The 138,812-nt window shown below is 38.5% G+C and overlaps 1 protein-coding gene across 1 annotated transcript; it reads left to right on the top strand.

The window, feature by feature from the left end:
* On the top strand, positions 30,847–133,683 carry TAF4B (TATA-box binding protein associated factor 4b). The gene is made up of 15 exons (XM_013974329.2): positions 30,847–31,662; positions 40,743–40,888; positions 50,261–50,368; positions 56,625–56,786; positions 56,889–57,011; positions 58,925–59,014; positions 61,491–62,132; positions 68,693–68,828; positions 69,344–69,446; positions 82,690–82,859; positions 89,066–89,196; positions 93,503–93,628; positions 98,422–98,478; positions 109,386–109,496; positions 131,851–133,683. Exons 1-15 carry the CDS (start codon positions 31,320–31,322, stop codon positions 132,016–132,018), a joined length of 2,616 nt encoding a protein of 871 aa, XP_013829783.2. The 5' UTR covers positions 30,847–31,319; the 3' UTR covers positions 132,019–133,683.

The raw sequence follows: 138,812 nt of genomic DNA, 5'->3' as shown, positions 1-138,812 counted from the left end.
GTCACATTAAGTTTTAGTGGACTTCAAGTTTAGTGAACATCATCTCACATAGATAAAAAATGAAAGAAGCAAAAAAATACCTTTTTCTTATAGAGAACTCACGATTTCCTCTTCAGAACTTTCATAAATAACAGCAGTATGAATTATACATTTATCACATTGTACATTATAGACATAGTATTTATGTATCTTATAACTGGAAGTTTGTGCCTTTTTGACTGCCTTGATCCAGTTGCCCCTTCCTCCAGTTCCTGCTTCTGATAAACACACATCTGATCTTTTTTCATGAGTGAGTGAAGTGAGTTTATTATAGAAGTATAATTGAACTACAACAGTACGTTATTTCTTGCTACACAACATAGTGATTTGATATTCCTATCATTTCAAACTGACCACCCTGTCTGCTTACAATTATGTCACCACACAAAGATATTACATAGTTGCTGCTTATATTCTCCACATTGTATATGCTTCATAATGACTCATTTACTTTGCAATTCGAAGTTTGTACTTCTTAATCTCCTTCCTCTATTTCTTTCTTCCCTTTACCTCCCTCCTCTCTGACAACCCACCTGTTTATTCTCTGTATCTATAACTCTGTTTCTCTTTCCTTGTTTTTTGTTCATTTGTTTTGTAGATTGCATGTATAATTAAAATGCAGTACTTGTCTTTCTCTGTCTGACTTATTTCACTTAGCCTAATACCCCCTAGGTCCATCCACGTTGTCACAATGGCAGGATTTCTTTTTTATGGCTGAGTAATATTCCATTGTGTGTGGGTCTGTGCATGATTTCTTTATCCATTCATCCATCGATGGGCACTTTGGTTGCTTCTATATCATAGCTATTGTAAATAATACTGCAGTTAGCATAGGGGTGCATATATCTTTTCTAATTTGTGTGTGTGTGTGTGTTTGTGTGTGTATTTTTTTTGCTTTCTTAGGATAAATACCCAGAGTGGAACTGCTTAATCATATGGTACTTCTAAATTTTTTTGAGGAATCCCCACTGTTTTCCACAGGGGCTGCACCAATTCACATTCCTACCATCAGTATACAGGGTTCCCTTTTCTCCACAATCTCATCAACACTTGTTATTTGTTTTCTTTTGCATAACTGCCATTCTGACAGGTGTGAGGTGGTATCTTGTTTTGATTTGCATTTTTGTGATCACTAGTGCTTCCCAGGTGCACTAGGGGTAAAGAACCCGCCTACCAGTGCAGGAGACAAAAAGAGATGCAGGTTCAATCCCTTGGTCAGGAAGATGCCCTGGAGAAGGGAATGGCAACCCACTCCAGTGTTCTTGCCTGAAGAATCCCATGGACAGGGGAGCTTGGTGGGCTACAGCCCATGGGGTCACAAAGAGTCAGACACAACTGAGTGACTTAGCACAGCACAGATAATTAGTGATTTTGAGCAACTTTTCATGTGCTTGGTCATCTGTATGTCTTCCCTAATGTCTTTTGCCCCTCTTGAACATAGAGTGATGGGAAGGTACCACATGATTGTTGAATATGTCAACATATTGCATGCATAGTCCCTGAAAGTAGATTCAGACCCTGGTTAAGTCAAAATTGGGGGACCTCCAGGAAGAGAGGGATGTGTTGCTAGCCCACACATGGCCCTGGGAAGCCATCTCATAAAAGTGCATTCACCTACTGCTCATCTTCACCAAACATTCTCTTTGTGCTAAGTGAAAGTCAAAGTTGCTCAGTCGTGTCCAACTCTTTGTGACCCCGTGGACTGTACAGTCCATGAAATTCTCTAGGCCAGAATACTGGAGTGGGTAGCCTTTCCCTTCTCAGGGGATCTTCCCAACTCAGGGATTGAACACATGTTTCCTGTATTGCAGGCAGATTCTTTACCAGCTGAGCCACAAGGGAAGCCCAGGAACACTGGAATGGGTAGCTGATCCCTTTTCCAGTGGATCTTCCCGACCCAGGGATCAAACGCAGTTCTCTCTCTCTTTTTTTTTTACATTGTTCCAGGTACATATTCCTTTTATTTATTTTTTAATTTTAATTTTTATTTTATTTTATAATACTGTATTGGTTTTGCCATACATTGACATGAATTCACCACAGGTGTACATGCGTTCCCAAACATGAACCCCCCTCCTACCTCCCTCCCCATAACATCTCTCTGGGTCATCACCGTACACCAGCCCCAAGCATGCTGTATCCGCATGGAACATAGACTGGCGATTCGATTCTTACATGATAGTATACATGTTTCAATGCCATTCTCCCAAATCATCCCACCCTCTCCCTCTCCCTCTTGAGTCCAAAAGTCTGTTATACACATCTGTGTCTTTTTTGCTGTCTTGCATACAGGGTCATCATTGCCATCTTTCTAAATTCCATATACATGTGTTAGTATACTGTACTGGTGTTTTTCTTTCTGGCTTACTTCACTCTGTATAATCAGCTCCAGTTTCATCCATCTCATCAGAACTGATTCAAATGAATTCTTTTTAACGGCTGAGTAATACTCCATTGTGTATATGTACCACAGCCTTCTTATCCATTCATCTGCTGATGGACATCTAGGTTGTTTCCATGTCCTGGCTATTATAAACAGTGCTGCGATGAACATTGGGGTACATGTGTCTCTTTCTATTCTGGTTTCCTCGGTGTGTATGCCCAGCAGTGGGATTGCTGGGTCATAAGGCAGTTCTATTTGCAATTTTTTAAGGAATCTCCACACTGTTCTCCATAGTGGCTGTACTAGTTTGCATTCCCACCAACAGTGTAGGAGGGTTCCCTTTTCTCCACACCCTCTCCAGCATTTATTGCAGGCAGATTCTTTACCAGCTGAGCTATCAGGAATTAAAAAGATATGGTCCTTGTCTTGAAGAGGTCACAGTACCAAATAATCAAGCCTATTCTTATGAGTTATATGAATAATGAAAAGTGTATTCCCTTAAATTTAAGTGTATTTTCCCTTAAATCTATGGATTTAATGAGTATGGAGTATGTTGCTAGTAGTTTCTGGAATAACATTTAAATCCTAGTAAAACACACAACACTAGACCTTAAAGGAAATGAGACGTATTTTTTGTTAATAAACAAAAAGGGTATGATACCTTTCTCTCCCAATTTCCACCTCTAATCTGAGGACAGGGCCTTTTCTACCTCTGGATGTGTTTGGTTATACGTGGATATAATGTTAATTACTCTCTTCTGAACCATACCTCAGCTGTGTGGGTCCCATGTTTCCTAGATGTGGGGTGAGGGGAAGAACGGGACACATCATCCTAATGACTCAGTTGTAATTCCACCCCTTACTTTTACTGAACCACCACTCACACACACTGCTTACTACATGCCATACATTGTCTTGAGTTCCTTGCAAATATTAACTCAGTGAATCCTCTTACCTTTAATGAGACACGTTGTATGGTTTATGCCCAAAGTGCTGATGCTTATAGTGCTTTGCATCACTGCTGTCCATCAAAATAGACACATTTCTGCCCAGTCTTCCTCACAAGGCTATATCATAAGAGGTGAAAACTTTTATATCTCATTGGCTTTATTCCGCCTGTAACTGGCATGAGCCTCAGATTGTTTTCGACTTGATTGCTTTGTTTTACTTTGAAAATCTAAGTATTGTTTTGGTCAGGTTTTGCTGATTTATACATATATCTATTTTTTTTTAATGTGACATTTTAACCAAGATATAGGGCTTCTCCTTGGTTCAGTGGGTAAAAAATCTTGCAGTACAGGAGACACAGGAGACCCAGGTTCGAGCCCTGTGTTGAGAAGATCCCCTGGAGGAGGAAATGGCAAACCACTCCAGTGTTCTTGCCTGAAGAATCCTATGAACAGAAGAGCCTGGTGGGCTACAGTCCAGGGAGTTGCAAAGGAACATGACTGAGTGATTAAGCTTAACCAAAATATACTCAAACATTACTGCTATTTAAAATGTCAATTTTCTTTTGTTGGAAAAATGCAATATGCAAGCACTTTGTGCCTTTTCTCCCTTGTATCCTCAAACTGAAATGATCACAAACATTTGGTTCTGGGGATCAGCTAGACAACTTCTCTTTCCATCGTTAGGTTATCATCAACTAGATAGTCTGAAAAAACTCTGTCACTACAGGCAAAGAAACAAACACTGGATAAAATCTAACAAATCTAAGTATATGCCCTTTAAATGCAGAACTGAACTCAGGAAGTAAGGGAAATCCCTGAGGCCAAAACTAGAAAAGGGTTTGAGAATCCGAGAAGCATCTGAGCAGATGTCAGTGCTGCCAGGAGAAAGCTGGACTGGTACCGGTAATGAGCAAACTAAGGATGAGACCCCCCCCCCCAAAAAAAAAAAACAACTTAAAAACACACCTACCCTCACCGGGTTACTTGGGTTATGGCAGCAAGCACTGCATCTCAGTGGGCACAGAATAAGCTCTTCAGTAAATGGTGACAGGACAATCGGTCATCCATTTGGAGAGAAAGACAGTGGAATCTCTACTTGACACCGTTTAAACAAATCAATGTCAGATGAATTAAAGACCTACACATAAAACTTTCAGAATCCAGGAAAAGATGAGACCTTGTTTCTAAACAAGATACAAAAAGTACTAACACTTAGGGAAGAGATGGATAATTCAACTACCTGAAAAAGTAAGCTTCTCTACATCAAAAGATAACCATAAAGAATGTGGAAAACTAGGACTAAAATATAAAAATATATATATATATATAAAATAAGATAAAAACCTTAAAATACTAGGAATAAAGCCACCATATGACCCAGCAATCCCATTCCCAGGCATATACCTTGAGGAAACCAAAATTGAAAAAGACACATGTATCCCATTGTTGATTGCAGCACTATTTACAATAGCTGGAACATGGAAGCAATCTAGATGTCCATCGACAGATGAATGGATAAAGAAGTTATGGTACATATACACTGGAATATTACTCACCCATAAAAAGGAACACATTTGACTCAGTTCTAATGAGGTGGATGAACCTAGAGCCTAGTATATATACACAGAGTGAATATATAAGTCAGAAAGAGAAAGATAAATATCATTCTAATGCGTATACATGGAATCTAGAAAAATTGTACTGAAAATTTTATTTACAGGGCAGCAATGGCAAAATAGACATAAAGAATAGACTTATGCACATGGGGAGAGGGGAGGAGAGGGTGAGATGTATGGAGAGAGTAACACGGAAACTTATATTACCATATGTAAAATAGATAGCCAATGGGAATTTGCTATATGGCTCAGGAAACTCAAATAGGGTCTCTGTATCAACCTAGAGGGGTGGGATGGGGAGGGACATGACAGGGAGGCTCAAAAGGGAGAGGATATATGTATAACTATGACTGATTCATGTTGAGGTTTGACAGAAAACAAGAAAAGTCTGTAAAGCAATTATCCTTCAATTAAAAAGTAAATTAAAAAAAAAAAGAATGTGAAAAGACTGGTCCCATGGGGGAAGATGGGGCAAGATGTTCATAACATGTAACTGATAAAAGGTGTGTATCTAGAGTTTATACAGGACTGTTTCAAAGGAATGAAGAACACCATGCAACAGAAAAATGGATGGACCATTTAAACAAACGTTTTCCAGAAGAGGACACCTGAATGATTTTCTCTTCATGAGAAGCTTATTAAATGAAGCTCTACCCTAATCCAGGAAATACATATTGTAACTATGATGAGACACTATTTCACAGCCATCATCAAGCTGGCAAAAACGAACACTGTATAAAATGTCAGTGACCATTTAGAGCCCAAGAAACTCCAGTATACTGCTACTGGACTTTGGACTACTACACCTGCTTTGGGTAGCAAGGTAGTGAGATCTAGAAAGTCAAAGAGGCATGTGTCCTTCAGCCAGTAATTCCACTCTGAAATATGCAGCCTATAGAAAACTCCACTATAAGTACATAAAGACAATCACCGACAAAGGCATTGCTTATGACAGGAAAAGAATTAGAAAAAACCGAATACTCATCAACAGGAGAATGACTGAATAAATCATGATTGATTCACACAGGAGCATACCAAACAAAAGGAAAAAGAAGGCATTACCATTACGTGTATCAACAAAGACATGTCTCTAGAATACTGAGTTAAAACTAAAGCCAGTTGTGACAGAGTACACAGAATGGAATGTTTATAGAAAGCTTTCAGTTCAGTTCAGTTCAGTTGCTCAGTCGTGTCCGACTCTTTGCAACCCCATGAACAGCAGCATGCCAGGCCTCCTTGTCCATCACCATCTCCCGGAGTTCACTCACACTCACGTTCATCGAGTCCATGATGCCATCCAGCCATCTCATCCTCGGTCGTCCTCTTCTCCTCCTGCCCCCAATCCTTCCCAGCATCAGAGTCTTTTCCAATGAGTCAACTCTTCGCAAGAGGTGGCCAAAGTACTGGAGTTTCAGCTTTAGCATCATTCCTTCCAAAGAAATCCCAAGGCTGATCTCCTTCAGAATGGACTGGATGGATCTCCTTGCAGTCCTAGGGACTCTCAAGAGTCTTCTCCAACACCACAGTTCAAAAGCATCAATTCTTCGGCACTCAGCTTTCTTCACAGTCCAATTCTCACATCCATACATGACCACAGGAAAAACCATAGCCTTGACTAGATGGACCTTAGTCGGCAAAGTAATGTCTCTGCTTTTGAATATACTATCTAGGTTGGTCATAACTTTTCTTCCAAGGAGTAAGCGTCTTTTAATTTCATGGCTGCAATCACCATCTGCAGTGATTTTGGAGCCCCCCAAAATAAAGTCTGACACTGTTTCCACTGTTTCCCCATCTATTTGCCATGAAGTGATGGGACCAGATGCCATGATCTTCGTTTTCTGAATGTTGAGCTTTAAGCCAACTTTTTCGCTCACCTCTTTCACTTTCATCAAGAAGCTTTTTAGCTCCTCTTCACTTTCTGCCATAAGGGTAGTGTCATCTGCATATCTGAGGTGATTGATATTTCTCCCGGCAATCTTGATTCCAGCTTGTGTTTCTTCCAGTCCGGCCTTTCTCATGATGTACTCTGCATAGAAGTTAAATAAGCAGGGTGACAATATACAGCCTTGACATACTCCTTTTCCTATTTGGAACCAGTCTGTTGTTCCATTACCAGTTCTAACTGTTGCTTCCTGACCTGCATACAGATTTCTCAAGAGGCAGGTCAGGTGGTCTGGTCTTCCCATCTCTTTCAGAATTTTACACAGTTTATTGTGATCCACACAGTCAAAGGCGTTGGCATAGTCAATAAAGCAGAAATAGATGTTTTTCTGGAACTCTCTTGCTTTTTCCATGATCCAGCGGATGTTAGCAATTTGATCTCTGGTTCCTCTGCCTTTTCTAAAACCAGCTTGAACATCAGGGAGTTCACGGTTCACGTATTGCTGAAGCGTGGCTTGGAGAATTTTGAGCATTACTTTACTAGCATGTGAGATGAGTGCAATTGTGCGGTAGTTTGAGCATTCTTTTGCATTTCCTTTCTTTGGAATTGGAATGAAAAGTGACCTTTTCCAGTCCTGTGGCCACTGCTGAGTTTTCCAAATTTGCTGGCATATTGAGTGCAGCACTTTCATAGCATCATCTTTCAGGATTTGAAACAGCTCAACTGGAATTCCATCACCTCCACTAGCTTTGTTCATAGTGATGCTTTCCAAGGCTCACTTGACTTCACATTCCAAGATGTCTGGCTCTAGATTAGTGATCACATCATCATGATTACCTGGGTCGTGAAGATCTTTTTTGTACAGTTCTTCCATGTATTCTTGCCACCTCTTCTTAATATCTTCTGCTTCTGTTAGGTCCGTACCATTTCTGTCCTTTATTGAGCCCATCCTTGCATGAAATGTTCCCTTGGTATCTCTAATTTTCTTGAAGAGATCTCTAGACTTTCCCAATCTCTTGTTTTCCTCTATTTCTTTGCATTGATACTGAAGAAAGAGCTACAAAACTAAAGATAGTGTTTAACAGACACAGTGAGGTAAAACTCACGTAAAGCCAAGGAAGAGTTGTTGCAAAAGACAAGACAGTGAGTCCTTATGTTGGGATCCTGGGAGAGGAATACACAAGAACTGTGAGGCTTTTGCAAAGCTTGGTAGAGAGCATGCGTGTGTTCACTTCATTATTCTCTGAACTGTACATGTCAACCATCTGTACTTATTATGTGTCTCACAATTGTAAATCCAAAGAACATTCAATGCAGAAAAAGTTTAAGGAAGTTTAAACATGCATACCTTGCCTTTAAACACACATACTTAAACAGAAACACACTGTTTAAGAAAAAATGGAAAGCATGCATAACTATAACATATTGTGTTGTCTGTGTATCCACATGTAGTAAAAATAAAAAGCAAAATCAGGAAGGTTGGACGAGAAGGGAACACAAAGGGCTTCAACTGTATTTGATACATCATATTTCTTTATTTCTTGAATAGTGGATGGAATAAGAGTTGATTACAATATTCCAGAGACAACTTTGCTTCTTTACTAAGGTTAGCACTTAATCCTTTCTAAAAATTTAGTTCCCCCTCATTCCTGGTTATCTTGAGGAAGATGATCAAGAGAGTGAAGTAATCAAAGACATGACAATGTCACCATCATCTGAAGTGAAATCATGACTAATTCTCTTATGAGCAGATCCTCAGTTTGCACAGCAAGCTTCAAAAGACATTTAAACGTGTTAGTCGCTCAGTCATGTCTAACTCTTTGCAACCCCATGAACTGTAACCCTCCAGGCTCCTCTGTCCTTGGGTTTTTCCAGGCAAGAATCCTGGAGAGGGTAGCCATGCCCTCCTTCAGGGGATCTTCCCAACCCAGGGATCAAACCCCAGTTCTCCTGCATTGCAGTCAGATTCTTTACCACCTGAGCCACCAGGGAAGCCTCTAGTAAATTTCTACTTGATCTTTGAAAAAGGATGTGATCGAAATAAATACTCTCTTAAGTTTGAAAAAAAACCCTCATATTTCATATTTCCTTCATTCCAAGTATTCCCATGCTGTATGTAATTTAATGGAATATATGTATAAATTATATATTAAGATTCCTTTAGACAAATTAAACAATTTATCATGACTTCACGTACATCTTCAGCGGCTATTGACCAGGTCATAAAAATGTCTCATCTAATTAAAAATTAAAAGGCGGCTTTTCACTGTATTTTTAATGGACAGTTTTAAATGTACATTGTGCTTTACATAAAGTGGAGAAAAGAGATAACAAGATTTTCTTTCAAGAGGCATATATCAGAAACAGACAACATAAGAAATTCATGTAATAGTCTCATTGAGTGAAAATGTTTATACTATTAACTCTTAGTTTTAATAATAATATATTTGTGGCTCAGCTGGTAAAGAAGCCACCTGCAATGCAGGAGACCTGGGATCGATTCCTGGGTTGGGAAGATCCCCTGGAGAAGGGAAAGGCTACCCACTCCAATATTCTGGCCTGGAGAATTCCATGGACTGTATAGTCCATGGGGTTGCAAAGAGTCAGACACGACTGAGTGACTTTCACTTTCACATGATACATAATTTTTTTTTAATTGTATAGTCAAATACTCTATCCAAGTTTTGTCCCCCAGTAACAAAGTTTCTCTTCTTGGAGGCAAACCATGTTATCAGTGTGTTCCCACTGATAGCTTCAGTATACTTCTATTGCTATTCCATACATATACAAACATGAACACCTCTTTCAATGAAAATGGTATCACACTGTATATACTGTTCTGTATTTTGACTTTTCTCACTTAACATGTCTTTAATGTCTTCCCATGAGAAGAACGTTCTTTCCAATGTACAGATGTAAAGTTAAGATTCTTAACCAATCTTCTACTGATGAACTTAACTGTTCATGGTGCTGCTACTGCAAATAATGTTGCAAAGAATGAACTTTGGTTTGTCATTCCCCATGTTAGACGTATATTTTCACGGTAAATCACTAGAATTAGAATTGCAGGGTTAAAAGTGTTTTGCACAGTTAAACAAATGTGTGTTTCTCCTAACAGTGAGTGAGGGTCCCTCCACTACACCTTTCCCATTGTTAGTTGTGCTGGCTTTGTATGGTGTCAACTCAGCCAACCTTGGAATGACTTCCCAAATTTTTATTTCCTGTAGGGAAATTTGCACAGTATTTGAAGGCAGACGAGAAGGAGCTCAGGGTCGCACACTGGTACTAGGGCAGCTCACAAGGCATGCTGGTTTGCTGGCTCACCTTACTGGTGCAGGGAGGCATCCAGACTCATAGCTACCTTAGCTCCTCCAGATCCTGCCAAATCTCCTCCTTCACATTCTTCGCTCACAGATTCTTTGCTTGCAGCTTGATGGCAAAGGACCCCAGCTTTTCCTGCAGGTCACCAGCAGCATCAAGCCTGCAGAGGGTGAAAGATACACGAGGGCACTTCTTGTCCTCATGGGTTACAGCTTGTTCTCATCCTCCCCATTTCACACCCAGCTTATCTTCCTGACTTCCAGAATGAGCTGACTGCAGAGGCAGCAGCTTTGCACAGAACTCTCCCTCAACTCCCACGGTCCTGTGAGATCTACTTCCTCTAGAAAATCGCTTATTCGTTATCACAGTGACTTTGCTTCTCTAACTGAACTCAGACTGATAACAATGGTGCTTCAAACTTTTTTGCTAACTGAGGTGAATCTCAATGTCTATTTACTTTTTATTTTTAAAAATTTCCCCAAATAATTTTGGTTCGCATTTCTCTTATGAATGATGTAGAACATCTTCGAAAAGTTGAAAGTTAGTTGCACAGTTGTGTCCTACTCTGTGATCCCATGGACTGTAGCCTGCCAGGCTCCTCTGTCCTTGGAATTCTCCAGGCAAGAGTCCTGGAGTGGGTTTCCATTTCCTCCTCCAGGGAGAACATCTTTCAGTTCAGTTCAGTCACTCAGTCGTGTCCGACTCTTTGCAACCCCATGAATCGCAGCACGCCAGGCTTCGCTGTCCATCACCAAATCCCGGAGTTCACTCAGACTCACGTCCATCGAGTCCGTGATGCCATCCAGCCATCTCATCCTCTGTCGTCCCCTTCTCCTCCTGCCCTCAATCCCTCCCAGCATCAGAGTCTTTTCCAATGAGTCAACTCTTCACATGAGGTGGCCAAAGTACTGGAGTTTCAGCTTTAGCATCATTCCCTCCAAAGAAATCCCAGGGCTGATCTCCTTCAGAATGGACTGGTTGGATCTCCTTGCAGTCCAGGGGACTTTCAAGAGTCTTCTCCAACACCACAGTTCAAAAGCATCAATTCTTCGGGGCTCAGCTTTCTTCACAGTCCAACTCTCACATCCATACATGACCACTGGGAAAACCATAGCCTTGACTAGACGGATCTTTGTTGGCAAAGTAATGTCTCTGCTTTTAAATATGATGTCTAGGTTGGTCATAATATTTCTTCCAAGGGGTAAGCGTCTTTTAATTTCATGGCTGCAGTCACCATCTGCAGTGATTTTGGAGCCCCCAAAAATAAAGTCTGACACTATTTCCACTGTTTCCCCATCTATTTGCCATGAAGTGATGGGACCAGATGCCATGATCTTCGTTTTCTAAATGTTGAGCTTTAAGCCAACTTTTTCACTCTGCTCTTTCACTTTCATCAAGAGGGTTTTTAGCTCCTCTTCACTTTCTGCCATAAGGGTGGTGTCATCTGCATATCTGAGGTGACTGATATTTCTCCTGGCAATCTTGATTCCAGCTTGTGTTTCTTCCAGTCCAGCCTTCCTCATGATGTACTCTGCATAGAAGTTAAATAAGCAGAGTGACAATATACAGCCTTGACGTACTCCTTTTCCTATTTGGAACCAGTGTGTTATTCCATGTCCAGTTCTAACTGTTGCTTCCTGACCTGCATATAGGTTTCTCAAGAGGCAGGTCAGGTGGTCTGGTATTCCCATCTCTTTCAGAATTTTCCACAGTTTATTGTGATCCACACAGTCAATGGCTTTGGCATAATCAATAAAGCAGAAATAGATGTTTTTCTGCTTTATTCTCTTGCTTTTTCCCATGATCCAGCGGATGTTGGCAATTTGATCTCTGGTTTCTCTGCCTTTTCTAAAACCAGCTTGAACATCTTTATGTTTGTCTAAATCCCTTTTGAGGGCTTCCCCTGGTGGCTCTGCAGTAAAGAATCATACCACAATGCAGGAGACTGTAGGTTGGATCCCTGGATCGGAAATCTCCCCTGGAGAAGCAAATGGCAGCCCACTCCAGTACTCTTGCCTGGGAAATCCCATGGACAGAGGAGCCTGTGGGCTACAGTTCATGGGGTCACAGTAGAGTCAAACACAACTTAGCAACTAAATAGCAAAAAAGCCTTTGAATTTTCCTCTCATTGATCCTTCATATCCTTTGCCTAATTTTTCCAATAGGTTTTGGCTTTTTCCACATCAATTTCTATGAGCTTTTACTATATTTGGGAAATTGCGTTTTGCTTATATGTTAAAGCAATGCTAGTTGCTACAGTAGATGACCGCACACAGAAGTTTCTCAATAATAAATCCCATTGCTGCTTGCAATCCTCCAAGCAAAAATCTAGGAACCAAGATTCCTCCCATTTCGTGGCTCTGGCATCTTCAACATGCCATTTTCAAATACTCCCAAGACTTTTGTGTCCATCTAGATTTAAGCTAGCAAATGGGAAAAGAATTTGGAGTATCAATTGTGATTAAAAAAAAAAAAAAAAACTTGGTATACTAGAAACAGAAGAGAACTTCTTCCACACGATAAAGGGCATTTTTAAAGGACCCAAAGCTAACATCATATTCAATGGCCAAAGACCGAAAGCTTTTCCTCTAAGATCAGGAATAAGACAAGACTGCCCACTTTCACCACTTCTATAGGACGTTCTAGTCAGAACAACTGGGCAAGAAAAAGAATTAAAAGATATCTACATTGGAAAAGAAGATGTAATATCAATTTTGTTGACAGATGCTTATTAGTTCTAACATTTTTCAAATGGAATCTTTGGAGTGGAAAAGAAAGACACAGGATTTAAAAAAAAAATCAACCCAAAAGTTAGATGCATTTTCTTAAAGATGTTTTTTTTTTTTTTGGACGTGGACCATTTCTAAAGTTTTTATCAAATCTGTTACAATATGGCTTCTGTTTTATGTTTTGGCTTCCAAGTATATGGGATCTTGGCTCACTTACTAGAGACTGAACCCGCACTCCCTGCATTGGAAGGCGAAGTCTTCCACTGGACGACGAGGGAAAGTCCTGAGTTAGACACATTTTATACACTGACAATGAACAATTCAAAAAGAAAATTAAGAAGTTCCATTTACAATAGCATCAAAAAGAATGTGTTCATAGACTGGAAGACTTAATATTGTTAAGATATCAATAGTATGCAAAGCCATCTACAGAGGCAATGCAATCTCTATCCAAATCCTGGTGATGTTTTTTTGCAGAAGTAGAAAAATCCACCCTACACTGAAAATTCAAGCGCTAATCATGGTTTCCTATGTTTTCATGGAAGACTCCCCTGGTGGCTCAGAGGTAAAGAACCCACCTGCCAAGGAGGAGATGCAGGTTCGATCCCTGGATTGGGAAGATCCCCTGAAGAAGGGAACAGCAACCCACTCCAGTATTCTTGCCTGGAGAATCCCATAGACAGAGGAGCCTGGCAGACCATGGTCCTTGGGGCTGCAAAGAGTCTTTGTTAACTAACATAATCCAACTAGTATTTCTCATACTTTAATGAATTTATAAATTTAGGATCTTGTTAAAACACAGGTTCTGACTCAATCGGTCCGAGGTTGAGTCAGAACCTGTGTCTCCTGACTACTACACTGTAGGCAGATTCTTTAGCGCTGAGCCAGTGGGGAAGCCCACCTTGCACCTATACTTCCATTTGCTGCACAAATGTCACTGTATGGGCAGGTTTTCTCTGACCATCATTTATAAAACAGGAGCCAAAAGGTCTTTTCTGTCAAGTCCCCATATGATGCCTAGACGCACTGGCATCACCTAGGTACTTATTATGCCTGATTAGCTCAGGATTTAGGAGACGTCTACCTAGATGGAGCCCTACTCTGGTCTATGAGACCTGCCCTCCCCTCACCCTCCCCATACCTCTTTGCTCCATCTCTTGCCATTCCTGCCATCCCTCATTCACCTCAAGCCACATTGGCCTCCCTGCTATTCCTCATAAACAAGCAGCACATTCCTGTCTCAGAGCTTTGGAGCTGACGGTCCTCAGCCTGGAGCACTCTCCCCACATGCTCTGTGGGCAAGGCTTGCTCCGGGGCATGCACGCTAAGTCACTTCAGTCATGTCCGACTGTTTCAGACCCCATGGACTGTAGCCCGCCAGGCTCCTCTGTTCATGGGATTCTCCAGGCAAGAATACTGGAGTGGGTTGTCATTCCCTTCTCCAGGGGACCTTCTGACCCAGGGATCAAACCTGTGTCTCCTGACTACTACACTGTAGGCAGATTCTTTACCACTGAGCCAGTGGGGAAGCCCGCCTTGCACCTATACTTCCATTTGCTGCACAAATGTCACTGTATGGGCAGGTTTTCTCTGACCATCATTTATAAAACAGGACTCCCGCTACCCCCAGACCTAACACCTGAAATATGTTTGTGTTTACTGACTGTCCCCCATTCAAATTTTAAGTTCCATGTCTATTTTATTCATTAGTGTATGGCCAGTGCTAAGAACAGTCTGAGCTTATAGTAGGTAGTTAACACATACTAATTTGAGTGAATATTAGATAACCAGTTAGTTATATTACAACTTAAAAATCCAAAATCAGATACCAGTTATCTCCATGTTTAAAATTGCTGGCTAAGATTAGACTGTTTTTTACTTATTTTAGTATAATATTGTATTTGTCAATAATGGGATAAAGTTATGGAAAAGAAGCTTTGAAAAGTTCTCCAAATGATGTGTTTGGTGAGTTATCATTCCGGCTTTGAAATGCATACAGCATGTGAGTGGATTACATATATGAGTCTGGCCCACCTCCACTAGGAATTCAGGGACAATTGAGGGCCACCTTTTTCCAGACATGGTATTTGGAATCTGCTGATTGTGCCATGTGTTCTGTATAACCACTTCAGTTAAGATCTCTTGGCTAAAAGAAACAAGGATTGACTCCAGCAAGGATTCAAGGGAATAAAGGCTCTTGCTGGGACGTATAAAACTGGGAACAAGAGCACCATTTTGCCTCGTAGGGATGGCAGTGCTAGAAATCTCAGCGTCAGGAGCTTTTGGATCTTAATTCTAATGTTGAAGCAGGAATATGATCAGTTCCTTTCAGCACATCTGTTCTTCTCTTTGCTGTCTGACTTTCTCAGCCTCGTTTTCTTTCTTTAACGCACTGCTTATGCTAACTCATGGCTTCTTTTCCTTTATAACCTTCTGGCTTATACATATGCATTATGGCCCGTCTTGCCTCTTTCCATTATGATCGTGTACTTTCAGCTCCCATAGTTAACTTTTCTTCTCTTTTCAGGCTCCCAATAGCAATTCTGCATGAGTAAATGGGTTTGCACCAGCTGATATTTTTGCATCTGGCCTGAGTAGAATGGCTGCCTTTGGGCCAGCTTCCTGCTGCTTGTCCAGTCAGGAGTGGCCAGTGGTTCCAGTGGGGACAAGTGATTCCACCCTGTGATGACCTTTGTATCAGTAAAGCAGTTCTCTTTTGAGGGGCTGCATGTCTGACTGAGGTGGGGCAGTACCCACATGCTTCCTCAAAACATTTTTTCCTTTTCCTTTTCATTGATGGAGCTGACTCTGGAAATTTCTTATGACTCACCCCGTCCAAGAAGCCTTTCCTCAGGCTGGTTAGAAGCCCGACCTCTGTGAGAAGCTTTTTGTTGGGACCTGTCTCATACTGTCTAACAAGGGTTTCATACTGTACCTTCCACTTTAGTGTGAGCATCTCTGGCTAAGAAAACTATACTTGTTTTCACTTAAAATATTTATGAAATGTCAAATATTTATGGTAATTGGTGATAATAATCCATTTCTTGCCTCTTACACATCCACCTTTCTTTGCTTCTTTTCATGATAGTAGAGCTGGTCCCTGGAAACACCTCTCCTTTGCCAGCTATGAAATGCCAAACTTCGCCAATAGAGGGCGCAGAAGACACACCGCAGAGCCACAGCAAAAGGCTTGTGGATGCTGGTGGGCTTCCCAGGTGGTAAAGAATCCACCTGCCAATGCAGGAAACGCAGGTTTGATCCCTGGGTCAGGAAGATCCCCTGGAGGAGGAACCGGCAACTCACTTCAGTGCTCTAGCCTGGAGAATCCCATGGACATAGGAGCCTGGTGGGCTACAGTCCGTGGGGCCGCAGAGAGTCAGACATGACTGAGCATGTACACACAGATCAACAGTGGCCCTTTCCTCTGGCAAGCTGCGTCATCACTGCCAGGATGTGCGCTCCATGCCCTCTCTGAGGAGTTCTGAATCTCAGCCATGGGGCGTTTCCTCTGGTAATCTCTGGGTCTTTCAATGTCCACTCTCGCTCTAGCTGGAGGAAGTAGATGCTTTTTTTGCACCTGTTACTTTAAGGATGCCTTAGAGCACAGGTCCCCTACCTCTAGGAACCTAATGCCGAATGATTTGAGATGGAGCTGATATAATAACAACAAAGGGCACTATTAATTAATATAATGCCCTGAATCATCTTGAAAGCATCCCTCTCACCCCTAGTCCATGGAAAAACTGTCTTCCACGAATCTGGTCCCTGGTGCCAAAAAGGCTGGGGAATCACTGCTTAGAGTTCTACTTCTTTCAGTAGTAAACCACCTTCCAGAAGCTAAAAATTCTTTACATTACATTCTCCCTCTTCAACTAGCTGTGTAATAGCTGTCCTCTGAATGGACCCTGGCTAACATAACATGTAATGAGGCTTTTACGGTGGTTTTAAGTAGACCCATAAATAAGTAACATAATTTTCTCCATTTTAATTTCTAACATGGTAAATATTGACAGATATAATCCATACAGAGAAAAGGTTTTAGGGGGTCCTCAAAAAGTTTTAATAGTATAAATGTTTCCTGAGATAAAAATGTTTGAAAACAGCTGCTTTATTTCAAGTCTTCTCAGTGTTTTGGATTCTTTTCCTCAATATTTATTTATTTTTATGGCTGTCCTCAGTCCTTGCAGCTACTCTCTAGTTGTGATGAGTGGGTTTCTCATTGTGGTGAATTTTCTTGTTGGGGAGCCCAGGCTCCCGGGCCCATGGGCTTTAGTAGTTGTGGTGCACGGGTTTAGTTGCACCGCAGCATGTGGAATCTTCCCTGACAAGGGGTCGAACCCATGTCCCCTGCATTGGCAGGTGGATTCTTAACCACTGGACCACCAGGGAAGTCCTTTCTCAGTGTTTTGCCATACTAATGCACATTGCATATCTGAATTTAAACCCAGATCTAATGTATTTAAAGCTGTAGGTGAGGCTGACAAAATTGTTAAGTCTTGAAAACTTGAAACCTTTTTTTCTCATTCAGAACTTTCTTTAAAAAATTTTAAAAAAGAGATCACTCCTTAACAGTTAACAATGTGGCAGCGGTGGTTTAGTTGCTCAGCCGTGTCCAATTCTTTGCAACCCCATGGACTGTAGCCTGCCAGGCTTCTCTGTCCATGGGATTTTCCAGGCAAAAATACTGGTTGCCATTCCCTTCTCCAAGGGATCTTCCCTGCCCAGGGATCAAAACCCTCACCTCCTGCTTGGCAGCTAGATTCTTTACCCCTGAGTCTCCTGGGAAGCCCAGTTAAAAATGTAATTAAAATGAAATACATCAGCTGGGATTACTTGACAGGATAAGGAAGCTATAAGGAAGGATTTTGTGAAACTTAGAAGGCAGAGAACCCACTCCAGTGTTCTTGCCTGGAGAATCCCAGGGACAGTGGAGCCTGGTGGGCTGGTGGACATGACTGAAGCCACTTAGCAGCAGCAGCAGCAGCAGCAGCAGCAGCAGCAGCAGCAGCAGCAGCAGAAAGCAGAGAAGACTCTCTGGGAAGGATATCTGGAAACAAACTGAGAGGTGGTGGGTGAAAGCTCAGTTTTGCTTGAGGTCCTGACTTCCTTCCTTCCTACAACAAAAATCTCATGATACTGTGTTAGAAACTGCAAGTTAAACTGCAGGTTGAACGGCTGAAAGAAATTTAGAGTCCACACGGGAGACTGGGAAGTAAGGAAGAGACCAGGAGAATCTAGCAGGAGGATCAACCAAGAGGATGTGGGAATATTTGTTGGGGAGAGGGTCATAAAAGACTTCTTTGGGAAAGTTCTTCCCCCACCTCTTTGCCTGGCATCACAAGAAGTCAGGTGTGGGAAAAGGAAGGTGGTAGCCAGAAGTGATGCCAACGAGTGGTGGCATCTAGTGATGCCAACTAGTTCATGTCTATGTTTTATTCTGGGGACACTGAGGGAGAAGAGGGCCAAATGGTGGGTGGGAGGAGGGCATGGAACATTTTTAAGTATGCAGGAAACCACAAATTTTTGTTTTGTAGAGGCAAACATCAAACAAACCACATGAGGAAATACTACATCGAGAACAAGTCTAGGAAGGATATCACTGTTATTATTCGACACTCCCTTGGAGGTCATATCTAACCAATGCAACAAGACTACAAAACACACGATCTACAAATCCATTCATTCAGTTGAAAATATTTATGAAACACCTACTGTGGGTCAGGCATTGGCCCATATTTAAGGATACAGCAGTGAACAACAACAAAAGAGCCTTGATTTCATCAAGCCTCATTCTAGAAGAGACAAACTGAAATCTGACCTCTCAGCGTTTCACGTAGTTCAACCGTTGGTTCTCGACTTCAACTCTTTTGATTTTTTTTTTTTTGCCTTGGCATCCTGACTTCACACTTTTCGTTTTTTCCCCCTATCTCTCCAGCCTCTCTCCTCCCTCCCCAGTTCCACTTTATTGGCCTTTTTTCCCCTGTGCTACCATGAAATGCTGATGTTTGATATGGGCTCTTCTCTCTTTACCGTACTTGCTTTCCTTCCATGCTAACATCCAGTCCTATACTGTGTTATGAAGTGCAGGCAGAAAGGCATTATAAAACCTAGTTTTTGTTTCACTTTCAAGTTCTATTCAATCTTTCTTGAACTCTTGATCTTTGCCATCTCCAATCTTCCCCATTATTGTGAACGCAATCACTATCCACCCAGGATCTCAAGCTATAAATGTGAGAGTCACTCTTTACACTTTTTACTCCCTAAGCTACTTGGCTCAATTTGCCACTAACACCCACAGATTTTTACCATCAACATGTATTTCAAATCTGCCCACTGCTACTACCCTATTTCAAGCCACCATCAACTCTCACCTGCAAGAGCCACTCAACAAGTTTCTCTGTTGCCTTGTTTGCCTTTTCTAAGTTTATTTCCACACAAGAACTTCACTGGTCTTTTAGGAATGCACATTACTCAGAAAATTATGGAGATACCTCAAAAGGATACATGAATCATCTTAAAAAGGAGTTCTTACTGTCCAAATCTGGGACAATTTGAGAATCAAAGAAACTCATGACACAGATCACAGCCCATTGACTAAAAAGGAATGCATAAATCCGTGCTGATACATACTTAAGTAAAATAGAAAAACTACTTTTTTCAACAAAATGTCAAACAATAATGTAGAAGAAGTGAGTTTTTAAAACTCACTATGGATGATACTACTCTAATGGCAGAAAGCTAAGAGGAACTAAAGAACCTCTCGATGAGGGTGGAGGAAGAGAGTGAAAAAGCCAGCTTAAAATTAAGTATTAAAAAACACTAAGATCAGGGCACCTGGCCCCATCACTTTATGACAAACAGAGGGGGGGAAAGTGGAAGTAATGACAGATTCCCTCTTCTTGGGCTCTAAAATCACTGCGGATGGTGACTGCAGCCATGAAATTAGAAGACGACTGCTGCTTGGGAGGAAAGCTATGACAAACCTAGATAGTGTGTTAAAAAGCAAAGACAACAGTTTGCCAACAAAGGTCCATATAATCAAGGCTATGGTTTTTTCAGTAGTCACGTATGGTTGTGACAGCTGGACCGTAAAGAAGGCAGAGTGCTTAAGAATTGGTGCTTCTGAACTGTGGTGCTGGAGAAGACTCTTCAGAGTCCCTTGGACTGCAAGGAGATCCAACCAGTCAATCCTAAAGGAAATCAGTCCTGACTATTCATTGGTAGGACTGATGCTGAAGCTCTGATACTTTGGCCACCTGATGCGAAGAGCTGACTCATTGGAAAAGACTCTGTTGCTAGGGAAGATTGAAGGCAGAAGGAGAAAAAGGCAATGCTTCTTGACATACAGATTTCTCAAGAGGCAGGTCAGGTGGTCTGGTATTCCCAGCTCTCTCAGAATTTTCCACAGTTTATTGTGATCCACACAGTCAAAGGCTTTGGCATTGTCAATAAAGCAGAAATAGATGTTTTTCTGGAACTCTCTTGCTTTTTCCATGATCCAGCGGATATTGGCAATTTGATCTCTGGTTCCTCTGCCTTTTCTAGAACTAGCTTGAACATCAGGAAGGTCACGGTTCACATATCGCTGAAGCCTGGCTTGGAGAATTTTGAGCATTACTTTACTAGCATGTGTGATGAGTGCAATTGTGCGGTAGTTGAGCATTCTTTGGCATTGCCGTTCTTTGGGATTGGAATGAAAACTGACCTTTTCCAGTCCTGTGGCCACTGCTGAGTTTTCCAATTTTGCTAGCATATTGAGTGCAGCACTTTCACAGCATCATCTTTCAGGATTTGAAATAGCTCCACTGGAATTCCATCACCTCCACTAGCTTTGTTCATAGTGATGCTTTCTAAGGCCCACTTGACTTCACATTCCAGGATGTCTGGCTCTAGATTAGTGATCACACCATCATGATTATCTGGGTCGTGAAGCTCTTTTTTGTACAGTTCTTCTGTGTATTCTTGCCACCTCTTCTTAATATCTTCTGTTTCTGTTAGGTCCCTACCATTTCTGTCCTTTATCGAGCCCATACAGCCTCAAAATTTGTCCCACTACACTGCTTATTAATTACAAAGAGGAAAAACAGTTAACTTTACAGTGAGAAACTTGGCATATACTAATTTAAGCAAGTGATCAAACTTAAGGTAAATTGTAATTGTTGTTCAGTTCAGTTCAGTTCGTGTCTGACTCTTTGTGACCCCATGGACTGCAACATGCCAGTTCTCCCTGTCCATCACCAACTCCTGGAGTTTGCCCAAACATATGTCCATTGAGTTGGTGATGCCATCCAACCATCTCATCCTCTGTCATCCCCTTTTCCTCCTGCTCTTAATCTTTCCCAGCGTCAGGGTCTTTTCAGATGAATCAGCTCTTTGCATCAGGTGGCCAAAGTATTGGAGTTTCAGCTGCAACATCAGTCCTTCCAATGAATACCCAGGACTGATCTCCTTTAGGATGGACTGGTTGGATCTCCTTGCAGTCCAAGGGACTCTCAAGAGTCTTCTCCAACACCACAGTTCAAAAGCATCAATTGTTCAGCACTCAGCTTTCTTTATAGACCAACTCTCACATTCATACATGACCACTGGAAAAACCATAGGTTTGACTAGATGGAACTTTGATGGCAAAGTAATATCTCTGCTTTTTAATATGCTGTCTAGGTTGGTCATAACTTTTCTTCCAAGGAGTAAGCATCTTTTAATTTCATGGCTGCAGTCACAATCTGTAGTCATCCTGGAGCCCAAAAACAAAATCTGCCACTGTTTCCATTGTTTCCATCTATTTCCCATGAAGTGATGGGACCGGATGCCATGATCTTAGTTTTCTGAATGTTGAGCTTTAAGCCAACTTTTTCATTCTCCTCTTTCACTTTCATCAAGAGGCTTTTAAGTTCTTAACTTTCTGCCATAAGGGTGGTGTCATCTGCATATCTGAGGTTATTGCTATTTCTTCTGGCAGTCTTGATTCCAGCTTGTGCTTCATATGCAGAGTAATTGTTATTATATTATTACAAACTAACATAACATGTCTCCTAATATGACACAGAGGGTATAACCTCACTTATGCAGTATTTCATACAAAATGCATAACCTGAATCTGCTTATGAGGAAACAACAAACAAATCCAACTGAGGGCATTCTACAAAATAAATGGCCTGTTCTCTTAAAAAATGGCAAAGTCATGAAAAAGAAAGGCGAAAGAACTGCTCTAGATTGAAGGAGACTAAAGAGATATAAAACTGTACACAGTCAATGATTCTGGATTGAATCCTGGGTTAGAAAAAAACTTGCTATAAAAGAACAATATTGGGAAATTGGCAAAAATTGAAAAAGGTATCCATGTTAAATTTCCTAATTTTGTTAATTGTACGGTGGTTATATAAATCCTTGTTTTTAGGAACTATAAATTGAAGTGTTTTGGGGGTAATGGGGCATCTTCAACTTAATTTCAAGTAGTTCAGGGGAAAAGTGTATATAGAGTTGATTTTCATTATTTGTGGTGATTATGTTCTATTAAGTTGCAGAGCACTGAATTAGCAAATACTCAAAAAATTGTGCCTTGGGGAAACACAGAGTTAAGTTCCTGTAAGACTCTAGTTATGTTTTTTTTCCCCCACCTGTCAATACGTTTTATTGACACTCATTTAATAGGCTTGTATTTAATGACACTTGTATAAATACACTTATTTTATGTGTGTTTCTGTTTGTGCGTGTCTGTATGCTAAGTCACTTCAGTCATGTCTGACTGTGACCCTGTGGACTGTAGACTCCCAGGCTCCTCTGTCCATGGGATTCTCCAGGCAAGAATACTGGAGTGGGTTGCCATACCCTTCTTCAGGGGATCTTCCCAACTGAGAGACTGAATCTGCCTCTCTTGCATCTCCTGCATTGGCTGGTAGGTTCTTTACCACTAGCGCCTCCTGGGAAGCCCATGTTTAAAGATACCTTATTTAATATATACTGTTGACTCATTAACATTGAACGCAAAACCAACAGTGCTCAGTCATGTTGGACTTTTTGTGACCTGATGGACTATACAGTCCATGAAATTCTCCAGGCCAGAATACTGGAGTGGGTAGCCTTTCCCTTCTCCAGGGGACATTCCCAACTTAGGGATCGAACCCAGGTCTCCCACATTGCAGGCAGATTCTTTACCATCTGAAGCACAAGGGAAGCCCATGTTTCTATTTAAAGATACCTTATTTAATATATATTTAATATATATTGTTGATTCATTAACACTGAACTCATAAACAACAGCACTATTACTCATGCCTGAATGAAGCATCTCTAACACATAAATTCCCTCTGAAAGGCATCTCACAGCCTTCCTGTGCTCAGGGACACTAGGCAGCAGTTTAGTACTGTGCCTGGGCATTTTAAACAGTGACATCATCAAGAGAAAGGACAAAAATATGAAAAACATGGCACTAAACAGACTGCAAAAAGGATACCTGCTTACAGTATGAGTGCTAAAACAAGAAGGCAGAGCACCACCGTGTTTGAGCTCAACTGGGAATGTGCACATTTGGCAACTAAAATTTTCCCTGCTCTGCAAATGTCTTCAGTAGACCTCGAAAGTACCATGGGGGTACAAATAAATTGTAGCAAGTAGGTGAATTTGCAAATACAGAATGTGTGAGTAATGAGGATTGAGTGTGTATGTTTACTATATATGTATACACACACACACTTATACTTAATGAGATTGAACAAATGTGAACAAATCAGAATATTAAAACTGGTGAATCTCCATATGGAAAGGATATGGGAGTTGCAAATACTGTTTCTTACAACTCCTCTAAATTTGAAATTACTGCCAAATAAAAATTTTTCAAATGTAAATTAATTAATTTTACTCCTTTGCTTAAAATATTTCAATTGCTTTCATTTGCACATCACATGACCTGTAAGCCCTGAAGGTGGTTAAGCCCCTTTTGGCCTATCCAAAGGTCATCTAAAAAATTTTTCAAATGTAAATTGATTAATTTTACTCCTTTGCTTAAAATATTTCAATTGCTTTCATTTGCACATCACATGACCTGTAAGCCCTGAAGGTGGTTAAGCCCCTTTTGGCCTATCCAAAGGTCATCTAGGCCACTATTCCTCTAGTTCAGCCTCATGAAGTAAAGTGAAGTCGCTCAGTTGTGTCTGACTCTCTGCGATCCTGTGGACTGTAGCCCACCAGGCTCCTCCACCCATGGGATTTTCCAGGCAATAGTACTGGAGTGGGTTGCCATTTCCTTCTCCAGTGGATCTTCCCGACCCAGGATTGAACCTGGGTCTCCCACATTGTAGACAAATGCTTTACTGTCTGAACCATCAGTGAAGTCCAGTTCAGTCTCATAGGCATTCTTTAATTCCTGGAGCGCTTCTTTCTCTAACTCCTGAGCTAAATTAGATCCTGTCCATTAATCCTCTTTTGAAGCACCTTGTTCTTTTTTTTCCATAGCCTTTATCATAATCTGTACTTACAAACAATGATGTGTTCTTGTTTAATAAATATTATGTGTAAAACAATCATTATTAAGACATTTTACAAGTATGGAATTATGCAAGTGACTTGATTTAAATGTTTAGGCATGGAAAATTATTGAGACAAAGATAAATTCTAGATCATGTACAAAAATCATACTTGTCCATCACATAGGAGCAAGCATACAATGGATAAGGATTAGAAAGTAATATGCAAAAATGAGAATTCACCTTGAATGATGGAATTATAAGCAGTTAAAATAGATATTGTTTTCTTTTTGGTTCCTTTTAGTAAGAAAGAAAAATAGTTCTAAATCAAAGGATGATGATAATAACTACAATGTCAGGAATAGTTTGAAAAAAATATCTACAGACCAGAGAACAGAATGGAAAGCCAATGTTGGAGGCATGGAGCAAGCCCAGTTAGCATAATTTAAATGAACACACTTGGGTTTGAACTAAAAGAGTGATGGTGCAAATGAGACAAGTCGATGGATTACAGATATTACAGATATGCCTGGATTGACAAGATCTAAGACTAATTGAACAGGGTGAAAAAAGAGGGAAAACTCAAGGTCAGTTCCTAATTTTAAATCTTAGGAAAGCAATTCACTGGTTCATTACAATAGGGATCATAGGAGAAAAGGCAGGTTTGAGGATGGCATAATAAATTTACTTTGAACCTGTGGGACATCCAGGTGAAGACAGTAGGCAGCTGTCTACACAAGTCTGGAAAAGGGAGAAACTGGGCCAAAGATAGATAGATCTGGAAGTCATACAAAGACAGAAATTAAGCCAAGGGAAGTATGGGCTTCCCAAGTGGCGCTAGTGGCAAAGAACCTGCCTGCCAATGCAGGAGACCAAAGAGATGCAGGTTTGACCCCTGGGTTGGGAAGATCCCCTGGAGAAGGGCATGGCAACCCACTCCACTATTCTTGCCTAGAGAATCCCATGGACAGAAGCACCTGGCGGGCTATGGTCCATAAGAGTTGCAAAGAGTCAGATACGAATGAAGCAACTTAGCACACGTGCACGCAAAGATAGTATAGCCTGAGTACAGAGAGCTGAAGTATTACCCGATTAGACACCAGGAAGACACAGACAAGATGGAATTTCTGCCCCTAGTAGCCAGTCTAGGGATAGGAGTCGGAGAAGTAATCTTTGTCGATACTCTCTTCTAGTTCTGAAACGAACATGACAAAGTCTCAGCTACCAGGAAGTTCACAATTTAGAGAGAGAACATAGAAAAAACAACTCGGGTACAATAACGGAGTATGTACGACGGTAAGGTGCTGTGGCAAAGAAGAGGCACTGAATTCATCCAGCGTAGGTTGCAGCCTGTTGAAGGGTATACTGGAATTGACCAGGTAGAGTATGTTTCAGACAGGGAAGTCTTTTAAAGGGAGGTGAACCACTGTATGAAAAGGCATTGGTTTTCATACCAATGAGGTATGAGAGAAAGGCTGAGAGAAAGTCTAGGACATCTGGGAAGCTCCTGTAGTTGTATATGCGGCCAGTGGAAGGTGCCCAGCTTGGTGAATTCAGTGAAGTTTCCTGGATATTACAGACAGGAGATGAGGGAGAACTTAACTGTGTTTACAGATTTCAAGTGTTACTAAGAATACATATTTTAAGAAAAAGGTTTTGTTAATTTTTGATTATGTAAATATTATTCATTCGTTGTTTAAAAAAATTAGAGCATACAAGAGAAATTTCTTTAAAAAAGATCACTTGGACTATCCCTAAATAGAGATGTCCTCTGTTAACAAGCTTGGTGTATAATCCAGATTTTTCTTCTGAGCATATATCTGTTTAATGGTTACAAATATTTTTTAATTTACAAAAAAACTGAGTCATACTTTATATACTAACCTCTTTTTCATTTAACTACATGCCATGATTATTTTTCTCATAAATGCACCTCTAAAGTATATATCTTAATGCTGATTAATATTCCATAGTGTGAATAGGTTTCTTATGTTAGGATCATTCAGCTGTATCCAATTTTTCGAGGAGCTTGACTTTCAAATACTAAAAATTTTAAAAAGTGGCTCAGACTTCATTAACCTTTAATGAAGCCCCCCAAAATTGAAATCATTCATGAAGTCAAAACTCTTGAACAGTTTGAGCAGGAATTCCCTTGTGGTCCAGTGGTTAGGTCTTGGAGTGGTGGGGTGGGGGGCAGGATCCCGCAAGCCATATGGCAAGACCAAAACAGAAAGAGAGTGAGCCACATTCCTTTAAGAGGAAAGGAATGACACAGTGGTGTTCTGTTGCAGAAAGTATTTAAACGATCTGATGCAAAACACAGATACTGGACTAGGCTCAAGGTACAGAACTTGAAGGTACACAGTCATTTCTGGCACCCTTTGAAGGTGAGGCCATAGCCATTTTAGTCAAATAGTTATGTTTTCTTAGGCAGATTTTTCAGCTGATCTCATTTCACAAATAAAGAAGGCTTCCTATTTAAATCCTAAAGAGTTGTAAATTTCTACTCATTTTGTGGAAACTGTAGGTACTTGGAAAATCCAATGGCCAATAAGAATAATTGACACCTTCTACTCGTAACTATGTGTGTGTGTGTATGTGTGCACGTGCGCCCAGTCATGTCTGACTCTTTGTGACCCCATGAACTTGTAGCCTGCCAAGTCCACTCTGTCCATGGAATTTTCCAGGCAAGAATACTGGACTGGGTAGCCATTTGCTACTCCAGGGGATAACTATACCTAGTTAAATTGTTTGTGTCTGTGTGTAAAAAAGGGCTTCCTAGATGGCTCAGTGGTAAAAAATATGGCTGCCAATGAAGGAGACACAGGTATTATCCCTGGTTAGGAAGATCCTCTAGAGGAGGAAATGGCAACCCACTCCAGTACTTTTGCTTGGAAAATCCCATGAACAGAGGAGCCTGGCAGGCTACAGTCCATAGGATCGCAAAAGGTTCAACATAATGAGTAACTAAGCATGCATGCGGTATGTAAAATAGTAAAATATTCAGAACATAGATTTTATATTTGTTCAGTTTTACCACCTGAGTTAATAAGCAGAATATCTGGACAATAAATGACTTAATCCCTCATTTAGAAGGTGCTAAGGGCTTTCCTGATGGCTCAGCAGGTAAAGAATCTGCCTGCAATGCAGGAGACCTGGGTTTGATTCATGGTTTGGGAAGTTCCTCTGGAGAAGAAAGGGCAACCCACTCCAGTATGCTTACCTGGAGAATTCCATGGACAGAAGAGCCTGGTGGGCTGCAGTCCCTGGGTTGCAGAGTCAGACATGACTGACTAAACATTCATGCACACTCAAGGGCTTCCCAGGTGGTACACTGGTAAACAATCCACTTGCAAAATCAAGAGACAGAAGAGACATGGGTTTGATCCCTCGGTTGGAAAGATCACCTGGAGAAGGAAACGGCAACCCACTCCAGTACTCTTGCCCGGAGAATTCCACGGACAGAGGAGTCTGGCAAGCTATAGTCCACAGGGTGGTAAAGAGTTGGATAGAACTGAGTGACTGGGCACATACACACATGATCTGAATGTTTGTACCTCCCCAAAACTCATATCTTGAAATCCTAATGCCCAAAGGTGATGGTATTAGTAAGGCGGGGCTTTGGGTAGGTGTTAAATCATGAAGGTGGAACCCTCATGAATGGGATTAGTACACTGCTGCTGCTGCTGCTGCTGCTGCTAAGTCGCTCCAGTCGTGTCCGACTCTGTGCGACCCCATAGACGGCAGCCCACCAGGCTCTGCCGTCCCCGGGATTCTCCAGGCAAGAACACTGGAGTGGGTTGCCATTTCCTTCTCCAATGCATGACAGTGAAAAGTGAAAGTGAAGTCGCTCAGTCGTGCCTGACTCTTAGCGACCCCATGGACTGCAGCCTACCAGGCTCCTCCATCCATGGGATTTTCCAGGCAAGAGTACTGGAGTGGGGTGCCATTGCCTTCTCTGGATTAGTACACTGGACTAAGGTAAATGAACAAGGATTTGTTCATCTTTAATTTGAATTTGAACATCTTTAATTTCACAAATATTTTAACAGCTAAATCTAATAAAGTGTTAGTACTCAATCATATCTAATAAAATTAAGATATAATCTTCCCCCTACATTTTTCTTTTCTTACATAGAATGCATTTTGCCTCCCTATATGTACTGTTTTATTATGATAAACTTCTGTAGAAAGGAAATGTAATAAACACAAATTATTGCTAAACTCCAAATTCAGGACAAGTATTGCAGTTACTAGAACTGGGTAAAGAGCAGTAAATTTTTGAGTAGAAAATTAAAGCTCTCATTAGTGCAGCAAATTACCAAGCAAATGTAAACAATTAAAAAAGAAATGTCCAAGGTCACCTTAAAGAGAAAGTATACTTCCTCAGTCAGGTCTCTTTGTAACTTGATGGAAGTTATTTACATACCTAAATACAGTATGTGAGTTGAGGGTGGGGAATGGAGTTTTAGAAAAGGGTAGTTCTCAGAGTAAACGGACCCCCTTTCTTCAGCTGAACAATTTGTCCAGCGTGGAAAGAGCAGGTCTAAGATTCATATGAACTAGGTGGTTTTGCTTCCCTGAAAATGTTGCATTTTTGTTGTTTAGTCACTAAGTCGTGTCCCACTCTTCCAACCCCCTCTTAGTGACTTAGTCATGTCCAACTCTTCCCATGGGCTCCCCTGCCCATGGGATTTCCCAGGCAAGAATAGTGAAGTAGGCTGCCATTTCCTTTTCCAGAAAATATTGCATGGCTCCATTTAATTAATTTACTTAGCAAATATTTACTAAATACCTTTTTAGTGTGATGTATTTTGCCAAGAGTTATGTGTATGGGATACAAGAATCACTAGCGGAGTAGTGGGAAGAGATGTGCTTTGGGATCAAACAGACTGGTTAAATTCTCAGCTTCATGGATAAATTACTCCTTTGCAGTTTTTAAGCCAGTAAAATGAAGTTTTTTGCCCTTTTTTTTTTTGTTAAAGGAAGAGGAAAGGAAGAAAGCAAGAAGGAAATGTAAATATCTGTGACACAAGAAGTGCTCAATAAATCCAGTTTTCCTCTCTTCAACTCCACTTGGAGGAGTTTTATATAAGGTAAGTGATCAAGTAAGCCTTCATAAAATGGGGAAGGGTGTAATTGACTTGGGTCTTAAGAAGGGTTCTTGATTTGGACTGATTGAGATAACAGGAGAAGACAAACTCAGCGATTGATGTGTTTGGACTGGAAGTAGATCCTGTTCTCTGGAACAGACTAGGAGGGTGAGAACTGGAAGCTGCAAAAGTCAGGATGCCTTTTATAATCTCATTCAGTATAGAACAGGTACCTAAAAACACAAAATTATGAGGACAGTAGCGTGAAATCAAGGCATCTTCTCTGATTAGATCTAAGGGGAACGTTTTTCCGTATTTGATTGTATTATTGATTCATTCACCACACACTTTGGATTTATTCAAAGAATAACACAGCACTTAAAATCTAAACACTAGAATGTGACGATGTAGGAATCAAAAGACACTGTCCCAGTTTTGAAGCAGACAGACACATAAACAATTTAAATATGTTTAGAGGTGATAAAGCGGAGAAGGCAATGGCACCCCACTCCAGTACGCTTGCCTGGAAAAGCCCATGGACGGAGGAGCCTGGTGGGCTGCAGTTCATGGGGTCGCTAAGAGTCGGACACGACTGAGCGACTTCACTTTCACTTTTCACTTTCATGCACTGGAGAAGGAAATGGCAACCCACTCCAATGTTCTTGCCTGGAGAATTCCAGGGACGGGGGAGCCTGGTGGGCTGCTGTCTATGGGGTCGCACAGAGTCGGACACGACTGAAGCGACTTAGCAGCAGCAGAAGTGATAAAGAGTCAGGTAGAGCAGCTCCGAGAAGAAAAAGATTTTTTTCTTGGGTCAGTTCAACTTTAATTATACGAAAATAAACACATTTTACCAACTGTAAAATTATATGCCACGCTTAAACATTAAGAAAAAGAAAAGGGACATCAAGTTTCCCCGCACCCCTGAAGTGTCAAACGTAAAGCTCATTCTAGCGATGCTTTTGGAGCTAAACCCGCAGAAAAACACTGAGAAAGCATGACTGAGTTCTTACTGTTACTGCTCTCTGGAATCGGTCCTCCACATCGTTTCCTTAAAAAGAAGCTTGTGGGAAACACAGTCTTCGTTCCTCAAGGAACACGCAACTGAAGACTCCAAGGAGAAAGCAGAACGCGGATGCCGCAGTTTTCCAAGTGCGGTCGGCCCTTCCCACGTGGTGGATTTTTGGCAACTCTCCCCACCTTCCTCCGGATTCCGGAGAAGAGTCTAACGCCCTCTGGAGCCGTCCCTAGTGACGTCACGAGCGCGATTCCAGTCTGCGGCCAATCACGCGGCCGGATTCCGGGGGAAGCCCGGGGCGGCGGCGGCGGCCTGTGCGCGTGCGCGAGGTCTCCGCGTGGCTATATAAACATGGCTGGCGTGGCCGCGCGGCGGGGCCGTGCGGAGCGCGCGTAGGGGGCTTTGGGGCGCTCTGGGTTCGTAGGTTTGAAATTTCTGGCGGGGGATCCGCCGCGCCGAGTTTCGGTGGGAGGTGGGAGCCGACGTGACGCCCTTCCGGGAGCCGCGCAGCCGGACTCCGCTGCATCTGGTCCCGGGGCTGAGGCGCCGGGTTGAGCCGGCGCACGTGTGAGCGCCGCCGAGGAAGCGGCCGAGCAGGTGTGGCAGCCGGCGGGGCCGCGCGGACGGGAGGAAGGTCCAGGACGCCGGGGTCCTGCTGTCCAGCTCGGCGTCGGTCACTGACTCCTGTGTCGTGGCCCCGGCGCCTCTCCCTAGCGATGCTGTGGAGCTGGAACTGCACCGGAGTCGGCGGCCGCTTGTCAAGCCTCCCCTCGCCTCTGCTCCCGGAACGGCAGCGCCGCGGCTGCCGCTGATCCACCTGGGGGGATGCCCGCGGGCCTCACGGAGCCGGCCGGCGCCGCTCCCCCCGCCGGTGTGGGCGCCTCCGGGACTGTGACCATGGCCCCCGCCGCGGCTCTGCCTGTCCGGGTGGAGAGCACTCCGGTGGCCTTGGGCGCCGTGACTAAGGCTCCTGTCAGTGTCTGCGTAGAGTCCTCGGTGTCCCAGCCGCTGCGGTCCCCCGTAGGGACCCTGGTGACCAAAGTGGCCCCTGTCAGTGCCCTTCCTAAACTCAGCAACGGCCCTCGTCTACCATCTCCTCAGATCGTCGCCGTGAAAGCCCCCAACACCACCACAATCCAATTGCCTGCTAATCTTCAGCTTCCTCCAGGTACGTGGCTCACCTTCGTAGCTTTAGCGGGCCAGCCGGCTGTGACAGGGGAAACGTCGCAGCCCCGATCGCGGCTTGTCGCTGGGAGTTCCAAAACACTCAGCCCAGAGAACCTTTCAACGTCTCGACTTTGCGGGGCAGTGATTTGGCTTGACAGTGGAGATAACCTCTTTGAGTCCTTACTGCATAGTTTTTCTTTTCATATGTAAGGAAAGCATTTTTCACCTAAGGGGCCACAGTAAAAGCTGGAGCAGCATGTTCGAGAGGGCCTTTCAGGCACTCGCTCGCTCTTAGATGCGGGAAGATAGAGATTCCTTCAAGTTTTATTTCGTATGGAGAAAAGATCAGTTTTTATATCCACACACTTAGATTACTGTGTGTGTGTGTGTGTTTTTAAGTGTTTTTAAAAGGTTCTTGTGCGTTAAGACCGAAAGAGAATTTTAAACTGAAGCAAGCCTAAATATGTTTACTAGAAAGAGGTGTGATGATTGTAACCTGCCAGAGTTGACAGGTCAGAGCCAGAAGGTTATTTGTGAAGCAATGTGTGAATTCTGCAGTTAATGAGCCTGTGACTACTTTTTATACTAAAGTTTACTCTGTAGGGCTGTTTTTCTTGACTGAGGCAAAGTTTTTGCTTTGTGATGACTTACATATTGTAAATATGCTGGAAGGTGTGTAAGTATTTTATCTTGTTTTCTTGCCTCCAGTGAAAGTCACTTGGAATTTCTGTGGAAGGAAAAGGCACATTTTCTCTTTGGGAAAAAATTCTGCTAGTAATTTTATTGTATTCTGTGTTTTGCTTAGCAGCAGTGGGAGCTCTGACCAGCAGAGGTGGTAAAGAAATGGAAACCTTTTGGTTCACAGGATGTCAGTTTCCCCTAAGCAGAATGAGGAGGCCTCTTTTGTAACTAATGTTCTGTTTGGTCAGGAACATTGTGGAAAGATTAGTTCTTAACTTCTGATGAACTTGTGTTTTAGTTCTGTATGGTACAGGAGGTACTTACACTTAAGACTGTGTGCTCCACTGGATACATTTTTTTTTTTAAATGTTTTGAAAGGACATCATCTATTAAGAGAATCATCATAAATTAACCCTGTAGAGAACACAGGAGCTAGGTGGACAGAGACTATAGTCTTTTGTAGGACATTGCTTCCGGCTAACCAGTCCCTGCAGGGCTTGCTTTTTTTCTTTCTTAACGTCTATACAGGGTTACTGTGCAGTTGGAAAAATTATCTTTCTCAAAAGCTGATGTCAGTTTCTCACTGTCTACAAATTCCAACAAAAAGTAAACCCAGGCGTGCTCACAAAGTGCTCTTAGTCAACATTGCTACTCACATATAGTTTCGAGGTCTCCCCTCAATTGGTAAAATGAACAAAATCTTACAAGAGGAACACTAAAATATACGTTAATACTTTGATCAATATCACACAGTAATTTAGGCTGTGCGATCCACCTCATCCATACTGGTTCCTAGGACTGTGTCCACTTGGAGGTTTAAAATAAAGAAAATAAGCCTACCTCTGTGGCTTAGGAGTCATCTCGGGAAGACAGTACTGGCCTTCTGAATGCTGGGACTCAGACTCGTTGATGTGGCTTTCTGCTGTGCCAGGATGTCCTGGCAGCTCCTGTACATTTCAATCAAGCAGTTCCACTGAATATATTTTCTGCTGGTTCTAAATTATCACCCTACATACCCTCTTATAAAGTAGCTATGAATTTGTTTAGATGAAGTACTCCTGATTTGTTAAAAATGAAATTCCTATCTAGTCACCAAAGTTTGTTTAGAAATGATCAAAAAGTATTGAGAGGAAAACTTTCAAAAGTGGGAACTTGCTGGTGAGAGGGACCTGATCACTTATTGAGAACATACTGTGCTATGAAAACTGAGGTAAAGTTGACATACAATATTATGTCGCTGGCCTCTTCTTATACATTTACATTATTTTGTTTGTTGGTCAAAATAGATAGCAAATAAGGAAAAAGTTCTCTAAGTGTAAATAATTTGTCCAGTGCCAGACAACTCATAGATATCAGAGGAAAATTGAATCCAGCTTTGTTTGACTCTTTCCACAGCACTGTGCTTACCATTGTGCATGTATGATATGCCTCCTGAGTAGCAATGTTAAAAGGTGATTTATAGAATTTAGGAGAGAAGGCAATGGCACCCCACTCCAGTACTCTTGCCTGGAAAATCCCATGGGTGGAGGAGCCTGGTAGGCTGCAGTCCGTGGGGTCGCCAAGAGTCAGACACGACTGAGTGACTTGAGTTTCACTTTTCACTTTCATGCATTGGAGAAGGAAATGGCAACCCACTCCAATGTTCTTGCCTGGAGAATCCCAGGGACAGGGGAGCCTGGTTGGCTGCTGTCTGTGGGGTCGCACAGAGTCGGACACGGCTGAAGCGACTTAGCAGCAGCAGCATAGAATTTTAGAGCCTAATCTTTTTATTACACAGAGAAACCAAAACTGAAACTTGCTAGAGCAAAAGAGTAGCAAGCCAGGACCACAGCTTAAGTATGCACCACGCTAACACTTGTTTTGCCGTGGGAGTGCTGTGCTTAGTCACTCAGTCGTGTCCGGCTCTTAGCGAATCCATGGACTGCAGCCTGCCAGGCTCCTCTGTTCATGGGAGCCTCCAGACAAGAATACTGGAGTGGGTTGCTATGCCATCCTCCAGGGGATCTTCCCAACCCAGGGATCGAACCCAGATCTCCCACATTGCAGGCGGATTCTTTACCTGCTGAGCCACCAGGGAAGCCCATGCTGTGGGAGAAACATCCACAAAAGAGAGGAGATAAATTATCTTTAGGAGTTATTTAGAGAGGAGATAGGATGGTACTTTGAGGGGCAGCTTTTGGAATTTCTGCTCAAGTATAGCATACTCAGGTTTGCACTCTCGTAGGACATAGAAACACTGATTAAAATAACATTTGGACACTGATTAATGTTTTAAAGAGTTTATCAGTCTTGTACTAGTTCTTTTATAGGCCAAGGATTAGCAGAGGATTACTCAAAGATACTTAAATTACATAGGAGTCAGCTCTGATTTTTCCAAGGTAATGAATTCTTTGTTTGCTTTCTGTTTACTTCAAAATGTCCTCTGTGAACTGAACTATTTTTTTAAAATGTACATATGTACCACAGGTTTTTCTTGGGAGCAGGAGCTGGAAACAAAAAGAGGGGCATTGTGAGGAAATGAAAGAAACTGTAGCAAAGCCCTGAAGATTATTCTGTGGAATATTTTTGGTAATCTCTTCAGTCTTTTCTCTTTTATGAATTTGTGGGATTCAGACCAGACTGTGGCTCTTTGTGTTTTTGGTATCCTGTGCCTCTTCTATCATGTATTTGAAAGTGATGAGGAAGGACTTGATTGCTTTTTTTATGTCACAGTTCTTTTATGAACTGTGTTTCATAAATTCTGCTTCCATCGTCTTACTGTACAGAAGTTTGTGAAAGTTGCTGGTGAAATGGATCAGGTCCTTTTATATCAACTCCTTCACGTGAGACATGGTGTAGGTTTTGCATCTTTCTCGAACTCTGAATCAGTACCTGGATAAACTTGTGGCTCTTGTTTTCACCCCAGCTTTATCAGAGGGATATTACATGATCATCTGCTGCTATGGTTGTCCCAGTACTCCTGGACACCATGGAAAGAGTTGGCAGTTGTCTTCAGTGGTCACCAGTGACCCGGTGGCTCATCTGGTAAAGAATCTGCCCACGCTGTGGGAGACCTGGGTTCGATCCCTGAGTTGGGAAGATCCCCTGGAGAAGGGAATGGCTACCCACTCCAGTATTCTGGCCTGGAGAATTCCATGGACTGTATAGTTCATTGGGTTGCAAAGAATCTGACACAACTGAGCAAGTTGTGTCACCTTCAGTGCTCACCATATGTACCAGCCACAGTTTGGATTTCAAGGGCTGTGAAATCCAAGGGCTTTGACTCACATTTACCCTTACAGCATTAATAACAACTACTACTGATAACTTTAAAATTCATAAATTTGCTCAGAAGTATTGTCTCATTTGATCTCTTTAACAATCTTGCAAAGTAGGTGTGTCTCTCAGTCCACAATCATGAGATATCTTTCCATTTATTTTAGATCTTTAATTTCTTTAAATGACATTTTATAGTTTCCAGATATTGCTTTTGTACTTTTTTGGTTAAATTTATTCCTAAAGTGTATTATTTTTTATCTTATTGTAGGTGGAATTTTTTCTTAATTCTGTTTACAATTATTCATTGAAAATGTATAGAAATACAGCATTCTTGTTTATTGATCTTGTATCCTGCTTCCTAGCTGAACTCATTTATTAGTTTTAATAGCTTTTTTTCATAGATGTTTGGATTTTTTTTAATAGATGTTTGGGTTTTTATATACAAGATCATGATATATGTGAATAGATAGTTTTACTGTCTCTTTTGGATGCCTTTTATTTTCTTGTATCATTTCCCTGGTTAGAACTCTCAGTATAATGTTAAGTGTTAGTGATTGTAGGCATCCTTGTCGCGTTCCTCATCTCAGGAATCCTGATCTTAGGGTAAAAGAATTTAGTCTTTCACTGTTAAGTATGGTGTTAGCTGTGAGTTTTAAACCAACCTTGCATTTTGAGATAAGTATCACTTGATCATGGGGTATAACACTTTTTATATGTTGCTGAATTTAGCTTGCTAGTACTTTGTTGAAAATTTTTGCATTGGTGTACATATGAGGGTACAGACCTTACAGAATGAATTGATACATGTTTTCTATTCTGTTTTTAGAAGAATTTATGAAGACCTAGGATTTATTTTTCCTTAGATATTTGATAGAATTCATCATTGAAGCCATGGGGAACTGAGCTTATCTTGTGGATACTATTTTAGATTATTCATTCAATCTGTTTGTTAGAGGTCTATTCAGGTTGCCCATTCTCTTAAATTAGTTTTAGTAGTTTATTATGTTTCTAGGAATTTGTCCATTTCATATAATTTATCTAATTTATTGGTTCATAGTTGGTGATAACATTCAACTAGAATCCTTCTTTCTGTAAGATTAGTGGTAATACCCCCTCTTTCATTCCTAATTTTAGCAATTTGAGCCTTTTCTCCTTTTTTTTCTTTATTAATCTAGGTCAAGATTTGTCAGTTTTTTGATCTGTTCAAAGAACCAACTTTTGATTTTTTTTCCCTCAGTTGTTTCTCTATTCTCAATTCTCCTGACCCTGCTCTAATCTTTATTTAATTTTCTTTCATCTGCTTGCTGTCATTTTTGTTTAGTTTTTTCCCAGTGTCTTAAGATAGAAGGTTATAAAGCTATTACTTTAAATTATCCTTCTCTTAAAATATAGGGATTTACTTTTTAAAATATAGGGATTTACTGTTGTCAGCCTGAAGAACTTAATTTAGTATTTTCTGTCTGATGCTAGCACCCAGTCCTCTGTTTTTATCTGAGGATGTCTTTTCTTTCTTTCTTTTTTTTTTTTTACTTTTTATTGGGGTATAGTTGATTTGCAGTGTTGTGTAAGTTTCAGGTGTACAGAAGAGTAAATCTGTTATACATACACATATGTCCAGATTCTAGATTCTTTTCCCATATAGGCCATTACAAAGTATCGAGTAGAGCTCCTTGTGCTATACAGTAGGTCCTCGTTAGTTATCTATTTTATATATAGTAGTGTGTATATGTCAGTTCCAATCCAGGATGTCTTTGTCTCCTTTTTTTGAAAGATATGTTCAATAAATATCTGATTGTTGGTTGATAATTGTTTTTGTTTTTCTTTTTCCCCAGCAAGTGGAATATGTCATACTCCTGATGTCTGGCCTCCGTTGTTTCTGATCTGATCAGAAGTTAGCTGTTAATCCTGTTAACGCAGTTCTCTTGTATATTTTTCTCTTACTGTTCTCAAGGTTTTGTCTTTGTATATTTTTATCATGATGTGTCTTTGCATTTATCTTATTGGGTTGACCGAAAAGTTTGTTCAGGTTTTTCCATCTTATGAAAACTCAAATGAACCATTTGGCCAATTCAAGACTTAAGAGTTTGTTTAGATTATTTTTCACCAAATTTGGGACGTTTTTAGCCATTATCTCTTTGGATATTTTTCGGCTCCTTTCTCTCCCTCTCTCCCTCCCTGCTTCTGTCCCTCCTCTCCTTCTGGTATTCACATTAGGCCTGTGTTGATGTGCCTGTCACTGTGCCGGGTTTCTGTGAGGCTCTGTTCGTTTTTCTTCATTCTTTTTGCTCTTCATTCTTTGGATTGTGTAATCTCTATTGAACCATCTTCAAGTTCACTGACTTATCTTCTGCTCATTCAAGTTTGCTGTTGATCCTCTCTAGTGAAATTTTTCTTTGAGTTTTTGTACCTTATAATTACAGAATTTTTTTTTTGTAATATCTGTTTCTCTAATGGTATTCTCTGCTTAATGAAAGAATCATCATCATATCTTCCTTTACTTCTCTAAGCATGATTTCCCTTAGTCTTTTGACATATTTATAACGGTTACTTTGAAGTCTTTGTTAAATCTAACATCTGGTTTCACTCTTAGGTGGTTTCTGTTGCCTGCCTTTCTCTGTGTGTCATTCTTTTTTCTTTGCATGTCCTATAATTTTTAAATTAATATATTGAAACTTCCAGTGGCTAAAGCTCCATGCTTCCAATGCAGGGGGCCTGAGTTCAGTCTCTGATCAGGGAACTAGATTCCACATGCTGCAACTAAGATTCAGCACAGGCAAATAAATAAATATTTTTTAAAAATTAACAGAGTGACTTGAGGTATTGGTCTTTACTCCCTTGAGTGGATTATTGTTGTTTGTTTTTTAAGTGTCTGGCTGAACTATTTTAATGAGATCTGTTTCCCTCAGAGGACACAGCTTTAGGCATAAGCACAGCCTCCCTGGGATGACAGAGGTTTCAACAGGGCTCTTTTTGACTGTTTCTTTCTCTGATAGCTCTGTTAAGCTTTCTGCCTCTGCTGGTATCATGCCTAGACTCCACTCACTGCCAGTACCTTCTTGTTTTCAGCAGCACCCGAAGGCCTGACTAGCTTCACAGTCTAATTCAATTAAACATGGACTCATCTACAGGAAGTAGTTTTTGAGGTCATTACTTGAGGTTCTGACCCCAGTAGGGCCCTTCTTAGTTGTTTCTTTATCTTGCTCTCTGTGGTAGACCAGAGATAGACCTGTGACTTAGCATAGCTTGTATCTGTTAGGAAGATACCAGAACCCTTTCTTTTAATTGTTCATTGTATTTGAGAATGCCCTTAGTTTGACCTTTCCCACACTGTGAAATAAACTCAGTTTCTCTTGGGAGACATTTGGAGCAGGTACTTAGGACAGTGGCATGCTTCTTTTCTAAGTGATGTCTTTGCTTTAGAAGTGGGGTACTGGGCTTGGGTGGTGACCTCTAGTCTGCTCTGCTTATCTCTTCCATCATGGAACTCCCACCCCATGAAAAGCTGGGGTGAGGGTGATGGGGGCCCAAGTATTCTAAGTCAAGCCTTCCCTTTATGAGTAGGCATGAGTAAAACAAGAAGCCTGGAAACCTTTGGATGCACTTGTCTCCAATTTATTCTCTTCTGTATTCAGCTTGAGGTGGCAGAGATGCAAGATACTGTCCCTGGAAAGTAACATAGCCCTCAACTGGAAGCTTGGGAGAGAGGGACACCCTACCTTGGCCACGTTGCCTAAACTGAGAAGAGAGAGGGGTGGGTCATGGTTCAGATGCCGCAGATTCTTGTTGTTCTTACTGAGTTTTAGTAGATTCTCTTTAATAAATTGTCTAGTCATTTTCTGTATGCCTTTGGGCAATTTCTGAAGACTTTAAATAGTTGTTTTTAAAAATAATTTTCACCAGTTATGCTTATTTTGCTGGGGAATGGCTTTATGGAGCTCTTTGTGCTGCCATTCCAGGAATGGAACTCCAGCTATGACTATTCTTGCTTGTACCTACTACTTACATGGACAAGAATTTCTTTGCAATAGAAATACTGGGCTAGAGGGTATGCAAATGGGAACCAGTTTGGCACAGTCATGTAGAGTTAAATGAAACAGTTGTACCAAACTATACTACCAGCTTCAAGATTTTAAGAGTTTTTGTTGCTACACATCTCTGTAACACTTAATATTGTCAATGGACTTCTTAATTTTTGTCTGCCTGAAGTAAAGTGAAGTGAAGTCGCTCAGTTGTGTCTGACTCTTTGTGACCCCGTGGACTGTAGCCCACCAGGCTCCTCTGTCCATGGGATTCTCCAGGCAAGAATACTGGAGTGGATTGCCATTTCTTTCTCCAGGGGATCTTCCTGACCCAGTGATTGAACCCAGGTCTCCCACATTGCAGGCAGATGCTTTAACATCTCACTCTGGTCTTAATTTACCTTTCCCTGTCGTTGGTATCTGTGTTTCTTTTGTGCATTTTGGATGTTCATTCTTTGAATATATGTGAACTAAAATTTTTTCCAATTTTGTGTTTTGTCTTTTTATCTCATGGTATCTTTGGCTAAGCAAAAGTTTTAAAAATATAGTGGTATGTATCAAGCTTTATTTAGTAAGAAATTCTTCCCTGTTCCAAGTTCAGAATGACAGTTTTCTAGATTGTTTAAGAGGTTAAAAGTTTTTATTCTTGTATCCTTGATGTCCTTGGGTTTTTGTGCATGGTGTGGAACATTTCATCTTTTCCATATAAGTAACTAATTATATAGTAGCTCTTTGTCTCACTGATCTGCAGTACCCTTGGAAAAATTTTATATGACATATATGGAGGCTATTTGGGATTTTCTATCCCATTGGTCAGTTTGCATAGTCTTGTGTTGTTACCATACTGTCTTAACTGTAGCTTTATAAATAGTTTGAGGTCATGAGGAAAAGTGTTTCGCCTCTTTCAGGAGTATCTCACCCATACGTTTAGACTTTTAATATATAGCTTTGAGTAACAGCATTTTTCTGTATTATATATTGTAATTAGTAGACATGGAATTCAGTATGTACTAACTATTCACTTAATCAGAGCATTTTACAGCGTTGAAAGAAATGGGAGAACAAAATATATAAAGATTATGCTTCATTTATTAGCTGACATTTTGTTTTCTGTTACCTATAGGAACCGTTTTGATCAAAAGTAACAGTGGTCAGCTGATGTTGGTATCTCCTCAGCAAGCTGTAACAAGAACTGAGACCACAAGTAACATAACTTCAAGGCCAGCTGTACCAGCAAATACGCAAACCGTCAAAATCTGTACCATGCCGGTAGTATACATTAATGTTTCCTCATCCTCCTTAAGTTTTCTAGCAATTATCTTCATATAAGTGTGTATGTATTTGCCAGTAAATATAATAGAAAAGATGATTCTGCTCAACTTTTTGAATTAAGCTACTTTCCTTGAATATGTTAATTTTATCAAGATGTTTGATTTTGTCATTTGGTAAAATTAAAAATTTAATCTTCATACTCAGATTTTGTTGTCCTCAAGGGAATGTTCAAAGGGCTATTTGCATCTCTAAATGGGAAGAAAAAACCATTCTGCTTCAATTTTTAATTTGTGGTAAGACATTAACACTACAGTTTACAGTATTCATTTTTATCTATATCATATAGGAGTTATCTTTAAAAAATTAGAAATCTACTGTAATATTTCATTAACATGGACTTTTTTTTTTTTTTTACTTTACAATATTGTATTGGTTTTGCCATACATTAACCTGGATCCACCACGGGTGTGCATGTGTTCCCCATCCTGAACCCCACTCCTACCTACCTCCCCATCCCATCCTTCTGGGTCATCCCAGTGCACCAGCCCCGAGCACCCTGTATCATACATTGAACCTGGACTCGCGATCCATTTCACATATGATATTATACATGTTTCAATGCCATTCTCCCAAACCATCCCACCCTCGCCTTCTTCCACAGAGTCCAAAAGACTGTTCTGTACATCTGTCTCTTTTGCTGTCTCTCATACAAAGTTATCATTACCATCTTTCTAAATTCCATATATATGTGTTAGTATACTGTATTGGTGTTTTTCTTTCTGGCTTACTTCACTCTGTATAATAGGCTCCAGTTTCATCCACCTCATTAGAACTGATTCAAATGTATTCTTTTTAATGGCTGAGTAATACTCCATTGTGTATATGTACCACAGCTTTCTTATTCATTCATCTGCTGATGGACATCTAGGTTGCTTCCATGTCCTGGCTGTTATAAACAGTGCTGCGATGAACATTGGGGTACACTTGTCTCTTTCAGTTCTGGTTTCCTAGGTGTGTATGCCCGGCAGTGGGATCTCTGGGTCATGTGGCAGTCTATTTCCAGTTTTTAACGAATCTCCACACTGTTCTCCATAGTGGCTGTACTAGTTTGCATTCCCACCAAAATTGTAAGAGGGTTCCCTTTTCTCCACATTCTCTCCAGCATTTATTGCTTGTAGACTTTTGGATCGCAGCCATTCTGACTGGCATGAAATGGTATCTCATTGTGGTTTTGATTTGCATGTCTCTGATAATGAGTGATGCTGAGCATCTTTTCATGTGTTTGTTAGCCATCTGTATGTCTTCTTTGGAGAAATGTCTGTTTAGTTCTTTGGCCCATTTTTTGATTGGGTCGTTTATTTTTCTGGAATTGAGCTGCAGGAGTTTCTTGTATATTTTTGAGATTAATTCTTTGTCAGTTGCTTCATTTGCTATTATTTTCTCCCATTCTGAAGGCTGTCTTTTCACCTTGCTTATAGTTTCCTTTGTTGTGCAGAAGCTTTTAATTTTAATTAGATCCCATTTGTTTATTTTTGCTTATATTTCCAATATTCTGGGAGGTGGGTCATAGAGGATCCTGCTGTGATTTATGTCTGAGTGTGTTTTGCCTATGTGTTCCTCTAGCATTTTTATAGTTTCTGGTCTTATGTTTAGATCTTTAATGCATTTTGAGTTTATTTTTGTGTATGGTGTTAGAAAGTGTTCTAGTTTCGTTTTTTTATGAGTGGTTGACCAGTTTTCCCAGCACCACTTGTTAAAGAAATTGTCTTTTCTCCATTGTATATTCTTGCCTCCTTTGTCAAAGATAAGGTGTCCATAGGTGTGTGGATTTATCTCTGGGCTTTCTATTTTGTTCCATTGATCTGTATTTCTTTCTTTGTGCCAGTACCATACTGTCTTGATGACTGTGGCTTTGTAGTAGAGCCTGAAGTCAGGCAGGTTGATTCCTCCAGTTCCATTCTTCTTTCTCAATATTGCTTTGGCTATTCAAGGTTTTTTGTATTTCCATACAAATCTTGAAATTATTTGATCTAGTTCTGTGAAAAATACTGTTGGTAGCTTGATAGGGATTGTGTTGAATCTATAGATTGCTTTGGGTGGTATACTTGTTTTCACTATATTGATTCTTCTGATCCGTGAACATGGTATATTTCTCCATCTGTTAGTGTCCTCTTTGATTTCTTTCACCAGTGTTTTATAGTTTTCTATATATAGGTCTTTTGTTTCTTTAGGTACATATATTCCTAGGTATTTTATTATTTTTGTTGCAAAGATGAATGGAATTGTTTCCTTAATTTCTCTTTCTGTTTTCTCATTGTTAGTGTATAGAAATGCAAGGGATTTCTGAGTGTTGATTTTATATCCTGCAACATTACTATATTCATTAATTAGGTCTAGTAATTTTCTGGTGGAGTCTTTAGGATTTTCTATGTAGAGGATCATGTTATCTGCAAACAGTGAGAATTTTACTTCTTTTCCAATCTGGATTCCTCTTATTTCTTTTTCTGCTCTGATTGCTGTGGCCAAAACTTCCAAAACTATGTTGAATTGTAGTGGTGAGAGTGGGCATCCTTGTCTTGTTAACTGACTTTAGGGGAAATGCTTTCAGTTTTTCACCATTGAGAATAATGTTTGCTGTGGGTTTGTCATATATAGCTTTTATTATGTTGAGGTATGTTCCTTTTATTCCTGCTTTCCAGAGGGTTTTTATCATAAATGGATGTTGAATTTTGTCAAAGGCTTTCTCTGCATCTATTGAAATAATCGTATGGCTTTTATTTTTCAATTTGTTAATGTGGTATATTACATTGATTGATTCGTGGATATTGAAGAATCCTTGCATCCCTAGGATAAAGCCCACTTGATCATGATGTATGATCTTTTTAATGTGTTGTTGGATTCTGTTTGCTAGAATTTTGTTAAGGATTTTTGCATCTATGTTCATCAGTGATATTGGCCTGTAGTTTTCTTTTTTTGTGGCGTCTTTGTCAGGTTTTGGTATTAGGGTGATGTTGGCCTCATAGAATGAGTTTGGAAGTTTACCTTCCTCTGCAATTTTCTGGAAGAGTTTGAGTAGGTTAGGTATTAGCTCTTCTCTAAATTTTTGGTAGAATTCAGCTATGAAGCCATCTGGTCCTGGGCTTTTGTTTGCTGGAAGATTTCTGATTACAGTTTGAATTTCTGTGCTTGTGATGGATCTGTTAAGATTTTCCATTTCTTCCTGGTTCAGTTTTGGAAAGTTGTACTTTTCTAGGAATTTGTCCATTTCTTCCAAGTTGTCCATTTTATTGGCATGTAGTTACTGATGGCAGTCTCTTATGATCCTTTGTATTTCTGTGTTGTCTGTTGTGATCTCTCCATTTTCATTTCTAATTTTGTTGATTTGATTTTTCTCCCTTTGTTTCTTGATGTGTCTGGCTAATGGTTTGTCAATTTTATTCAGCTTCTCAAAAAACCAGCTTTTGGCTTTGTTGATTTTTGCTATGGTCTCTTTTGTTTCTTTTGCATTTATTTCTGCCCTAATTTTTAAGATTTCTTTCCTTCTACTAACCCTGGGGTTCTTCATTTCTTCCTTTTCTAGTTGCTTTAGGTGTAGAGTTAGGTTATTTATTTGACTTTTTTCATGTTTCTTGAGGTATGCCTGTATTGCTGTGAACCTTTCCCTTAGCACTGCTTTTACAGTGTCCCACAGGTTTTGGGTTGTTGTGTTTTCATTTTCATTCATTTCTATGCATATTTGATTTCTTTTTTGATTTCTTCTGTGATTTGTTGGTTATTCAGCAGCATGTTTTTCAGCCTCCATATGTTGGGATTTTTAATAGTTTTTCTCCTGTAATTGAGATCTAATCTTACTGCATTGTGGTCAGAAAAGATGCTTGGAATGATTTCAATTTTTTTGCATTTACCAAGGCTAGATTTATGGCCCAGGGTGTGATCTATCCTGGAGAAGGTTCCATGTGCACTTGAGAAAAAGGTGAAATTTATTGTTTTGGGTGAAATGTCCTATAGATATCCATTAGATCTAACTGTCTATTGTATCATTTAAAGTTTGTGTTTCCTTGTTAATTTTCCATTTAGTTGATAGGTGTGAGTGGGGTATTAAAGTCTCCCAGTATTATTCTGTTATTGTTAATTTCCCTACTTATTTCCCTTCCACCGCAATATCTTACATATTGCGGTGCTCCTATGTTGGGTGCATATATATTTATAATTGTTATATCTTCTTCTTGGATTGATCCTTTGATCGTTATGTAGTGTCCTTCTTTGCCTCTTTTCACAGCCTTTATTTTAAAGTCTATTTTATCTGATATGAGTATTGCTACCCCTGCTTTCTTTTGGTCTCTATTTGCTTGGAATATCTTTTTCCAGCCCTTCACTTTCGGTCTGTATGTGTCCCTTGTTTTGAGGTGGGTCTCTTGTAGACAACATGTATAGGGGTCTTGTTTTTTTATCCATTCAGCCAGTCTTTGTCTTTTGGTTGGGGCATTCAAGCCATTTACATTTAAGGTAATTATTGGTAAGTATGATCCTGTTGCCATTTACTTGTTTTGGGTTCAAGTTTATACACCCTTCCTGTCTAGAGAAGATCCTTTAGCAATTGTTGGAAAGCTTGTTTGGTGGTGCTGAATTCTCTCAGCTTTTGCTTGTAAAGCTTTTGATTTCTCCATCATATTTGAATGAGATCCTTGCTGGGTACAGTAATCTGGGCTTTAGGTTATTTTCTTTCATCACTTTAAGTATGTCTTGCCATTCCCTTCTGGCCTGAAGCATTTCTGTTGAAAGATCAGCTGTTATCCTTATGGGAATCCCCTTGTGTGTTATTTGTTGTTTTTCCCTTGCTGCTTTTAATATTTGTTCTTTGTGTTTGATCTTTGTTAATTTTATTAATATGTGTCTTGGGGTGTTTCACCTTGGGTTTATCCTGTTTGGGATTCTGTGGGTTTCTTGGACTTGGGTGATTATTTCCTTCTGCATTTTAGGGAAGTTTTCAACTATTGTCTCCTCAAGTATTTTCTTATGGCCTTTCCTTTTTGTCTTCTTCTGGGACTCCTATGATTCGAATGTTGGGGTGTTTAACATTGCCCCAGAGGTCTCTGAGGCTGTCATTTCTTTTAATTCTTTTTTCTTTTTTCCTCTCTGTTTCATTTATTTCTACCATTCTATCTTCTACCTCACTAATCCTATCTTCTGCCTCACTTATTCTACTATTGATTCCCTCCAGAGTGTTTTTGATCTCATTTATTGCATTATTCACTATATATTGACTCTTTTTTATTTCTTCTAGGTCCTTGTTAAACATTTCTTGCATCTTCTCGATCTTTGTCTCCTGGCTATTTATCTGTAACTCCATTTTGTTTTCAAGATTTTGGGTCATTTTCACTATCATTATTTGGAATTGTTTATCAGGTAGATTCCCTATCTCTTCCTCTTTTTTTTGGTTTGGTGGGCATTTATCCTGTTTCTTTACCTGCTGGGCATTCCTCTGTCTCTTCATCCTGTTTATATTGCCGTGTTTGGGGTGGCCTTTCTGTAATCTAGCAGGTCGTGGAGTTCGCTTTATTGTGGAGTTTCCTCACTGTGGGTGGGGTTGGACGTGTGGCTTGTCAAGGTTTCCTGGTTAGGGAAGCTTGTGTTCTGGTGGGTGGAGCTGGATTCTTCTCTCTGGAGTGCATTGGAGTGCATGAGTTATGAGATGTCAGTGAGTTTGGAGTGACTTTGAGCAGCCTGTATATTGAAGCTCAAGGCTATGTTCCTGTGTTGCTGGAGAATTTGTGTGGTATGTCTTGCTCTGGAACTTGTTGGCCCTTGGGTGGTGCTTGGTTTCAGTGTAGGTATGGAGGCATTTGATGAGCTCCTGTCGATTAATGTTTCCCTGGAGTCAGGAGTTCCCTGGTGTTCTCAGGATTTGGACTTAAGTCTCCTGCCTCTGGTTTTCAGTCGTATTCTTTCAGTAGCTTCAAGACTTCTCCATCTGTACAGCACCGATGATAAAACATCTAGGTTAATGATGTAAAGTTTCTCCACAGTGAGGGACACCTGGAGAGGTACACAGAGTTACATGGAGAAGAGAAGAGGGAGGAGGGAGATAGAGGTGACCAGGAGGAGAAGAGGAGGAATCAAAAGGGGAGAGAGCAAGCTAGCCAGTAATCACTTCCCTATGTGCTCTCCACAGTCTAGATCCCTCAGAGATGTTCACATAGTTACACAGAGAAGAGAAGAGGGAGGAAGGAGACAGAGGAGGCCAGGAGGATAAAGGGGGGAATCAAAAGGAGAGAGATAGATCCAGCCAGTAATCAGTTTCCTAAGTGATCTCCACAGTCTGGAACATACAAAGAGATTCACAGAGTTGGGTAGAAAAGAGAAGGGGGAGGGAGGAGATAGAGGCGACCTGGTGGAGAAAAAGGAGAGTCCAAAGAGGGAGAGAGCAATCCAGCCAGTAATCTCGCTCCCAAGTAAAAATGAGTACTGAAGATTGGGTTCTTAAAGGTACAAAATTGATAACAAATACCAAAAAGTAAAGATTAAAAATCTAGAGTAGAGGTTAGATTCTCAAAAATACAATATTAAAGAAAAGAACAAAGTCACAAAAATTATAAAATGTATATATATGAAGTTTGCTTTAAAAATAGGGTCTTTTTTTTTGCAAAGTAATAGTAGGTTATAAAAATGAAAATTAAAGATATAATAGAGGACTTAAATTTTTTTTTAATTTTTTTAATTAAAAAAATAATAATAGTAAAAATATGTCTAGGAATTTCTCTGGTGTTGTTGTGGACTGTGTAGGGTCAGTTCATTCTTAGATAGTTCCTTGATCCGGCTTAACTTCTCAATATCTATATGCCCATTCCTATGTAGTCGGTGTTAACTGCAGGGTTTCAATCTATTACAACTGTCACTTCCAAAGCGGTTCCCTCTGTTCATTTTAGCTTCTGTTTGCTGGCCTCTTCAGTGTCTTAATTTCCACCCTGACACGAGGGGGCGGTGGTGGTCCCTTTTTTTAAGCTCACTTGTTCAGTCCTGCTGCGGGGAGGGAGGAGCATGGCAAACAAATATCACTGGTGTCTGTGGGGAGTGCTCCCAGTGTCTCGGCCACACTGGTTTGCCCCACTCACGGCATGAGTGCTTTCCCAGTCTACACTGCTCAGGTTCTAGGTGCTCTGCCAGGAACTGTCTCAGGCCAGTCCTGGGTTGAGTGCACCTCCCAGGTCAAAGCCGCTCAGGTTCAGGTTCTCGGGTACTCCACAAAGGCACAGACTTGATTAGGCCTGTGTTTTGTGCCCTTCCCTGGTCCATGCAGCTCAGGTGGACAGGTGCTTGGTGAGCTGCGACTTACCACCTCCCCATCCCAGCTGCTCAGTTTTCTGGGTATACAACAGACACGCCTTCTCAGGTGTGCCCTATGCCTCCTCTGGGGAGCTGATTGGCTGCGACCCTCCCAACGGATGTCGACCTTCCAGAATCCCAACGAAGCCTGCTTGCAGTTTGGTAGATGATGCCTCTCTGGGGCTGTAATTGCCCCCTTCCAGCTCTGGCTGCCCTCACCTGCCTGTGTGGGACAGGGCGGTTGGGGGGCCGTGTGCCGGTCTGCAGCCAGCTAGCTCTGCTCAGTCCTTTGTTCTGTGAGCGGGCCTGGCATTGTTAGGTTAGGGCTTTTCGAAGGATAGCTATCCCACAGTCTGGTTTGCTATCTCGTTAGTTCCCTCAGATTGCCCTCTGGCCGTTTGGACCCTTTCCTTACTCTAAGCAATGCAGCCTGCGCCTCCCTGCCCAGCCCCCGCTTGCTAGTGGCAGATGCAGGCGTCTGCGCTGCTTCTCCATTGGGGGTTGCCTTAGGCACGTAATCTGTGGGTTTTAATTATTTATTTATTTTTCCTCCCGGTTATGTTGCCCTCTGAGGTTCCAAGGCTCGCCACAGATTCGCCAATGAGAGTGTTTCCTGGTGTTCGGAAACTTCTCTCTTTTTTAAGACTCCCTTCCTGGGATGGGTCTCCGTCCCTCCCTCATTTGTCTCTCTTTTTATCTTTTATATTTTTTTCCTTACCTCCTTTCGAAGACAATGGGCTGCCTTTCTGGGTGCCTGATGTCCTCTGCCGACATTCAGAAGTTGTTTTGTGCAATTCACTCAGCGTTCAAATGTTCTTTCGATGAATTTGTGGGGGAGAAAGTGGTCTCCCCATCCTATTCCTCCGCCATCTTAGGACTGCCCCCTAACTTGGCATTGTTAAAAGGTGATTTATTTTACATACACGATTATCTTTCTAGGTATCTAAAGCTTATCCTGTGTGTGTCAGAGTTAATAAAAAAATTTTTATGGGCATCTTTCTTTGGTTAAACAGAAAATACGGAATGTAGTATAGTAATTTCTTCATGAATCAGGCTCATCCTGATAAAAAGGTTCATTGTAGTCTGTGGTAATATCACCTCTGCCAGTCTGTCCCAACCCGCTGTGTTCTGTGCTCCCCTAATTTGATTCTAGGTGCTCAACCAGTCATTTTCTCTATTTCTGTATTAGTGACAGCTACTCCTTCCTTTTCTTGGTTGCTATGGGTTGAGAAGATAGGTTAGCAGACTTTTGTTTATAATCACATATTAAATAAGAACCTAAAGGGGAGGGGCATGGATAGTGGTAGAAGACTTAAGAGATACAAACTACCATGTATAAAGTAAGTAAGCTACATGGATATATTGTACAACACAGGGAATATAGACAATATTTAAAAATAGTTATTAATGGAATTTAACATTTAAAAGTTGGGAGTCAATATATTGTAAGCCTAAGACTTACATTATTGTATTGAGGTACAATATTGTATCTCAACTATACTTCAATAAAAAAGGAATGATAATTATGTGATACGATGTAGATGTTAGTGAATGTTACAGAATCATTGCATTATATAAAGTCCCTTTCATGTTAGGGAATCATATAGCATTATATAAATGTATCAAATCAACATATCACACACTTTAAACTTATGCAATGTTATATTTCTATTATATCACAATTAAAAAATTTTAATTAGCAATATTTTTTTTAAAGACTGAAAGGATATCAGCAATGGAAATGACAGAAAAAAAGAATCTATGTTTTCTGTGAGAATCAGAGTGAAATTCAAGATTTTAATGCTGAAATACTGTGATATTTAGGAATCTTAAGTCAACTCTTTACCTGCTGTGCCATCAGGAAGCCCTAGTAACAGTTTACTAGTTAGGTTAATAGTAGAAAATATGCATAAAATTCATAAGGTTATATAGCAAGTTATAACAAAGAAGTTTGTTGTGGTAAAGTGTTTGGATGTTTGCTATAATACTGATTGATTTTAAATTACTAATATTGATAACTCTCTATCATCTCCCCCTTCCCCCAAGAATTCTAGTTCACAGTTAATCAAGAAAGTGGCAGTGGCACCTGTTAAACAATTGGCACAAGGAGGAACTTCTGTGGTAACCTCTGTTCCAAAGCCTTCCCCAGTGCAAGTAAGTTGTGACTTGTGGTCATGTGAACCCTGGTTATATGCTCATATTTTGTTATTATTTATTGTTAGCTATTTCCTAAAGAGAACAATCCACTGATACATGAGGACACTTACCAAATGGGGAACTGTTGAAAGTATGGGAAACACAAGATGAACATGGTATATATTTTTGGAATATCATGTTTATTTGAATGTATTAAATTAATACAAGATGTGTCTAATGTTTATGTGTCCCAGGGTCTATAAACAGGTGCTGGGACAGAATTCTGGTATCTGGGATGTTTATAAAGGATTGATAGCTGTGGAAGGGAAGGAGAATAGGAGTTTGAACTAAATGCAGGCCCAATAATGCCTTGGCCACCCTGATGGGGAACTCTGGAGCAAGTGTGGCCTGTCAAGAGTTGTCTCACTGAGTGCCACCTTGGTTGGGTGAACCACAGTTCCCCCTCTGTGGTCAGTCACTGGATGTGGACTCTCCAGGGAGAGTTGTGTTCATGGCAAGGTAATGCTCTGTAGCTGAGACAGATTCTGAAGGAACTGACAACTGTCATCTCTCTAAATAGCATCCCCAACAGCTAGGATAACACACATCTTTCTTTGTGATGGTATATCGCAGTCTCCTCCTTGAAGCACTGGGACCTATGTCCTCATACATGTTGGAAACCAACTCTCCTTGGATTCTAATAGGTTTCTTCCTTGGGGAAGCAGAGAAGAGGAAGTTAGTAGGGTGGACTAAAGTCCCCACTGCTGCAGCTGACATCATCATTTCCCTCCACCATCCATTCTGGATTCCTCCCACTCTTAACTACCAATTCTGTTGGGTCTTAACTGGTAGTGTGATCAGACTTTTATCCCTGAGGGATCTGAGGTCCAAACTGCAGTCTTTTTTATTTTTTTTAATAAGTTTGTTTATTTCTTTATGGTTGTGCTGGGTCTTCATTGCTGTGCGTGGGCTCTTCTCTAGTTGCCGTGCACAGACAGGCTTCTCATTGTGGGGGCCTTTCTTGCTGTGGAGCACAGCCTCTAGGGTGTGTAGGCTTCAATAATCGTGGCACGTGGGCTCAGTAGGTGGGATCCCTGGGCTCTAGAGCACAAGCTCAGTAGTTGTGGTGCACGGGCTTAGTTGTTCCACAGCATGTGGGATCTTCCTGGATCAGGAATCAAACCCGTGTCTCCTGCATTGGCAGGTGGATTCTTTACCACTGAGCCACCAGGGAAACCCCACCACAGCCTTTTTAGGCAAGAGTTGTGGCACTTGTCCATTTATCGCCGTAACTGGACAAGGAAATAACCAAGAGCCAGGAAGTGAATCACCTGGATCACTGCATAAACTCCTTGACCTTCACTGTATAAAAGGAACCACCCTATTCCAGATGTCAGGTCTGTTACCCCCGTCATGGTAACGATTCTTCTCTTTCCTGCTGGTTGGTAGATAATGCGACCTTGAAGTCCCATGAGGCAGCCGTAGTGTCTGCTTCCTAGGGACTCCTGTTGCATTCTTTGGTGGAAGCGTGCACACTGTGGGCAGGAATGGAAAGCACAGAGACCCCCAGTGGGTTTGGGGAGTAATAGTAAGTAGATCCAGTCATCCTTCTACTCTTTGATTTTTTGGTTTTTCATGTTTTTGTCCATATAAAATTTTTTTATTCAGTGAGTACACCTAAGTCTTAGAAGATGGAGGATGGAATTCTGTCTTCATAGAGTATTATCTTTGAGTTCGCATTTCACCTGGTTTCTGCAGGCTTTTCTAAACTAAGCAGGCAGCTTCTGGATCCCGCCAGATATGACACAATCAGTGGATCCCATGGTCATGGGACCACTGTTGTCCTTCCTTTGCTGTATAGAAGGTACATATTCCTGGAACATGTTATGTGAAATCCCATGCTGTAGATCAAACATGGTGTTTAAGGTTTCAAAATTGTTTAACCATATTAGTTCCTCTAACAGAGATGATGAGCAGTGAATCTGATTTTAAACATAGTTTTTCTTTTACCCAATAATGGCTACCATTTATTGAGCACTTAATATGTTGACCACTGTAAGTGTTCTACATCCTTCTCACTTCATTTCGTCCTGTGACGACTCTATGAGGAAGTATCATCTCCATTTTATGTGTGTGAAAATAGGTTTAGAGAAGTTAGGAAATTTGCATGATTTCTGCTAATATGTAGCAGAGGGCCATTTGAGTCAAGGTCTCTGTCTGACTCTGGAAACTGTTCTTTATTACTTCTGTGCTGATTGTCCCAAACTACTAGGTTCCCCCCAAACTTAGGTTATTTATTCTAAGGAGATCATTGGGCCAAAGAGCATGAATTTAGGCCTATTGATGTCTGCTCTGTATTATAAGAAGTAATTATGTTTCTTAAAAGGGGATTTTGTTTTGATGATCAGTCAGATGTGGACACCAAATACCACCACAGGGAGGTATATGAAAGTGAAAGAGATTTACTATACTGACAGGTCTTAGAAGAGGGGACATGGCATGCCATGCAGGGGGGTGTGTGGGAGGAGGCCTGGGGCAGGCTAGACCAAACAGGTGGTATCCTGAGAGAGAATGAGGACTTGGGGGGCAAGTGGCTTTGTTAAGAGTTCCTATGGATTGAATTTCACTGGTGTGTTTGAATGGCACTAGGTCACAGTCAGGAGGGCAGAAAGAGAGTTTGTAGGAGGAACCAGCCTTATCACACTGGGTCACCTGGTCACCTGGGTGAGGTGTTCACAGCCTGTTTGTGGGACGTTGAGACATCAGGAAAATATGAAATTGAAGAATTTATAAGATTATTCTATGAAAGATTTTCTCTTCTGCAGTACTTGAGTATATCATTTCTTTTATCTTTTTAAAAAATATTCATCTATTTATTTTGGACATGCTGGGTATGTCTTCGTTGCTGCGTGGGCTCTTCTCTAGCTGTGGCAAGCAGGGGCTACTCTTCATTGCGGTGTGCAGGCTTCTCTTGTTGCAGAGCACCGGCCCTAGGAGCACAGGCTTTAGCAGTTTTGGCACATGGGCTCAGCAGTTGTGGCATGTAGCCTTAGTTGCTCTACAGCAGGTGGATTCTTCCTGGACTAGGAGTCAAACCTGTGTCCCTTGCATTAGCAGGTGGATTCTTATCCACTGAGCCACCAGGGAAATCCTATCAGTTTTTTAAATTGTATCTATTTCTTAAAGATTTAGTACATGTAGTTGTTCCAAAATGATATATATATGTGTCGTTTCACTCTTTTCTATCATTGCTCTTTCCATGTAGTGTGTGCATAACTTTTCTTAATTTAGACTGATGCATATTTTAAGCTGGGTCACTCCTTAGTGGTAGGCTAAAGCAGTAGAAATATCAGTGAATTAGTGAATAATATCTGTGTCCACTTTGAGAAGTCAGTCAGTTCAGTCATTCAGTCGTGTCCGACTCTTTGCGACCCCATGAACCACAGCATGCCAGGCCTCCCTGTCCATCACCAACTCCGAGAGTTTACCCAAACTCATGTCCATTGAGTCGGTGATGCCATCCAGCCATCTCATCCACTGTTGTCCTCTTCTCCTCCTGCCCTCAATCTTTCCCAGCATCAGGGTCTTTTCAAATGAGTCAGCTCTTCGCATTAGGTGGCCAAAGTATTGGAGTTTCAGCTTCAACATCAGTCCTTCCAGTGAACACCCAGGACTGATCTCCTTTAGGATGGACTGGTTGGATCTCCTTGCAATCCAAGGGACTCTCAAGAGTCTTCTCCAACACCATAATTCAAAAGCATCAATTCTTCGACACTCAGCTTTCTTTATAGTCCAACTCTCACATCCATACATGACTACTGGAAAAACCATAGCCTTGACTAGACGGACCTTTGTTGACAAAATAATGTCTCTGCTTTTTAATATGCTGTGTAGGTTGGTCATAACTTTCTTTCCAAGGATTAAGCGTTTTTTAATTTCATGGCTGCAATCACCATCTGCAGTGATTTTGGAGCCCCAAAAAATAGTCAGCCACTGTTTCCCATTTCCCCATCAATTTGCCATGAAGTGATGAGACCGGATGCCATGTTGTTAGTTTTCTGAATGTTGAGCTTTAAGCCAACTTTTTCACTCTCCTCTTTCACTTTCATCAAGAGGCTTTTTAGTTCCTCTTCACTTTCTGCCATAAGGGTGGTGTCATCTGCATATCTGAGGTGATTGATATTTCTCCCAGCAATCTTGATTCCAGCTTGTGCTTCTTCCCACCTAGCGATTCTCATAATGTACTCTGCATATAAGTAAATAAGCAGGGTGACAATATAGCCTTGACATACTCCTTTCCCAATTTGGAACCAGTCTGTTGTTCCATGTCCAGTTCTAACTGTTGCTTCCTGACCTGCATACAGGTTTCTCAAGAGGCAGGTCAGGTGGTCTGATATTCCCATCTCTTTCAGAATTTCCCACAGTTTATTATGATCCCAGTTTTTGGCATTTTTTTAGAAATGAGGGTCTAGAACCCGGATGACTCTCTGTAGTCTGTTAAATGTGCATACAATTCATTTCACTGACTATGTATAACTGATTTTTCACAATTTGTTTTACATATACCCAAGCTTTTTTCTCTCCTGTCTCCTAGACATGCCTATCAGTGCCAGTGTGGTCTTGAAAAGCATGGCAATAGCATAGCCTGGTCTGCTGCTGCTGCTGCTAAGTCACTTCAGTCGTGTCCGACTCTGTGCGACACCATAGATGGCAGCCCACCAGGCTCCCCCATCCCTGGGATTCTCCAGGCAAGAACACTGCAGTGGGTTGCCGTTTCTTTCTCCAGTGCGTGAAAGTGAAAAGTAAAAGTGAAGTGGCCCAGTCATGTCCGACTCTTAGCGACCCCATGGACTGGAGCCTACCAGGCTCCTCCGTCCATGGGATTTTCCAGGCAAGAGTACTGGAGTGGGTTGCCATTGCCTTCTCCCGCCTGGTCTAGCATATGCAAAGTTAATGATTAACACAGTTCATCCATTAGAGCAGTGTGATTACACATAGCGTAAGACTGGGATCGTGTAACTCCATGCCTCTTAAGAGGTGCAAGTATCAGGTGAGGTACAGGTAGTAGCTATATTAGAAAGAGTTACAAAGGACAGATTTTGTGCTGGAGACAGGATAAAATATTGACAAGGAAAGTAGAAATGCTATAAATGCTTCTACTCACAAAAAATAGGACTCTTCCTGAGATTTTCCTTATTTTGCTTCATAAGGAAAAGGGACAGTAGTACCCTGACGAACTTCTCTCATCAGTCCTAAAGCTGAAGTTCAGCATCACTTTCTTAAATATAGTAGTACAGAGAATTAATGGCAGAGTACAAAACATTCACTGAAGAAGGAGTATGTATTTACTGTCTGTAAACCTAAAAAAGTTTATTAGAAAATCTCCAGGATTCAGAGGAAACTGCATAGTACTTTATCTCAATATGGTTGTCTCAAATATTTATTATCCAATTTGTGATTTCTTGTATTTAACTTTTTATCCTGCAGGTGGTGCTGTAATCACTCCTCTTCATTTAATAGAGGCTAGAAGAAACAACTGAGATTCTTTTCCATGTGAAAATAACACAATCACATAATATTTGTTATTACAAATTTCAAAAATATTACTTCTCTATTAAGTCTGCATAAAAATGGCTCATCTGAATATAAGATGATCAGTAGATCTCATAGCTTTGTACTTACTAAAAAGCAGAATATTGCAGAATAGGAAATTCTGTATTTTCATATAAAAACTTACTATTTCCGATCATTTTTGGAGACATATTAATATGTTTAAGGACTGTGCGCTTGGCACTGTTTTTTAAAAACAATCCCAAGATAGTAGGTACTGTTGCTATCCTTGTTTTCTTACAGACAGGAATCAAGAAGGTTAGCAAGATTAAGTAACTTACCTGAAGTGGATGCTTGGGTGTCAATGAAAAATAGGTAGTTAATGAAACCCAGAAATGAAACCTAAAAATAGGTGAGAATGAAACCCAGAGGTACTAGAGTCCAGATCTGGTAAATGATTTTACACTGCCTTAGACTGCTGCTGCTAAGTCACTTCAGTCATGTCCGACTCTGTGCGACCCCATAGACGGCAGCCCACCAGGCTCCTCCGTCCCTGGAATTCTCCAGGCAAGAACACTGGAGTGGGTTGCCATTTCCTTCTCCATGCCTTAGACTAGCAAGGCAGTCAAGTGGATGCATCTGTAGTCTTAAGTGTGAAATGAGGCACCCACGTGATACATAGCATAGTAACGCGTATCTCAGTGTCTGCTGCTTTTAATTTCAGTCTGTGGCTGTGCCAACCAACGTGGTCACAGTTACTCCTGTAAAGCCTGTGAATACTGTAACAACCCTGAAGCCTTCAAGTGTGGGAACAGCATCTGCCCCTTCAAATGAGCTCAATCTCAAAACAGAGAACTCGGCCTCTGCTCAGGCTAACCTTTCTCCGGTAAGCTCTCACTTGCACCTTAGGTAAATCAAGCGCTCTACACGTTTTCTTGAATCCTGTTTTCTAGCCAACATTTGTGAGTGTTTATATTTCTGTATTTAGACGATGCTAGAAAATGTGAAGAAATGTAAGAACTTCCTCGCAATGTTAATAAAACTAGCGTGTAGTGGATCCCAGTCCCCGGAGATGGGGCAGAATGTGAAGAAGTTGGTAGAGCAACTTTTGGTAAGTTCGAACTATAAAAGCTCTGTAAGAATCCATACAACTGGTTTTAAGGGGGGAATAAATATATATTTTTAAATGAAGTTTGTCTTAAATAGATTTTTGGATAAACTTTACGTTTGCTTCTTGAAAGCTCTGTAATGATACAGACCTTGGAGTCGTAACCCTTGTCTATCCGGTCATTGCCCTGTATCGATGGGGGTTGGTTTCAGGAGCCACTGTAGATACCAAAATCCCCGGATGCTCAAGTCCCATAGTTGACCCTCCCCGTCTGTGGGCTCCGCATCTGCGGATTCTACCAGTCACGGGTTGTAAATCTTGTAGTATCCCATCCTTAACTGGTTGAATCTGGATGCGATTCTGCGCACACAGAACGCGGGGATCCAGAGGGCAGAGTGTGTATTACTTTTTGTTTGCTAGTCTTGCTTCTCTTAGCCTAAAGACAGCTTTGGAGAGAAGGTTGAGTCTTTTGTTTTTTGGTCAGATAAACTTATTTGGGGAATATTTGGCCTTATGGAAAGAGGTGGTTGAGAAAGTACTTTGAGAGCTTTTCTCCAGATCATTATAGGTATTCTTTATAGTCCACTGGTTTATCTTGTACCTTGAATGGATTTTTCACCCATGTATGATTTTTGTAACAGCTCACATTTGGTCTTCTGGAAAATAACTGGTTCAGTGGGTTGAATAGATCTTCCAAATGTTGACAGATCTGTTTTCTGAAGTATCAAAAAATCATACTTATAATCTAACAATCACATCAGAAAATTTTTTCAGTACAGAGAAGCTATCAAACTCAGGATTATGGTTACACATTTTCCAAAATTTTAATTTTGGCTTGAGAGCTCTGATTTTTATCATTAGCAGCAAAAACTGACAGTTGTTTTCCTTACAGTGACAGGTTTGGTTCATTTGCTTTTTTTTTTTTTCCTTTTGAGAGAATGTCTCTCAAAATACCCCAGTGTGAATAACCACAGCTGGTTTGATATCCTTTCCAGTAAACCAAAAGAAAAAAAACCAACAAAACACAGCTAATTCAGCTAGTAGCTCATTGGAAAAGTGCTTTTCCTTGAGTATCTTACTTTGGCCTGCTCTGTGTGTGGTTCCCAGTAGGTTACACACAGTATTTTTAAAAGACAGTTACTAAAGTGTTGAGATTTGGTAAAATTAAATATTACTGTTTGGTCAAAGACATTTCTGAGTGGAACTGGTTCTGTTTTTTGTTTTTTTCCTATACTTGCTTTGCAATGTAGAATATGACAGCTGTTTAAAACTGCCAGCAGTTTTATTCAGTGTTGCTTTTGTACCATTGGTGCAAATCTCAGCACAGTGAAAAAGGCCCAAAAATGATTAGTTATTAATGTGAGAATAATTTAGACCTCATAGACCCCTGCAATGTTTAAAGTCCAAAGTGGCATGGAAGGGTCCCTAAGCCCTTTGAAACAACAGCATGTATATTATTGGCCTTGTAATAGCATTTTAAAAACACAGTCTAGTCACAGTTAAAGTAACTTAAAAATTGGAAAGGCAAAACAAAACAAAATCCCAAACCCCCACACCAGGTAACTTTTCAGTTTTCTGCCCTAAGTAATGTAGGACTCCTGTGTTTTTACTTCTTAGTTTGTTCTTAACAGACTGTGGTCTTAATATTGTAACCTTGCCATTTAGCCAGCTCTCATCTCACTTTCACTTTGCTTACTGAGATCTTAAAAAATAATAATAATTGCTTCATTGTATTCTGTATTAAAAAAGCATCTGTTTTTTCACTTTGTAGGGGACATAAAAAAAACCCAGCTGTATTTAATGATAGACTTTGACTTTATCACTGTTGGAAGCTTGCTATATCTCCAGTTATGAATTACACACTTTTCCTCTTGTAAAATATTTGTAAACCTAAAAGTGTTTTTTCTATTCTTCAGGATGCAAAAATTGAAGCAGAAGAGTTTACTAGACAATTGTATGTTGAACTCAAGTCTTCACCTCAGCCTCACCTAGTTCCTTTCCTTAAGGTAAAGTTATATGTTACTTTGAAGAAATTGTTTGGATTGGATTACTTAAAAGTAATTTAAAATCTGAATATTTCAATATGACAGCAACTTAATATGAAGATAGTAACAGTAGGAGAAACCTCTTAGGGCTGTTGCGATCTGTAAAGCACATTTATAATCCATATTCTTTGGATTGGAACATGCTGAGAAAACAAAAGTAACATCTTCATCAATATAACTTAATGATTATATTATTTAGTGCTTGTATCCTGAAAGATTCTTAACTTAAAAAAAGTAGGGTCTCTTCCTTGTCCTATTGTTTCTTAGTGTCAGAAATAGTCAACCTCGTGGTGCCAAATTTAGTGGGAAAACTGTTATATTTTGGGTTAGGGAAAGCTATTATCTTTAAAAATTAATTTATAATGTTAGACATTCTCTTCTCTAAGATTTATTGAATTAAATAGATTTTGATGGAGAACAATATCTTTGATAACAAGAGCTTTGTTTGGCAGACTGAAAAATTGTGTTCCTTTTGTATATTTAGTAGCTGGAAAAGAGTTGGCTTGAAAGTTATACATTTATTAAAGACCTGGGATTATAGTAAACCAAGAGTCCTCCCATACATTTTGAAATAACAGAATGAAGAGTTGCCTTTAGAAAAATTTGGCATGTTTGTCTAGGGGAGAGGAGTGAGACTTCGTGGAGATGAAAGAAGAGTGGGAAAGGGGTTGGGGCACCAGGCCTTCCGAAGGCTATTAAGATAGTGGAAATTGTCACCAGGAGGCTGACCATGTTAATTAGGAGGGTGCCAGATATCTGATCTGAACTGAAAGTGTTTTAGCCAGGGCAGTCTTGGTCTGGGAAGGGAAGATTAAAGAGTCAGCACAGTGCTGAACATCAGATAACATTTCCAGGTGGCCCTCATGATTGAGAAGCTGGCAGCAGTTCTTCCTTAGGTGCTTTCAGTGCAAAAGGTCTGTGGCTCTAGGTGCTCTGTGTGACACTGACAACTCTGTGTAATATGAATCTATGTTTCATACTCATTGGAGACACTGTAGGGAAGAAGGGGTGGGGGGGCAAGTAAGTACCTACTATGTGTCTGTACTTTGCTAGCTACTTCTGTTTTTTTTTTAATTTGAATTGTTTGGATTTAATTTTCCATTTTGGAGGTGAGAAAATTTTTCAGGTTAACTTTTGATTAAACACACAGGCCTAGAATTTAGCCTGACTCTATGGCCAATGAAACACTACCTTGAAGTTATCAAATATTACCATTAAGTATGTGCACTTTGCATAGTTTTCTAAGGACTGTAACAAAGCCTTTTTTTTTTTTTGTATCCTTCAGCACTCTGGCGGTTGGATGGTGCACTGGGATGAGGGATTTGGCATTTAAGCTTAACTCTGGCCAGATAATCAAGAGATAATTTAGCATACATACTGTAATTATTTAACATACATATTTTTATTGCTATCTCTTTAAGTCATATTACTTTCACATGTCTTTCCAATTGTGTTTTTCCCAGGTCTCCTCCATCTTTGATTTCTTACTTAAATTTAACTAATCACATCGCTTCATATGTTCATGTATTTTCAAAGCAGCTTATTTCCTACCATTTTTGAAGTTTGGGAAAATAACGTTGAGAGACTTTCTTTCCTTTGATACTATTTATAGATATATAATTGAAAATCTTCAGTTTAAAATTTTTTCAATCTTTTTAAATAAAAAAAGTAAAAGAAGTAACTAAAAGGAAAAGAAGGGAAGAGGAGCCATAGTTCTCATTTGCTTCTTAAGTAAATGTGGTCTGGCTGAATTTAAGTACCAAATCATGGAAATCTTCGAAAACAACTCAAGAATTCACCAAAAGATAGTCTACTCGCCTTCTCCTTTCTTTTTTTCTAACTTAAAAACAAAAGCAAATAAAAATCCCAGGGATGAAAAGGGAGAACCTTCTACTTTTTAGTTTAAGCTGTTCTTATTTTTTTAAGCAAGATACAAAGAGACCCCAACTTTAAGTCCAGTCAGAAAATACTCTAGCTCAATTAAGAAAACTGACCTTGTTTCTGTTTTATTTTCATGTAAAGACTGTTTCTTTTCAAAGTTTGAAAGTTATTTAACAAACAATTTTTTTTAAGATGCTGTCCTGTAAACAAACTTGTAGATACTGAAGTTATGGGTGATCTATTAATGGGGTTTAGATAAATACAAATAAGTAGAATAAAGTATTTTATTTTACCATACTAATATTTGATACCAAATTGATAACTACGGTCTATAAGCTTAATACTGAGACATAATACTTTTTGAAAAATGCGGCACTTTGGAGCTTTATTTATATCCTGGATATTGACAGAAGGTAAATGATTGACAACAGATTTCCTCAGCTGAAACATTATACTTTTTATGTTGTCGAGATATGACACACAAAGTAGTTCTATTTTACTAGAGCTCGCTTACTCAGTTATCAGTGTTGTTGTTTTTTTCCTTTCCTGTTTCTAGAAAAGTGTGATTGCCTTACGACAACTGATGCCCAACGCCCAGAGCTTTATTCAGCAGTGCGTTCAGCAGACTTCTAGCGAGGTGGTCACTACTACCTGTACCACAACATCAACGCCTTCTCCCGTGGTAACAACAGCAGCTTCCTCCATCCAGGCTGAGAAGCCTGTTGGTGGTGGTTCGGAAGCAGCGGTGCCTGGAGTTGTGTCCGTACAAACTCTGAAACCACTTGCTGGTCCAGGGGGAGCAAAAACTGGAGTCGTGACTCTTCACTCTGTGGGTCCGGCTGCTGTGCCTGGAGGGACAACAGCTGGAGCTGTCGTGCTGCAGACTCCAAAACCTCTGGTGACATCTCTGCAGAACACGGTGACAGCCCTGCAGAACACGGTGACAGCAGTCTCTCTGCAGCCTGAAAAGCCGGTTGTCTCCGGGACAGCAGTGACGCTGGCGCTCCCCTCGGTACCTTTTGGAAAAACCTCAGCAGCAGCTGTTTGCATTCCATCCGTGAAACCCATTCTTACTTCCGCTGGGACCACGTCCGACAAGCCGGCCCTTGGCCCTCCACTCCAAATCAAACTCGCGCAGCCAGGCCCCGTGCTTACACAGCCAGCCGGTATCCCACAGGCAGTTAAAGTCAAACAACTAGTGAGTAACTTTTCATTTCTTCCTCAGTTTCTTTAGAAAAAGTCCAACATTCAGAATACTGGCAAGACTAGTAAAATCAACCCCTGTGTACCCTTGACCATGGCTGATCAGTTGGTAACGGAACACATTGGCTTTGTCTCTTTCCCCTTTATTTACAGGTGCAAACACACACATAATTTTTTACCTGAACCATTTAAGAGTTGTTTGCAGAAATTGTGACTTTGCACCATTAAATACCATGTACCTCTTACGGAAAAAGGTTTCTTTTTCTTTGCATTAACTACAACGTACTATCACGCATGGGAAGTTAATACAGGCACAATATTTCCTTTGTTGTCCTAATAAGTTCCTTTATAGCTAGTTTGCTTCCTGATGTCGTTTCTAGTAAAAAATTGCTTATTACCCTTATTTGTCTTTTTTTTTTCAGACTCCCTTAATCTAGAACAGTTCTCAGCCTTTTGTGGTTGTTCATTGTGTTGTAATAATTTTAAGTGCTTGGGGCTACTTGTTTTTCAAAATATCCTTTTGTGTTATCATTTCCTCAAGATTAGATTCAGATTAAATATTTTTGGTAGGCTTGTTACTAATACATAGGTGATGTTATGATAACATTTCTTTTAAAAATTGCTAAGGAGAGAAGGTGACAATGAAGGGAGGAGATGAGTAAGCAGTGGTGTTTTCTCCTGAACTCTGTAAGTTGGGAAGGTCTTGGGTAAAAGAACTGGGGTGAAATCTGCACGTGTTTAGATAAACCTTACTCAAGACAAGTTTTATCAGAAGACTGAAAGTACTGTTAAGCTGTGGGAGACAGTACATGGTGAATTAATTGAAAATTCATGTTTTTTAAATAAAGTTCTCACATACCTAGTCCTATAACAGAACTAACTGTTCTTTTTTGATTTTTGGTGATTGCACTTGTTCTTTATAAACCTCCATGTTAACAGCTATGTTTTGAGTCTCTTTGTTTTAGTGTTTTCTGCTTTTTTGGAGTAGTAAAATCTAAGTAAACTTCGCAGCCTTGTTTATGTGATCAGAACAGAACATTAGTATCTGTGGGTGATGGTCTTTGAGGCAGAGGGCAAACCTTGGGTGTAGAATGAAGGTGTAGAATGAAAGAGGAAAGATCAATTTGGACAGTAGTCAGACTCTTTTTTTTTTTTTATCCCTTCCTACTCTGGCTCTGATTTTCAAGTGGAAAAATGTACCTGCCTCATTAGGTTTCTCTTGGGTGTCTGAATTTAATCTAAGAGATAAAAGCTTCTTCAGAAGCAGTGATTCTTAAACCTCTGTCTGAACAGCCAGGTTTGGGAGATGCTGGAACCGTAAATGCCCCAGTGGAAGGTTGCTTTTGGTAACACTGGAGAGAATGGAGACCCTAAATGTCCCAGTGGAAGGTCACTTTTGGTAACACTGGAGAGAATGGGGATCCTCTCTATGTGTCATAGCTGATTCTTGAATCAGTGCTCATCTTTATTGAAAATCTCTAGCATATTCACCCCTGAGTGAAATAACACTTCATGGCTACATAGAGTTTTAAAAATATATCTTGTATGTAGTATGGATTTTGAAATAATTTTGATGAAGGTAAGACAGGGAGAAAACTAAGAATCCCAGAATTTTAAGGAACAATCTACTGGAACTCAACAAGCAGTAAATCTCAAAGTAGAATCCATTGTCTTTCCCATTAGATTATGGTGCTCATGGCAAGAACTTCTAGGTTTCCAGAATGTCTTGAAACAGAAAACTGTCAGGTAATAATATCTTGTGGCCTGCAGGGTGACTCAGTGGGAAAGAATCCACCTGCTATGCTGGAGGCACAGGTTCGATCCCCGAGTCAGGAAGATCTCCTCCTGGAGAAGGAAATGATAGCTCACTCCAGTATTTTTGCCTGGGAAATCCCATGGACAGAGGAGCCTGGCAGGCTGCAGTCCATGGGGTCACAAAAAGTTGGACATGACTTAGCAACTAAGGAACAATAATATCTTGACAGCATTTACACTTTATAAGCTTGACTTGTTATACACTAGAAACTATTTCAATCAAGAAAAATGTAACAGAATCCATTGGCAAATTTTAGGGATTTTTAAACTTCTACTTTCATTCTTAAAAGAATGGGAATGATTTAGTTGTCTTATGAATTCTGCTTTCTTGTTTGGCCTTTGTTTCCATTTTAGTCAACAGATTTAATGTCAGTATTCCTATCTTCCTGTTTAAAACAGCAAAAACCAGAGCAGCTAGACTCTGAAGATGCATTGTAACCTGTTTTACAGCAGATTTTTACCTGGGGCACAAAACAGCGTAAGCTGTTCTATATGGTAATGCCACAGAGAGGACTGAACTTGAATGCTCTTTCTAATCAACTAATTTAGAAAATTAGTATTACTTAGGTTTGAAATAGTATTACTCAGGTAGTTTAAGAATATCATCAGTGAATTCATTACAAACCGTAGTCCAGTTTAATCCTAGATTGAAGCGAGGAGGAAAACACTCAGGGAGCTAGAAACAAGATGGTAATAATGCGGCTTATAAGAAACATGGTGAATATTTAAAGTGTGAGAGTGCCACGCTGGATCAAATCTGTGGTCCATAGAACTCAGGATGCAGCCTCCAGTGATGGTCTGAACAATGCAAATGTGACTGTGTTGTTCAGTGTCAGGTGTAAACGTTTGTGTGGTTTATTTCCTTTAATAATCATGAATTTAAAAATTCCCATTAGTACTTTATCCTTTTCTAGCTTGTACAGATTTTTCTGAAGAATTCTATAGGTTTTCTTCCTTCTTAATAAGATGTTTTAAATGTCACACTTTTAAGTTACAAGAAGCTTCTTAACCTACCATTGCAGGGTTTAGTTTTATCATAGATATTTCCCTTATTTCAGATGTTATTTCCCCAGGTGACTGCATTACTTGCATTTCTTTCTTACAGAATTGTAGACATTTGATAAACAAGTGGCCAAGTACATTCAACAAATCATTGTCCAACTACTATTGTTTTGTGGATATAAGAGAAAAACAACTAATTAGTACATTATTAATGTGGTAATTTTCAGTTTTATTATACTGAAGTGAAACTGATCTCCTAAAATAAATGAACCCAGAATATTAGGAAAGATGTGTTGTTGTTGAATAGTATTTTTGTCTCATAGCTAACTGATTATTTTGAAGGAGAACCATAATGTATAGGGAACAAAACAAGGATTATTGTTTTATTGAATCAGGTGGTTCACTCTCAGTTTCTTATTGGCCTGACCTAGATCTAGGCTTGAGTGATCAGTTTGTGGGGTTTTTTTCCTCCCCTTTTTTTGCATGCTGTTAAAAGAGTGAGAGGAGAGGTAGAATTCAGTTGTTGATTGTAATCCCACTAAGATAGGACTAGTGAAAGTTTGGGTGAAGAGACTGAGTCCAAGTAAGGCTTACTGCCTTTTATTTGCCATATATAATTAGAAATTGCATAGAAAAATCTTCATGGGCTATAATTAAGTCAGAGTTTACATAACAATAGTCTTAACATAGGTTGATTAATGCCAGCTCATTTAAATTTACTTGAAGAATATATATTTTTTTAGGTTTTATTTTGATATGGGGGCATCAGAATTCACGGAAAATAAATTATTGAAACTATATTTACAGTGTATATGTTGTCTTATTCAAGAAAATGTTTTATTATGAAAATTTCCAAACATAGCAAAGTTGAAGTTTATGGTGAACACTATATACCAACCACCTAGATTCTACTGTTTACAGTTGCTCTACTTGATTTATCCATTCATCAATTATCTTAACTTTTAATACATTTCAAAGCCTTCTTCCTAAAATATTTTATTATTAATGTGCATATCATTAACTGCCAATCAATATTTCTTTACTCTTTTCTTATTTTTAGCTGAAAGGTATATACTATGACATGCACAAATTTAAATCTATCGTTGGATAAATTCTGACAATGCTTAAAAGAAAGTGAAAGTGTTACTTTAGTGGCTTAGTTCATGTCCGACTCTTTGAGAGTCCATGGCCCCTCTGTCCATGGAATTCTCCAGACAAGAATACTGGGGTGGGTTGCCATTCCCTTCTCCAGGGGATCTTCCTGACCCAGGGATCATACCCAGGTCTCCCACATTGCGGGCAGATTCTTTACCGTCAGAGCCACAAGGGAAGCCCCTTGACGATGCTTACCTCTGTAACTCAAATCTGCTTTTCAAGATATAGAGTGTTACCATCACCTTGAAGTTTCCTTCTCTTCCTTCCCAGTCAGTCTCTACCTGCCTACCTCCAGAACCACTGACTCTTCTAATAATAGCTCTTTGTTTTGCTTGCCAAGTAGGAGCAGATCTATCATCCTTGGACCAATTTCCATCTCTGTTAATAGCAGTCTCTGTTATATGCCTCATATTAGAGTCTAAAACTGTACTTTCTTTGAAAGAATACTGCTGAATTGTTTTATATTTTCTCACTCATGGTATTTTATTTTGTTCAGCAAGTGTGCAGGAATATGCTGCACATATGCTCCCAGGTGTTACAGTCATTAGGACAAGGAATGATGGGGATCCAGGATTGTTAAATCAGTTGGCGCATTTGCGTCCTGCCATGTACATGAACTTGCACTGGATTGAGCCTAGATTGGGCCATGCACAGCCCTGGTCTTGGAGTCCATGTGAAGGCTCACCTCCCCACTTATTCTATGCCAGGGTCACATGCTGATGCTGGGTTCCTTTGGCCTTCCTACCCCATGCCTCCTGACTGGTCCCCTAGAGGCCTGGAGCCTCCATTCACCTTAGGGGCCAGCCTCTATGTTGTAATTATCATTTTATATATATATATATATATATAGAGAGAGAGAGAGAGAGAAAGTATCAAAAGTGGTTTGAAGACTAACTCAAATTTCTAATAACGTTTTATTACTACCTTTCTCTGTCTGCAATGCAGGAGACTCGGGTTTGATCCCTGGGTTGGGAAGATTCCCTGGAGAAGGAAATGGCAGCCCACTCCAGTATTCTTGCCTGAAAAATCCCGTGGACAGCAGAGCCTGGTAGGCTACTGTCCATGGGGTTGCAAAGAGTCAGACACAACTGTGCGACTTCACTTCACTTTCATAATCAAAATATGAAAAGAATACCAAATAAAAGATAGCAGGGAAGAAAATAAACAATAGGGAGATAAGTCAGAGTTGTTAGGAGTATTTGTTTTGAGTTTTTATCTGAATGCGTAAGTGGGACTCTGAATGTATATTACTTTGTAGAATTTAAATCTGATTCCTAGAACTTGAGGATAGAGAAGTATGATCTCAACTGAAATACATCTTTGTTTTCAAGGGTTCTTTCTCTGTTTCAAGAGTCAGTTCTCATAGAATCATGGCAATTGAATTATTCCAACTTGTATTTCTCCTCTAGGGGCCTTAGTTCCTATATGATTATTTACTGGGACATTTTGGATTTCTTGTAAGTTTTGTTTAGTAATATGCACTAGATTTAATTTTATTTGTAAAAGAATATAGAATAAATTATGGGCTTCTCTGGTGACTCAGACAGTAAGGAATCCGCCTTCTATACAGGAGACCTGGGTTCAGTCCCCAGGTTGGGAAGATCCCCTGGAGGAGGGCGTGGCAACCCACTCCAGTATTCTTGCCTGGAGAGTCCCCACAGACAGAAGAGCCTGGTGGGCTGCAGTCCAGGGATTGCACAAGAGTTGGACACAACTGAGCAATTAAATTAAGCCCAGCATAGAGAATAAATTAAATACCTCCAGAATTGTTATGATACTAGATGACTTATATTAGCCATATATGAGTTTGAGGACTTAAAAATAGTTCACTATCAAAGCTGGCTCGAATACATAGTGACTGTTTTTTTTCTTTGAAGTGAAAGAATGAAACTCTCTTATTGTGTTTTTTTCTTCTTTGTAGCTAAAAGTAAGGCTCTGCTATTACTTTAGTTTCTCTCCTTCTATCCCCAACCCTCACCCTGTGGGTTTCTTGAACTGTTATCTTGGAGAATACTTTTAGCATTGCTGTCTTTCAGATACTTTTAAAAAACAACTGATTGAAAGTCATTATCTTTTAGAGGTATATTTTTAAATATTTATGGATTAAAAGATATACCTGAGATTTGCTTTAAAATAATTGAGAGTGGGGAGAAGTGGGTAGGGATAGAGATGAAATAAAATTGGTCAAGAATTAATCATTGCTGAAGCTATAATAATGGTAATAACGGTATAGGTGTTTTCTTTTTTGTTGTTGTTGTTCCCTCTGCTTTTGTATTTGAAATTTTCCATGGTAAGTTAAAAGCATGAAAATAAGATCTATTTGGAGATTTAAATTGATCTGTATATAAGTTTGAATTCCACTCTGAAAATTACAGTGTGAGATCATCGTGGTTTTCACTTTTGAGCTAAATAAATTTACCACATACAAATTTAAACTTTAAGTAGGCTTTCTTGTGATGCTAAGGTAAAGGTATGTATGGTTAAGTGAGGACAATCGTTCGTTCTCTTGTTACAGTTGAAAGCTTGTTCTTTTCTAAAGCAGGTCTAGTTGAAGGACTATATTAATAGTTCTCATTGTTTCAGGTAGTCCAGCAGCCTTCAGGAGGCCTTGCAAAACAAGTGACCACCCTTACCCATTCCCCAGCATTGACCATCCAGAAACCTGGACAGAAGAAGGTGACAGTGAGCACTACTATACCTACCAGTCAGTTTTCTCAAGGTAGATAATAACTAATCTCTGCCTCGTCGTGTTGGGTTTGGAACATGATGGGTTTCTGTACTTTTTTTTTTTTTTCACCATTATATTCAGAGAAGAGAGATTTCTTTTAAGTTGAGACCTATGAGAGAAGACTGAAAAATAGCTTTAATATATTCTTTGTGAGTCTTTATTTATAAGAGTCTTTAAAATCTACCAATACAAAAGATATAGTATTAACATGTTTCTTTTCTTCATAGTAACACCTTTTCTTCATAGTATTTTTGTAATGCTGGTAATTCTCTAGACAATTTGGGGAACATACAAAAAAGAAATGGAGAGGTCTTGATTTTGTGATTTCTTTTGCAGGGAATAAATTTAATTGTAATGTTTGAATTTAAATACAGTTCTAGAAAGCTTTGAAATTTTCTTTGATTATTCTGTATGCATTGAAAATAGCTATTGTCCTGAATTTTTTCCTAGTGTGGTGTGATTGCTTTTTTTCATTTTACTTTTTCTTTCTTCTTTTGTTTTTATAGCTTCCATTCTAAAGCAAATTACCCTTCCAGGAAATAAAATTCTGTCACTTCAGTCATCTGTTCAGAAAAACAAAATAAAAGAGAATGGAACAATATCCTTCAGGTAAAGAAATTAAATGATCAAAATTTTGTCTGATTTAAGAAATTAATATTCTTTTTAAAAACATAAAAGATGACAAAATAATACTTATATAAAATAAATTTAATGATGCCTTTTGAAAAAGCTAACTTATTGAATATAATTTATAAGTAGTAAAGTGCACAGATCTTAAGTGTAGGGCTCAATGAATTTTGACAAACGTATACCTGTGTAATGTTAATTCAGACCAAGATGCTAAACATATCCATCATCTTTATGCTCCTTTCACATCAGTTACTTCCAACCCTTGCCTCTGGCAGCCACTATTCTTATGTCCATCACTGTAGATCATTTTTGTCCATTCTTGAACTTTACATAAATGGAAAATTACATTATCTACTCTTTTGCATTTGATTTTTTTCACTCAACATGTGTTTGATATTCATCTACATCATTTTGATTATTACAAGATTGCTCTTTTGTTCTAGTCAGCAGTACTTATTATCTGAATGTAAATTTGGTTGTTTGTTTTCCTGTTGATGGACATTGAGTTGTTCCCAGTTTTTAAATGATTCTATAAAGTTGCTGTAAATATTTCCATACGAATTTCTCTGTAGTTAACATCTAAGAGTAGTATTGTGGGGTCACTAGCTTTACTGTTTAAGAAACTATCAAACTGTTTATCAGAGGGACTGTACCATTTTTCATTTCCACCAGCAATGAGAATTCCACTCCAATTTTAGTACTTGTTATATTGCCAATTCTTTTGACTTTTACCATTCTAAGTATACAGTGGTTATTGTCACTGTCATTTTAATTTATATTTTCCTAAAGACTTAAGATGTTGAACATCTGTTCTCGTGCTTATTTGCTATCCTTAACACTACCTTCTTTGGTGAAGTGATCTTTTGCCCATTTTTCTTTGGAGTTGTTTGTTTTTCTGTGATTGTGTTTTTAGAGTTCTTTATATATACTCAAGATCGAAGTCATTCTCTTACCAGTGTCTTTCACAAAGCAAAAGTTTTTAATTTTCCTGAAGCCCAGTTCATTAATTTTTTCTCTTGCAGATTATGCTTCTCATGTTTTATATAAGAAATGCTTGTATAACCACAGGTTATAGAAATTTTCTCCTGTTCTTTGTTTTAGAAGTTTTACAGTTTTATGTTTGTCCTTCTTGGATCGATACTTTTAAAATTCACCAGTTGCTTACTTAAAAATCTGTGTGTGGATATTCTGTTTTCTTCCTTATATGCTCCCATTTTTAGTTGCATTATTTGTCACAGTATGTAAGTATTTGTACATTAATCCCCCCTCCTTATCCCCACCAATACTTTAGTTGTAGTTCTACTTTTATATTAAAATGCTCACCTTCGGTCTGTTCTCTGGAGTTTTCTCAGTCATCTCTTGTTTGGATGAAATTAATTGAATGTGGTCCATGCTTTGATCGACCAGGACACCTCTTTAGTATTTTTTGACTTGGGTTGTACTTAGTCTTCCTGCCAGTGGTATATTTCATCCTTTATTCTGCCACTAGTTCTCTGGTCTCTCTCCTGCAATTTTTATTCAGTCTGATTTTGTCCAAAACCTTTTGAGATAGGGTGAGTGAGTTGAGGAATCAGTTGCCACTGGACAAGAAGGTGTGCACTGGAAATTGTTGTTTTGCCTTTTCATTTATTCTTGTTTTGAAGTTTGGATATTCTTTGTCTTCAGGTTGTGCTGAGGCTGTAGTGTTTGTTGTTCTGTATTGCTTGGGGGAAGTAAATGCTGGAAGATGGTGACCTAGGCAGTCATCATTGTCTTCTAATGCAGTGAGTTTTGACAAAAGACTAAATTCATGTACCAAGTACCTCAGTCAAGATACATAGAATATTTTCAACACCCTGAAAGTCTCCTTTGTGATACTTCCCAGCCAGTCCCCTCATTATACTTTAGGCAACCACTGAGTGGCTTCTTTTTGTTGTTGATTTTTCTTTCCTAGGGTTTTAAATAAGTAGAACTGTATAATTTGTATTCTTCGCTTGGTTTCCTTTGCTTCACATAATGTGTTTGATATACATCCAGTGTTGTTGCATGTATTAGTGATTTGTTGCCTTTCATTGCTGAGTAGTATTCCACTGTATGGTGCACTGTGGTTGTTCGCACTGAATTGTTTGTCTCTTTAGCCACTGATGGATATTCAGGTTGTTTCGAGTTTTTGGCTATCGTGAGTAAAGCTGTTAGAAACATCTGTATCCAAGTCTTTGTATGGACATACGTTTTCCCTTGTGTAAATATATGAGCAAAGTTGCTGAATCATGTAGTAGGTTTATGTTTAACTTTATAAGAAGCTGCCAATCTGTTTCCTATGTGGTTGTACCATCTACGGTCCCACCACAAAGTATAAGAATTTGTTCTAGTTGTTCTGCATCCTTGCTCAGTGGTTAGGTAAATCAGGGTAAACCTGACGGCCAGCTGAGTTTGCTTTACTCCAGAAAAGATCTGTGACTGTGTCTCATAGGAACCAGGCAGGATTTAGCACTACGTTAGCAAAAACAAGACCGGGAGCTGACTGTGGCTCAGATCATGAACTCCTTATTGCCAAATTCAGACTTAAATTCAAGAAAGCAGGGAAAACCACTAGACCATTCAGGTATGACCCAAATCAAATTCCTTATGATTATACAGTGGAAGTGAGAAATAGATTTAAGGGACTAGATCTGATAGATGGAGTGCCTGATGAACTATGGACAGAGGTTCGTGACATTGTACAGGAGATAAGGATCAAGACCATCCCCATGGAAAAGAAATGCAAAAAAGCAAAATGGCTGTCTGGGGAGGCCTTACAAATAGCTGTGAAAAGAAGAAAAGCAAAGGAGAAAAGGAAAGATATGAGCATCTGAATGCAGAGTTCCAAAGAATAGCAAGGAAAGATAAGAAAGCCTTCTTCAGCGATCAGCGGAAAGAAATAGAGGAAAGCAACAGAATGGGAAAGACTAGAGATCTTTTCGAGAAAATTAGAGATACCAGGAAACATTTCATGTAAAGATAGGCTCAATAAACTACAGAAATAGTATGGACCTAACAGAAGCAGAAGATATTAAGAAGAGGTGGCAAGAATACACAGAGTAACTGTACAAAAAAGAGCTTCACGACCAAGATAATCACGATGGTGTGATCACTCACCTAGAGCCAGACATCCTGGAATGTGAAGTCAAGCATCACTACGAACAAAGCTAGTGGAGGCAATGGAATTCCAGTTGTGCGATTTCAAATCCTGAAAGATGATGCTGTGAAAGTGCTACACTCAATATGCCAGCAAATTTGGAAAACTGAGCAGTGGCCACAGGACTGGAAAAGGTCAGTTTTCATTGCAATTCCAAAGAAAGGCAATGCCAAAGAATGCTCAAACTACCGGACAGTTACACTCATCGCACACTGTAGTAAAGGAATGCTCAAAATTGTCCAAGCCAGACTTCAACAGTATGTGAACCTGAACTTCCAGATGTTCAAGCTGGTTTTAGAAAAGGCAGAGGAAGCAGAGATCAAATTGCCAACATCCACTGGATGATGGAAAAAGCAAGAGAGTTCTAGAAAAACATCTATTTCTGCTTTATTAACTATGCCAAAGCCTTTGACTGTGTGGATCACAATAAACTGTGGAAAATTCTGAAAGAGATGGGCGTACCAGACCACCTGACCTGCCTATTGAGAAACCTGTATGCAAGTCAGGAAGCAACAGTTATAACTGGACATGGAATAACAGACTGGTTCCAAATAGGAAAAGGAGTACGTCAAGGCTGTATATTGTCACCCTGCTTATTTAACTTCTATGCAGAGTACATCATGAGAAACACTGGGCTGGAAGAAGCACAAGCTGGCATCAAGACTGCTGGGAGAAATATCAATCACCTCAGATATGCAGATGACACCACCCTTATGGCAGAAAGTGAAGAGGAACTAAAAAGCCTGTTGATGAAAGTGAAAGAGGAGAGCGAAAAAGTTGGCTTAAAGCTCAACATTCAGAAAACGAAGATCATGGCATCTGGTCCCATCACTTCATGGCAAATAGATGGGGAAACAGTGGAAACAGTGTCAGACTTTATTTTGGGGGGCTCCAAAATCACTGCAGATGGTGACTGCAGCCATGAAATTAAAGATACTTACTCCTTGGAAGGAAAGTTATGATCAACCTAGACAGCATATTAAAAAGCAGAGACATTACTTTGCCAACAGAGGTCCATCTAGTCAAGGGTATGGTTTTTTCTGTGGTCATGTATGGATGTGAGAGTTGGACTGTGAAGAAGGCTGAGCCCCAAGGAATTGATGCTTTTGAACTGTGGTGTTGGAGAAGACTCTTGAGAGTCCCTTGGACTGCAAGGAGATCCAACCAGTCCATTCTAAAGGAGATCAGTCCTGGGTGTTCTTTGGAAGAACTGATGCTAAAGCTGAAACTCCAATACTTTGGCTACCTCATGCGAAGAGTTGACTCATTGGAAAAGACTCTGATGTTGGGAGGGATTGGGGGCAGGAGGAGAAGGGGACAACAGAGGATGAGATGGCTGGAAGGCATCACCGACTCGACGGACATGAGTTTGAGTGAAATCCGGGAGTTGGTGGTGGACAGGGAGGCCTGGCGTGCTGCGGTTCAGGGGTCGCAGAGTCGGACACGCCTGAGCGACTGAACTGAACTAGCACATGCTCTGGTGAACCTGACTTAGTTTCTTCACTCTAACAGAGGCCAGAAAACTAGTGTCAGCCTCAGGCATTTGCCCTTGAGGCAGTTCTACCTTGAGAGTGTGCTCGGTGCTTATTTTTACTGATACTTTTTGACAACTTCTCTGCACCCATCATTGGAATAAAAAGTCGTAAACCTGTCTAAATTAGAATGCCATATAATTTCTCCTGGGTACATCTAGTCCACTTAATGCCTGATGGAAGTGTCACCAATCGCAGATTTTAAATCAGAAAACTAGCTTTATCGGTCTCCTCCTTTATAACTTTTGAATTTTGTGTTAGTCTAAGAAATCTTTTCCTATCCTGAGCTCATAATGAGGAGCCTCTGTATTTTCTTCCAAAATATCTATACACACCCCTTATATGTAATAGACCTTCACAAAATCATCAGTAGTGCTTGATTCTGTCTTTATAAATAGCTGAAGCAGAAATAACCTTTTCCTGGCTGGGTTGCTTATGTCAACAAGTTACTGAAGATTTCATCATCTTTACTTTTCTGATTTGAAACGCTACTTTACCTTTCAGTAAATCCCCCGTTGTTCAAGGGTATATTTCTAGAATTTCATTTTGCTGTTGTTTTTGTTTTATTTCTGTGTTAATATTTTTGCATTTTCAGTTATCTTACTTTCATTATTTTTATATCTGGATAAATTCTCTATTCCTTTCTTATCAAAAATGTCTTGACTTTTTCTTCTTTTGTACATAAATTTCAAAATCAGCAGGGCAGTTGTTTTAAAATTTTTTATTGAGATTACCTTGAACCATAGTTCTCTTTGTTACAGTTCAGTAAGGTTGAAGCTGACAGAAAAACTGAAGAATAGTGGCATAAGCAAGATAAGATTCTTTCCCACATTTAGGAAAACTGGAAGTGGGCACACCATTACAGGCATGGCATTCTCTTGGTGTTAGGGACCCAGGAGTTTTGCTCCCTTCCTTTCGGTTCGTCATACACACTAGTCAGGCCCCACTGTACAGTTTTTAGATGTGGTTATTTCCTGCATTTTCTTTCCCCATCTTCATATGGACCAATCCAGTTTAAAAGTTTCTTTAAATACAATTATTATTAATATTTCAGTTTAAAAGTTATCTGACCAAAGAGTCTTTGCTTGGCCAACCCTGTAAAGTAGCTTTTTCAGCCACATCTGCGGTCTTGAAGCACTTATCTCAAGTTACTCTATTTATTTGTTGACCCTTCTTTATACTCCCCAGTCTCTCTGAGAGTTCGTTGTAACTTTACCATTGTGTGCTTAATGTGTAGAACAGTGCCTTGTTCATAGTAAGCATTCAAAAACTTGTTGAAATAATTAATTTTGAAAAAGAACAGGAATATTTATAATCTTAGATATAATCTATTTTTAAGATAAGTTTTATTTTAGTTCTAATATGCATTTTTCATTTTTGTATAATATGTTCTGGTTATTTGGTCATATGTGACTTTATGCATATCTTTTTATAATGATGTCTTTTTGTTAAGTTTCTTTCTCAGATACTTAGTATTAATATCACTTCATTTACTGTTTAGAAGTGACTCTATTTAGGTAAGAGGAGATAATAGTGTATGGCATTTGATCTTGTCTTGACTTAACTGGATGAGGTTAATAGCAGTGATATCCGCCTGTATTTTCAAAACTACTTGCTTAAGTGAAAAGAACATTTTTGTGACTTTCTCCCTGCATAAATCATATTTTCTGCTGTGCTTGTCGGTACATCTGGGATAAATAAGGGAAACTATATAGTGTTTAAACACCAGAGGGTGCCAGAGATTCGTGTTTTATTCTTTATATTTCAGAATCAGAGGTGACAAATACCTCTGCATGTTTGTGTAGTTAACTTTATTTAAACTGGAAACTGGAAATTTGATGATCATAAGGAGTTATTGTTGATTTTTTTGAAGAGGTGATAGTGTCTTATGATTAAAGTTTTTCTTTAGAATCCTTATATTTTAGAGAGATAATAAAATATTTGTGGATGCATATTATATATATGTGGATATTTATGTATACATGTATAACTTAGGAGGCATTATAACAGCTAGAGGTTGTGTTTTTTTTTTTTAATTTGCCTTAAAAGATACTTAGAAAATAACATAGGACAAGGTTACATACTGTTTGTGCAGATATTACTCCATCAACTCTAATGTCCCACTTTCTTCTTATTGCAGGAATCTGATTCTCTAGTGTAGATTAAACATGTGCTCTATCTTGATTCATATGTAATTAGTTGTTTTATTATGTATTTAACATAATAACAGATGGTTAATCATTCCGAGGAAAGACTTAAAAACTGTCTCCGGTGATAAAATCTTGGAAGGACAGGAGATGGAAGAAACACCCTTCTGAGCTGTGCAGATTAACTCTAAATCTAGGGTTAAATTCAACAAAAAAGTCTTGGAGTAGTTGCCTTTATGCTAAATCTTGTTAGACATTAAGTTCTTAAATATTCCTCACAGCGAAATTACACGAATGAAGATTTAGAGATGTGATTGTGAAAGCTTTCAAAATTATTAGCCAGATTTTATTGTAGTAAAATGCTATTTAGGAAAAATTATCTTTATGCTTACATGCAGAATGAACTGGGAAGGAATATACTTTGAAGTAGTTCCTAAAGTCACTAAAGTTTGAGAAATACTGCAATATCCTATGCTATGTTTCTTAAAAAGAAGAAAAAAGATTTCCCATGGGAAAAAATACCTTTAAAAAAGCATAAAAGAATAAGCAGGATGTTGTGTGAGCTTATATACTGGCTGTAGTAGGTAATGCAGAGATTATGCTCAAAGGTGATGAAACGAATATTGAAGGTAAACTTATTTTACCAGGGATTCGTAACCTAAAAGAAGAACTTGATCTTCTTAAAATAAAAAGAAATGTACCCTCGGAAGTTCAAAAGTTGTAGCAATTGGACAGACACTTTAAAAGCATGAAAACAAACTAACATTTCCAAAGTAGGCAATTAAAGTCGATCTGGAATATGGATCGGGCATTGACAGCTGAAAGATAATAAAGCAAAAGGAGCTGAAGACTAGAGCAAGAAAGGGAGAATAGCCTGAGAAAGGCCAGGGTCGGTAGGAGCTATTTGATGGTAAGAAATGGGAGGGAAGAGTGTGCTAAGTTAGGGTCATTACCTGGAAGGCCTTGAATATCAGGTTGAGTTCGTGGGATCATGAAATGTTTTATAACAGGAAAGTAATGTGATTTTTTTCTACTAGAGAAGAATTAGTCTGATGCTATTATAGATCTTAAGAGGGTAGAAGAGATTTTAAAAGGTAGGCACAAGCGGTGGTTAACTTTATTAAAAAGCTAAAGAATTAGATCAGTTTCAGAAGCCAGAATGCAAGCCAGGTAATTGGGTAATACTTCTTTAACTTTTGCATAGTAACCTAATGCCCCGACAGAATCTTGGGTTGGAAGCCTTTCACTGTTAAATTTCCTTCTTGTATATCTTTTAGAATGACACAGGCTTATATCTTTCACAACACTTTCATTAAAAAATATACTGCATCAGACCAGAGGTCTTGAAGACATGATTCAGAGATTCTCACTTTCTTTGCCCCTAAAATTAAACCAACCCAGAATCACAAATATACCTCAGCAGCAAAGCCTTTGTTACTGTCTTGGCCTATCTTTTTTAGCCTTATCAACAATGCTGCTATGACATTGTGTTGTCTTTGCTTTCTTTGTTGTCTGCCTCCTCTCTTAGGGGAAGTTTTACATGGTTCGGGTACTGTTGATCGTGGTACCCTTTCCTCTTCCCTCCTTAGGGTCTCCCTCTCTTCATGCTGCCCTCTGTAACCATAGCAGCTGATAGCTGAACTAGAGGGATCTGTGTTCAGCTTGGGGTCTAAATAGAAGGGGCAGAGGTGGCTAGGCAGGAACAAATCTTTCTGGGTGGTTAGCTCCCTGCTGATTTCAGAGAAGAGCTGCAAGAAGATTCTGAAAGACATGGGACAGTCTCTTCACTGGTGAATTACATTCAGTTCTAGTACTTTGCTGCTGCTGCTAAGTCGCTTCAGTCGTGTCCAACTCTGTGCGACCCCATGGACTGCAGCCCACCAGGCTCCTCCATCCCTGGGATTCTCCAGGCAAGAGTACTGGAGTGGGTTGCCATTGCTTTCTCCGCTAGTTCTGTGCATGGGACTGCTAGTAATAGGAGGCCTGGTACTGGTCTCTCCAGTCTGTATGTGAGACTTCAGCAGGGGCTCAGTGGGAACAGTCACCTGTGGAAGCAAGGTGCAGCGTGCAGGGCTGGTGTACCTGGCACACAGCTGACATTGTGACCATGCCATGTTGTGTCCAAGTGTGTAAAGGCCATGTGCTGTATACCTTAAATAAGTCTGGGGATTTTGTTAAGGGAAGGATGAGGCCATGTTCTGAACCTCATTATATTTCTGTCTTCAGTTTCCTTTCTCTGTTTGTTTACATATTATTTTTAAAATATCACTAACCATTTGATTGAGTCATCCATGTATATAGTACAACATTCAAAGGGTAGAAAAGATTATGTGTTTGCATGCTAAGTCACTCCAGTTGTGTCCAACTCTTTGTGACCCCATGGACTGTAGCCTGCCAGGCTCCTCTACCCATGGGATTCTCCAGGCAAGAATACTGGAGTGGGTTGCCATGTCCTGCTCCAGGGGATCTTTCTGACCCAGGGATCAAACCCGTATCTCTTAATGTCTTCTGCATTGGCAGGCAGTTTCTTTACCACTAGTGTCACCTGGAAAGCCCTTAGAAAAAGAGTTTGATTCAATATAAAATGTCTTCTTCCTACTCATGCTTCCCAATTTCCCCCTCCAGATATGAATTTCTTGTGTATCCAGAGATATGCCCATAGAAGTTATGCCCATGTAAGTGTGTATTTTTTTCCCAGGGTACAGTCTGTCCTATACCTTGTTTTGTTTAGTTTTTCCCATTTCGTAATACACCTTGGCATTTGTTCTCTATCTGGCCAAAGAGAGCTCCCTTATTCTTTAAAGTGGCTGAGAGTGACATTAGATAGTACCCTAATCAAAGTTATTCATTGTTTAGAGGAAGAAAATTTTGTCCTAAAGGTGTTAAGTAACTGGTTGGGATTCTATTTCAGAGTGAACAGATTCTGTTTAGGAGTGAACAGAGTTTTTAATTGAATGTACTTGGCCTCTTTTTTCTTTTTTAATAGATGGTTTTTTAGTGCAGTTTTAGGTTCACAAGAAAATTGATTGGTATGTTGTAGAAAATTCTAATACATGCACAGCCTCAATCATTGCCAACATCCCCCACCAGAGTGGTCTATTTGTTATGATTGATGAAGCTACGTTGAGACATCATTATCAACCAAAGTTCATCATTTATCTTACAATTCACTCTTGTTGTGTGGTGCGTTCTGTGGGTTTTTACATTTTCATGTGATGACATATATCCCCCATGATAGTGTCATACAAATACTATATATTTCACTGTCCTAAAAAGTCCTCTGTTTTCTGCCTAGTCATCCTTTTCTGCTGCTGCTGCTGCTGCTGAGTCGCGTCAGTCGTGTCCAACTCTGTGCGACTCCATAGATGGAAGCTCACCAGGCTCCTCTATCCTTGGGATTCTCCAGGCAGAAGCACTGGCATGGGTTGCCATTTCCTTCTCCAATGCATGAAAGTGAAAAGTGAAAGTGAAGTCGCTCAGTCGTGTCTGACTTTTAGCGACCCCATGGACTGTAGCCTACGAGGCTTCTCTGTCCATGGGATTTCCCAGGCAAGAGTACTGGAGTGGGGTGCCATTGCCTTCTCTGATCCCTTTCTGCTAACCCTTGGCAACTACAGGTCATCTTATTATCTCCATAATTTGCATTTGCCAAGATATCATGTAGTTGGAATCATCAGTATATAGCTTTTTCAGTTTGGCTTCTTCACTTAGTATCATGCATTTAAGTTTCCTCCACATCTTTTCATGGTATGGTACCATTTCTTTTTGGTCCTCAACAATATTCCACTTCTGGATTTACTACATTTTGTCCAATCACCCACCGAAGGACATCTTGGTTGTTTTCAGGTTTTGACAATTAGGAGTAAGTTTTCTAGAAACATCCATGTACAGGTTTTTGTATGGATGTGAATTTTCAGTTCCTTTGGGTTAGTACAGAGGAGTATAATTGCTGTATCATATGGTAAGAGCACAGAGAAGGCAATGGCACCCCACTCCAGTACTCTTGCCTGGAAAATCCCATGGACGGAGGAGCCTGGTAGGCTCAGTCCATGAGATCGTGAAGAGTTGGACACGACTGAGCAACTTCACTTTCACTTTTCACTTTCATGCATTGGAGAAGGAAATGGCAACCCACTCCAGTGTTCTTGCCTGCAGAATCCCAGGGACGGGGGAGCCTGGTGGGCTACCGTTTCTGGGGTTGCACAGTCAGACACGACTGAAGCGACTTAGCAGCAGCAGCAGCAGCATGGTAAGAGTATGTTTAGTTTTACAATAAACTGCCAAACTGTCTTTCATGGTAGCTGTACCATTTTGTGTTCCCACCAGCAATGTTTCTCCACACCCACATCAGCATTTGGTGTTCAGGGTTTGGGCCATTCTGATAGGTATGTAGTGGTATCTCATTGTTTTAATTTGCATCTCCTTGATAACATAGGATTTGGAGCATCTTTTCATATGCTTGCCATCTTTTTGGTGAGTTGTCTTTTAGGTCTTTGGCCCATTTTTTAATCTGTTTGTATTCTTATTGTTGTGTTCGAAGAGTTCTCTATATATTTTGGATAACAGTCCTTAATCAGATATGTGTTTTGCCAATATTTTCTCCCAGTCTATGGCTTGTTTTTTCATTTTCTTGATACTTTATTTTTAAAAAGTTTTTTTTACTCAGACCTTTTAAAATATTTTTTTTTAACTCAGATCTTGGTCCATCTTTAGGTTTACAGTTTCTATTGTACTTACATTTAAGCTTTAAGTGTTCAGATGTTTCTGGAATACTTCTTTGTTTACATAGGTGGTACATTAGTTCTTAGAACCATTCTCAGCATCCCATACCTCTGACAGTACCTCTGTGACATATGATAAGGTGGAGACCAACCATTTTTACACAGTTTCTTTATATTTTGTTTGGTTGATTTTAGATACTGATTTTAAAAGTTTTCTTTTCCTCATTACAGAGACACAGTTTTAAAGGTTAGGCTTTTAAATATACTGTTCAGGTTGTGGAACCATATTTCTTTCTCTTCACTTGCAACTGCTGTGTCTGGCACTTATTTTTCTTTCATTTAGTTTGAATCTCTTATACCTATGTGAGTGGGGTCTCCTTCCCTCTCTTACCCTTAACATGCTGCTTTTTAAAGTTGAACACCAGAGGCTTTCATATCTTAAACACTTAATTGGTATAGTTTATTTCCCTCTTTTGTACACAAATGCATTACTACAAGGAGGTTCAAATCTATTGATATGAAACCACATGACAGATCATTTGGCCCATGCAATAAATGGAAACAATGTCTTTTTTATAGAATCATGTTTGCGTAAATTGTTATACATTGGTACCTGAGTTATGGTCAGTGACATGCCTCTTATTATGTATGGTGTTAAGGATGCCATTAGAATTTTAGTATTTCTTTGGTCTTTCTCTTCTCTCTCCTTAAACATAATATACTCATCTTAGTATACCGTAACCATGTAGCAATTCTATTAGATAAAAATAACTATTTAATTTTGCTGGCACAGTGCAAGGAGCACAAACATATTTTGTGTTCTTATATGTATGTCTTTTACATATGTGTGTATAATTTTATATCTTAAATATTAGCCCTTTGCAGCCATTTGCTTCAGGAGGTGGTTTAATGAATTCAGTTGGTACAGATGGAGCACACCAAAAGTCTGAAGCAGAAAAACAAAGCTAGTTTTAACCATACAGTTTCAGAATAGCTAGTCTAGAGAGATTCTTCTCAAGGGCCTTTTAATGGGTATGGACCTTTCAGGATCGAAGGGTTTCTCCTCCTCCTCAGTGGACCAGTGGAGGACACTGGGGATATTTCAGGGGTTTTTAATCATCTTGGATGAAAAAAAAAGAAGCCTGTTTTTATTTCATTGTCTTTCATTGGAGGCAGTTTGTGGATAACCTAGACTAACTTCCAAATCCCTGTTTTTTGAAAAAAATTATTTATTTTAATTGGAGGACAGTTTTTCCACAATATTGCATTGACATCTGCCATACATCAACGTGAACTGGCCATGGGTATCCTGTCCCTGCCGCAAGCCTCTCTCCCACCCCTCTAGTTTGTCACAGAGCACTGGACCAAATCCCTCTTAGTGCACCCTATTTACTAAACTACGAGAGGGAGAAATGGGCACCAGGAGACAGGTGTCTGTGATCCATCTTTCTGATATTAAATGTACTAGTGCTTAGAGATACCAATTAATTTTAAAGACTGACGGAGAGGGATAGCCATGCCTCACTTCTTCTCTGGCTTGGATAAATTAAGTAAGATAATGTCTTTAGTTATAAGGAGAGATCAACACTTCCTTGCACTTTGAAATCACTCGTTCACATATCACCACCACCACCAAAAAGCTTTCCATTTTTTTTTTTCTATTAGAGATGAAGATGACATCAATGATGTGACTTCCATGGCAGGGGTCAACCTCAGTGAAGAAAACGCCTGCATCTTAGCAACAAACTCTGAATTGGTTGGCACACTCGTTCAGTCCTGTAAAGATGAACCGTTCCTTTTCATTGGAGCTCTACAAAAGCGAATTTTAGACATTGGTAAGTGTGATTATTGACCTGATAAGACTGTCTGATCCAAGGAAAATGTTACCAAGAGTTAGATAGCCTGGGTTGGTTTTTCTGGAAACTCTGAAGCTTAACAAAAGCTCTGGAAGTAATCAAGATTTCATGGGTGTTACAGAAGAAGTATTTTATTTTAAAAATTATTAAAGTAACAAATCATATAACCTGTGGTTTCTGGTATAGGTAGTAGTTAATATCATAAGTATATAGATATACTTATGATATATTTTTTTCTGTGCTTTTCTTCCTTGGTTGGCCTTTAGGCATGTAATTTATGTTACAAATTTGTGTTTATGAAACAAAGAAATAGTCAATGAGATTAAGTCCCTTTTTCCTCATCTCCACCCTGAAACTCATACCCATCCTTACGATAAAAGAGTGAAACTAGAATATCAGAGTTCTCTCTGGCCAGTAGTTGTTAGATGGCCTGAAGTATATGAAAGGAAATGGTAGAGAACATACCTGTTTTATTCTGGTGCCAAACATTTTTGTTGTTAATAGCAGACTCACAGCGGTAACTGAGAAAAGAGACAAATTCAAGAGAGATTGTTGTGTGTGTGTCTTCTCATTTCTTGTGTCCTGACCCAGGGGCTTGCCAGAGACTAACCTCCTTCATCCATGTCCAACTTGAGGGGCCAGCACCAGTGACCTTTTAGTATGCTTGAGTAAGAACCTTTGCACTCAGTGTTGAAGGCTTCACACAAAACTGTGAAAGTTTCAGATGTTTGATACATCTGTGGTATATTTAAGGACTATAAAATGCATTGCTGTTACATATTCTAAGTCTACTTAAAAATTACTCAGTAAATATTTGAGCTCCTACTGTATGCTGTACAAATTATCACTTGTTTCACCTCAGTATATGCTGTCCTTTTATTTTGAAAAAGTAGAATTTCAGTTCAGTTCAGTCGCTCAGTCGTGTCCAACTCTTTGCAATCCCATGAATCACAGCACGCCAGGCCTCCCTGTCCATCACCAACTCCCGGGGTCCACCCAAACCCATGTCCATCGAGTTGGTGATGCCATCCAACCATCTCATTCTCTGTTGTCCCCTTCTCCTCCTGCCCTCAATCTTTCCCAGCATCAGGGTCTTTTCCAATGAGTCAGCTCTTCGCATCAGGTGGCCAAAGTATAGGAGTTTCAGCTTCAACCTCAGTCCTTCCAGTGAACACCCAGGACTGATCTCCTTTAGGATGGACTGGTTGGATCTCCTTGCAGTCCCAGGGACTCTCAAGAGTCTTCTCCAACACCACAGTTCAAAAGCACCAATTCTTCAGCTCTCAGCTTTCTTTTTTTTTTTTCTAAGACACCTTCACTTTTATTTATTTATTTTTAATTTTTAGTTTTTTATTTTTTAAATTTTAAAATCTTTAATTCTTACATGCGTTCCCAAACATGAACTCCCTTCCCACCTCCCTCCCCATAACATCTCCCTGGGTCATCCCCATGCACCAGCCCCAAGCATGCTGTATCCTGCGTCAGACATAGACTGGCGATTCAATTCTTACATGATAGTATATATTCTCCCAAATCATCCCACCCTCTCCCTCTCCCTCTGAGTCCAAAAGTCCGTTATACACATCTGTGTCTTTTTTCCTGTCTTGCATACAGGGTCGTCATTGCCATCTTCCTAAATTCCATATATATGTGTTAGTATTCTGTATTGGTGTTTTTCTTTCTGGCTTACTTCACTCTGTATAATCAGCTCCAGTTTCATCCATCTCATCAGAACTGATTCAAATGACTTTTTAACGGCTGAGTAATACTCCATTGTGTATATGTACCACAGCTTTCTTATCCATTCATCTGCTGATGGACATCTAGGTTGTTTCCATGTCCTGGCTATTATAAACAGTGCTGCGATGAACATTGGGGTACATGTGTCTCTTTCAATTCTGGTTTCCTCGGTGTGTACGCCCAGCAGTGGGATTGCTGGGTCATAAGGTAGTTCTATTTGCAATTTTTTAAGGAATCTCCACACTGTTCTCCATAGTGGCTGTACTAGTTTGCATTCCCACCAACAGTGTAGGAGGGTTCCCTTTTCTCCACACCCTCTCCAGCATTTATTGCTTGCAGATTTTTGGATCGCAGCCATTCTGACTGGTGTGAAGTGGTACCTCACTGTGGTTTTGATTTGCATTTCTCTAATAATGAGTGATGTTGAGCATCTTTTCATGTGTTTGTTAGCCATCTGTATGTCTTCTTTGGAGAAATGTCTATTTAGTTCTTTGGCCCATTTTTTGATTGGGTCGTTTATTTTTCTGGAATTGAGCTGCATAAGTTGCTTGTATATTTTTGAGATTAGTTGTTTGTCAGTTGCTTCATTTGCTATTATTTTCTCCCATTCAGAAGGCTGTCTTTACACCTTGCTTATATTTTCCTTTGTTGTGCAGAAGCTTTTAATTTTAATTAGATCCCATTTGTTTATTTTTGCTTTTATTTCCAAAATTCTGGGAGGTGGATCATAGAGGATCCTGCTGTGGTTTATGTCTGAGAGTGTTTTGCCTATGTTCTCCTCTAGGAGTTTTATAGTTTCTGATCTTACATTTAGATCTTTAATCCATTTTGAGTTTATTTTTGTGTGTGGTGTTAGAAAGTGATCTGGTTTCATTCTTTTACAAGTGGTTGACCAGTTTTCCCAGCACCGCTTGTTAAAGAGATTGTCTTTTCTCCATTGTATATTCTTGCCTCCTTTGTCAAAGATAAGGTGTCCATATGTGTGTGGATTTATCTCTGAGCTTTCTATTTTGTTCCATTGATCTATATGTCTGTCTTTGTGCCAGTACCATACTGTCTTGATGACTGTGGCTTTGTAGTAGAGCCTGAAGTCAGGCAAGTTGATTCCTCCAGTTCCATTCTTCTTTCTCAAGATTGCTTTGGCTATTCGAGGTTTTTTGTATTTCCATACAAATCTTGAAATTATTTGTTCTAGTTCTGTGAAAAATGTGGCTGGTAGCTTGATAGGGATTGCATTGAATTTGTAAATTGCTTTGGGTAGTATACTCATTTTCACTATATTGCTTCTTCCGATCCATGAACATGGTATATTTCTCCATCTATTAGTGTCCTCTTTGATTTCTTTCATCAGTGTTTTATAGTTTTCTATATATAGGTCTTTAGTTTCTTTAGGTAGATATATTCCTAAGTATTTTATTCTTTTCGTTGCAATGGTGAATGGAATTGTTTCCTTAATTTCTTTTTCTACTTTCTCATTATTCGTGTATAGTCCAACTCTCACATCCATACATGACCACTGGAAAAACCATAGCCTTGACTAGACGGACCTTTGTTGACAAAATAATGTCTCTACTTTTGAATATGCTGTCTAGGTTGGTCATAACTTTCCTTCCAAGGAGTAAGCGTCTTTTAATTTCATGGCTGCAGTCACCAAAGTCAGCCACTGTTTCCACTGTTTCCACTGTTTCCCCATCTATTTGCCATGAAGTGATGGAACCAGATGCCATGATCTTAGTTTTCTGAATGTTGAGCTTTAAGGCAACACTTTTTTCACTCTCATCTTTCACTTTCAGAATTTACATTAGTTTAAAAGGATTGGAATTCAGAAAAGCTAATTGTAAAATGTTTGTTTGCAGTTTGCTTGTGTTTTGACTGCTCTCCTCTCCAGCCCTCCCTCTCCCTCTTTCTTCTCCCCCTCTCTTTCTTTCTCTTTCGTTTTCTTCATTGCATTCTGTTTTGTACTGTGCAGGGGCTGGTTCCTTAATTTGGGATTAAGCCTAAGCACATACCTTTCTGTGATGGCTTGGGAAATTTGCTGGTGTTTTAACAGCTTTTAGCCACATAATTATTTAGAACTCTGGTGGAGCACAAGTAGCTTCGTACTTAATTTTATCAATACCCTGCCCCCTTCTAAATTTTATTTCTAGCTTGATTTAGACCTTTACTGTGTGATAGGAGAAATTTTAGTATTGAAAGAACATTTTTGATCTTTTAGGAGAGAGATTGACAGGTTGTTTTTTTTCCTGCAGAGGACCAGATAGTAAATGTTTGCTACTTTGTGGGCAAATATAGTCTGTGTAGCAACTGCTCACCTCTACTGTTATATTACAAAAGAAGCTGTAGACAATATATGAACAAATAGGAAAGACTGTATTCCCATCAAACTATCTATAGAGACCAGATTTAGTTTGCTAGCCTCTACTTTCAGGGAGAATTCTGGGGATAAGTCTTTGTATTTTCAGTTCTTAGTGATAAAACACAAACTTGTCATTTAATATGACGGAAAATTGCAAAACTTCTTCCCTTTAATTACTTAAGCTTTTAAAACAAAAACCATAGAGTGAATGGAGTTATATATTTCTAGGAATGTTCTTCATTTATAATAAAATTCCATGTTCACAGAACAGGTCAGAACCAAGATCATTTTTTAATAACAGGAGTTATAAATTAACCCAAAGAATTTGGGGAGGAAGATTTTCTTACTTGAATATGGTAGGGGAGTATACATGCCAGTGTTCTTCTTTTTTTGCCAATTACCAAAGTTAAATTACAGAGACTTTCTGTAAAATCACATAGTAAGCTTTTGACTACCAACTTGATCTCCTTAATCAGTTAATGATGACTTTACCAAAGAGAGTGTTTTATTTTAAAGTGAGACTTTAACTTTGTAATTCTGTCATGTTTTATCATCAGTTTAGTGAGGATATTAGAAAATTTGATTGTTCACTAAGCCCTGAAATTGTTGGCAACTCTGAACACTTGTTTATTTGTAGTATTTTAGAAATACAGATTATTTCTTTAACTTAGGCTTCTGTTTTATACATATGAAGTTATCTTCAAAGTTTTTTCCCAGACACTATATTATTAAATGTTCATTTTTCTCAAAGTATCAACTGGCATATCATCCTCTACATACCCATGTTTACTTATAATTTTAACCACTGGGTTGTTTTGAAATTGTATTATTGCTGCTATACAAGGCCCCACTATTTATTTATGCTGATGTTTTAGTAAAGTGGATTTGACTTTCCAGTTTTTTCCCCTTCCTTGAATCATGTATTGGTGATGAATTCAGTTTTGCTACGAAGTAATGAACTACATTTTGAAGGTTTGGTACAGATGAAGCTGAATCGTTTTACATTCTTTTTCTGTCTGGTTTAACATAGCCCATGTTTTGAACTAAAGTTCAACATTTCTTATGGCAGCATTTCTTATGATCAAACAATATATTTAAGATTTGTTGGCTTTTTTAATTAAAGTTTTTTTTTTTTGCAATCCTTATTCACACTTTGAGTATGTAAGAATGCATTTCAGATAGATTGCAAATTAAATATTATATTTTTAAATTTGTGTAAGTGCATATGTTAAAAACAAACACAATAGCACTTAGAAAACTCATTTAGATGAGATTACATAATTGCGTGTATCTTTAGGGTTATCATCTCTGATGATACAGGTGGTTTCACTGAGCTGGAGAACTGCTATTTAAATACTGATGAGGTTGTTTTATAAATGAGCTTCTGCTTTGGGCTATGTAGTCTAAATTGTTTTCCTGAAACTTTCTTCCTAGTTAGCAGAAGGAAGAAGAGAAGTTTGGTTTATTTATAGAAAAAGATATAGTGAAAGAGAAGTTTTTAAAATTGATGAGTAAAATGATGAGGCTTTGAATTCTTTTCAACTTGTAAACTAATTATCAAGTCAATTTATAGAACATGAGTTAGTGCAAAGTAAGCATGATTGGTATTGGACAAAAAGTATAGGTGTGTCGTGTAGACAAGTTATTAACATAGACTCACAATCTGAATTCATGGAAATAAATATTGTAAATTGCTAACAGTGTCAAACAGGGCAAAATGTAATTTTCTATTTTTTTAATTACTAAAATTAGCAGAATACAGCACTAATTTCTGCAGTTACCATTTTCCTCCCTGAACACTAGACTTGATTTGTGTTCTTATTAACTTTGTCCTATAAATGACCTTGCAAGGAGAATGATTCTAGAGGCTAAGTGAAACAATGTCTATATTTTCTGAGGCTCCAGGCTAGGTTTTATTAATGTAATGTCTAAGATCTTTGAAGTTGTGACTTTACCAGGAAAATCATAATCTCCAAACCTTTATTCATAATGGGTATGACTTCCAGGGGGAACAGAATACCTGCTGTGCTAATTATTTCAATTATCAGCCTCTACTAAAACACGTAATGGATTTTCCCTGCTTCCGCAGGTAAAAAGCATGACATTACGGAACTTAATTCTGATGCTGTGAACTTGATCTCCCATGCAACACAGGAGCGATTACGAGGCCTTCTAGAAAAGCTGACGACAATTGCTCAGCATCGAATGACCACTTACAAGGTAAAGGAAATCATTAGAGAAGACCAAACTCTTCTCTCTCCTTTTTGTTCTGTTAAAGGTAGCTTTTTGATATGGATTCATATTCTAGGTACATTTTCCAAGGAAATGGTTGAGACATAATTCATATTAGAAAATCAAAATCTCATTCCTAATGTGCCTTATTTAGATATGTTTACATGACAAATAAATAGAGTTTCGGTAGTATCCAAAGCTTCTGTGTTAGTGTAGACTGAAAGACGCATCTGTTATGCCTGAGGCTTCTCTTCCTAAAGCTCTTGACTGGAAAGGGGAGGATGTGTTAGAAGGATATATTGGGTAGCTGTGTTCTCTTCAGTGATCCGTACTCTGCTGGCAACTCCCATTTTCTTTCAGTGAGTTAAGTGATTGCATTGAGGACTTTTATTTTAAAAATTACATGCACAAATAGCCTTGTCTTATTCCTAGTGGTATGAACCAAATCCCTTGCCATCATCAGGATGAAAGCACTAGATTTATTTGTATTATGGTTTCGACGGAGAACAAATATATTGGTTGATGAGGGTTAAAAAAGAAAAAGATAACCTTTCCCCTCATATCAAGAAGTGTTCACAGCTAGATTTTATACAACATGGTACATGGGTAACCTTATAAGGTTTTGAGTTTGCAAGAATGGTCATTGTCATGATGTCCTAGACATAGGTTAAAAGGAATCTAGGGAGGTATCAGCTATGCTTATGGTAAATTCCCTGGAGGAAGTCATTCTATTTTCTCCCCTTTCTGCTTTAGAAAAAAATGAAAAAAAGACCCCTAATGTCAGTATTTATTTCTGTGTACTTCTGGAATTTGTCCATTTCTTTTGGGTTCTTTAATTTATTGGCATACCGTTGTTCATAATATTCTCTGGTAATCCTTTTTATTTTTGTAAGGTCAGTGATAATGATCCTACTTTCTTTTCTCATTTTGTTTCCTGAAGGTATAAGGTTGGTTACTTATTTACAATCTCCTCTTTTAATGTAGGCATTTCTTTATTGCTATAAAATTCCCTCTAAACACTGATTTTGCTGCATTCAAAAAGTTCTGGTGCATTGTGTTTTTGTTTTCATTTATCTCTTAGTTATTTTCTAATTTCCCTTGAGACTTCTTTTATCTGTTGGTTATTTGAAAGTATGTTGTTTAATTTCCACGTATTTGTGAAATTTCCAGTGTTCTTTCTGTTGATTTCTAGCTTCATCCCATTGTTGTCAGAGAATATTCTTAGCACAATTCAGTCAGTTTAAATGTAGTGAGGCTTGTTTTGTGGCCTAACATATGATCTTCCTTAGAGGCTATTCCGTGCGCACTTGAGAAGAATGTATATTCTGCTGTTGTTGGGGAGGAGTGTTCAGTATGTCTGCTAGATCTAGTTGGTTTATAGTGTTAGTCCTCTGTTTTCATATTGATATTCTGTCTAACTATTCAATCCAGCATTGAAAGTAAGGTATTGAAGACTTCAACTACTGTTGTAAAACTGTCTCTGTCTGAATTCTCCCCTTTTCCTCACCCTGTTGTTTCAGAGATACATGAGTGTACTTTCATTTACAGCAGGCAGTTTCTGTACAAAAGGTAGCATGTACATTTAGTATGGGATAGAATTTTTCCAATGATTGATTGTAATGGAATGGTTTCCATTTATTTCCAGTGTAATGTTTACTATCCCAAATACCATCCAAAGCTTTATTATATATAACCTTCAGATGGAGTAGTTCTTGTAAGGTATGTCAGCAGCACATATTCCAAGGATTTCGTTGCCCCAGGCAAAATGGATAGTATCTACTCCACTTAGAAACTCAGTAACTTAGCTTTAAGCTAATACAGCCTTAACTTTCTGCCTTAACATTGTCTGTCCTGATTGATTTTTCTCTCTTCTGCCTTTCTCCACACTTACTCTTTAATATACCTAATGCCACTGTGTGAGTTCATGCATATAGAAAGGCAGCTACATGATCATCCTTCTTTAAATGCAAATAATAATCATTTAATTATTTTTGAATCTAATTCAAAATTATACTTAGTTTGTGGACTCTGATTATAATAACTTTTATGTCACAGATTGAGCCTTGTCCTTATATTTCAGTTCATCCTGATAGGATTTGTTTTTATCTGTGTGGGAAAATTTACTCCATGAATTTCATAACAATGAGCTATTTTTATTAAAAGCAAAATCCCGCCATCTCTTTTGATTTGAAATCCATCTACCTTCGATAATCTTTCACCTGGTTAGATATAATTCTCTAACTAATCATAGTCATAAGTTGAAATTTAAATAAAGAAGTGGAAAGTAAAACACATGTGATGCAAAGCTTCTGATCTTGCTGCCAGGTTTTTCCCCACTGAAGATATATTAGAGTCTTCTAGTGCCAGTGGCTGTGGAAAAGCTTCAGTGTTTTCCAGCTGAAAGGGGCTGTAGTGCTTTCTTTAGATGGGATTCACTTGATGATGTTATCATTTGGTCTGAATCCTTGTATTTTCATTACTAAACCACCCTCCTCTGTGATCCAAGAAGACTTCAGTTAGACCAGATGGACAGACAGGAGAGATCATGATAACATTGGGGTTACTGTTACTTAGATAAAGTTAGAGACTCAGTAGAAATAGGGAAGACACTGATTTGTTTAGGATCTGGAAGAGTAAAGGAAGAATGCATTAAGCAAAAGGTAGTTTCACTGAGCTGGGAGAGAGAGAGAGAAGGAATCTTAGCATGGAAATGAGATTGGGTTCAAATTTAGAAAGTCTGTGCCCCTTTTTAATTTAGCATTTGTTGTCCTTTTAAATTAAATCCTCTCAGTAAACTATCTCCAGAGTGTGTGAACACAAAAATGGTAAAAATGAAGTATTTAAGAAACCACTGGTTATTTTGTTTATGCCTGTATGGTTGGCCCATAATGTATTCCATATTCTATCTTGTATTTTATTTAACTTTAAAAAACATTTGAGAATTCTTCTTTGTATTAAACAGAAAGTAAAATAAGTAGCACTAATACATCCTTGTTCGTTATACTGTGTAATACTCCTTTGATCCGGTTAAATACCAACAATAAAAATTTAATTTAAAAAGAATCTTGGGCATATGAAATCTCTCAGTCCCAGTTAATTGAATCATCCATGAGCATGGGATAAAACAAAGATGGGAATGGTACTGTAACCAGATTTCCAAGCCAGGCACTGACTGTTGGACTAAATGTTTAAAAACATTCAGTTTTCCTGTTATACAGTCTCCCTCCTATAGCTCAGATGTCTGAATTACTGAGATGAATAGATGCCAGGAAGTCACTCCCCACCCCCACAAGTATATATGTATTAATATTCAGAGAGATGGGTGGTCATATCAGATGAAGAAAATAACAAAGTATTTAGATTGTAAAGCACTGTTTTATAGTTTAGCATATCAGAATAAATGAAACTGTAAACTTTATCCTTTTATGGAACATTGAAGATGAATAATTACACTTCTTGTTATGACTCTGATTTATGCAAGTTTCTGCCCAAGTCCATAGCTTAAGGAAATCCTCACAGCAGTGTTTAGGATTTTAATGTTTGCCATTTGATCTTGTGTTGTCTTTTGATGGAAGTTGCATTTGCTTGTCAAAGTTAGACCAATTCAGCAATAGAAGCAGAGGTAATAACTTTCATCTTTGGTATATTTTTCAGGGAAGTGATTATTTATTTTTATCTTTTATGGGCCTCAGATTTAATTAATCATTAAAGTCTGATGGGATTGACAGTAGTTTAACTAAAAAGATTTAGATGATAGGTAAACAATACACTGTTTTGCTTTCTATTCCTGTTATCAGTATCTGCTGGGCTAATTCCTTTTTCCTCCCCTCTGGACAAAGCTTACTAGGAAAGCTCTTTGAAATTTTTGCTTAATTGCCTCTCACATTTTAAGAATGAGGGCTTCTCTAGTGGTTCAGACAGTAAAGAATCTGCCTGCAATTCAGGAGACCCAGATTCCATCCCTGGGTCAGGAAGATCCACTGCAGGAGGGAATGGCAACCCACCCCAGTATTCTTGCCTGGAGACTTCCATAGACAGAGGAGCCTGGAGGGCTACAGTCCGTGGGATTGCAAAGAGTTGCACATGACTGAGGGACTTTCAAACTTCTTTTTAAATTGCCTCTCAGATTTTAAGAATGATTAACATACTTGCTTTGTTTAGCAGAAATAACATTACCTCCTGAAAATTTACCTCCCCATGTATCTTGGTGTAACTGTCTTTAGTTGATTTATAACAAGACCTAATATAGAATGTGTTGCCTTGGATCATCAGAAGACTCTTTTTTTTCCCCCAGGCAAGTGAAAATTACATCCTGTCTAATGACACCAGATCACAGCTCAAATTTCTTGAAAAGCTAGATCAACTGGAGAAGCAGAGAAAGGATTTAGAAGAAAGAGAAATGTTACTTAAAGCAGCCAAGGTAAGATCCTTTGTGATGTATGAGTGAACATGGCTTGGCAAGGAGGTCAGAATCAGCTTTATCATTGGTTGACTGTCTTGGTTTTGTTTGGCCATTAGCTGTCTCTGAAGGCTTTCTTAAAATGGAATAGTTTTTAAAAGTTTATTTATTTTGAAATCATCCATGCTTATAGAAAGGTTGCCAGAACAACACATCTCCTTTTCCGTTGAGGTTCCCATTTTTAAGATTTTAGTGTACTTGCTCCATTTCCACTGTTTTTGGAAACAGGTACACACTCCCATCATCATTATTCTTTTCTTCTGTTCTTTTTCTCTTTCAATTCAGAGGTTTCTCGTACTGTTTTCTCTAGTCTTTCTCTGAACCTTTGAAAGCAAGCTTTAGACATGACATCTCATCATCACTCCTGAACATTCTAGTGTGTGTTTGGAAAATCAGGGACATTCTCCTGTATAACCTTCCATGTCAGGATGTGACTAACATGACATGACCATCTAAGTCCTTAGACCCCAGCCAGATTTCACCAGCTGTCCCAAATCTTTTTCCTTCAAGGTCCATTTTCCCATTCAGTTATATGTGTCTGTTCAGTTGTCATCTCTTTTCAGACTCCTTCTTTCAGATCTCCTCACCCTTTTCCTTTCATGTCTTTGACAGGTTTTAAGAGTACAGGCCTTTCCTTCTGTAGGTGACTCTGAACCGAAGTTCATCTTGTGTTTCCTTGCGATTTGATTTAGGTCATGCATTCTTGGTGGTTATACATACATAGAAATGATGCTGCATTCTTCTCAGCTGATTCTTTCAAAAGGCAAACTTGATCAGTTCTCTCTATTTTAAACTTGCCCTTTTCCCCTTTGTAATCAATTAGTTTTTTGTAGAAAGGTATTATAGGATTGTACCAATAATCCCATACCTTATCAAACTCCACTTAGCAAGTTTAGCATCTATAGATGATACCTATGAATCAGCTACATCTACAGTGGCTGCCAAATGGTGATTCTTTATTCTTATCACCTCTTCCACATTTGTTAGCACTGTCTTCTATGGAAGAGCTTTTCTCTCTCTCATTCATTCACTCATTTTTAACAGTATGGCCTCTCAGATTTCTGTTTGATTCAACAGGTTGTAGCCTAGTACTGTCATGATTTATTCTGATGCTGAGATCTCTTGAGTGGGAGACCCTTGCAGCTGGCACCTGCTTTTGTCTTATTAACATCATTCACTGAACATGTCCTTACTTTCAGGCACAAGATACTCCAGGCCCAGCTTTCATTCATCCTCCCCAGCCATAGAATCAGTCATTTCTCCCAGGAACCCTGTATTTTTTTGGTTGAGGATGATACCCAGAAACAAGATTAGAGCCTACTGTGTGCTCCTTGCACAGAGGGTATTATTACATGTAGACCCTGTCATATAGACAGAGTTAGGAAGTATATGTATGGTATGTATATATGTGTACATATGCATATAAACACACATAGATCAATAAATATTTTTCTGTGTGTATATGTTATAAAACCATAAATTTATATTATAAAACTATAATTTTTTATATGAATACCTTTGACTCTATTTTATATCTTAGGATTCTTCCTAGCCTAAACCTTTCCATGTTTATAAGTATTTACTCTGTAGTCAGAAACTTGGCTCTCATTATCCTTGATATATTTACTTATATTTGCTATTTACTTATTTGATCAATGTAACTAATCTTTCAAGCAGCCATGTTGACTGACTCTTCTGTCTGCTACTACTGTTATCCCTACCCTCATTTCATGGCCCATGTAATTGGCCGCCATGCCTGCTGGCCCTTGCCTTGGCGAGCCTCTGCAGCCCTTCATCTCCCTTCTTTCTTGGCCTCTGGTCTGCACCTTCATGTGTCAGGGTGCACCAGAGCCGTGTGACTGAGAAGCTTCTCCCTGCCCACAGTCTCAGTCCCCATCTTGACCCCTCTTGCACTGGGAAAGGCAGCTGGGACAGGCAGATGCTCTTTCCTGAGCCCGTGAGTGTCATAAGCAAACATGCAGCCTCTGTAATGAGGTGGTTTATTGGGATTTTATTTCCAATTACTGTGCTGTAAACAAGGTTATAAACTATTAAATACTTGTTTAGTTCTTATTGGATGTAGTATATTATATTCTCACCTTCCCTTCTTTTCACCTTGTAGTCTTGCAGGTTTTCTTACCCAGTAAACAACATTGTTACTCACCCAGCTGTTCAAGCCAAGAAACCTAGGATGTCATCATCAACTCCTTTCCTCTCTTCTTGTCCTGCATCCAGTCACTTCCTATTAAGTTCCCAAAATGTATCCATCACCCTCTCTTCATCACTGTTGTCACCACTCTAAGTCATCTTGCCCTTGAACACTTATAATATCTTCTAACTAACATCCTTTTCTTTCTACAATCCATTTTTCATACTGTTGTCAGGATGTTTTCATAACAAATCATGTGTGTGTGTCTGTTGCATAAAATTCCTTCAGTGGCTTCCCCTTGCACTTAAATTGAAATCCAAACTTCTTACCAAGTTTCAAGAGGCACCCACCTCCCTCTCTGACCTTGCCTTGTGATTTTCCCTTCTTGGCTCATTCAGTTCCTGTCACAGTGACCTTTCATTGCGCTCCAAGTTTGTATCCTAGACTACTGATGAGGCATTCAAAACTGATCGCTGAGTTCCCTTCCCCAGATCTAGTGCAGTTTTGACCTCCTCCGAAAGTTGGAACTATTATCCTTCCAGTTACTTAGACCACAGTCCTAGGTGTCATCCCTGACTCCTCTTTTTACTTCACACCCTGTGTCCAGTCCTGTAAATGTGGTTGGCTCTGCCCCCAACATATGTTTCAATCTAATTATTTATTGTCACCTTCTCTGCTCTGATGCCGGCTCAAATCATCCTCATCTCTGTCTCAGTCTTGTATTCACAGCAGTTGTCTTAGAACAGTCTCCTAATTGCTCTGTGTTTCTGTGCCTCCAGTCTTGGGTCCCTTCAGTGCACTCTGTACACGGCCTCCAGGGGCCTTTCAAAAGTGTCTTGTCGGTGGCGTCTCACACCTGTGCTTCAAATCCTCCAGTTGCTTTTTCTTATAAGAAGAATCAAACCCCAGCTCCTTACCGTGGCCTGCAAGGCGGCCCCTGGTATCCAGCCACAGCAGCCTCCTTTTTTTCTCAAGTGTGCCAACCGGATTCCCATTTTTTGGCTTCTGCAGTGACTTCTGCCTTCTGCTTGGGTTGTTTTCCCTCAGATCTTTGTGTGGCTGCCTCCTGCTTGTCATTCAGACCTCTACTCGGTTTTCACTCCTTAGCGATGGATTCCATCCCATTCTGGCTGTAGAAGTACTCCCCCGCTTCAATCACATGATCCTGTTTTCTTTATAGCACTTGCCATTCTCAGTCATTTTTTATTTTTCCCCATCATAAATATTTTTATGTTTCACAGCTGTGTTTAATTTCTGTAAATTTTATTATTTTCATCTTCTTAGGCAGGGACTTTGTCTTGTCATCTCATTTCTGTATCTCCAAGGCCTAGAGCAGTGACAGGTCAGGTAGGGTACATACTATGAGTAGTCTGTAAATGTTGGTTGACTGACAAGCACTTGGTAACAAAATGTGCCCGCTTTATACTGAGGCAAAGCATTATATACACAAACATGTACGCGCACACATATACACACATTTCTGTGTGAATACATACATACACATACTCATTCTCTCCTAATGTAAATATAATAATAAAGGAGTTTTCTTAGTTTCAGTTGGAGTGAAGTTGTTCTATTAGACTGGACACAAAATGAAGAAAAAATTACTTTGAGTAGAATCTTATGTAAGTATTAAGGTGTTTAAAATTGGAAGGCACTCAAATCTAAACAGTTTCTGGTGTTTTCCTTTAACAAAATTCTATTAAATTAGGAAAATGCATGTAGCTTTTATTTTGTTAGCCTGCCTTTAGTTAGCTAATATTTCATTTTATAGAATAAATATTCAGATTTATAAGGAATTAGGTAATTTTGTTAGAATGAGAAAAAGGATACACCTGTCCATAGCGTCTTTTTCAGCAGACAAATGTCCATGGTGTCAAAAATGAAATTCCTTCCTTACCTTTTGATCCATCATAGCATTACATGTAGAAGGTAGCTTTCTTCTTATAGCAGTCTTCCAAAATTACTCATTTTTGGAGCGTTGAACTGAATTAGCATAGAAAGAAACATTCAATAAACAGTTTTTGAACTTTTACTTGGGCACAGCATTCAATTAAGTGCAACAGAGAATCCAAAGAAGATAACATACTCTAGTGAAAACACTGGGATGTATTTCTTCCTTAATTCTTAAAAATTACACTTTTGAAGAGAGAGAAATTCAGTTCAAAGTCTGTCAGTTTCTTGATTCTAATAGTCTTTGAAATACCATATGTTTTACCAAAATGGCTTCACCTGAGGATTAGCCAGTGTTGATTGTTTTCATCCATTTAAGCCAACAGTTATCCTCCTTTGCTTTCCTTCCTCTGTACCATCCATTTTTCAGTTTTTAGTGTTCCAACAAGAACAACGTCATGCCTCAACTGGACCTGACCGACATTGTTAGCATCATTTTCTGTATAAACTTCCTCCAGGCTAGAACTGCAGCAGCCAGCCCAGATGAAGAGGTGGGAGGAGGTAGGGGGAGCACGGGACTGGATTGAGGCATTTTCCCCCAGAGCTAAGGTTTTCAATCACGAGAGAAAATTGTCATTTATTAAATATTTAACGGCAACTATGGTGTTTAGATGCTAGTAATTTCTATTAAAATTTTCTTTTCCTTTGATAGAGTCGTTCCAATAAAGAAGATCCAGAACAGCTGAGATTAAAGCAGAAAGCCAAAGAGGTAGGACTTTCAAGTTACCATGCTTGTCTTTGTGTTGAAGGGAAGGTTGGCAGCTCTCTCCTGGCAATTAGGTCAGGGTTTATTTTGCTGTTGCATACCATTTGCCGAAGCCTTGGGGAAGGACAGGAACTGCTGAAGGCAAGGGCAGTGCTTCAAATGAGGTCAATGAGTTATGTGCTCTCTTTTTAAAATTTATTTTCAAGGCTTAGGCCTGTCTAGAAATGGCTCTTTGTAAACTCCAGCAGCCCAGTTGGAGGAATATAATGTGGGATTAAAAAAAAAAAAAAAAAGAAAAAAAGAAACTTCTGAGATTTAGCATCTGGGACTGTACAATAGGCTACATTTTTCCAGGGTAATTGTTCGTTTTGTAAATCTGATACTGCTTATAATTCTTTGGCTGGGAGGTGGTACTGGGATTTAGTTTTAAATGGAAAACGCCTCTGGCTTTTAATTTTCTGGGCCCAGCAGTTTTCTGTTCTGGAATGGAGCCCTTGTTTCACACAGTTCATGTTTAGCTGCAGGGGTTTTAGTTTATAGCTTAGACTGGTTAAGCTTTTACTCCCAGAGGCCTCTGCATAGCAACTGTAGAAATCAACAAATAAGTTCATTTATGTCTGCAGCCTCCTCTCAGTAGCTGACTTTTTACATTTCCCAATATCCATTTCCTGACTTTTCTAGCCCCAGAGAAAAAAGCTCCACTAATTGGAGCTTATTTTAATTGAGCCTTAATATTGGATCTCACTGGAGTTGCCCCCAGAGCTGCTGAGAACAGAAGGAAATGAAAGTACCTAAGGTTGAAGATGGAGTGTGTGTGGAAGGGTGGGTGGGTGGGTGTGTGTGTGTGTGTGTGTGAAATTTTTCACTTGACCTACAGATTCTTTTCCCTGCTGAATAAATCATCAAGCCTGTTCACATTTCTGATTAAGGATCTGACAGCAGACGATAATAAAGACAATTGAGGTGTGAGACGTGTGATATGGAGCTGAAGAAATTGGTTTCTATAGTTACTTGACTGATTTCATGCAATTTTTAAGGATCTTTGTGCTAAATAAGAGTGATTTCCTGAGCAACCTTTTTCCTTAACTGTGCCTCTTGAACTATGAAATTTGTTGTTGCTTAACATTGCTGCACTCGGCTCCTAGGTGCCAGCAGCAGCAGGTTATTTATGAATGTTTTAAGGGCCCTTATTGTTTGGATTAATGTAGCAGCTGAGGCAAAACAAATGGAAATCTAGTAAGATCCTTACAATCATTGTGGTGTGTTTTCACTAAAACAGAAAAGGAAGAAAACCTGAACTCTGGATGGAGGAGTTTCTGGATTAGGGTGAAGAGAACTATGAAAGGAGGACATTTAAAATGATTTGAAACCAGAATCATTTTATTTCAACAACAAAAAGATTTCTGGTACTCATTTCTTTCCAGTGGAAAATTAACCTAAAAATATCACCTGAGAAAAGGAACCACAAGAACTATACCTATACCCTTTCAGTAAGCCTGGCTTGATGGTGGACTATGTGGGGATGGGCACTCTGTAGTTGCTTTGAATCATGAGTGGTCCTCTTTGTTTTCATTAGGACTGATTAGATACTTATCTTGCTTCCAATTCCAGCCACTTTTGGAAAATATGTATCAGAAATCTTACCCTTTTATCATTAAAGGCCTTATCCTGTCTATTCTTCCTTCATAAACCTTCAAACATCTGGATGATTAGATTAAATTTTCCTTCAGGTTTATATGGAATGGTTTTGGTTGGTTGGTTGGTTTTTCTTTTAATTGTGTGTGTGTGTGTGTGTGTGTGTGTGTGTTTTAAATTCCCTGAGGGATGAATAGTTGGATAGGATTTTTCAAAAAAAAGTCTAAGAGCAAATATGAAGGGGAAAAAAGTTCTCCATGAGAGCAGGTGGTGGCAAACCTGTTCTTTTTTCTCCCCACTCTTTTTGCAGCTCCATTTATTTCTTTTTCCTAGCAAGATTTAAAAGACCGTATATTTTCTTTCCAAAATATTTGGAAAGTTTTCTGGTTGCTTCCTATTCTAAATCCTCTTTGATTAAAAAAAAGAATAAAATACATTGGCTCAGTTCCAAGAACAGGGCCACCCTGTATTCATTGCAGATGTTTAATGAAAGTAAAATATTGTCATTTTTGTCATCCCTTTGCCCCCTAGAGCTCTTGATAACTAATATTCTTAGGGCCTCTAGTTTAGAATCAAATATACCATATTTTTTTAAGAAAAAACTTTCATTTTGTATTGGTGATATAGCCAGTTAACAATGTTGTGTTAGTTTCAGTGGACAGCAAAGGGACTCAGCTATACATAAACATGTATCCATTTTCCCCCAACTCCCCTTGCATCAAGGCTGCCGCATAACAGACTTCCATGTGCTCTTCACTAGGTCCTTGTTGTTTATCCATTTTAAATATAGCAAAACACTGTATTTTGTTTGGTTGCAATAATCATTGACCCTGTCTGATAGAGTTGAATTGTTATATGTTAATTTGTAAGGTTATCATTTGGAATATGCTAATTGTTATCACATTGGTATAAACTATAAAGCTTTGGTTTGTAATGTTTTGGTATTCGGCTGTTTAGGAAGTTTTCACTGTCCGGTCACGAAAATTGGTACAGATGCCTTCCAGTTTCTCAATTAAAACTGGTTTGCTCTCCTTTTCCAGGTAATTACCTACCTACCAAGCTGGGCACAGGAAATAGATTAATGACCGTATCGTACAAATATAAAACTCCAAAGAACTATTTAAAGAAGCTGTAGGCTTTATTGATCCTGAGAAATGTTTCAGCAATGATGTCTGTCATATAAATATTAAATCACAGCTTGAGTCCCCTTTGTACATAGGCTTATACTTCATGATTGCTTTTAGTTGTTAAGGGCTAGACTTGTGATCTTGGTCATTTCTCCCCTTGGTTTTCTTGTCTCTAATACTGTTTTAGAATCTATGCATTCCTTCTTGACAAACTGTGTTCAACTGAGCAGGTTTTTATAAAGATGTCTAATTTCTTTTCATCCTTCCTGTTGATGTCTTCCAATTTTGTCATTCTCATTCAGCACGTTAAAAAAAAGTAAACTGGGTACTTCCCTGGTGGTCCAGTAGCTAAGACCCTACGCTCCCATTGCCAGGGGCCTGGGATCGATCCCTGGTTGGGGAAACTAGATCTCATATGCCCCAAGTAAGATCCAGTGCTGCCTTTGGGTTTGCCTTCAGCTTAATCTCAATCCAGTGAAGTAGCTCCTGATACATTCTGTTCTTATTGACCTGACAGGTTATCTGTCTATTTGAAAACCTTGTTGTCCGGCTAAAATGTCTGTGGATATCAAACTTTCTTTAAATTTATTTTATTGGAGGATAGTTGCTTTACAGTGTTGTGTGGGTGTCTGCCATACAACAATGCAAATCAGCCATAAGAATACATATATCCCTATATCCCTTCCCTCTTGAATTCTGATTCCAACTTCGGGGCCATCTTTTTCCTGTTTTCTATTTTTTCCTAGAAAAACATCATTATACATGTCTTCTCTCTTTATTGCAACTTTATATTTTAAATACGGCCACTTTTAAATTGTGATGGCTTTTTTATTCCCTTAGATACTTTTACTAAAATGTAAGTACTAACATTCTTCCATTTCACTGTCCATTTGTGAAAGGTCTTAAATAGATTACTAATTGCCAGATTGTGACTTCAAACAAGCAGGGGCATTTATGTTCAGTGTATCTGCAGACTTGTCTGAAATGTGTACTGTGTATCCTATATTACCATCTAGCCTTCAGTGTTTTCCTTTCTTACCACATTATCCAGAATTCTATGGAACATGCCATCTGACCTTGGAATTCAAACACCCTGACTCCTTAAACATTTGTTATATATATTGTGACCCTTATTTCCTTTTAAATATCTTCTTTCTCTTGTGGGAATGTGAATTCAGTACATCTGTGCAGAGTGAGACAAAGAACTCATTTTCTTTATAACAATTCCTAGCATTCCCATTTTCATCTGTTATCAGACAATAGAAGAAAGAAAAAGGAATGCAAGACATGTAGCCACTGGCACGTTAGTTTTACAGTACTACCTCTAGAAACTACAAAAATAAGTATTAAATGATTAAAATGCATAACAGCCTCCTGAAGTACTTGGGATTTTTGTTTGTATAAGATATAAGAACTATAAGAAATATAATTCTCCATAAAACATTATTGTACAATAAATAGAATAGTGACTCATAAGACTCATTACTGATTAGAAAATATATTATTTAGACACAAGAAGGGTAAGGGACTTTTTTATAATGAAATTTTAAAAGATGGAGTCAATGAAATGTGATGGTAAAGGCTAACTGTTAAATTATAGCAACTTGTGTTTAAACTTTATGCTAGTTCTACAGGAGTAAAAATTCATGGAACACTGAACAGGGCAAAATGAAATTTGTCATTAAAAGTACATTCTAGCAATCAAATTAATGTAGTATGGAGAAGGTGTTCTTAAAAGGACAAGTTATAAAGAACTTGTATACATAGCAGAGAAACAGAATTGCCGTGTTTCAAAGCATTGGTAGTCTAAGTGGCTCTCAAACTTAGGTATACATAAGAATTATCTGGAGGACTCGTTAAAACACAGATTGCTGGGTCCCAGGCACCTATGATATAGCAGGCCTGAGTGAAGCATGGGAATTCACATTTCTGACCAATTTCCACTGATTTTGCAATTGCTGCTGCTGCTCTGGAGACCACACTTATAATCCTTGGTCCAGGAGGAGAAAGAAGGTGACCTTTGAAATCTATAACTTTTCTTTTTCCATTGACTATATAGTTACAGAAGGTTAAAGTAAATACTATGATTTGGGGAATCTGAGAATTGGCATCTTGAATTGGCATAGTTCAGTCCCCATCCAGTTACCATTCACTTAGTTCTTTTTGGACACAGGAAAGCTACAGTAGGTTTTTTAATGGATATTTTCACAAGAGACCTTTATTGGTTGTATCTCTGGATTGGTGTATGTAAAAAAAAAAGACATTTTTTAATTTAGAGCTTCTTCAGAAGGGAGTATGCATCTTTAATTTTGAATATGGGATCTGTGTGTCTTGAGAGACATGTTTTCCTTTTGTAGGAAAATGTATGTATTATAGCGGAGGGAGCATTGAGATAGGAGTCAGGAGTCTTGGATGCTAGATTCAGTCTACCACTGTCTTGATTTCTCTGTGGGAAAATCACTTGACCTCTTTGAACTTACCCATTTTCTTGTATTTAAAATAACAATACATACTCTGCTTGTATTACAGAACTGTCATCATTTAGGGAAAGGTGAGGTATTAGAGGGAAAACCAGTAGCTTAAAAACATTAGCTATGGAGACCTTTAAGAAAGATGCCATCAGGCTTTTAAATATAAGCCTGAGATTGACCATGGATGTCTGTTTCCAGAAAGTAACTAACATACCAATTTTGTATGTGTGTGTTGTGGGAGTGGTTTCCTTAGAGGTTGAGAATAAAAAAAGAATATAAGAGTAAGAACTGGGAAAAAAGTTCTGTAAGTCCATATCAATATAGTACATTATATTTCTTTTCAACAGTATATAAAGAACTGTGTTTGAGTGTAAGGGGGGAAGTGTCCAGTTGAGATTATGTGGAATATACTATTTTCCTGAAGGGTGAGGTTGAATTATAAAGGCTAACTAGCAAGATAGCTCCTCTAATTCTAATTCGGTTTCTGTTTTCATGCTTGCTGCTTGATCCTAGACTTGGACACAGTCACAGAACTACATGGCCAAGAGGAGTAACTAAAGCCCCAGCCTTATAGCCAGAGAGGCAAAAAGAGGAGTGAGCCCTAAGGAACCAAGAATTACTGGGAAGAGGAGGTAGAAAGGGAGGAGCTCAGGAAAGCAACCCCATATTCTTCTGTTTATTTCTTGTTCCCACTCGAGCTACACGCTTATCATATGTGACCCTGACCTAATCTGCACACCAGCCAACAGTATAGATCAGTATGCCTCATGAACATAAGTGTAAACATCTTCACCAAAATATTAGCAAGTCAAATCCAGTGATACCTAAAAATAATACATCTTGACCAAGAAGAGTTTATCCCAGGAAGGCAAAGCTGGTTCAGTATTCAAAAATTAGTATGCCAAAGGCTTTGACTGTGTGGATCACAATAAACTGTGGAAAATTCTTCAAGAGATGGGACTACCAGACCACCTGACCTGCCTCTTGAGAAACCTGTATGCAGGTCAGGAAGCAACAGTTAGAACTGAACATGGAACAACAGACTAGTTCCAAATAGGAAAAGGAGTACATCAAGGCTATATATTGTCACCTTGCTTATTTAACTTAAATGCAGAGTATATCATGAGAAACGCTGGTCTGGAGGAAGCGCAAGCTAGAATCAAGATTGCTGGGAGAAATATCAGTAACCTCAGATATGCAGATGATACCACCCTTATGGCAGAAAGTGAAGAAGAACTAAAAAGCCTCTTGATGAAAGTGAAAGAGGAGAGTGAAAAGTTGGCTTAAAGCTCAACATTCAGAAAACTAAGATCATGGCATCCGGTCCCATCACTTCATGGGAAATAGATGGGGAAAGAGTGGCCGACTTTATTTTTCTGGGCTCCAAAATCACTACAGATGGTGACTGCAGCCATGAAATTAAAAGACGCTTACTCCTTGGGGGAAAAGTTATGACCAACCTAGACAGCATATTAAAAAGCAGAGACATTCCTTTGCCAATAAAGGTCCATCTAGTCAAGGTATGGTTTTCCTGTGGTCATGTATGGATGTGAGAGTTGGACTGTGAAGAAAGCTGAGCGCCAAAGAATTGATGCTTTTGAACTGTGGTGTTGGAGAAGACTCTTGAGAGTCCCTTGGACTGCAAGGAGATCCAACCAGTCCATTCTAAAGGAGATCAGTCCTGGGTGTTCATTGGAAGGAATGATGCTAAAGCTGAAACTCCAATACTTTGGCCACCTCATGGGAAGAGTTGACTCATTGGAAAAGACCCTGATGCTGGGAAAGATTGAGGGCAGGAGGAGAAGGGAACAACAGAGAATGAGATGGTTGGATGGCATCACCAACTCGATGGACATGGGTTTGGGTGGACTCTGGGAGTTGGTGATGGACAGGGAGGCCTGGTGTGCTGCAGTTCATGGGGTCGCAAAGAGTCGGACATGACTGAGCAACTGAACTGAACATAGTAATTGTCTAAGAAAGAAAAACCATGTGACCATATCAGCTGAGGCAGAACTGTTTGCAGATTTCACCATGCATTATTAATAAAACTCTAAGCAATCTAGAAATAGAAGGGACTTCCTCAGTCTGATATAGGACCTCTGTTAAAACCCTCCCACTAATACCATTCTTAATGATCAAAAGTCTGAATGCTATCTTCTAAAGATTAGGAAACATTATATTGCTAGTACAATAAGGCAAAAAAAGAAAAAGCATATAATTTGATGAGAAAAGTAGTGTGTCCTTTCATTCTATTAACTGTCTTTTACAAAGCAAAAGTTTTTAATTTTTATGAAGTCAAATAGGTAAAAAAAAAAAAATAGACCTGCTTTGGCTGTCAATGGCCGAAAATTCTTTGCTGGGCCATAAGTCATGAAAGCTTTTCCTTATGCTTTTTGTTAAAAATTTAGAGCTTACATTTTGAGGTTAATTTTTGTATAACGTGTGAGGTTCAAGATTCTTTTTTTTTTTTTTGCCTATGAATGGTCAGTTGCTCAATTTGTTGAAATAACTGCTTTCTCAGTTGAGTTGTTTTTCACCTTGGTCAAAAATAAACTGGCCATGTTTATGTGAATCTGTTTCTCGATTCCCTATCCTGTCTCATTAATCTGTGCCCATTCCTTTGTCAATGCCACATTATTTTGGTTACTATAGCCTTATATAAGTACTTCTTAAAATTGCATGGTGTAATTCTTCCAATTTTGTTCCCTTTTTTCCCCCCAAAAAATTGATTTAGCTTCTGGCTTCACTTTCCATATAAATTTTACTATCAACTTATACATATCTACAAAAAAAATTTTTATTGGAATTATGTTGTCTGAAGGTCAGTTTGGAGAGAATTGAACCTTTACTGTTTCTTAAAATCCATGGATTGTTAAATCTTATAGTCCATGAACACAGTGTATCTCTCCATTTATCTATTTTTTTCTTTTATTTCTTTCATCTGCATCTTGTGGTTTATAGCATACAAGTATCTGTATGTATTAGATTTACACTTATTTCATTTGGGGAAAAGTTATTTTAAGTGACATTTTAAAAAATTTAAGTTTCTGACTTTACCTTAATGGTATTTAGAAATGTGATTATTGTGTGTATTGACTTGCATCTTGTAGCCTAGCTTAAAGTCATTATTAGTCCTAGGAAGTTCTTTAATTTTGTTTTTTATAACTACCTTGAAATTTTCTGTGTAAATAATCATGTCATTTGCAATCTTGTTTCCACTAGGAAACCTCTAATTCAGTGACTGCTTTTATCACACAGAAAGTTTACATGTCTTCATCCACAGTGTATTGTGCTGGCCAAGATATATTGAGTTTAAGAAAGTTTATTGTAAATACAGGACCCACCAAACTATGGTCAGTTTATATTTTTGTTAAGAGTTTTGCAAAATTTTCTAAAACATTGTATGTGAGATTTCTGAAAACCAAAGTATAATTTGCAGAGAGAAAATGTTTTACTTTATAGGGAGAGGAATATGATGACAGAGGTCAATTTTAAAACTGATGTGACTGTCTTACAGATACCATTTCTCTACAGGGAAAGACTGTAAAATATAGCTGGTCGTTTCATTTGTGCTGCAGGGTTGATTCGCTAAAATTGTATTTTGTTACCCTGAAGTTCTATATTATGACAGCGTCAAACTCTAAAACTGTATATTTTATTTAAAAGACCAGCCTCAATAAAAGATAGTTTACAACTCCCCATGATAGTTTTCTAACAGTTTATATATACATATATACATAGTTTAAAGGACAGATTCTGCCCTGTAATTTGTGGAGTAAAAGGGAAGTGGTTCCTAGTTCACTTTCTTCAGTTAAGTCAAACTTTTCTGCTTTGTTAGACTCAGTTATCTATAGCTTCCTGGCTTATTCTTTGTCTTTCCTTTGATATTATAAAGTAATCTGAAGTGCTCTCTCTGAGATGGCCTACTTCATCCAAAACTTTCCTGCTTTCATCTGGTCTTTTTTTTTTTTTAGTGTTAAAAATTTGATTAGTTCTCTTTTAGAAGAATATTCTCAGGATATATTTATGGTTCCCCAGTCTTGTTTGAATATTTATCTAGCAATCCCTATCTAGTTCTTTCTCCCTTTTTCTCCACAGTAACAAGATTTTTGGTAGGAATTGAACATTATTTCTCCTCTGGAAAAGCCCTAGGATCTGTGTAGTGATATTTTATTTTGATTTAAAAAAAAAAAAAAGAATACTGTTTGACACTTGCCTTGGTGAAATGATGCAGTGTTTCATGCATTTATTTCTCAATTTTAGTATATTGAAGTTATTTACCTTAATAGGACATCTTTGATAGGTACAGCTTAGTGCCCAAATATCAAAAAATTATACCTTGTAGATTTCATCATTCTGGTTTAACCATAGTGATAGCAGTACATCAAAACAGTACTGACTCACTTTCAATTTTTCATGTGAAGATAAATATAGAGTAAATCCATAAAAAATGTGATATATTGAAAAGGTTTTTATGGCTCTGAGTTCTGTTTTTAATCACTTATTATTTGTGTGACCTTTATGATGTTTTCCCAACCTCTTTAAAGCCTCACTGTCTCCCTTAGTTAAAAAAAAAAGTACATGTATACTTTTCATGTTGTTATAACAATATATACCTTTCAATGTGATTGTAAGGGTTAAATGAATTAATTTTAAGGAAGTGCTTTGTAAATCATATATTTACGAACTATTTCCTATAATACATAAAACTGTTTTTAAGTACAGTTGACCTTTGAACAACACAGATTTGAACTATGCTTAAATGTATATTTTTTTCACTGACTACCTAGTACTACATGACTTGCAGTTCATTGAGTTAATGGATACGTACATATGCAGAAACCTCTATAAGTTGTATGTAAATTTAATTATGTGTTGTGTATTAGTTGCTCAGTCATATCCAACTCTTTGCGACCCCATAGCCTGTATCCTGCCAGACTCCTCTGTCCATGGAATTCTCCAGGCAAGAATACTGGAGTGGGGAGCCATTCCCTTCTCCAGGGTGTCTTCCTGACCCAGAGTTAGAACCCCGTCTCCTGCTCGCAGGCAGATTCCTTAATTTAGTTATATGTTACTTGTAAGGTATATGGAACGCCACCTATAAGTTATATGTAAATTTTCTGCTGCATAGGTAGTCAGCACCTCTAACCCCACATTCATTGTTCAAGGGTCAACTGTAATTCACTTTTAATCTGAAAAGTTTGACTGTAGTTTGGCTGCTTTCAGTCCAATTTATGGTTCAACTTACTCGATAGGCATTTCTTATCTGTGCTTAAACTTAAGGAGAGATTAAGCTCTGAGATGTCTTTCTTGGGTTCTATTCTATACTTCTTCCTTACCTAAATTCTGCCTCTTCTGTTTAGAGATTCAGGACTAAGGAGTTTATCAGAGGAAAGGAATCAGAATATGATATACACTTGGCTGTTAGGGAAATCTGTTATTTATTTTGATCTGATATTTATTTTGCACTGTCACGTATTTGGGAAAGAACAGAGAAGTGGGCTTAGTGGTCAGTTTCTTTCCCCTCTCTGAGCATGCTGCTGCTGCTGCCAAGTCGCTTTAGTCGTGTCCGACTCCGCGCGAACCCCATAGACGGCAGCCCAACAGGCTCCCCCGTCCCTGAGCATGGCTGTGTGTAAACACCGATTTTTTTTTTTTTTTTAATTCTGTCTTCCAGTTACAACAGTTGGAGCTCGCACAGATACAGCAGAGAGATGCTAATCTCACAGCTCTTGCAGCTATTGGACCAAGAAAGAAGAGACCACTAGAGTCCGGGTCTGGAAGTGAGGTATGGAAACAATGTCCTTTTATTTGTCATGTCAGAAAAGCAGGCCTAAAGGAAGCAGAGAATGCAGATAATTTACTCTACCGTGCACACTGTTGCTGCCAAATGCTTGTTAAAGCTCTCCTTTGCCTATTTTATAAAATCTTAATTTTTGCTTGTTCTTAAAAATATGTATCACCTTGAACTTTCCTCCAACTTACTACTTGTTTTATACTTCTTCCCATCCCCCACCACTGGTCATACTGAGTTTCACCATCTCGGTTTTTTCCTGTACATTCTTCCAGGCAGTTTAATATAATTTTCTCCTCGCTGGGTGTCTAAATCCAGCTCATCTGTTAAGATCAAGTCTGCCCTCTTTTTTCTACCATGACCCTGATTCTGCATACCCACACTAACTTCTCTTTTTCTCTGCATGTAATGTGTTTGCATGGCAGTAACAGTTCTCTGCTCCTCACATGAATATTTTCTCTTTGGTTTATTATGAGAGATTATGAACTTCTTGAACAAGACTGTAATCCTTTTCCTTTGAATCTTCCGCAGGACCAGGTACATATTAATATATATTCAATAAATATCATTAATTATTTGATTAACACCAAGGAAGGATCTTACTTACATCTTTAGAGCAATTATTCTAGATTAATTAATCTATAATGCTAGATTTTCAGATTGGTCATTGGGGCTAAGATACAAGAGTGAGAAAGAGCCCTGAGTTGGGTCAGTAATAGAGAAACTGTGGCTCCTCTGTTCTGCTCTATAAAACTTAAATGTGATCTGGGACAAGCTCTTCCCAGCTGACCCAAAACATTAACAGTTCCTGATGAATGATAGTCATCTCTATAGAGGAAAGATTTTAAAAGTCTAGTTCTTTTTATTGATAAAAATGTAATGGAATAATACGTTCTCATGTAAAAAAATTCATAGTATAAAAATGTTTGAAAAAGATGAGTTTCCTCCTCCCAGATTTCTAGTCCCCCATCCCCTGCCCAACCAGATGTACCCACCTTTCAGATTCTCACATATCCTTATAGAATTTATTATGCATATGGACGTGTATCTCATGTGCCTTCACAGATTCACATTTGATTTTGTTTCTACCAAATGCAATCAAATTGTATCTATTGTTCTGCTCTTGATACTTTTCCCCTTTTCCATAATCTCTTTCATATAATTTACCTCCATATTTTTTAAAGGTATGTTACATCACCGTGTTTAGATAAACAGTTTATTCAGCTGATTCTCTAATGGAAATTTAGGTTGTTTCCGGATGCTTCTATTACCTCAGAGAGTGTCCTTGTACTTCCACTGTTGTGCTTGTTCAGTGTATCTATAAGCTGAATTCCTAAAAATGAAATTCCTGGGTTAAAGAGTGCATGAAAGGAACAACTTTGGAAAAATTCAAACATATTCAAAGATAGAGTAGTATAATGAATCCCCTACATACTTACCATGCCCATGCAACTACTATCATTTTATGCCAAATTTTGTTTTTATTTATATCTGCACCAAGAAGGTAAGATTTTTACTCCTCTGGTTATTTTCAACACAATCCTAGATTCAATATCATTTTACCCATAAATTATTTGTTGCTTTTCATTTTTGATAAATATTTTTAAATTGCCCCCTGAATGATTTGTATGAAGTTTTGCATCCATTCATGCCTGTTTTTCCACACAGTCATTAACCCTGGGGATTATCTTTTCCATCTGATGATTGGAAGTGCAATTTTTAATAGTGTTTAAATTCCAAGTGAAACTGAGCAATTTTTTCATGGGTATATTGACACTTTCAATTTATTTTCTACCCCTCATGTTATATTTTTTAATAGATTTTTTAAAATGGAACACTCCACACCCCTCTTCACTTTTCTTTCAGTTTGTCTGGGCTTTATTCATATGAAAGTTTGTATTTTGTTAAATTTAAAAAAAAAATCGGTCGTTTTCTTTTGTCCTTCTCGAATTCCATTGTGTTTGGAAAGCCCTTTCTTAATAATTAGACTTACAAGTTAGTCCTCTTATCATTTCAGCTTTAAAGTATAAATCTCTGACTCATTCAGAATTTGCTCGGAATAATAGGTAAGCTCTGCCGTTAGCTTTACTCCCTTTCTCCCTCCTCGTTGTCCAGACGAGCAGACTGTCCCAACTGTTTCCTCAATAATTCTTTCCCCACCAATTTGTTGTGCCACCTTTATCACAGACAGTTTTGTGTCAAATACAGATTCCCGTATGTATTTGAGTCTGACCCAGTGCTATCTAATAGAACTTCCTGTGATGAACACTTACCGAGTCTGAGCTGCCGTCAACAGCTACCCAACAGCTGTTTAGCAGTTGGGCTGTGGCTACTGTGATTGAGGAAATGAAATTTTAACTTTAAAAAGTTAATGTAAATTTTAATAGGCACATGTAACTAGTAGTTGCATATAAGTGCATGGGACCAGTCTACTGTTTATAGATTATTTATACCTGTTTATGATTATTTATGTATTGTCGAATCTTTTTTCTTAACCATCTCAACCATTTTTAAGTGCACAGATCAGTGATGTTAAGCATATTCACGTTGCTGGGCCCCACACCCCCAGAACTTTTTCATCTCGCAAAACTGAAACTCAATACCCATTGAACAACTCCCCATCTTCCCCTTTCCCAGACCCTGGTAAGCAGTACTCTGCTTTGATTCTGTGAATTTGACTACTTAGATTCCTCATGTAAGTGGAATGAATCATACAGTATTTGTCTTCTTGTGACCTCGAGGTTCCAAATACTAGTATATTTTTAAAATATGGTAAAACTAGTCCAGTAGAAATTTTTATGTTCCAACTTCTCTACCACAGGATGACCCACTGTCCTTTATTATTGATCTATTTGTATATAAATATGTGCAAATATTTTATTAAAAGTGGGACATGCTATTTCATCATTAAGCACATTCCTATAAATACGGCCTCGTTAGCATACTTTTTTCTTTTTGGCAGGAACAGTTATTTGTAAATTTCTTCATCCACATAGTTATTCTTTATAATATTATAACTCCTTTGAGAAAGATACAGGAATGTCTGAGTTCCTGCCCTACTTCTTGATTAATTTTTTCAAAGCTTCATTTTTATGTGTCGTTTGAGTTTGTCACAAATCTCAGAAACATTAAAGGTTCCCTGGTTTCTAATAATCAAAGATTATAAACTACTTTTCATTTATTGTATGTTTAAATCTGAGAAAGTCTGTAGGTTACAGGGAGCAGAAATGAAATGTACTATTGATATTCAGAATGGTGATTTTAAAAAAATCAGTTTATATCAGTATTAAAATGGAAATTTATTTAATTTTTATTTATTTGATGGAAATTTAAATTAAATTTAAAATTTTAATTTAATTTTTAAATTTCAGGACAGATATATGTTCTAACTGGGCTATAAATATACTGAAGTATTTGTTTGCTTGGTGCTTCTTCAGTTTTGAGAATTTAGGCATATATATTTTCCCCTTTATTCCTGTATTTTTAACTTAGATCGTTGTCAGACTTTCTCTGAACTATAAACAGCCAGTACATTAAGTAATCCAACCTGAATTGAAAATGTCCATTTCTTTAATGAGCTGGTGATATTTTAGTACAATCTTTATTTTGAAATTAGCTGAAAACCTCTTTTTTTGTGTTGATTTGTATTCATGGTGTTTTAACTTTAAAGGCAATTTTCTTTGAAAAATGGGAAACTGGAGAGAACCCTCCTATATGCTCTTTCAGTGTTTACATAAACTGCTGATTGATTTGCCCCTCCAGTCACTTAAATTGCATGAATCAGATTGTTAAAAACCCTTTAACAATTTGAATTTTTTATTCTCACAAATATCACAAAATTGATATTTTAAACCATTTATATTTTTATTACTCTGTACCTAAAAATTGAGGGTCTACTTATTGTCTGCCTCTTTCTTTATAGATGGAAACCTGAAATGTTACCTGTTTGGTCTGAATTTGCTGGAATAAGCATAAAATCCCAGAGGGGAGTGAGGTGGAATCTTGCTCTTTGAGGAGTAAATCCTTGGCTCAAATGCAGGTTTTTCTAGTACTGAAGAGGAGAGCTTTCAGTTTGGAACACTGCATAAAGTGGTGGCAATTTTTAAAACTATAAATTTCAGAGAATTAAACTTAGAACATTCAGCATTCATAGCTTATCATTTTTGCTGATAACAAATCAACAAAAATAAATTTGGAGAAATTTGTTTTAGACCTTCTTCCTTTAAAATTTTTTTCTGTTATGCAAACTCCCTCTTATCCTTCAAAAATCTTTCTAATTGTATAATTTATATAACTATCCTCTATGTAGATTTACATTTAATATTCTTAGAAGTCTTGCTAAAGTTGAATAGCATCAGCCACTGTCTCCAGGTGTTACTCTGGCAAAAAGCAACAAGTACCAATTATCATTTAGAACCAACTATTCCATAAGCCTATTGTGTCTAAGAGAGGGGAACTGTTAAAATTTGCTACTTTGGAGTATTTAATTTCTCCTTAATTTACTTCTGTGCATTGAAATTATATATAAGAAGATAAGTGTATGAAATTAGTTCTTAGATTAATATAGATTGTATGGATACCTATGCAGTAATCTAGAACCTACTTAAAGATTTAGAATGTTTGCATGTGTGTGTTTTGTATGTATATTGCTTAGGTGATGTCTTTGGAATGTTAAATCATGAATAACTTTACTTCCTCCATTAATTTTAGGTCCTTGGATTAGAAAGAATCTCTTTTTTGGATTAGCAATACTTTAAAAAAATTATTTATTTATATTAATTGGAGGCTAATTACTTTACAGTATTGCTGTGGTTTTTGCCATACATTGACATGAATCAGCCATGGGTGTACATGTGTCCCCCATCCCAAACCCCCCTTCCTTCTCCCTCCCCATCCCATCCCTCTGGGTTGTCCCAGTGCACCGGCTTTGAGTGCCCTGTTTCATGCATCAAACTTGGACTGGTCATCTATTTCACATATGATAATATAAATGTTTCAGTGCTATTCTCTCAAATCATCCCACCCTTGCTTTCTCCAAACAGAGTCCAAAAGTCTGTTCTTTATATCACTGTCTCTTTTGCTGTCCCACGTATAGGGTCATCATTGCCATCTTTCTAAATTCCATATATAGGTGTCAATATTCTGTATTGGTGTGTTTCTTGCTGACTACTTCACTCTGTTTAATAGGTTCCAGTTTCATCTACCTCATTAGAACTGATTCAAATGCTTTCTTTTTAATAGCTGACTAATATTCCATTGTGTATATGTACCACAGCTTTCTTATCCATTCGTCTGCTAATAAACATCTAGGTTGCTTCCATGTCCTAGCTATTATAAACAGTGCTGCGATGAACATTGGGGTACACGTGTCTCTTTCAATTCTGGTTTCCTTCGTGTGTATGCCCAGCTGTGGGATTGCTGGATTGTATGGCAGTTCTATTTCCAGTTTTTTAAGGAATCTCCACACTGTTCTCCATAGTGGCTGTACTAGTTTGCATTCCCAACAACAGTACAAGAGGGTTCCCTTTTCTCCACACCCTCTCCAGCATTTATTGTTTGTAGACTTTTTGATAGCAGCTGTTCTGACCAGCATGAGATGGTTCCTCATTGTGGTTTTGATTTGTATTTCTCTAATAATGAGTAATGTTGAGTAGCTTTTCATATGTTTGTTTGCCATCTATACAGATGTCTTCTTTGAAGAAATGTCTGTTTAGTTCTTTCACCCATTTTTTGATTGGGTCGTTTATTTTCCTGGTATTGAGCTGAACAAGATGCTCATATATTTTTGAGATTAATTATTTGTCAGTTGCTTCGTTTGCTATTATTTTCTCCCATTCTGAAGGCTGTCTTTTCACCTTGCTTATGGTTTCCTTTGTTGTGCAAAAGCTTTTAGGTTTAATTCGGTCCCATTTGTTTATTTTTGCTTTTATTTCCATTACTCTGGGAGGTGGGTCATAGAGGTACTTGCTGTAATTTATGTCAGAAAGTGTTTTGCCTGTGTTTTCCTCTAGGAGTTTTATAGTTTCTGGTCTTAGGTTTCGATCTTTAATCCATTTTGAGTTTATTTTTCTGTATGGTGTTAGAAAGTGTTCTAGTTTCATTCTTTTACAGGTGGTTGAACAGTTTTCCCAGCACCACTTGTTAAAGAGATTGTCTTTTCTCCATTGTATATTCTTGCCTCCTTTGTCAAAGATAAGGTGTCCATAGGTGCGTGGATTTATCTCTGGGCTTTCTGTTTTGTTCCATTGATCTTTATTTCTGTCTTTGTGCCAGAACCATACTGTCTTGATGATCATAGCTTTGTAGTAGAGCCTGAAGTCAGGCAGGCTAATTCCTCTAGTTCCATTCTTCTTTCTCAAGATTGCTTTGGCTATTCGAGGTTTTTTGTATTTCCATACAAATTGTGAAATTATTTGTCCTAGTTCTCTGAAAAATAGCGTTGGGAGCTTGATAGGGATTGCATTGAATCTGTAGATTGCTTTGGGTAGTATACTCATTTTCACTAAATTGATTCTTCTGATCCGTGAACATGGTATATTTCTGCATCAATTTGTGTCATCTTTGATTTCTTTCATCAGTATTTTATAGTTTTCTATATATAGGTCTTTTGTTCATTTCAGTAGATTTATTCCTAAGTATTTTATTCTTTTCATCTCAATGGTGAGTGGGATTGCTTCCTTTATTTTGCTTTCTGGTTTCTCATTGTTAGTGTATAGGAATGCAAGGCATTTCTTTGTATTAATTTTATATCCTGCAACTTTACTATATTCATTGATTAGCTCTAGTAATTTTCTGGTGTTGTCTTTAGGGTTTTCTATGTAGAGGATCATGTCATCTGCAAACAATGAGAGTTTTACTTCTTTTCCAATCCGGATTCCTTTCATTTCTTTTTCTTCTCTGATTGCTATGGCTAAAACTACCAAAACTATGTTGAATAGTAGTGGTAAGAGTGGGCACCCTTGTCTTGTTCCTGATTTTAGGGGAAATGCTTTCAAATTTTCACCATTGAGGGTAGTGTTTGCTGTGGATTTATCATATATGACTTTTATTATGTTGAAGTATGTTCCTTCTATTCCTGCTTTCTGGAGAGTTTTTATCATAAATGGATGTTGAATTTTGTCAAAGGCTTTCTCTGCATCTATTGAAGTATTCATATGGGTTTTATCTTTCAATTTGTTAATATGGTATATATATCACATTGATTGCTTTGCAAATCTTGAAGAATCCTTGCATCCCTGGGATTAAGCCCACTTGATCATGATGTATGATCTTTTTAATGTGTTGTTAGGTTCTGTTTACTAGAATTTTGTTGAGGATTTTTGCATCTGTGTTCATCAGTGATATTGGCCTGTAGTTTTCTTTTTTTGTGGCATCTTTGTCTGGTTTTGGTATTAGGGTGATGGTGGCCTCATAGAATGAGTTTGGGCATTTATCTTCTTCTGCAATTTTCTCGAAGAGTTTGAGTAGGATAGGTGTTAGCTCTTTAAATTTTTGGTCTAATTTACCTGTGAAGCCATCTGGTCCTGGGCTTTTGTTTGTTGAAAGATTTTTAATTACAGTTTGAATTTCCATGCTTGTGTTAGGTCTGTTAAGATTTTCTATTTCTTCCTGGTTCAGTTTTGGAAGGTTATACTTTTCTAAGAATTCATCCATTTCTTCCAAATTGTCCGTTCTAGTGGCATATAGTTGCTTATGATCCTTTGTATTTCTGTGTTGTCAGTTGTGATTTCTCCATTTTCATTTCTAAATCTGTTTATTTTATTCTTCTCCCTTTTTTTCTTGATGAGTATAGCTAGTGGTTTGCGTATTTTATTTATCTTCTCAAAGAACCAGTTTTCAGTTTCGTTGATTTTTGCTTTAGTCTCCTTTATTTCTTTTTCATTTATTTCTGCTCTAATTTTTATGATTTCTTTCCTTCTACTAACCCTGGGGTTCTTCATTTCTTCTTTTCCTAGTTACTTTAAGTGTAAAGTTAGGTTATTTATTTGATTTTTCTCTTGTTTCTTGAGGTAAGCTTGTATTGCTATGAACCTTCCCCTTAGCACTGCTTTTACTGAATCCCATAGGTTTTGGGTTGTTGTGTTTTCATTTTCATTTGTTTCTATGCATATTTTGATTTCCTTTTTGACTTCTTCCTTGATTTGTTGATTAGCAATAATTTCAAATAGTTTACCTAACTTACTAATGATCCAGCCATCATAACAGTATTTATTTTGTTGAAAATAAAGATGGATTTTGTTTGACCTTATAACACATTGGCTTGAAAATGCTGGTATTCCTTTTAAGATTAAGTGGTTACAGTGTCAGATCAACTACATGGTGCTTATAGAATTTATATGCCTAGTATGTGTTTCTTTAAAGAGTGTTTGTTTGCTAAACAAAGCAAAGAAATTATTGCCACATAGATAAGTGTATACTCTTTCTGTCTAGAAACTGGTTAGACTACTGCCCTGTAAAATTGTGAAGATTTTAGGGGAAGAAAGGGGACTTTTTTGAAACTTTACTTAGTAATAAATACAAATCTTATTGAATCAGAATTGCTTTTAGACAAATATATTGTTTTTCCACAGTTGAATTCTAATTCAGAAATGAATGTCAGAAAATGATAACAGTTTTGCTATTTCTCCCAGCTATTAAAGGTACATCCCTAAAATTCATTTCTTCTTTATTGCACTTTTTAAGTGTGTATACCTTCAAAATAAGGCATATCATTTAAGCAGACTTGTAACTATTATTAAACCAAGGATTCTTTAAGTATTATTAGCCAAGCAAATTTTATTTGGACAGAATCTATAAAATGATTCTACAGCAGAACTGTAAATCTATATGCTTAGCCATTTATTGGTTAATGGCCTCTCTGTAACATTAATAATAGAAATCATCCCATTGTAGTATTTTGTGAGTAGATGTATAGGGGAAAAAAGGTGAGAAAGGACCATTTTAGAATAGTATGTTGACAATACCATAAAGCAGTTGTGCTTCAATTAAAAATGAATAAATTTTTTTAAAAAGAAATATTGGAGTCTATATTTGCCTGCTTATATGCCAGGAATTGTTCTAAGCATTAGGAATATGGCAGTAAGTAAAAAAGTTAAAAGAGAAAGAGAAATAGGGTATTGAATTCCATTGGCAAGAATATTTCATGCCATAGCTTATAGAAGTGTGATTTCTGAGAAAGTTTTATTAATTTTTATGTGTATTTAGAGATGAACTTTTGAAAAAATCCTATACCTCAAATAGTGTTTTGTAACAGTTTGCTGTAGATATTATTAGAACTTTTTTTACAGAATTTGAGAGTCTTGTGATAGTATCTATTGTAGCAACCTGCCTTTCTCTTTAGCTCCAATTGGATGTTTAAAGTATTAGAGTACTTTGATTTGAGGGGGAACAGGGTATGGAGAGGGAAGGGGATTTTCAGAAGACTATGGGCAAACAGCAATGAAAAAACTCAGGGTAAAGAAATAAATAATGATGAAAAAGCGCTTTAAGAATCTTTCCCGTATGTTTTCTTTTATTTTAGCCTGTATCTGGTTGCCCTTAACATAGAGTGGCCCTACTCTGCTAGAAGCCTAGTCCTCTGAAGGGCAACGTACATTATTAGGGCCCGAGCTGTTTTAAGTAAAGATATCTTAAGGCTTGAAAATTCACCTGTTTATTTTTTGGGCACCTGGTATAAAATTTTAAAAATCAAGTGGGAAATAAAGCTTTTTTAAGAAAAGAAACTGAAATTGTTTGAAGAAAAATCACAGTGTACTATGAAGCAGGGTTGAAGCAATGTAACAAGTGATAAAATGCCTTGTTTTGAAAAGAATGTTCTAGAGCTGTTACATAATAAGTATGTGACAAGGTTTGAGATAACTCAGAAGAAATAATTTGCATTAATTTCATAAATTTATATTAAGTGCTTACTATTTTGAAATTTTCATTCTTATGAAAAGTAAAAAATATTATAGTCACTTCATAGACAGCCTGAAATCACTTGAGCATTATACTGATTTGAATATACCTGAGAAAAAATTTACCATAGTGGCACAAACATTTGCCTTTCCTCGTGATTTGATATTAAATCCTCAGTGTCTTGAGCTTCCCACGTGTCTCAATGGTATAGAATCCACCTGCCAGTGTAGGAGAGGCAGGTTCGATCCCTGGATTGGGAAGATCCCCTGGAGAAAGAAATAGCAACCTACTCCAGTATTCTTGCCTGGACAATCCCATATACGTATAGAGGAGCCTGGTGGGCTACAGTCCATGCGATTGGAAGGAGTAACATGACTTAGCAACACTAAATAACAACACCTCAATGTCTTAGGATGCCTGCACCTATTCAATAAAAGAATAGCTTAGTGGAGTCCAAGAGCTATCTCCGAGTTTCTGAAGAAATCTGTGTGGTAGGTAGCCATTTTTTTCCCTCCATGCTAATCCTAACAACAGTATTTCCTGTCCCCCTCCCATTATTTCCGTTCCTTGCTGGTATGCCCCTTCAAGGAAGTGAAAATTAGGTAGTTAAGTGCCAGGTAATGATGTACCTGTTTTTTAAAACAAGGACTCAGCAGCAACTTCCTGCTCATAGCCACAAATGAGGTCTGGGAAAGATGGGACATCCTGGAAAGGTAATGATGGTACCAGAAGGTGTTCTATCCAAGAACAAATGGAACTATGGTGGTTTTGTGTGTCTGTCACATAAGAGGAAACATCAGGAGGCAGAGTGAGATGGGTTCCATTCTTTGTCTTCTTCAGAGAAGATGGTTAGAGAATTTCTGGATTTTATTACTATTTCTCCTAATTATTACTTTTCCAAGAATCATTTCAGGGATTTCCTTAGTAGTCCAGTAGCTAAGATTCCAAGCTTCCAGTGCAGGGGGCTTGGGTTCAGTCTCTGGTCAGGGAACTAAATCCCACATGCCACAACTAAGACCTGGCATAGCCAAATAAATAAATAAATTTAAAATAAAAGAATCATTTCAACTAGGCTAGGGCTTTCAAAGCACTAGGCCTGTGATCTCGAACACAGAGTGCCCACAGATTTCTTTGTACCTGTCAGAAAATGTTATTTGGCATAGCCAAATAAATAAATAAATTTAAAATAAAAGAATCATTTCAACTAGGCTAGGGCTTTCAAAGCACTAGGCCTGTGATCTCGAACACAGAGTGCCCACAGATTTCTTTGTACCTGTCAGAAAATGTTATTTTGTTTTCATTTCTTAACTTTTCTTCTCAATTCCTACCCACCTTTATATAAAGATAGTTATATAGAATTATTAAAACCAAAGCTCTTTGGAATATAATATTAGACAGATTTCAGTGGTAACTTTCTTCCATTGTTTAAACTAGTATGAGTTTACTTACATATGTAATCTCTTAAGATCCTTTCTAGTACCTACAAGTTTCTTATGAAATGAAGAGGACACAATTTCTAGAAGAGTATAATCAAAAGGTAGATTATTGATTGAGGGGGTAAGAAAGAGGTCTCCTGTGTCTGCTAGAGTAAATAGCTTTTTATTTGGGAGAAGGAATGTTAACTCTGATCACGTTGAAAAATGTCAAAATGATATAAAAGTATTAAAAACAACTCTTTATGTTTCCTGGGTTACCCTTTCTAGAAATATCCATGCCTTTATTAGGTTAAACCCTATCAACTTGCCATTTTCATAGATGAAAATCTAACAGGTATTGGCAATTCCACACCTACGATCAAATACATATATATATATATATATACACACACACACACAATTGCATATTAATAACTATAGTTTACCTTTATCAAGGACTTAGAATGTATTATCTTTTTGTTAACTCCTCTACTATTATTTTCTCTAAATGAAAAAATTCAGGTATAAGGAAGATGACTTTTCCAGAGTTCTGTAGTTAGTAAGTGGAGAACCCCAGATACATATCAAAAAATTTGATGTTTCTCTGTACTCTTAACCACTATAATGGGATCATCCTAAAAGTACTGTTTTACAACTTGTAAAACAGTGTATATGGACATTTTCCTGTGCTGGTTACATACTTTTGTGCTATAATTCTGTTATCCACTGATAGACATTTAAAATATTTTCATTTGTTTATTATAGTTAGCATTCTCTGTCATCATGTACCCATTTATTTTGCAGACTTGATTTCTAGAAGTGGGACTTCTGGGTCAAAGGATATTCACATCTTAAATTTAATAGGTATTTCCATGTTACTTTCCAAGAAGTTTATGCCAGTTTCCACCACTGCATGAATGCCTATTTTCCCATTCCTTTATTAGTAACAGATGTGATCAGACATTTCAAAATGTTCCAATTTCTACAACTTTTCATTTATTGTATCTATACCACTTCTCTCTGCCCTCTTCAAAGGTTGAGGTTCTATTTATGTATGGAACATGGTGCATGAGTGTGTCAACCTCTAAGATAGCCTATAAGGAGAATACTTGGGTTTTTAAAATTTTATTTAAGCATTAAAAATTTATGGACACTTCTTTTCATACCTTAGAAATGGGTGTATTTTGAAACAGACAACCGAGTTGAATTCTTAAGGGTATTTGAATGATCTATCTTACATGCTGCTGCTGCTGCTGCTAAGTTGCTTCAGTCGTGTCTGACTCCGTGCGACCCCATAGACAGCAGCCCACCAGGCCCTCCGTCCCTGGGATTCTCCAGGCAAGAGTACTGGAGTGGGTTGCCATTTCCTTCTCCAGTGCGTGAAAGTGAAAAGTGAAAGTGAAGTCGCTCACTCATGTCCGACTCTTCGAGACCCCATGGACTGCAGCCTACCAGGCTCCTCCATCCATGGGATTTTCCAGGCAAGAGTACTGGAGTGGGTTGCCATTGCCTTCTCCACGATCTTAAATAGATGTTATTTTGTTTACCATATTTACTAGTTTTCATGATTTGAGGGTGTAGGTAGATTATAATTGAAATATTAAGCGTGAAATGATTCGGGGAACACAGCAGTTTAAAATCTACTAGGGGACAAACAGAATTAGATATTTCAACAGATTTGTTTCTATAAATATCATGTAGATACATTAGAATTGAGAACATGTATCACTTTAGATAAAGAAGCTTTTTATGTTTTGAGGTATATTTTTTCACATTTAATTTTGCTCACACTTTCATTAACAAATCTGCCTCTTTTTCATAAATGACGTAAACATAAATCTGAATTTTAGTTGGATCTTTAAAATTTTCCAGAGATTTAAAGGCTGACTCTTTGTCAGCTATCTTCAGGGACTGCCTGTGAAATAAGTTGAATTGCACATTATGGGTTTATCTTTCATCCTTCTCAAATCGACCCTTTAAGAGATAGTAAAGGAGAGAAAATGACATAAAAACACAAGAATAAAGAAAAGAGAACACAGTAATACAAGTATTTACTTAGTTAAAATAACCCTAAATTTCTCTGTGAAATATTCCTAAATAAAATGCTCAGATTTTCAATTAATGTTGTCAGTTAAAACCCAGGTTTTCATGGAAAACAGTTTATCTGCCTTAAGTATTGCAGCAGTACCTAGTTAGAGTATGTTCTTGAATTCCTATTTATGCAGTTTTTACTAAGAACTGTAGACAGTTTTGAAAGCAGTAAATATAAGTTGTTATTGAAATGTTTGCTTTAACTTGTTTGACTTATCAGACTGTGCCAGTTGTTTGTATTTTTAGTTGAGATAAATTCATATACCACACCAGCACGTCTTATGCTTAGTATTTGCATGATTTATCGTTTCTCCGTTCTTTTACTTCCAACCTATCTGTGTCTTTATTTAAAGCTGGTTTCTTATGGCTAGGGCTAAGTCACTTCAGTCATGGACTCTTTGCCTCCCTATAGACGTTTCAGTCATGTCCTCTGTCCGTGGGGTTCTCCAGGCAAGAATGCTAGAGTGGGCTGCTGTGCCCTCCTCCAGGGGATCTTCCCAGGGATCAAACTTGCATCTCTTTGTCTCCTGCATTGGCAGCAGGGTTCTTTACCACTAGTGCCGCCTAAAGTAGCATGTAATTGAGTTTTGGATTTGTATCCAGTATGAAAATTTATTTGGACAATTGAGTTCATTTACATTTAATGAAGTTATTACTGTGATTGGATTTGAGTCTACCATATTGCTAATTTGTTTATCCTTATTTTTGTTGCTGTTATTATTTCTCCTTTTCATCTTTTGAGTTAATCAAGTAGTGTTTTAGTATACCATTCTATATCCTCTTTTAACTTTTTAACTATACCTCTTTTATTTTTTTTTAATGGTTGCTATACGGATCTGTCTAAAGATACAGTATGTATTATTAACTGCTCACACTCAATCTTGAATTAATGCCACTTCACATACCATGTAAAAACCTTTTAACGTAGAATTCCATTATATAAATCCCTCCCATCCTTTGTGTTATTTGTCTTCACCTGTTTTACTTCTGTATGTTTTTAACCTCCATAGTACATTGTTATTACTTGATCATATATCACTTAAAGAACTTATGAAAATAAAACAGCTTTTTAACATTTATCATTTCTAGTGCTCTTTCATTTTCCCTGTAAATTCATTTCTTTCTAGTATCATTTTCCATCAGTCTATATGCAATTAGTCAACCCTAGAATTACCAGAGTTTCAATTAGACAAAGCTACTATTAATACCTTTAAATATACTGGTAAACCTACCTTTACTTGTGAGGCACAGCAATCCTTACAGATACTGTAGCTGGTTTTTTTAAAACATTTACAATCCTGAAAGGATAAAATTAAAGCTGGCTCTGAAAGAAAAATCTTTTACTGGCAATCCTTTAAAGAAATTCTCATAGAATAATAGATAAAACTTGTTTTTAGACATAGTTTACTTGAGTTTTTGGAGGACTTTGTAAGTGTCTTAATTAAAGGTTAAAAAAAATAACCAGAGTATGAAGAAGAAAATCCTACTGATACAGGCTTTTCAGCTTGCAGTAAGTTACTGCTTTCCAGAATTGACATTTATTTGGTTGCTTGCTGTTCTTGTGTGTTGTATTAGTTGGTGGGTTGAAGACTTGCTGACTGTTTGGAGAAAGTGACAGAAAATAGCCTTTTGAGTAAATACTGTCTGGTGGCAGCTTTGTGGGGATGAATAATGTAGAAGAACAAGTCATCAAAAGACTTTACCTTTCAGGTCTTCTCCCAGATTTATTTGGCTAAAAGGTAAGAATAGCAGAAGGATCTTGATTTAAAAGCCCGTAGTATGGCTCATTTTCACTGTTTTGGTCATTCACATAACTGATATTATTGAGTCATACTTTGTGCAGAAGTGTACAACATGTTGATTGGATAGCAGCTAAGTGCCATATATATAAAATATTCACAAGTCCAAAATCCTTCCTTTCCAGTGAGTGGGCAAATTTTTAGGTAGTCATGTTGCATTGAACACATGTAATGGTAAAGTAGAGAGCACTGAAGTCCCTGGGAGATGCCCCTCACCTCAGCCAGGGCTAAGCATGTTTGTAACATTGGAAAAACACGTTACCTGAGTTGAGTCTTGAAGAACTTAGTCAGGTGCTGTGATACAAGGGTAGGACAGAGACTGGAGAAGGAATCCCAGGAGCAGAGAAGTAACTCTCGGAACAAACTGGAAAACACATTCTATGGCCTGATCAATAGTTTGAGTAGTAGGAAGGAAACGAGAGATGAGAATGTGGAGAGAGGCTTTGGCATGCTCGTGGTTGACTGTGTCATGGTTAGATACTTGGACCTGGTCCTGGAGAAGATTTTTAGCCACTGGAGTGTTTTAAATAGGAAAATGGTATTACCAGATTATTTATTTGAGAAAGATCCTTCTCACTGCAGTGTGAACCCTATTAATACTGAAAATAGGAAGATTTCTTAGAAGGCTGATGAAGTAATCTCAGGCATGGAAGTGAAAATGTAGAAAGATGTGGATTATTTGGAAACTATTAAGGAGATAGAACTAATAAATGATAGTTGGGATATAGAAGGTAGGTTTGAGGGTGACACCCAGTTTTCTGGCTTAGGCATTGGAGGTGAATGGTTTTACCATTCCTTTAAGTGAGAAAGAGAAGAGGAAAACAGAAGTAATGACTTACAGCTGTCTTCCCCAGCCTCTGGTAAAGAATCCACCTGCTAATGCAGGAAACACAGGTTTGATCCCTGGGTTGGGAAGATCCCCTCGAGAAGGAAATGGCAACACACTCCAGTATTCTTGCCTGGGAAATCCCATGGACAGAGGAGCCTGGCGGGCCACTCGCAGAGTCTGACACAACTGAGTGACTAAACAACAAAAATGATTTGCCACATTCTTTATTAGGAAGTTGAACAGTGAGATCTAGAACTGAAGAAGGTGTTCTTTTGGAGATAAAGATGAGAGTGGTTATTAGCACAGGGCAACCAGTATTGTCTTTATAGCTCTCATAATTGCACCACTAGAATTAGAATTCAGCTTTACCAGCTGAGCCACAATGGAAGCCTGGAGTTAGAATTCAGAACCCAGGATTACGTGTCACATCAGTCCATTTAGACATATTACTTCTGTAAAAGACTGCTGAAACACAGAAAGCTAGAGGTGACAAAATTCTAGGGTGGAAATTACCATGCAGAGTTGTCTGTGTTCTGAAATAAAGGTGATAGAGGTGAAGGATCTGTTACTTCAAGAGTTCTGCTTGTTGACCAGCAGAGGGCAGGCAACAACGCGGCTCAGTATCCATAACTTCTGCTCTGTGTTGCCCTTCAGGCCTGGAAGCTCAGGCCTTCTAGTATAGACTTTTGGTGTTCTTGTTACACGAAGGCCAGGCATCCAGGACACTTTTATCTATCCTTGCTTCCAAGACTTAGAAGATGTTTGGGTTTTGTTCTGGAGCCAGATCTGCTTTCCACTCACTGTTCCCTCTGTCTGGTTCTTACTTTTCCTTAAAGTTTAAGACTAGAGTACATCCCTTAAGAGCTGCCATGGTGACATGGGGTTAGAATAATATGAAGAGAGTCTGAGAAATGTAATGGCTCTTTGCCTTCTAGAGGTACAAATGTCCAGCTTTTGTTCCTGGTTAACTGTTACGATTCAAGGACATGTTTGTGTTTTTCTTGGTCTTACGATTCAGAGACTAGAATGGAAGGAATGGACATTGGCTCATGGAGATAGTGCTGATACGCCTGGTTGGTTCTGTAAGGCAGCACTGCCACTCCTCCACTATTTGATTTGAGGAGCTCGTGAAAACCTTCCTGTCCCAGGACACATCCTTCATCCACTTGCTGTATGTCTGTAATACCCATTAGTTTCCTTTGTAGCTTTAAGCATTCAAAGCTTAACTTAAATTTAAAATTTTCACAAAGAGGGACATGGTTGGGGTGGCAGGACAAATTATCAATATTTCTTTAAACTAACCAGGACTTAGAAGAATAGGACTTAGGCAGGAACGTTTAATTAGATTTAACTAAGGGGTGCAAGAAAGATCTTGGAACTAGGGTTACACTGTTTCCGATTTACAAACCGCCTCCCATCTGACAAATGACATTTATAGGGAATATACTGTATGCCAGGCATTGTTCCTATTTAGTCCTTAGGCCAATCTTATAATCTCAGTTACTATTCGTGTTTTGCAGATTAGGAAACTAAAGCACAGAAAAGTTAAGTAATTTTTCTGAGGTTACTGTGGAGGAGACAACCTATATGCACCACCATTCAATCCTCCGCTGTATTTTAATTTTTTCATTTATTTATTAAACTAATTTATTTTTGACTCTGCTGAGGCTTCATTGCTGCATATAGGCTTTCTCTAGTGGTGAGCAGTGGCTACTCTATAGTTGCAGGGTCCGGGCTTCTCATTGCAGTGGCTTCTCTTGTTGCAGAGCATGGACCCCAGGGATGTACAGGCTCAATAGTTGTGACATGTAGACTTAGTTGCTCCATAGCATGTTGAATATTCCTAGACCAGGGATCAAAACCATGTCCCCTGCATTGGCAGATGGATTTTTAACCACTAGACCACCCAGGAAGTCCCCGAGATAACTTGAATTGAATTAGTACATGGGCTAGAATGAATTCGCTAGTATAGCAGTAACATAATTTAAGAAGACATAGGTAGAGACTCTTTTAAAAGTTTACCTCACAGCACCTACCTGCTGTATTGAGAAATATGGATAATTGGTTATTTTTAATTACTTATTGATAACTGACACTGTTCAAGTGTTCCTTATCAAAAAAGGATCAAAAAAAGATCAAAAAAGTTCCTCTAAAAATATGCAACTTTGTTTACTGATATAATTGAACAACTTAAGGCTATTCATTGGAAGGACTGATGCTAAGGCTGAAACTCCAATACTTTGGCCACCTCATGCAAAGAGTTGACTCATTGGAAAAGACCCTGATGCTGGGAGGGATTGGGGGCAGGAGGAGAAGGGGATGACAGAGGATGAGATGGCTGGATGGCATCACTGACTCAATGCACATCAGTCTGAGTGAACTCCAGGAGTTGGAGATGGACAGGGAGGCCTGGTGTGCTGCAATCCACGTGGTCGCAAAGAGTCGGACATGATTGAGCAACTGAACTGAACTGAATGAAGGCTAATGTAATTGACCTGGCAGTTTTAGAGAATGCTTGCATTTAGGTTTGGTTATGATTCTGAAAACATCTGTTGTACACTTAGTAAGTGAATTATTTCTTTCATCTTCATTGAATTTCATCTTCTCTTCCCCCCTCTTTTCATCTAAATGAAGAATACAAATTAAGGAGTATCTTCATGTAGAAAGTCGATCGGGAAAACCTTCTATTTCAGAAACAAATAGTACATTGTCCCAAGAGGTTTTTTGGGTTTTTTTGTTTTGTTTTGTTTTGTTTTCTTAAAACTTCTCGTCTCCTAACTACATTTGTGTTCTTTGGCACTGACTGAATAGCATAACCAGAAATCAGTCCTAGACAACTTTGGGCAAAAAGACTTGGTGAGAAAGAAGAAAATGAAAACTGATGGTGAGGGCAGATTTTGAGTTTTTACAGCTCTGGGTTCCACCCTCCTTACCGTGGATAATTAAGAGGTAGCTGACTGTTCTGGCCAGGTCAGTGGGAAGCTGACAAGTCAGACTGTGGATTTTCCCACATCATCAGCCTAGGAATAAAATTGCTATATATTTGTATCTAAGTTCAAGAAAGACTGGCTTTCCAAGCCAGCCACTGGTTTGGGAGAAGAGAACGCTGTCACCTTCGTAAAGTTGTGAATTATAAAAGACATTTCTGTTGGGTTACTGCATGTCCCTTGGGGTTTGTTTCATTTATAACATTGCCTCAGGCCTTCTGCGGCATCCTGTTGGAATGACCTCCTTTTCAACCCTGTGCTGGCAGCTGCAATGTGGCTCTTTCCCGGGGATCCTTCAGGCTGCTCACGTGATCAACATGAACTGTGACCCCTTTGTTCCTTACCCAGATGATTAGTTTTCCTTCTTTTTTTTTCTATTTAATAATTTTGCCTTATTTTCTGTCCTCTTTTTCCTCTTCACTTCCCTTTTTATTTCCTACATACACAAGACTTTGGGTAGTAATTTAAGTTCTTTTATTGAACTGTACCATCAATGCAGAAAAGTACACAGATCATAAGTCAGCTCACTGAATTTTCACAGCATGAACATACCCATGCAGACAGTCCTCGGGACAAGGAAGAGAACATCACCAGAATCCCAGCAAACCTCTCCTGTCCCCTTTTCTGGTTACCATTCTTCTCCCTTAAAGAGAATCATTATCCTGACTTCTGCAGCTTTGCCTGTTTTTTAAATCTAGAAATGGAATCAAACCATGTGTATTCCCTTTGCACCTATAACCTTTCATTGAACATCTTTGTGACTTGTCCATGTCAATCTGTTTATTCCTGCCGTGTAGTAGTCCATTTATGTGCATAGTCCCGAGTTTATTCTGTTCTTCATGGACATTTGGATTGTTTCTAGTTTAGGGCCATTATGAATGGTACTGCAGATGTTCTCATACGTGTCTTTCGATTAAAAGACATGACATATTTCTGGATATTTACATAGAAATGAAATTGCCAAGACTTAGTGTATCCATCTAACCATTTAAATTTCACGTCAAACACTGCATGGATGATTTTTGGTGAATTCTTGTTAGGAAACATTTGTAAACATAGAGATTCAGCTTCAGCATGTCTAATCTTCGGCTATGAAAAATGCCTCTACTTAAATGTGCAGTAGTTTTAAACAGATAACTCCTATATACAACAAAATTGCCTCTCAGTCATGTGTTTTATTAACTTTCTTCCTAATGTGAACTTTTATCCAGCATTTCAAAGCTGAGTAGGTGGGCCCATTCTGTAAAAATCTTACCAGAATATTTTGATGGTGATAATTTACAAGAGTTAAGATTTCATGTTTGTTACACGGCCTCTAAGTAGCAGTGCTCTAAAAGCAGGAAAGAGTGATGTGCCGGTGCTTGACTGTCATGCTTAGTCAGAGCTACAGAGGCTGGTACTCATATTTGTACAAATTTATACCAAGACACCTGCAAAATGATGAGAAACAGGCTCTACACCATAGAGGGTCTCCAGGAGAAGTAACCAGACAATTGTGTAGTCAAGAGTAGTCTTTTTGTTCTTTTTTTAAAGTCACGACTTTCCAAAACTTGTTTCATGAATGCTTCTGAATAAGTTTAACCTAATGAGTGTAGAAATGTGATTGTGATATCATATGCCTTCGAAATGGAATAGTATCTTTGAAGGAAAGTTTATTTGTGAAATAAAATGTTCCCAGTCATTCTGTGAACATGTATGGAATTAAGTTGACTTGCTTTGACCATAGTGTTTTGGAGACCTTCAAGGGAATTTCCTTACCTTCCATCAAAATAAAGAAGAAAAAATAAAAAACAGAAAGAGGGAATAATTAAAATTTGATGGTTATAAAAATATAGTAATGGAACCATCAGATTCACTTCCCATGTTAGGTAGATAGCTTTCCTTTAGAAGAAAGTCTTTTGAGTAGGGAAAGGAGAGTTGCCATTCCAGTTGAGATGGTTTTGAAACAAAGTATAGTAAAAATAAAATAAGAGAATGAGAGAATAAAAGATTCATCTTTGCCAAATTATTCTGAGTATTCTATATTTTTGTTTCTTATTCCAGTCTTTGTTTAAATAGTGATATATAGATATACTGATAAGAGAATTTATAGATTTCATTCTATTTTGAGTGACATTTAGAACTCACACTGGAGATTGTTCTGTTTTAAATCAGTACGTTCAATTGAGAAAGTATTGCTGATAATTTGTGTTGTCCTGTGTACTTGGCTAAGCCCTAGATGACATAGAAATAATAGTCCCTGTCCTCAGAAAGCTTACAATCTAGTGGATATGGTATGTACAAATTACAGTGTAAAGCAATTGCCACAGAGAGAATTCTTGCAGGAAAGGAGAAGGCAAGTAGACCCATTTAAAGTCAGTCTTAAAGTATAAGTAGATTGGCCTGGAATGGCCTTTTGCTGATCTTGGCAGTGAGAAGTAAGGCTAAAGGGAAGCAGGTAATGAGTTTGTACCTGATATGGTATTCCAGGTGACACAGTGGTAAAGAATCTACCTGCCAAGGCAGGAGATGCAGGTTCAATAATTGGTCTGGGAAGATCCCTGGAGAAGGAACTGGCAACCCACTCCAATATTCTTGCCTGGGAAGTCCCATGGACAGAAGAGCCTGGGAGACTAGAGTCCGTGAGGTTGCAGAATTGGACACAGCTAAGTGACTAAGCAACACAACATAGAACAGACCAAGAGCATTCACTTTAGACCAAGTTAAAAATTGAGTCTCTGCTCAGTGTTGCTGTCTGACCTTAAACAGGTTGTGTCAACCTATCCAAGCTAAAGTTTCTCATTTACTTAGGGATGACAGTGCCCATGTAACGTGCCACAGCGTTGTTGGAAAGATGAGATCCTGTGCAGAAGTGTAGCTCTCACAGTATATATCCTACTACGTATATATACTACTTTTATAATTGACATACAAAAGATGGCACACATTTGAAGTGTGTGATCTGAAAGTTTCTTCCACAAATACACACCAGTGACATCATTGCCACAGTTGAGTTATGACCACATCCAGCACTCCCAAAAGTTTTTGTAGGACCTTGAAAGAGAACAGTCAGCCCTGCTGTGTGGGCAAAGAACAGAGTGCATTGGAGAAGTCAGTTAAGAGGCTGCGGCTGTGGTCCAGGTAAGAAAAAGAGTGAGGGCATGAAGCAGGTGTGCCGGCCACAGCCTCCCCTGACAGCCTGCACTGCTGGAGGACCAGGTCGAGCTCCATCGTGATGTGTCCTCCAGCACCCAACTCAGGAGCTAGAGGAGGGCAGCCTCTTGCTGAACTGACAGATTCTCTTTGAAAGATGGCTTCCTTTAAACTTGCTTCTCCCTTTATTTTGTTTAGGGTTTAAAAGACAACCTGTTTGCTTCTGGGACGTCCAGTCTGGCAGCCAGCAAGCAGCTGGTTCGTCCAAGAATCACAAGAATCTGCCTCAGGGACCTGATCTTCTGTATGGAGCAGGAGAGGGATATGAAGTATTCCCGAGCTCTGTACCTGGCCCTCCTGAAGTGACCACAGCCCCGTCATCCAGACCCTTGCTACTTTACTGCCAAAGAAGACGTCAAGAGCGTTGTTGCACATTTCAGTTTCTAGAAGATAATCACCAGTAGGGGAGACCATTGTTTACAGTTACAAACTTTTACTAAATCGTGCTTATATATCCCATGAGGTTCTTAATGACTAGGATTCAGCTTTGTCTCCTGAAAATTGGTTGTGACATATGGTTTACACCGTAGTAGGCCTCTGCCTTCATACGTGTTTAATTACAGCAAGGCTTTGTTTGTTACTGCCTGCTTCACTTGTTAACAGGTAAGGTGTCTCTCCCTGTTACATTCTGCACTGAGATGCAGGGGGACAAGAGGAGGAGTCTTTACTTACCAGAAAACTGTATGTATTTCATCCTACATGGAACCTGACTCAAAGCATTAGGTTTGCTGGGCTGGAATCAGAAGTTGCTAAGCTAACTATGACAGTCACCTTCTGTGGTTGAAGGTGACAAGCCACAGGGAAAGGCCCAGTGGGGACTTTGGTCAGCTGAGACCCATTGATGTCAAAACATTGACAAATGGTGATAGTTTGTGCCCGAGGTTCCCTGGTTCATGTCACTATGTGCTGCTTCTGATACCAAGGGGACATCCTTGTCAGGGAAGGATGCTGTACATTGAAGCTGCTGGTACACCTCATTGAAAAATGGAAAAGATAGTATACGAAGGAATGATGGGGTACTGCCTTCAAACTGATGGAGGGAAAATGAAAATAGACTCATAACAGGAAATATGCTTTATACACCTAAGAGGAGGCAGATCAAATTGGAACTCCAAAGCAGCCAGTACATGTTTTGTTGACAGGGAAAAAAAAAATCACAGCCCAACCAAAAAGGAAAATGTGTCAAACATTTTCAAATTACAGTATTTCAAAAGAAAGAAGTTATTCTTTGTTTTGTGTATTGCTTTAAATCTCAAGAAAGATAGTTTTATAAACTCTTTTAGCCTAAGTTTTAAGCATCTTGTTGCACTAAAAAAAAATCCTAATTGATGATTAGAAATTTTTAACAATGGATTCCATTTTGGGTTCTGTACACAAAAGGTAATGTCAGCATCTTACTCTGGAGATCTTGGCTCTGCATATATTATGAGAAGCATGTTACATGTATACTCCTCTGAAGAGGAGGCTGACATTTTTCAAAGCAAACCCTTTTTTTTTTTTTTTAATTCAACTTTTGTGGCATGTGGCCGGTGAAAAAATAACTGTAGTTAGAATCACATACAGAAAGAGTGAGTAAATCCTCCAAAGAAGGTTTTTAAATAAGGGGGTGGGGGAGGAAGCTGTGCTTCTTAGAAAAAGAGTTAAGGGGGGGAAAAAAAAAACCTCAAGTATGTTATTCTTCATCCTGTTCTTCCCTCTGGGACTGTTATGGCCATACTCTGTACTGTAGTAAGTTTTAAATTGGCCACATTTTCTGTTTCAGCAAGTTATTATGTAAAAATGCTATAAATTATGTATATGTTTAAAAAAAGTCCTTTAAGAAGAGATCTATACCTAAAGTTGTTTTTGTATATTTAAATGCTTAGCTTTATTTTTTGGTAAAGTGCAGCACACTCCCATATTTGTGTATAATCTTCTTGATCAGATGTTTAAAATTATTGCAAATACTTCATTAAAATAATTATTTTATTATAAGAATAACGTTGCACAATCACTGACTTGGGCAACATCTCTGGAACTCTGCCCATGAAGCTGGGGGCTGGGCAGTGAATCTTGCTTGGCTCGGATTGTTACTCTGGAGAATGAGCATTCTAGAACGTCACTTCAGATCCAAGCTCCTGTATCACTTTCTTTGACATAATTGTAAATTTGCATGGTATTTGACTCACAATGAAAGCTACGCATATTCATTACAAAAGCTTTTCTTGACCCATCAAAGTTTTCTTACAAAGCTATTCCTTTTTCCAAATTTATATTTATTATACATTTTAAACTTAGGGTCATGGAGTAGATCTTACACACAAAAGGACAAACACAGTGGACCCAAGGTATTCCTCCAGTTTGCAGAATGGTGGCCCTTGGGCCAATTTGATCTCTTAAGTGAATTCTCTGTAACTCACATGTTGCTGCCAATATTTTACTTCACAAAAGTATATTTCCAGTTCTTTTGAAAAATTAGATGATCTGGAGTCATTCGTTGTACCCGTTTGTGTGACGACCTTCTGGAGTCAAACCACTGGCCACCCGCTTCAAATGTGAGGGCGCAAGCTCACAATCCCTTGCCTGATCGCTTTAAGCACTGGCGTTTCCGGCTCTCTGCCTTCATAATAGATTTACTTTGTGTGATGAAAACCAAAAGAGCAAAGTGCCAGAAATTCTCCATCTATTTACTGTATTTAAGCAACTTTATTGAGACATGTTTTACATATAAAATTCACCATTTTATTCGTTTAATTTTAATATGACTGATGAACCTTTTAAATTATTTCCTCACGGATATCTATAAGATTTGTCTCTTTAAAAAAAGTGAATTTAACATTCTTTCAAAGCCTGTATTTGTCTTTTTCTTTTTTTAATTGAATGAAAGTTTCAATTCTATAGTGCTTTAGTGTTTTACAATTTTCAGAAGTTTCACACATATGACTTCATGTAATCCTATAATAACCCTTTTTTCCCCTACTCCTTTTTTGTCCCCTTCCCTCTTTCTGCTGGTAACTACTAGTTTGCTCTCTATATCTATGAGGCTGCTTCTTTTTTGTTTTTATTCACTAGTTAGATTTCCATTCGTAAGTAATATCATATGGTATTTGTCTTTTGCTGACTTATTTCACTTAGCTTAATGCCCTCCCATCCATGTTACTGCAAATGCAAATTTTCATTCTTTTTATGGCTAAGTAGTATTCCATTGTGTGTATATACATATATATATACACAGCACATCTCTATTCTTTCTTCTGTTGATGGACATTTTGGTTCCCTCCATACCTTGGCAATTATAAATAATGCTGCTATGAACATTGGGGTGCATGTATCTTTTTAAATTAGCATTTTGGGTTTTTTTTTTATTTTAATCTATACCCAAGAGTGGAATTGCAGGGTCATATGATAAGCTCTAGTTTTAGCTTTTTGAAAAACCTTCATTTTTCCACAGTTGGCTGCACCAGTTTACATTCCCACCAACAGTGTATGAGGGTTCCCTTTTCTTCATATCCTCACCAACATTTGTTACTTGTGGGTTGGTTGGTTGTTTTGTTTTTTGGGGTGATACCCATTCTGACAGGTGTGAAGTGATATCTCATTGTGGTTTTAGTTTGTATTTCCCTGATGACTAGTGATGTTGAACATATTTTCATATGCCTGTTGGCCATCTGCATTTCCTCTTTGGAAAAATGTTCTTCTGCCCACTTTTTAATTGGGTTTTTTGTTGTTTCTGTTGTTTTTTGATGTTGAGTTATATGAGTTGTTCATATATGTTGGATATTTTATTGGTCATATCATTTGCAAGTATTTTCTCCCATTCAGCAGGTTGTCCTTTTATTTTATTGATGGTTTCCTTTGCTGGGCAAAAGCTTTTAAATTTAATTAGGTTCCATTTGTTTATTTTTTCTTTTGTTTCCTTTGCTTTAGGAGACAGACCCAAAAAATATTGCTGCAATTTATGTCAAAGGGTATTCTCCCTGTGTTTTCCTCTAGTTTTATAGTATTCAGTCTTACATTTAGGTCTTTAATCCATTTTGAAGTTTATCTTTGTAAATGGTGTTAGAGAATTTCTAATTTAATTTTTTTACAAGTAGCTGTCTGGTTTTCCCAACACCATTTATTAAAAAGACTGTCTTTTCTCCATTGTATATTCTTGCAGCCTTTTTCATAAATTAATTGACCATCGTGTATGTGTTTATTTCCTGTTCTATTGATCTGTGTGTCTGTTTTTGTGCCAGTACCATACTGTTTTGATTATTGCAGCTTTGTAGTATAGTCTGAAGTCAAAGAGTATGATTCGTCCAGCTCTTGTTATTTTTTCTCAAGATTGTTGTAGCTATTGGGATTTTTTGTGTTCCCTTACAAATTTTAAGATTATGTGCAGTTGTAAAAAATGCCATAGGTATTTTGATAGGGATTGCATTGAATCTGTAGAGTCAGTGCCTTGAATAGTATGGTCATTTAAACAACATTAATTCTTCCAATTCAAGAACATAGTATATCTTTCCATTTGTTGGTGTCATCTTCAGTTTCTTTCATCAGTGTCTTATAGTTTCCCAAGTACAGGTCTTTTACTTCTTAGGTAGGTCTATTCCTAGGTGTTTTATTGTTTTTTATTCAGTGGTCAATGAGCTTGTTCCTTAATTTCTGATAGTTCATTGTTAGTGTATAGAAATGCAACAGATTTCTGTATATTAATTTTGTATCCTGCAAATTTATCAAATTCATTGGTGAGCTCTAAGTTTTCTGATAGCATCTTTTTTGTAATGTGTCATCTACAAACAGTGACAGTTTTACTTCTTCCTTTTTAGTCTAGATTCCTTTTATTTCTTTTATGATTCTGTGGCTAGAATTTCCAAAATTATGTTGAATAAAAATTAAAGCCTGTATTTCTTGAAATCTGCTTTGAGGTAAATTTTGTTTCATTAGAATTTTGGCAGAACTTTATTTAGAATTAAAAGCATTTATACTAGTTATGTCATAGTTGCAGCAATAAACAAAAACCCACAAGCAGTATTAGGGCATATTCTTTAGAAAAATAAGGAACCAGGATCTCAGGATGATTGAGTTGGACTTCATACCTACTTGTACAATGAACCAAGTGTTTGTGAAACTTTAATGTTAGCAGGACTCAGTGATTCTATAGGAAATAAAAGTATAATATAGCCTATGTTTATATATGACCTGGTATCCAATTTTTGTTTTTAATGTCATTAGCTTTTCAGATATTTTCATATGCCTTGCTGCACTGAAACAGCTTTTTTTCTTTTAAACATTTAAGCACAGTTTACATCTAATAAGCAGAGTAATTCTTATGTCCATAGCATTGCCTATTAAGTTTCTTGTAGGGTTGGAAGTAGTAATGAAGCCGTCCTGTTATTTTAAAATTTTTCACTGAAACTATTATAGATATTGTGAACAATCAAACTATTTATCAGAGCATGCCAAAGTAATTCTACTAACAGACTGCAGAGGTCCTGTGCTCCCCTCCCTCGGTTCACCCACTTTTTCCAGTTTCATATCTCTCTCACCAGACATAGTCTGTATACACATAAGCATGTAGTTGTGGATTCTTCCTTTATTTATGTATGGGAGCATACTGATCTATCCATTGCCATTTTCACAATCTCATTATTCTTATTCAGTTTATACTGTGTCCCAGGCCAGGAATCCTAGAAAAATCTTGATGCAAATCTTTGGGAAAACTACACTGAAATTTTCCTTGAGGGATTTTAGTCTCAGATTTTCTTACTGTTTAGTAAATTTTCTTTTCTCACTAGAAGAATCCAGTCTTATCTGAGTGTGTCAGCAATGTTCCTCTACCAAACAGGCATCATGAAAAAAATCAGCAAGGGGAGTAGAGGTTTCCTCTGGCAGGAGGTAGGGAGAAGGAAAGGGGGGAAATCACTTAAGCTAAGAACTGAGTGTACCAGTTATAAAGTTTCACTGACAGGACCCTCCCACCATGAACATTAGGATTGTAAGTTAACCTGAATTGAGGGTCACTCCAGCCTCTTTTTTTGTAAGATTGACATTCTTCATTTAAAGGTAATAAGTAGATCTTAATAGAAACTGAAAGAAAGAAAGTAAAGTCGCTCAGTCATGTCCGACTCTTTGCGACCCCATGGACTGTATGTAGCCCGCCAGGCTCCTCTGTCCATGGAATTCTCCAGGCAAGAATACTGGAGTGGGTTCCCGTTTCCTTCTTTCCTTCTCCAGGGGATCTTTCTGACCCAGGGATCAAACCCACGACCCTTGCCTCTCCTGCCTTGGCAGACAGATTCTTTACCACTACACCACCTGGGAAGCCTGTCTTAGGTTTTCATTTCCCCAGATAGAGGTGTGAAGTTGTGCCAGGCGGTCTCCAAGGAACCTTTTAACTTTCAGATGGAGATATGAGTATCTCACAGGATGCTTCCTGGGAGTGTTAATTCCTGTCAGAGTAGACAGTGGTTGCTGTTAATGCCGAGGAGAACAGTTGAGTAAATGGTGCATCTTATCTTCTCTGTGTCTTCTGCTGTTACCGAGAAGTGTAACTTGCACGTGGTACTGGACAGACCCCGACCAAAGAACCATTCAAGTGACCTTCTTCATCTCTCCTGAGCTGGATGAGGTTCCCACGGCTGCCATAACAAATTGCCACAACTGGGTGGCTAAAAACAGTGAAGTTCTCTCACAGTTCTGGGGGCCAGAAGTCTGAAATCAAGGTCCCACGGCAGTCCCACACTCCCTCCAGAGGCTCTTGGAGAACCTTTGCCCTTCTGACCTCCGGTGGTTTCTGCTGGCCTTGGCTATGGCAGCAGAACTCCAGAGTCTGCTTCCCTCTTTACCAGGTCTCTGTGTCCTCGCCTCTTCTTATAAGGACACCAGGCATGGAATTCAGAGCCCACTGTAGTCTGGTCTGATCCCATCTTGACCCTCAGCTAACATCTGCAAAGACCCTATTTCTGTTTTGTTTTTTTTTTTAATAACTTTTTATTTTGTATTGAGCTATAACCAGTTAACAATGTGGTAGTTTCAGGTGAACAGCAAAGGGACTAGGTCATACATACACATGTATCCATTCTCCCCCAAACTCTCCTCCCATCCAGGCTGCCACGTAACATATGCTCCACAGTAGA

The sequence above is a fragment of the Capra hircus genome, chromosome 24, assembly GCF_001704415.2.
Source record: "Capra hircus breed San Clemente chromosome 24, ASM170441v1, whole genome shotgun sequence".
NCBI classification, from domain to species: domain Eukaryota; kingdom Metazoa; phylum Chordata; class Mammalia; order Artiodactyla; family Bovidae; genus Capra; species Capra hircus.
The sequence above is the reverse complement of the archived record's forward strand: the minus strand, read 5'-3'. Positions and strand labels throughout refer to the sequence as shown.

Bases quoted from the DNA above. Each gene is read 5' to 3' on its own strand.
- TAF4B (XM_013974329.2), top strand. From the start codon at position 31,320: ATGCCCGCGGGCCTCACGGAGCCGGCCGGCGCCGCTCCCCCCGCCGGT. The intron at 69,447-82,689 runs GTAAAGAAATTA...TTTTTCTATTAG, and splicing joins AATGGAACAATATCCTTCAG to AGATGAAGATGACATCAATG. The intron at 89,197-93,502 runs GTAAAGGAAATC...TTTTTCCCCCAG, and splicing joins ATCGAATGACCACTTACAAG to GCAAGTGAAAATTACATCCT.